This window comes from Myxine glutinosa, chromosome 1 (genome assembly GCF_964187855.1).
Source record: "Myxine glutinosa chromosome 1, kmMyxGlut1.1, whole genome shotgun sequence".
NCBI classification, from domain to species: Eukaryota; Metazoa; Chordata; class Myxini; order Myxiniformes; family Myxinidae; genus Myxine; species Myxine glutinosa.
In genome coordinates, this window is record NC_136261.1 from 437,720,250 (window position 1) to 437,864,428 (window position 144,179).

The window sequence follows — 144,179 nt, forward strand, 5'->3', positions numbered from 1 at the left end:
ACATGTATCAACGTGAAAAAACATCTTCAAAGATTCAAACGGTCGGGTGCTTTTCTCTCGAGCATTGAGCAGACCAGTGGATACAGACTCCGAGGTGATTCCTTTGGGTCACGGTGGACCAGTGGATACAGAGTCTGAGGTGATTCCTTTGGGTCGTGGTGGACCAGTGGATACAGAGTCCAAGGTGATTCCTTTGGTCTCCATGAAGGGTGGAGCGTTTGCAGAGGTTTTCGGGGCATCCGATCCGGCTGGAGGGGCCACCACGATCTGCGGCAGTGGCGGGTCGAACTGTTGTTCTGACTAATGATGCTGCAGGCTCTATCCACTCACAGTGACGGTAGGTTATGTGGTCCTGATGTCGACGAATTTCACGGCCGTCCTGCAGGCGAATCACGCAGGACAGTGGACCTGGCTTCTCGATGATGTCCCCCGGTAGCCACGTCGCACCTGCACCAAAATTTCGGGCAAACACTGGATCTCTGATGTTGATACAGCGAATGTTGGATTACTTATCGTGCACCAACTTTTGATTAAGCTGGCTCTGATAGACATTTGATATTTGATGATATGTTCGGTTTCAGATTGTCAAGTGTCGATCTCAGGTGTCGTTTCATCAATAACTCAGATGGAGCTGCACCGGTTATTGATTGTGGCGTGATGTGGTATTTTAAAAGGAGACGTGACAGCTTTGTTTCCAGGTTTCCCTTCTGAAGTTTCTGCAATACGGATTTGATGATTCCCACAGATCGTTTGGCCAAGCCATTTGAAGCCTGGTGATGTGGGCTGACAAACGTATGTTTACTGCCGTTTCGACGTGTGAACTCGTCAAACTCGGAACTGGAAAAACACGTACCGTTATCACTCACGATCATCCTAGGCAGACCATGAGTGGCGAAACAGCGTCTGAGCTTTTCAATGGCAATGGCCGACGTAGTACCACACGTCACATCGGCATCGATCCATTTTGTGTGCGCGTCGGTGATTATTAGAATCATGCTGCCGTTAATAGGCCCGGCATATTCGAGATGTGGGTGATGCCATGGTTCACTGGGCCATTCGCAGGAATGCAGTGGCGCTTTCTCAGGTGTGTTCCGGGTGCTCTGGCAGGGTAACAATGTCGAACATGATGTTCGATATCAGCATCAAGATTTGGCCACCACTCATAGTTTCTAGCGAGTGACTTCATCTTCACAATCCCGGGGTGACAGTCATGGATTTCATCCATGACCCTGAAACGTAGATTTTCCGGGGATCACAACACGACATCCCCAGAGTAGGCAACCATTTTCCACGCTGAGTTCGTTTTTACGTGCTTTAAAAGCTGCAAAGCTGGGTCATCCTCAGGTAGCAAATGCCATCCAAGCTGCACAGCCTGAGCAATTCTGGACAGAATGGGGTCTCGTCGAGTATGGGTGCAGATCTGGCCGGCATCGACAGCACAATCTTCCAGATGATCCATCAATGTGACAATGGATCCTGGTGTAGGCGAATCATCAACGGATTCTGGAAGGGGGTAACCGACTCATGGCATCTGCATTTGTTATAGACGAACCAGGCTTATGACAAATGGTGCAGTTAGAAGCAGTGAGAAACAAGGAGCATCGGATGATCCTGGGCGGTCGTGTGTCAGACGTCGCCTTAGTTGGACCAAACAGACTGATCAGCGGGTTGTGATCAGTGCGAATCGTGAAATGATGTCCAAAAAGGTACTGGCGAAATTTTCTGACGCCGAAAACGATTCCCAATCCTTCCTTGTCAAGTTGGGAATAGTTTTTCTCTGCCGGGTACTACATTCTGGAAGCAAATGCAACAGGTCTTTCCGTACCATCAGGCATCACGTGTGATAATACACTCACCACTCCATACCGACAGGCATCGCATGTCAACACAAGATCTTTCTCTGGATCAAAATGAACAAGAACATTGGACGATTTGAGCAGATCCTTGGAAGTCTGGAATGCTGATTGTTCAGTGGACCCCCAGCTCCAGGAGACCCCCTTTCCTCAAAAGACGACAAGGGGGGCCCAAAACGTCGGTCACATTTGAGATGTAACAACCATAGAACTGAATCAAACCGAGGTATGACTAAAGGTGGGCGCGATTCGGAAAATTTTAAGGCCGCTTACCGCTTATCCGCTCCGCCAGCCCGTGTAGTCCGATTCGCTTATCCGCTTCAGCGGCCGAAAATCTTAGTCCGCTTACCGCTTATCCGCTTATCCGCTTCGATTCGATTTTTTAAAAGCGCTTCGACGTTTTTAAAGCGATTTTTGACGTTTCTAAAGGGAATTTAATGCTTTTTAAGCCTAAATAGCCATTTCTAACGACTACAAAGACAAACAAAGCTTTTAAGATCAAAAATATACATTTTTATTTAAATAAAATTTATTCAAAATTTATTGAAATAAAGTTTTCCACTCGACTCTACTCTACTCTACAGTTAATTTAAATATAATTTTAATATATGCAAGTTACATTAAAGAAAAATCAATTTGCCCGTCCTTTCTTTGACAAGAGAGTCTACTAGTCAACAGACTAGCAGTCTGTTGACTAGTCCTCGTCTTCCTCCTCCACCTTGTGGGCCTTCTTGAGGATTTGGAGGTTGCCCTTCATGAAGACGAGGGCCTCGAAGTTCGGTGCAGCCAGGGCCGACCTCTTAGGCCTGAGGATGTCCGACCCGTAGCTGAACACGCGCTCGACCGAGGCAGAGCTCGGGAGCGGCGTGTTATGCCTGAGAAATAGAGTTACCCAAGCATCACGGAACTCGAGCGGGAAGAGATTGGGCGAGAGCCGAGTTGTTAGGGTTTCACTTATTATTCACTTAAATAAATATTCACAATTCTAGAGTAACGGCTCAGGCTAACAGCTGATTTGGCGAATCGCGATGCGCTTTAATTTTTCGGTAGTCCGCGTACGCTTATCCTCTTCGGTTTCCGGGGGTTGTTCCGATTCGCTTATCCGCTTCAAAAACGTTAGTCCGCTGCAGCGGATAAGCGGATAAGCGGACTTTCGAAGCGGACCGCCCACCTTTGGGTATGACTTCAATTCGTTTATGTCTCCTAGAGCAGGAGCATCCTTGATAGCTCGGACTTTCTCGTCTGTCGGGTGTAGACCCTCGGCATCAATCGTTTGACCCAGGTATGTGACCGATGGCACCATAAACTTGCACTTGTCTCGACGCAAACGTAGGCCGGAGTCCGAAATCTTCTTCAGAACTCTATCCAGGTTTTGTCGATGTTCAGAATCCATACGACCAGCAACCAGAATATCATCCAAGTGACAAACCACGTTGCGTCCGGTGGCAAACAAACTGTCAGGTGCAAATTTTACTCCAAAACTCAGTCGGTGGTACCTGAACAACTCACGATGCATGTTGATGGTAAGATACTGTTTCAAATTCTCATCCAAGCGGACCTGAAGATAGGTGGATTTGAGATCGAGTTTAGTAAAAGTCTTGGCCTTCAAAGCGGCCTTGAGCTCTGCATACATAAGCTCTAGGATTGTCCGAGACAGAATCAGGTTTTTAACGAGTGTGAACGTCTCTCCCCTGCGAACAGACAGGAAGACGGCCTTCACCCGGGCTTCCGCCGCGATGTCGTTCACCTCGAAGTAGAAAGACAACCGCTGGGAATACGTGTCAAAATCTCCCTCATGAGGGTTGAATTCATTGATATGGCTGAAAGAAGTCATGCTCTCGATGTTTATCCTCATTGCCATGTAAGGAGAACGTTCCAGAACTAGAACGTTGTTTGCTTCCAGAATGTTGTCAGCGGCAGAGAAGAACTATTCCCAACTTGACAAGGAAGGATTCAGAATCGTTTATGGCATCAGAAAATTTCGCCAGCACCTTCTTGGACATCATTTCACGATTCGCACTGATCACAAGCTGCTGATCAGTCTGTTTGGTCCTACTAAGTCGACGTATGACACACTACCACCCAGGATCATCCGATGGTCCCTGTTTCTCGCTGCTTATGACTACACCATGTGTTTTAAGCCTGGTTCGTCTATCACAAATGCAGATGCCATGAGTCGGTTACCCCTTCCAGAATCCGTTGACGATTCGCCTTCACCAGGATCCATTGTTGCAATGATGGATCATCGGAAGATTGTGCTGTCGACGCCGGCCAGATCCGCACCCATACTCGACGAGGCCCCTTTCTGTCCAGAACTGTCCAGGCTGTGCAGCTTGGATGGCATTTGCTACCTGAGGGTGACCCAGCTTTTGCGGCTTTTAAAGGACGTAAAAACGAACTCAGCATGAAAATTGTTGCCTACTCTGGGGATGTCGTGTCGTGATCCCGGAAAATCTGCGTTCCAGGGTCATGGATGAAATCCATGATTGTCACCCCAGGATTGTGAAGATGAAGTCACTCGCTAGAAACTATGTGTGGTGGCCAAATCTTGATGCTGATATCGAACATCATGTTCGACATTGTTACCCCTGCCAGAGCACCCGGAATAATAATAATAATAATAATAATAATAATGCATTTATTTTATATAGAGCTTTTCAGGAAGCCCAAAGACGCTTTGACAGAGTGCAAAACATAATGCATAGCAAAACAAAAACAATTGCAAAAAAAGAAGAATCAATAGGGAAATATTCAAAGCACAAAGGAGGGAGAAGGAGAGGAGATAGTCAGGGGTTAGATGCTGTGGGTTTAATGTTGAATGCAGTGTTGAACAGGTGGGTCTTTAGTGATGTTTTGAATGTGGTGAGTGAGGAGGAGTCTCTGATGGTGTGAGGTAGTGAGTTCCAGAGGGTGGGAGCAGCGATGGAGAAGGCCCTGTCCCCCCAGGATCTAAATTTGGTCCGGATGGGGGGGGGGGTCAGGAAGTTGGTACCAGCAGAGCGGAGGTTGCGGGTGGGAGTGTGTCTGGAGAGGAGGTCAGCCAGGTAGGATGGGGCCAGGTTATGGAGGGCTTTGTAGGTCAAGAGGAGGATTTTGTACTGGATTCTCTGGGAGATGGGGAGCCAGTGAAGCTTGTAAAGGACGGGGGTGATGTGGTCACGGGTCCGGGAATGGGTGAGTAGACGGGCAGCGGAGTTCTGAATGTATTGGAGTTTATTGGTGATTGTTGAGGGTGAACCATAAAGGAGGTTATTGCAGTAGTCCAGACGGGAAGTGATGAAGGCGTGGATGAGGGTTTCTGCAGCCACGGAGGAGAGGGATGGACGGAGATGGGCGATGTTTTTCAGGTGAAAGAAGGCTGTCTTTGTGATCTGTTTCGTGTATTTGTCGAAGGAGAGGGTTTGGTCAAAGATGATGCCAAGATTCCGGATGTGAGGGGAGGTGGATACTAGGATACCGTCGATGTTGAGGGCAAAGTTATGGGTGGATTTTATGAGCGTTTTTGGGCCAATGATGATTATTTCAGATTTATCACAGTTAAGTTTGAGGAAGTTGATTTGAAGCCAGGATTTTATTTCAGTGATGCAGTTTGTCAGGATAGAGTGGGTGGCGGTGGAGATGGACTTGGTGGAGATGAAAAGCTGGATGTCATCGGCGAAGCAGTGGAATTGGAGACCATGACGGCGGATTAAGTGACCGAGGGGGGAAAGGTAAAGGATGAAGAGGAGGGGGCCAAGAACTGAACCTTGGGGCACACCTTGGGGGGAGGGGAGCAGTGGGGGATTTGCAGTTATTGATGGAGATGAACTGGCGTCTGTCAGAGAGGTATGATTTAATCCAAGAGAGGGCAGTGCCGGTAATGTTAAAGGTGGTTTCAAGTCGGGTGAGGAGGATGGTGTGATTGATGGTGTCAAAGGCAGCGCTGAGGTCGAGGAGGATGAGAATGTTGAGTTTGCCAGCGTCAGAGGAGAGGAGAAGGTCATTGGTGATTTTGAGGAGAGCAGTTTCAGTACTGTGGTTGGAGCAGAATCCGGATTGGAATGTTTCATACAGGTTATTGGCAGAGAGGTGATGTTTGAGTTGAGTGGCTACAGCGCGTTCCAAAACTTTTGACAGAAAGGGTAGGTTGGAGATGGGTCTGAAGTTATTTAGGGTGTCAGGGTTTAGTCCAGGTTTTTTCAGAATGGGGGTAACACCAGCAATTTTGAGGTACAGTGGGACGATGCCTGTAGACAGGGAGGAGTTTATTGTTGCAATGATAAGTGGAGAGAGAGCAGGAAGGGAGGCCTTGACAAAGCTGGAGGGGATGGGGTCAAGAGTGCAGGTGGCAGTTTTCATTGCTTTGAAGAGTTCAGAGAGGTCAGTAGGGGAGACTGGGGAGAATTGAGACAGGGGATGGCAGGATAAGGGGGGGGGGGGGCAGGTGGTTTGAGGGGGAGCAGGTGCGGCGGTGGTCAAGCTGTTGTAGATGTTTTCAATTTTGCATTGGAAGAATGAAAGGAAGGAGATGCAGTTGTCTACTGTGAATGACTGGGTGGTGGTGTTTAGGGGGCTGAGGAGTTTGTTTATTGTAGAGAAGAGTGCTTTTGGGTTTCCGGAGCCAGAGTGGATAATTTGAGAGTAGTAGGCGGAGCGGGCGCGGGAGAGGGCATCTTTATAGTGTTGTAGGTGGTCCTTGTAGGCCTGGGAGTGAACTGTGAGACCTGTTCACCTGCGAAAGCGCCACTGCATCCCTGGAAATGGCCCAGCGAACCGTGGCATCGCCTCCATCTCGATTATGCCAGGCCGATTAACGACAGCATGATTCTAATCATCACGGACAAAATGGATCGATGCCTATGTGAAGCGTGGTACGACGTCAGCCATTGTCATCGAAAAACTCAGACGCTGTTTCGCCACTCATGTTCTGCCCAAGATGATCGTGAGTGATAATGGTTCGTGTTTTTCCAGTTCTGAGTTTGCCGAGTTCACACGTCGGAACGGCATCTAATACAAGTTTGTCAGCCCACATCATCAGGCTTCAAATGGCTCAGGCGAACGATCCGTGGGAATCATCAAATCCGGAGTGCAGAAACTTCAGGGGGGAAACCTGGAAACAAAGCTGTCTCGTCTCCTGTTCAAATACCGCATCACGCCACAATCAACAACCGGTGCAGCTCCGTCTGAGTTGTTGATGAAACGACACCTGAGATCGACACTTGACAATCTCAAACCGGACACATCATCAAATGTTTATCAGAGCCAGCTTCATTAAAAGTTGGTCCATGATAAGTCGTCCAACAGTTGCTGTATCAACATTGTAGATCCAATGTTTGAGGGAAATTTTGTTGCAGGCGCGACGTTGCTACCAGGGATGATTACAAAATATCGAGAATATTATTACAAATATCATATTTATTATATTTATCATATTTTTTTATCAAATATTATATTTGTAATAAGAATATTATGACAAAATATTACAAATATCGAGAAGCCATGTCCACTGTGCTGCGTGATTCGCCTGCAGGACTGCCGCGAAATTCGTCGACATCAGGACCACATAACCTACCGTCACTGTCAGTCGACAGAGCCTGCAGCGTCGTCACAGTCAGAACAACAGTTCGACCCGCCACTGCCGGAGATCGTCGTGGTTGCTCCAGCCGGCTCGGATGCCCCGAAAACCTCTGCGAATGCTACACCTTTCGTGGAGACCAAAGGGATCACCTCGGACTCTGTATCCACTGGTCCACCGTGACGCTCAATGTGCGAGAGAAAATAACCTGACCATTTGAATCTTTGAAGATGTATTTTCACGTTGACACATGTTCTATTTTCACGTTGACACATGCTCTATTTTCACGTTGACACATACTCTATTTTCACGTTGACACATGTTCTATTTTCACGTTGACACATGCTCTATTTTCACGTTGACACATGCTCTATTTTCACGTTGACACATGCTCTATTTTCACGTTGACACATGTTCTATTTCCACATTGACACATGTTCTATTTTCACGTTGACACATGTTCTATTTTCACGTTGACACATGTTCTATTTTCACGTTGACACATGCTATATTTTCACGTTGACACATGCTCTATTTTCACGTTGACACATGCTCTATTTTCACGTTGACACATGTTCTATTTTCACGTTGACACATGCTCTATTTTCACCTTGACACATGCTCTATTTTCACGTTGACACATGCTCTATTTTCACGTTGACACATGTTCTATTTTCACGTTGACACATGTTCTATTTTGACGTTGACACATGCTCTATTTTCACGTTGACACATGTTCTATTTTCACGTTGACACATGCTCTATTTTCACGTTGACACATGTTCTATTTTCACTTGGACACATGCTCTATTTTCACGTTGACACATGCTCTATTTTCACGTGGACACATGTTCTATTTTTACGTTGACACATGTTCTATTTTCACGTTGACACATGTTCTATTTTCACGTTGACACATGTTCTATTTTCACGTTGACACATGCTCTATTTTCATGTTGACACATGCTCTATTTTCACGTTGACACATGCTCTATTTTCACGTTGACACATGTTCTATTTTCACGTTGACACATGTTCTATTTTCACTTGGACACATGCTCTATTTTCACGTTGACACATGCTCTATTTTCACGTGGACACATGTTCTATTTTCACGTTGACACATGCTCTATTTTCACGTGGACACATGTTCTATTTTCACGTTGACACATGTTCTATTTTCACGTTGACACATGTTCTATTTTCACGTTGACACATGTTCTATTTTCACGTTGACACATGCTCTATTTTCACGTTGACACATGTTCTATTTTCACGTTGACACATGCTCTATTTTCACGTTGACACATGCTCTATTTTCACGTTGACACATGCTCCATTTTCACATTGACACATGTTCTATTTTCACGTTGACACATGTTCTATTTTCACATTGACACATGTTCTATTTTCACGTTGACACATGCTCCATTTTCACATTGACACATGTTCTATTTTCACGTTGACACATGCTCTATTTTCACGTTGACACATGCTCCATTTTCACATTGACACATGTTCTATTTTCACGTTGACACATGTTCTATTTTCACATTGACACATGTTCTATTTTCACGTTGACACATGCTCCATTTTCACATTGACACATGCTCTATTTTCACGTTGACACATGTTCTATTTTCACGTTGACACATGTTCTATTTTCACGTTGACACATGCTCCATTTTCACATTGACACATGTTCTATTTTCACGTTGACACATGCTCTATTTTCACGTTGACACATGCTCCATTTTCACATTGACACATGTTCTATTTTCATGTTGACACATGTTCTATTTTCACATTGACACATGTTCTATTTTCACGTTGACACACACAGGGGCGGAATTATCCCTGTGTCCACTTGCTTTCGTTTGCACACATTTTCACGTTTTTGGAAATGTTGCTTTTGGAATGTCAATTTTGGAAATCTAGCACGTATTGCTCTTGGTAATTTTGGACTTAAAGTGGAGGATGTCATGTATGAAAGTGCAGACATTACCCGTTTTATCCTAACACCGTGACCGCGGGTTTATTTCCGTTTCCGGAAGTTACGGGCCTACGGCCCAGCTCGGATGGCGCTGGGGTGAATCGGGCCTGTATCTGCAGAGTCAATAAATGTGCAACAATCGATCGTAGTCTGTCGAGATACTTTACACGTTCCTTACCAACGGTTTTGTTGAAGTTCTTGCTTGTGTGCTTGAACCACTTGGCGATCATTCGACAATAAACTTTTTGTTTTTCACGAGCCTCGTCTATGCAAACAAAAACAAACAAAACAAGATTGAAAGTGTAACAGCGCATATGCGGGATTGTTTGATACTTTAGTTGAAGAGGAAATGATGACCTGGGTGAAGATACCACTTCGCAAATTATTTAAGTATTCAATTTTTTTTGAAGTACTCCAAGTCTCCAAGCTGTCGGTCACCATGAAAACGAAGAGATTGCATTGAGACCCTGGTTTATTCTATATGTTGGTGAGTTAGCCAACACCATCAAAGTGACCTCAGCACCATCCCGACACACATCACTGTGTGTGTTACATAATGTGGTATTTTACAGCAGCCGGAGTACAAATCCTGCCATTAACTTCCTTGAGAGAGGACACAGTGAGTTGGTACTCATTTTGCCGACCTCGGAAGAATGACAGGTGAGTCAACCCACCTGGTGTTCATTCAACAGCTGATCGGGATTCAAACTCAGGACCCGAGGATCCCAAGATCTCCACCAAAACCGTTAAACCAACACCAGGTTTAGGGGGGAAGGAGACAGTCATAAGAAATGCTTCAATGTTTGAAGATCCCTCAATCAAAGTTTTAATGATACTGACGTGGCGCGGGCGCCTCACCACACGGGGGTTCAGAGGGATCGGTGTAAATAACATCGAATAATTATGTTTGCTGTTACTGGTTGTTAAATATAACTTCATCATGATATATTTTAATTTTATTTGCACTGCAACTGGTAATGTGAAATTTAATCAACCGGTATCTTGATTTATTTCTGACGCACATCCGGTCATACAGCACATTGTTCTTGGCGTGGACCGCATCACAACTCACAAGTTTGTGTACCTACGTAATCAGGAAATAGTGCTGTATATTACCACTGATTTGCATCGATATATTTTGTTTGAACATTCTGTTACCACAATATGTGTATGTCAAGCCCAGAGTCATGCATTGGAATACATTGTAATGTACGTGTGTGATTATTTAGAATTTTTAGACCATGTTCGAAAGTAGGTCTAACGGCTTTTATTCATTCGCCAAACGTCCTTGAACGGAAGAGAAGCCGACGAATCCAAGCAACGAAACCCGTCTTTGGAGTCCAGAATAAAGAGGTAACAAGGTATTCCTTCATGATAATTCAGTGTGTAAATATGACGGGCATCCATGGAACAAAGTTTTATTTGGTTTCAAGGGTTTTTAATATCAAGCTTTTTGATTATTTAGTTTCTGTTCTCTCCTCAACCTCATGTTTCTGGGCCAAACCACGTGGTTTTCAGTTCATGTGTCATACTCTTTGTCTCTGTCAATTGGGAAGTTGAACTGTCGAGGTGTATATCAGGTAATGTGACATTGTTCTTACTATTGTTAATTTGTTTTCACCATAATAGTTGTTCCTTATGGTGTGCGAGCGTTTTATTGTGAGTAGAATAAAGTTCAACGCAAGACACCCGTGTTGAGGTCGTTGCTCGTGATTGTGCTAAGACAGCTAGCTACAGGATCTTTGAGGGTCGATAACTCAGCTATCCGCTAAGTTTCACTTCATTTCATCAATTTCCATGGACGGATCCACACCATGGATTACCCCGCAGCTCTCCTTCATCTACCAAGGAATTTGACATGAAAACCGAGCCTCGTCAAAGTGCGGTCCTCTCAACACCTCACCCCGAGCCTTTCAACACCTCATCCCCACCCTCTCAGCACCTCGTCCCCACCCTCTCAACACTTCGTCCCCACCCTCTCAACACCTCGTCCCCACCCTCTCAACACCTCGTCCCCACCCTCTCAACACCTCGTCCCCACCCTCTCAACACCTCGTCCCCACCCTCTCAACACCTCGTCCCCACCCTCTCAACACCTCGTCCCCACCCTCTGAACACCTCGTCCCCACCCTCTCAACACCTCGGCCCCACCCTCTCAACACCTTGTCCCGACCCTCTCAACACATCGTCCCGACACTCTCAACACTTCGTCCCCACCCTCTCAACACATCGTCCCGACCCTCTCAACACTTCATCCCCACCCTCTCAACACCTCGTCCCCACCCTCTCAACACCTCGTCCCCACCCTCTCAACACCTCGGCCCCACCCTCTCAACACCTCGTCCCCACCCTCTCAACACCTCCGCTCCACCCTCTCAACACCTCGTCCCCACCCTCTCAACACGTCGCCCTCACCCTCTCAACGCGTCGCCCCCACCCTCTCAACACGTCGTCCCCACCCTCTCAACACGTCGTCCCCACCCTCTCAACACGTCGTCCCCACCCGCTCAACACGTAGTCCTCACCCTCTCAACATGTCGTCCCCACCCTCTCACCATGTCGTCCCCACCCTCTCACCACCTCGTCCCCACCCTCACCACCTCCTCCCAACCCTCACCACCTCGTCCCCACCCTCACCACCTCGTCCCTACCTTCTCAACACCTCGTCCCCACCTTCTCAACGCCTCGTCCCCACCCTCTCAACGCCTCGTCCCCACCCTCTCAATGCCTCGTCCCCACCCTCTCAACGCATCGTCCCCACCCTCTCAACGCCTCGTCCCCACCCTCTCAACGCCTCGTCCCCACCCTCTCAACGCCTCGTCCCCACCCTCTCAACGCCTCGTCCCCACCCTCTCAACGCCTCGTCCCCCACCGTCTCAACGCCTCGTCCCCACCGTCTCAACGCCTCGTCCCCACCCTCTCAACGCCTCGTCCCCACCCTATCAACACGTCGTCCCCACCCTCTCAACGCCTCGTCCCCACCCTCTCAACGCCTCGTCCCCACCCTCTCAACGCCTCGTCCCCACCCTCTCAACGCCTCATCCCCACCCTCTCAACGCCTCATCCCCACCCTTTCAACGTCTCGTCCCCACCCTCTCAACGCCTCGTCCCCACCCTCTCAACGCCTCGTCCCCATCCTCTCAACGCATCGTCCCCACCCTCTCAACGCCTCGTCTCCACCCTCTCAATGCCTCGTCCCCACCCTCTCAATGCCTCATCCCCACCCTTTCCACACCTCGTCCCCACCCTCTCGACGCCTCGTCCCTACCCTCTCAACACCTCGTCCCCCACCCTCTCAATGCCTCGTCCCCATCCTCTTAAAGCCTCGTCACCACCCTCTCAACACACCAACTGGGAGTTCAACAGAATACATCCACTGGGAGTTCAGCTGGTGCAGGTGTTCTCTCCACCGAGTGCTGTTCTCGTTGAGCAATGTTTCACTTTTCATCACCGCTCACTCGGGTCGTTTGGTTGCATCATCATCCTCGGGACAGGAGTTCTGAATTAAAAAAGCGCAAGGTTCTGCTGAATTCACAGGTTATTGCATTTACTAATGAACCTTCCTTTGTTAATGTACAATATATTATAATGTGCATTTGATAAACAATATCGATATGTATTAACAATAGCAATTATATTATTTTAATGTGATTATTGTTGCATTTGTATACATTCAATGAGTTATTCATTATTCCACTTTACCTGCTTTTTTACCAACTGGCAACAGTACCCGCCCTACTGGCGGGGCTTCAATTGGGAGGCCCAAATGAAAAGGCAAAATATCAGAAATTGAAGGCTTTTCTATTTTAAACGATTCATATAAACATTCGTTGAATCATATCACACACAAATCGTCAAAATCTAAACAGTACATAATAATAATAATAACTCATTTATTTTGTATAGCGCTTTTCATGAAGCCCAAAGGCGCTTTGACAGAGTGCAAAACATAATGCATAACAAAACATGAAAACAACAATTGCAAAAAGAGAAGAATCAATAGGGAAATATTTAAAGCAAAAGGAGGGAGAAGGAGAAGTGATAGTCAGGGGTTAAATGCTGTGGGTTGAATGTTAAATGCAGTGCTGAACAGGTGGGTCTTTTTTTTTTTTTTTTTTTTTTTTGGTATACAAGATCGAGGCTCGTGAAAGAGCAAACATTAATCACACAGAAAGACAAACAGACACACAAAACAAATAACATCGGGAGCGGTAGACAAGATGGGGAGAGAGGGGGAAGGACACAAACACAACATTTGAGAGGGGGTCTTGAGTGATGTTTTGAATGTGGTGAGTGAGGAAGAGTCTCTGATGGTGTGAGGTAGTGAGTTCCAGAGGGTGGGAGCAGCGATGGAGAAGGCCCTGTCCCCCCAAGATCTGAATTTGGTCCGGATGGGGGGGGGGGGGTCAGGAGGTTGGTACCAGCAGAGCGGAGGTTGCGGGTGGGAGTGTGTCTGGAGAGGAGGTCAGCCAGGTAGGATGGGGCCAGGTTATGGAGGGCTTTGTAGGTCAAGAGGAGGATTTTGTACTGGATTCTCTGGGAGATGGGGAGCCAGTGAAGCTTGTAAAGGACGGGGGTGATGTGGTCACGGGTCCGGGAATGGGTGAGTAGACGGGCAGCGGAGTTCTGAATGTATTGGAGTTTATTGGTGATTGTTGAGGGTGAACCATAGAGGAGGCTATTGCAGTAGTCCAGACGGGAGGTGATGAAGGCGTGGATGAGGGTTTCTGCAGCCGTGGAGGAGAGGGATGAGCGGAGACGGGCGATGTTTTTCAGGTGAAAGAAGGCTGTCTTTGTGATATGTTTAGTGTATTTGTCGAAGGAGAGGGTTTGGTCAAAGATGACGCCAGGATTCCGGATGAGAGGGGAGGTGGATACTGGGATACCGTCGATGTTGAGGGCAAAGTTATGGGTGGATTTTGTGAGCGTTTTTGGGCCAATGATGATTATTTCAGATTTATCACAGTTAAGTTTGAGGAAGTTGTTTGAAGCCAGGATGTTATTTCAGAGATGCATTTTGTCAGGATAGAGTGGGTGTCAGTGGAGATGGACTTGGTGGAGATGAAAAGCTGGATGTCATCGGCGAAGCAGTGGAATTGGAGACCATGACGGCGGATTAAGTGACCGAGGGGGGACAGGTAAAGGATGAAGAGGAGGGGGCCAAGAACTGAAACTTGGGGGACACCTTGGGGGAGGGGAGCAGTGGGGGATTTGCAGTTATTGATGGAGATGAACTGGCGTCTGTCAGAGAGGTATGATTTAATCCAAGAGAGGGCAGTGCCGGTAACGTTAAAGGTGGATTCAAGTCGGGTGAGGAGGATGGTGTGGTCGATGGTGTCAAAGGCAGTGCTGAGGTCGAGGAGGACGAGAATGTTGAGGTTGCCAGCGTCAGAGGAGAGGAGAAGGTCGTTGGTGATTTTGAGGAGAGCAGTTTCAGTACTGTGGTTGGAGCGGCATCCGGACTGGAATGTTTCATACAGGTTATTGGCAGAGAGGTGATGTTTGAGTTGAGTGGCTACAGCGCATTCCAAAGCTTTCGACAGAAAGGGTAGGTTGGAGATGGGTCTGAAGTTGTTTAGGGTGTCAGGATTTAGACCAGGTTTTTTTTAGAATTGGGGTAACAGCAGCAATTTTGAGGAATGGTGGGACGATGCCTGTAGACAGGGAGGAGTTTATTGTTGCAATGATAAGTGGAGAGAGAGCAGGGAGGGAGGCCTTGACAAAGCTGGAGGGGATGGGGTCAAGAGTGCAGGTGGCAGTTTTCATTCCTATGAGGAGTTCAGAGAGGTCAGTAGGGGAGACCGGGGAGAATTGAGACAGGGGAAGGCAGGATAAGGGGGGCAGGTGGTTGGAGGGGGAGCGGGTGCGGTGGTGGTCAAGCTGTTGTAGATGTTGTCAATTTTGCGTTGGAAGAAAGAAAGGAAGGAGATGCAGTTGTCTACTGTGAATGACTGGGTGGTGGTGTCCAGGGGGCAGAGGAGTTTGTTTATTGTCGAGAAGAGTGCTTTTGGGTTTCCGGAGCCAGAGTGGATAATTTGAGAGTAGTAGGCGGAGCGGGCGTGGGAGAGGGCATCTTTGTAGTGTAGGTGGTCCTTGTAGGCTTGGGAGTGAACTGTGAGACCTGTTTTATTGCGGAGTCTTTCAAGATGGCGAGCACGAGTTTTCATCAGTCGGAGTTCAGGGGTAAACCAGGGAGCAGAATGGGTGAAAGAAACTGTTTTGGTTTTTACAGGCGCTAGCTGTTCAAGGCAGGAGGAGAGAGTGTGGTTGTAGTAGTCAGTGAGGTCGGAAGGGGTGTGGAGGTCAATGAAGGGAGAAGTGGACATTTTTTCAGAGAGGGTGGATGAGAATGAGGTAGGTGAAAGAGCGTTTAGCTTACGGAAGTTGATAGTGCGATAATGTCTTGGTGTTGGGGTGGGGATGTTGATGGTCATAGTGATGGCTAAGTGGTCAGAGAGGGTGAGGTCGGAGCCAGAGAGATGGTGCAAAATTAATCCAGTGGAGCAGACAAGGTCCAAGATGTGACCACGGATATGCGTAGGAAAGTTGACATGTTGAGTGAGGTTAAAGCAGGTGAGTAAATCAGTGAAGTCAGTGGTTATTGTGGAGTCAGTGGAGTCCATGTGGATATTGAAATCACCAAGGAGGAGGATTGAGGGGGAGAGGGAACATAGCTGGGTCAGAAAGTAGGAGAAGTCAGACAGGAATAATGGGTGTGGTTTGGGAGGGCGCAAGACGACAGCCATGACTGACTGCGTGCGACCAGAGTTTAAAAGCCAGGTGTTCAAAGGATGAGGATGAGGCGATGGGGATGAGGCTGGTCCTGATGTCTTGACGGTGGATAACGGCGATTCCACCACCTCGGCCCTCCGAGCGTGGTTTATTGACGTAGGAATATCCATTGGGTGTGGTGAGGTTGAGCGTGTCATAGTCCTGTGGTTGTTGCCAGGTTTCGGTGAGACAGAGAAAGTCCAGTTTGTTATCCAGGATGTAGTCGTTGAGGATGAGGCATTTGTTGTTGAGGGACCGGGTGTTGAACAGGGTGAGCTTGATGTTGTTTTGAACAGCGGGGATGAATTCAGGTGATTTAGCCAGGGTTCGCAGGCAGGAGATGCGATTTTGTGTGTTGCCGTGACTAGGTGCGCTGGGACGATGAGTGGGAGTGCGCTGAGCCGACCAGAGGACGGGGATGGAGTGACCTGATTGTACATATACAAACTTACGACCGGAGCCACGGTGAATGTACCTGGGTCGTCGGAAGAGTCCATTTGATTTGATGGCAGAGATGCATGATGGGGTGGAGCGGGTATTGAGCAGAAGGAGCCTTGCGGTGGAGTACCGCAGAGCCATGCCAGTCAGGAGCGGAGAGGCGAGCAGGAGGCCAAGGTTGAGGAGGTGAAACAATGGTCCCAACACACGGGAGCAGGCCCAAGGAAACGAAGGAGATGAAGGAGCCAGGTAGGTGAAGCCAGGAGCAGAGTCGGGACCAAGCAGAGGGCAGACAGGAGCAAAGAGACGATCACGAGGCCAAGGTTGATCATGGAAAAGCGGGAAATGCAGCGGCAATCAACCGCCGCCGCTACAAATCAAGATCACGGTGGGAAAACCGCCGCCACACCGCTGCGAAGGACACAACCCATGAGAGCGTGCCTGAGGAAACAGCGAGCAGGCGAAGGAGCCTGGTAGGCGAAGCAGGGAGCAGAGCCGGGACTATGCGGAGGGCAGACTCAATGGCCAAAAAATCCGCACGACCACCAAAAAAGCAAGCCACAGACAGTGGCCCAGTCGAAGAAGCGGCGAGCATGTGATGCCTGCGTCCTCTTCAGACCAGACCGGAAGCGGGATTGATGGTGCCCATTTTACATGGCGCCCATTTTGAAAAAAGATTGAATTCTGCAAAACGGAAGCGGCCGCTACAAGTCTTTCTCAGTCGCACGTTTATTTGTGAAGAGTGCGCGCCGAATCTGTGACATGAAAGCGGCCGCTACACCTGTTTCTCAGTCGCATTGCACACGCTGCCGTGTTACTTCAGAGCCACACGTTTATTTTGGAAGAGTTCGTCAGGAGTCGATCTACTCTCTCCTGGTACGTAGAACAAACAGTATTTGTGGAATTTCAACAAAAGCCACATCACTGTTCATATCGGTAAATATTGTTATGGATACGGACTACGGCTCTCCCCCTTAGCAAGAGGTGGTTAGCCCCTTGTCTTGTTAAGCTGACCGTCTCCACACCTGGTACTTGTAACGCTCTCCCGCTGGATGGAACGGATCAGGGTTATGGGTCCAGGGTTTATCCCGAATACCTTTACCCGTCCCTCCGCGGAACAGGGAGACAAGTGTTACGTGGTCCTCCCGGTGACTACCTGGTCTCAGTGACTCCCGGACCGTGAGAGGAACTCCGCCAGAAATAACTATTATTTATGCTCTTTCGTAACGCATAAATCTGAATTCCAATCAATAAGAAACCCCACACCAAGGATCCGGAATAATCAATGATATATTCCCCGAGCAATCAACAACCATCCACAATCAGCAACCAATAGTACAAAGATGTAAACTCATCTATAATAACTCTAAAATGGCCATCTTATACATTCCTCACGTGAGCCCCACTCCCGACTCCCTCCATGGTCAATGTTTCTCAATGTCTCCGTACTCCGGTAGTTCGATCTCCGCACGTGGGCGGTTGAACGGACCCTTCCTGACGTGCTTTCACCGGGCACGTCCCGTACCGGGAACAACGGCTGCAGCGCGCACCTCCTGGCCAAGCAAAGCGGGTACAGCAAAGCAGGCAAAGCAACACGCGGCTTGCCCAGCGCGCGCGGCCCAAGGTGCGACCCGTACGCGGCCTTGTAGACAGTGAGGCGAACTGTGCCAGCTGCTTGGTTCCATGCACGAACCCCCGGCGACTTGACGTGTCAAAGGGTAGTTACACGTCCCGGTAACTCCTCTCGCCAGACGGGCTTTTAAACGCCGATTCTGTTACGTTGCTCAATCGATACCGCTCGCGTCCGAGCTCGGCGAGGAAGAAGAAGAATCGTCGCGTCTCCAGGACCTCGTGTCTTTTCTTCTTCCGTTTCCGGTATCCTTTTTCCCAGAAGGGCTCCTGGCCCTTTAATCACAACAACCTTTAATCGAGACCACATTGATAAGCAAAGACCTGAATAGTAATTCACATACATTCACATAAATATGTAACACAAGTACCGCTCAAACCCCGGTTTTAGATGTTCTCGTTGCCAAGCAGTTTTAGCAACCCGAAGTTCGAGCCATTAACGGTCACTAACCCGATCCTGAGCGTTGGCCAAATCGTGCCACAGGTACTCAATGGGGGAAATCACAAAGACGAACGGATGTGAATAAAAGAAGGCAAAGTAAGGAGGAACAGGAATTTATTACTACTATTTACAAAACCAAAGAAACCAAGGGAGAAGGAAAGATACGAAAATAATTACAGAAGAAGAGGAAGACACAGTGCAATTCTAGCTTATACAGGCTTAACTTATATCCCAGACAACATAAAGGACAGACGACAGTCAGACTTACAGGGGGATGATGACAGGAATGGCAGGAGGTTCGTTCATCTGGCGAGGTTGCGTTCTGACCCACGACTCTCTCTCTCTCTCTCTCTCTCTCTCTCTCTCTGTCGGTAACACTGGGATTCTCCTCTCCAATACCTCAAACTCAGTTCCAGCCTCAAACCCAGCTCAGCAGCATGCACCCAGCTCTTGTACCAGTTCAGCAGCACATACCAGCTTCTCGTACCAGCCCAGTAGCATGTCCTCTCCTTTGCACGATTGTCGCACGCATATTTCAAGCGGGGGCGTGACACGCCCTCGGCCGTTTGGGTACTGCCCCCCCCCCTTGCTCTGTTTTGTAGCCTTATGTGGCAATGCCATGGTCTTGTTACCTTATTTGGGTATGGAGCTGAACAGCACGCCCCCCTTGGTGAGCCACGGGCTTGTAGCCTTACTTGGGCATGGAGTTAAACAGCCCTACCCCCATGGCGAGCCACGGGCTTGTAGCCTTACTTGGGCATGGAGCTGAACAGCCCCGCCCCCGTGGCGCGCCATGGCTTGTCTCTTCTCGGCGACCCCGCCCTTCTTGTCCAAACAGAGCACGGAGCACATACAGACTTGGCATTTAATATGGAATATTTTTTTTGTAGGGGTGAACTTACTTTTCAAGATGTCTTAGAACCAAAAGTTCATTGGAATTATGTTGAAATTATTCTAGATTTTGTTAATGTGACCTTTAAAAGAAACAAAAACCACATTTGACATTTCGAAACAAATAAATTGATCCTTGAAAGTGATGCAAACTGATATCGAACTCAATTCATGGACAGTACTGTGTTAAACTTCTGTACGTTTTCCAGAAGTATCTCTTCATTTTGCACATTAGCCAAAATTTTTTTTAACAAAAACAAAAGTTAAATTACGACTGGGATTACGGACAGTAAAATTACAGTTCATTACTTCGTGTAACCCCCACGAGCATTCAGGAGAGCACGTACACGTTGAGGCATGCTGTTCACGAGATTTGCCTAGGTTTAGACAGGAATCGCTTGCCATGCAGTGACAATAGCCTGCTGCCATTCACGCACAGAGCCATCTGTGCGTCGGCTGCTGCTGGTCTAAGTCGGCTGCTGGTCCAAGTGGTTGATTTGACGCGTTAATTCTGCCCACAAGTTCTCTATCGGATTCATATCTGGGGACATGGCAGGCCACTCCATATGCTCTACACCACGGTCAGCAAGAAAGTGTTGGATCATGCGAGCAGGATGAGGCCGTGCATTGTCATCTTGGAAGACAGTTTCCTCGAAAGGCTGCACGAGCAAATGGAAGCAATGTTTCTTCCAGAATGGCCCTGTACTTGAACTGGTTCAAGTTTCCATTCAGAACAACCAGGTCAGTTTTGCCCCCTGCATGAAAAGCAGCCCAAACGGTCACCCCACCACCTCCAGCTTGGACTCTTGGCACTATACAATCTTTGTTGTAGGCTTCATGCACTTGTCTGCGCACTTGGACGAGCCATCTTGATGATAGACCAGAAATCTAGACTCGTCACTGAAGATCAAGTGATTCCAGTGTCCTGGCTGCCATTGACGGTGCTCTCTGGCCCACTGCAATCGGCGCTGGCAGTGTTGTCTGGTCAGGCATGGCTTTCTCAGGGGATGCCTGGCACAATAGCCTGCTTGAACCAGTCGTTGGTTGACTAGCCTTCTGGATACAGGCACATTTGTCAGTTGCTGCCACTCAGCCCGAAGCCGATTAACTGACTTGGTATGGCCATTGCGGACTAACCGGTGCAGCTGGCGATCATCCCTCCTTGTGGTTCTGCGGGGACGTCCTGGCCTCGGTATTGGAGTAGGGACACCCCTCTGAGCATTTCGTTTCAGGATCTTTGACACCTGACCTTGAGTGATGCCATACTGCCGAGCAATAGCACGCTGTTTCATGCCGTAATTTCGTAAAGCCACCACTCCATGACAAACAGCATTGTCGAGTTGACGGACCATCTCCAGAGGAAGCGGCAATAACTTTTGGAGATGTGCAGCAGTTGTTTCCCACTAATACAGAACACAACAACCCTTGTATACCCGACTGTGAAGCCAATCGTCAAATGCACCTGTCCGTACATTTTGCCACGCCACCTGTGATATAATCCTGTTGTTGACTTCTTGCTCTGACAGACAATCAGTGACATGGTTATTTTAACAAATAAATCACAAAAGTGTAAAAGAAACTCACCAGATTGATATACTGAGTTAAGAAAGTAAACTCAAGTCAAGAAAAAAAAAATATTCCATATTAAATGCCAAGTCTGTATTTACAATGGCAGCGAACGCCGCTTCCAAACCAGGGCCAGTTGAGAGGGCACACACCCCACGCTTGTCAAGCGGTTTTGCACAGAGAGGGAGAGTTTGGCTGGGAAATGCAATCCTTGAAGGGAGCCTGTCTTATTTGATTCGGTGCAATGGAGTGTCAACTAATGGGCAACAGAGCCTTAAACTGGAACACATAATAAGGAAATAACTATTTAGAGGTTCTAAGATTGGCTACGTGTATGCGATGGATTAACTAAGGGGACGACCTTTGACCTGTACAATTAATGGAGGTATTTACAAGAATCATTACCATTGACAGAGGGTGATATTTACAACAATGAATTACACACAGTGCACGGATTCTCAAATCCGCAACAATATTATTCCGTGTTTGGAAAAACTGGAAAATTTGAAAATTGGGAAAAAATTGGAAAAACAATATAGCTTGTTTTACTCCCAGGGGTCCTAGGATTACCCACCCAAAATATCGTTGCGATCGGTTCAGCCGTTTATGTGGTACCTTCGAACAGACACAGGCAGACGGACGGGTGGACATTTGGTGAATTATAGTAAGATGCTAACTTCACCCGTTAATTTTATAATAGTCCCGTCCAGTTAAACATCAGGGAAAAACGTTTTTTAAAATCGATTAATCACGTCACAATGCTTTCTTTCCTCGAGATGGATCATTCCCTTTACGCTGTGTTTATCACCACTCACAAGGTGATGTGTTGTGTGGGTAAAGTGAGACCCACCCTCGGCCTCATCTCGAAACATTGTGGACCACGATCGGTCTCACGTTATTTCTCATCTCTCCTGATCTCGGATTGTATCGATTGCATGACGTCATTGAATTTGGGGGCCCTGGGCACGTGACCATTATGCACGTTGGTCAATCCGCCATTGCGGACAGAGCAGCGCTCACTCGCACGTGGTTCATTCCAACCTGGAAGCAGTCCCTGCTTCTTCTTTGTCTTCACTTTTATTTTCGCACTGTAATGGCGGTATACATTTGAGGACATCACAAACAATCTTCTTACAAAGAGGAAGAAGAACGATGTGCGTAAATGTAACAATAAAGCATAACAGGAAATATACAGTAACAATGAACAACTTCCGGGTGACCTTCCTGTGAACCTCATGCTGTAACTGAGGAAGGTTCACGTGATCAGATCGAATCTCATCTGAAGAGGTTTGTTCGGAGATTCTCATTTATTATTATTAATACTGAGAAAGATGTGGAAAACGTTTATTTAAAGATAAAATAATTTTCTGTTTGTTGATTACGGGAATGAAGATAAGTTAAATGGGTTTTTATTAAAAGTATGTTGAGGTATTTGATTGTTCATTTATTGAGGTGTTTTTCACTCCTTTTGTTTATTCACTGCATTGTTTTATATGACGTCATGACTAAACTTCATTCAACGATGGTTAAACCTCATGCTTCCTTTTAACTACAAACCAGGCAGGAAGTTTTTATTATTAACTTGTATATCCAATGTGACCTCCAAATGAGGAGGTGTTATAAAGGTTGTAGATGCTGGATGGATGAGGGATCTACTTCGCGTTGGTATGGAAAAAAATGTCGGTCCCATCTGCTACATCCAAAACGAAAGTTGGACTATCTTCTCTAAAAAGTCATTTCGACCAGTGATTCTCAACCGGGGTTCGCGACCATCATTGGGCCGGAAGGTGCAACCTCGTGGTCCGCGGATATCGTACCCACCTGAGAAGGCAGGTGATTAGTTTACCTCACGAGTGTTCATAAAATTTACCTCTCGAAAAAGAAGTTATATTAATGTTATTGGATTAACTTGTGATTGGAATGATTCTGTTTAAAATGAAAATATAGAGAGATTGAGGTTAAAAGTGAATTAGGAAATGACGTGAGGGTTTCCATCTGTAACATTCGCGGATTCTGTATTTGCAGTTTCGCCATTAACCGTATTTGGTTGATTGAAGGTTTTTCCGGGATGGAGAACGTCTCGGGTATCTCGTGTTCACACGAAAAGGCAAGCTGCTGTATTTTACTTTTACTGTATTTTATTTTCACAAACATGGACCGTTAACTGAAAAAAAAAACCCCGATGATTGTGGCGAAACTTCAGGAGTTGCTAAAAGGAGGTGAAATGCATTGTCAGAAAATACGACCCTGGATATATTAAGTTTCGATTTACAGTGAAAGGGAATTCAGTCAGAGCGAGCAATCAAGTTCCTGTTACCTTTCACCACCACATACCTGTGTGAGTCAGGGTTTTCACTTGTAATTGGCACAAAATCAAAGACCAGGAATAAACTGAAAGCAACTTTGAATGGTACTCCGAGTCGGCCTCTCACCCATCCCAACCTCGGATTGAACTGATTGGTTCTCAGAAGCAAACCCAAGCTTCCCACTGACGTAACCTCTGTTTAACCCTCTGTCTTTAAGGGTTAAATGTCTTAAATAAGGAAACATATAAAGTTATTATAATTATTATAATATTTTATTTAATTCACTGCTGCAGACAGCTACATATAACTGCAAGTTTATGAGATGACAGGATTATGCGTGTTGAACCTGAAAAGTTTAACTTCTAGCAAAGTGGAGACTCCTTGGTGCATGTGTGTGAGACAACTGCAGTGAGAGGAAAATAAAAACAGGTTTTATATGTACGTGTGTGTTAAACAAGAGGATCAACTCTGACCCTGAACCCGACATGATGCTGATGCCGTATGAGACCACCTTTAGAGGCCATTTTTCCCCGCAGAGCAGGGGTTGGCCTTTTTCGGGCACCGTGGTCCCCTTTTTGAAGCAATGTTTTATGGTCGGATGCCCTTCCTGCCGCCAACCGTGTTGGTCACTTTTTGCGGCACACAGGGAATTACCAGTGAACTGGTACTCGATTTGCCAACCTCGGAAGGATGACAGGCTGAGTCAATAGACCACAATACGTCCGTATCTAACTCTCTGTTTCGTGCAACATTACTGGGGGCAACTTTATTCTTGATCATTAATTCCAAAAATATTATAAGCATTCAGAAAATGTGTCACCAATCCTCAAAATTGCTCATAAAAGCGTAAAAATCGAATAATTTCAGTAAATAATGTCACATTCAATTTTGCTGACCAGTCGATTCACGTGATGAAATAGGCCAATCAGCGTTACCGTATTTGGCGCTGAGTGAAATGGATGACATAGTTTCCCAGAATGATCCAATCACGGACGCCGTGTGCCATTGCACTGCGAAACAAAGATGGCGGCGCCCACGGAATGCAGTTCTACGGCGGATCGAACATTTTCTTCAAAATTTGCGTTATGCACGTAGATTCTACAACAAAAAGTAACTTCATCGTGTTCAATAATGAATCGTGGAAACAATTTGTCGATTTCGCTCGCAAATGGGTGAATTACGACTGCAAACAGTGTGATATAGTTACCGAGATTGCAACAAAGCTTGGTATTGATTTTCACGATTCTCCTACATGCATTGCGGCTCAGCCCTCGCCGTCGAGTAACATTGGCTACCACTACAATTGCTACAAGCGCTTCTGTGACATCAGTAAAATCAGAAGAAAAGAGACGTCATTTGCAAAGAAATCTACTTCTCAAGGACAAGGTATGTGTAAACTCATGCACCATGCATTGAGAATGACTTTAAAATGAACTTATGTAACGTTAGATTGGACATGTGAATGATGATGATGATGATGATGATGATGATGATTTGGTGGAAGACGAAGTTAGTGACTTTGTATCATGTTCAACTTGCTGTCGTAGTACAATTTTACTTGTGATTTGATTACATTACCCACGATCCATTACATCCCCACGTCGTTGCCTCAATGTCCGCCACGATAATGCTTTATGACCACCCATAGCTTCGGTTTCCAGCAGTTTGGTGATTGCACAGTACGAGAGAGATCATTCAAGCACAGAAGACGTCAAGGCCTAAACAGCACAACAGCCTTCAAGGCAATTGCAATTTATATCCTGTATGAAGTGGCTTGGCCCTTTGGCCTCCGTCTACTAGAATGTCCTTGTGCGGAGCATATGGAGCACGGTACATTATTGGAGTGCATCACTGTGAGCAAAACTAATCACAGGTAGAGCTGTTTCAACTTAATGTGTCGCCCAGCATGGGCGCAGTTAATCGCATGGCGTGCTCTCCTCAACTAGTCATGTCGAATTGTGCTGCTTTGTGTTTCACTGTCACTTTATCACTAAAATCACTTCGGGATGCTGGCAGCTTGGCCGAGTGGTGTGCCGCGTTCACCGCTAACAGGTTTAGCCTGGGTTCAAAGTCGGGCCTAAAATTATAGTATTAAATAAAAGGTATAATTTGAAGAATCGTATTAACATGAGCAATGCAAGTGACCATTGAAATTCAACTGAGTGAAAATATATAGGTAGAGTGAATTTTGATAATTTTTAACTTTTCATTTGTTAAATGTTGCTATTGCATCTGGTGTCATCATCATTTTCCAGGTATTCACTAATATTCTATTTCAATCTAATTATTGTCATTCCTCGTTAAATGAAATAATCTAAAACTCATGCAAAATAAGATCATAATATCATCTTTAATAAGAAATTGGTGAAGTCCCAGTTCATCTTGATTTGGTTGTAAAAAAAAAAAAAAAATGGTCATTTTTGTTCTTGCACTGCAGCTTTAAATTAACTAATTTTCACATCATATTAAATACATCAGTGTTCACTGTGAAGGATATGTCAACTGTACAATGATGTAATTATGATGAACAATATTGTACAGATTATAATAATTAACATGAGTACTGTGCATGTACTTAATAACTAAATAATATTAAACATAGTATTGTATGAGATATAAATAACATGAAAATTGCAAATAGCAATGTGATTCGAGAGAACTTGTCAGTGTTGATTATTTGACTCACATTTTTGTGTACACAGTGATCCTGATGTACAATACCCATAAAATAATACAAGAAAGATGATTATACAGATTTAAATACTTTGCATTATACCAACATTTTTGGTCTGTGTGAACACAACAAAATATTATGCAGTATATGTTTGTCATATTTGTGTTTACATGTACTGGAAGATCATGCTCTCACTGGGGTGTCTCATGTCCTGGGTCTTAACACGTGTGAAGTGATAATTTGAGATGGATAAAGATTAGTATGTGAAACTTACAGTTCTGCAACATTACAACAGTGTACATTTAATTTACAATTTCTTTCTTAACATCCACTCAAAGTATGTAATACTTCCCCCCCCCCCCCCCCTCTGCATTTCAATAAAAAAAATGAGGGTATAATATTGAGAGCTTGTAACTATGGTAATATTTTACCAACATAAACTTTTTCATTTGGCCAGAGAAAATTAATATCACATCATACATTTGGAGCATCATTTGTTAATGGGTTTTCATTAAATCTAAAACATCTGTTCCAGTCAGGACTTTTCCCAATTTCCCTGCCTCGTTTTCTCTCGGTGTTGGTGTTGTTCCCTGCCTCTTTGTTCCCTGCCTCTTTTTCTCTTGGTGTTGGTGTTGTGTGTGGTTTAGTTTGTGGTTTGTGTTTCAGTTTGTGTGGGTGCTTATGGCTCAAACGAGACTAAGCGCATACATGTTAATAATAATAATGATAATAATAATAACAATAATATATTCTTATCATTAATACTCTTAGTATTATTATTATTATTATTATTATTATTATTATAAATGCACGTTATTAATTGATGAAGCCCAACAGATAATAACATGTTCACTGAACAATCTAATTAAAAAGCCAGAAAGACATCATACATTTCACGTACCATTTGTTAATATGCATTTTCATCAACTGCTCGTTATAAATTTCTGAGCACCCCTTGTGCATGGCGACATGGATATTCTCAATCAGTGACGCATTTCTACAAGCCCATTAAAGTTTTAAGTTGCCCCCATCGTTGTTGCACAAAAATTTAAATTGAAGTGCATATATACTGCATGCCCCGTGGCCTACAACCCACCTAGCATTAATTCAGCAATCGAACGGGATTCAAAGCCAGGATCCGAAGATCCCAAGCCGGTACCCTAACCGCTAAGCCAACACCAGGATAGCTTCCATGTGCTACTCAGGTCTTTGAATACAGAGATTTTTGACACAAATACATGGAATTAGAGTGGCCGATGCAGCTTACACCCTTATTATGGGCTCATCAGGATAACATACTGGTGCATCATTTATTTGTGACTATGCTTCACAGCTCAAAGGTGAGTGTGGCAGTCTCTTACATATACTGTCAGTCTTCATGTAGAAATCAAGCTGGATACGTTTGCCGTTTCGCTGGATACGGATCAAATAGGATAAGATAATAACTCTCAAATTCCAAACAGAGTAAAGAAAATAACATGAATTACTTTTCTGTGATTAACATCAGCATTGTGTCCTTGGCAGGTCATCGGTGATATGGAGAGCTTCTTGGAATGGCTCAAGTCCCAAGGCCTAAGAGCAGAAACAGCCCAAGCAGTGATCGATAAGCTTGGAATTGAGGATCAGAAGGTTATTCGAGCTTGTACTGAGTCTGATGCATTGCGGACCGAGCTCCTTTCTCTCGCTAAAGAGAAATTACAATTTGCAATGTATGCTGACTTCTGTAAATTTATGAATTCATTTTCAAAGCCACAAGATGTCCAGATTGCAGGTTCTTCTCTTTTGGGAAGTATTTTCATCAACTTGGAGAATGTTATTCGGGAACTTTCCAGTTTCTGTGCAAAGATTTTCAGATCCCAAAATGTGCACCGGGACGAAGTTTCTGGTTTCTCTGGAATCGGGTTCAGTGACGTCAGCAGCCTCCGCTCACAGGATGATGGATCAAGACTCATGTCTGGTATGTGACTTTTTCATACGACATCGCATGTCAACAAATCACTTGATGTTCACCATTGTTTGTTTGTTTTTGTAATCTTTTAACTTGTATAATTTCTAAGCTTTCAAACACTTTCAACTTCTAACACTTTCAACTTCTTCTCTGAAACTGCTGATGGGATTGTGACCAAACTTGGCTAAAATTATATTTTGTGTTTTCGAACACGAGTTTGTTCACGGCATTAAAAAAAAAATCGAGGTTTCAGTGGGTAGAAATAAAATGTAATGAGAGGCACATGTTAAACATTTTTTTTATGTAACCTTGTATATGCAATCAGCATTAGGGGACGCATGAAATATGTAACCTTTTTCGTTGCCTTCTGGTTCATGCCCCAGGATGTGGCGTCACAGGTCAAAATGGAAAAGAAACCCTCAAAATTTGATATTGGTTTATTCCTGGTGAAACGTGTTGCCATCTTTCAACATTTCTTTGGGTGTGAAGTGTGGGGATTTGCAATGGCGTGCCATGCTTTGCTCTTGTGGTTTTAGTACCTCTCTTTAGCCATGGATGGGCTTAACATTGTTATTGTTGTTGTTGTGTAGCCTTGGATAGTTCTCTTGAACAGGACCGCTGCACGGAGACAGCCAATCGATCTCCCAGAAATGACCCAGGGATCCCCCACATGCAATATGATGTACCCCACCTTCTCTTATCCTTGTTTAAACAGTGAAATTCATCATATAAATCTTTATATCTTGGAAAATTTGGTTGAACAATTTGAATGTGAAAAAAAAAACTTTCGTTTGAAAACAAACTCCAACCCATTGGTCAATAAAACAAACAAAATGTGGAAATTTTGGTTGTTTTTTTACAACTTGGTCATTTTTCAAAAGAAAATAATTGTTGAATTCTGAAATGTTTATTTAAACCTAAATCAAGGTTTGAATTGTGATTAACTAATTTTCAGTAACAGCAGTTTGGACATCGACCATCTAGGTGCAGTAGAGGGTAAAAGCTCTTATCTTTCTTATCCACCATCTGTTATCTTCTCTTGTCCACCATCTGTTATATTCTCTTGTCCACCATCTGTTATATTCTCTTGTCCACCATCTCTTATCTTCTCTTATCCACCATCTCTTATCTTCTCTCATCCACCATCTTTTATCTTTTCTTATCCACCATCTTTTATCTTTTCTTATCCACCATCTGTTATCTTCTCTTATCCACCATCTATTATCTTCTCTTATCCACCATCTATATATATATAAAACACGTGTGTGTGTGTGTGTGTGTGTGTGTGTGTGTGTGTGTGTGTGTGTGTGTGTGTGTGTGTGTGTGTGTGTGTGTGTGTGTGTGTGTGTGTGTGTGTGTGTGTGTGTGTGTGTGTGATGTTACCGATAGACTCCTAAATGGAGAGGCTTACGTGCTTGATATTTGGCATAGACATGGCCATTGAGCCTGGGACGAACATGGCCGAACTCAAAATATTTGACGATCCATATTTTTTATTCATATTAACCTCAGCGCATTTCAGCACACGGAATCAACGGAATCAGACCAGGTGGGCGATGATTCGCTCAGAGCGATTACGTGATGATGCTATGAACGCCATGACCGCTATGACGCTATGAAAAAATAAATCGCTATGACGCTATGAACGATATGACGCTATGAACGCTATGACGATTTGAAAAAAAATATCGCTATTACGCTATGAGACGCGATGACGCTATGACGCTATGAAAAAAAAAATCGCTCGCTTTGCCAAGGGGCTCGCTCCCCCCCTGTTCCCCTCCCCTCCCCCGCCCAGCAATGCCGGGTACTTCTGCTAGTCACTTATATTCTCTTATCCACCATCTCTTATCTTTCTTATCCACCATCTATTATGTTCTCTTGTTCACCATCTCTTATCTTCTCTGATCCACCATCTCTTGTCTTCTCTTATCCACCATCTCTTGTCTTTGTTATCCACCATCTATTATGTTCTCTTGTTCACCATCTCTTATCTTCTCTTATCCATGGATGGGCTTAACTCTTATCTTCTCTTATCCACCATCTCTTGTCTTCTCTTATCCACCATCTCTTATCTTCTCTTATCCACCATCTCTTATCTTCTCTTATCCACCATCTATTATCTTCTCTTATCCACCATCTCTTATCTTCTCTTATCCACCATCTCTTATCTTCTCTTATCCACCATCTATTATCTTCTCTTATCCATCTTCTCTTATCCACCATCTCTTATCTTCTCTTATCCACCATCTCTTATCTTCTCTTATCCACCATCTCTTGTCTTCTCTTATCCACCATCTCTTATCTTCTCTTATCCACCATCTCTTGTCTTCTCTTATCCACCATCTCTTATCTTCTCTTATCCACCATCTCTTATCTTCTCTTATCCACCATCTCTTATCTTCTCTTATTCACCATCTCTTATCTTCTCTTACACACCATCTCTTATCTCCTCTTATCCACCATCTCTTATCTTCTCTTATCTTCTCTTATCCACCATCTCTTATCTTCTCTTATCCACCTTCTCTTATCCATCATCTATTATCTTCTCTTATCCACCTTCTCTTATCCACCATCTATTATCTTCTCTTATCCACCATCTCTTATCTTCTCTTATCCACCATCTATTATCTTCTCTTATCCACCATGTCTTATTTCCTCTTATCCACCATCTCTTATCTTCTCTTATCCACCATCTCTTATCTTCTCTTATCCACCATCTATTATCTTCTCTTATCCACCATCTCTTATCTTCTCTTATCCACCATCTATTATGTTCTCTTATCCACCATCTCATATCTTCTCTTATTCACCATCTCTTATCTTTTCTTATCCACCATCTCTTATGTTCTCTTATCCACCATCTCTTATCTTCTCTTATCCACCATCTATTATCTTCTCTTATCCACCATCTATTATCTTCTCTTATCCACCATCTCTTATCTTCTCTTATCCACAATCACTTTTCTTCTCTTATTCACCATCTCTTGTCTTCTCTCATCCACCATCTCTTATATTCTCTTGTCCATCTTCACTTATCCATCTTCTCTTATCCACCATCTATTATCTTCTCTTATCCATCTTCTCTTATCCACCATCTCTTATCTTCTCTTATCCACCATCTATTATCTTCTCTTATCCACCATCTATTATCTTCTCTCATCCACCATCTCTTATCTTCTCTTATTCACCATCTATTATCTTCTCTTATCCACCATCTCTTGTCTTCTCTTATCCACCATCTATTATCTTCTCTTATCCACCATCTCTTATCTTCTCTTATCCACCATCTATTATCGTCTCTTATCCATCTTCTCTTATCCACCATCTCTAATCTTCTCTTATCCACCATCTATTATCTTCTCTTATCCACCTTCTCTTATCTTCTCTTATCCACCATCTATTATCTTCTCTTATCCACCATCTCTTATTTCCTCTTATCCACCATCTCTTATCTTCTCTTATCCACCATCTCTTATCTTCTCTTATCCACCATCTCTTATCTTCTCTTATCCAACATCTATTATCTTCTCTTATCCACCATCTCTTATATTCTCTTATCCACCAACTCTTATGTTCTCTTATCCACCATCTCTTATCTTCTCTTATTCACCATCTCTTATATTCTCTTATCCACCATCTCTTATCTTCTCTTATCCACCATCTCTTATATTCTCTTATCCACCATCTCTTATCTTCTCTTATCCACCATCTCTTATATTCTTTTATCCACCATCTCTTATATTCTCTTATCCACCATCTCTTATCTTCTCGTATCCACCATCTCTTATCTTCTCTTATCCACCATCTCTTATCTTCTCTTATCCACCATCTCTTATCTTCTCTTATCCACCATCTCTTATCTTTTCTTATCCACCATCTCTTATCTTCTCTTATCCACCATCTCTTATCTTCTCTTATCCACCATCTATTATCTTCTCTTATCCACCATCTATTATCTTCTCTTATCCACCATCTCTTATCTTCTCTTATCCACCATCAATTATCTTCTCTTATTCACCATCTCTTGTCTTCTCTCATCCACCATCTCTTATATTCTCTTATCCATCTTCACTTATCCATCTTCTCTTATCCACCATCTATTATCTTCTCTTATCCATCTTCTCTTATCCACCATCTCTTATCTTCTCTTATCCACCATCTATTATCTTCTCTTATCCACCATCTATTATCTTCTCTCATCCACCATCTCTTATCTTCTCTTATCCACCATCTATTATCTTCTCTTATCCACCATCTCTTGTCTTCTCTTATCCACCATCTATTATCTTCTATTATCCACCATCTCTTATCTTCTCTTATCCACCATCTATTATCTTCTCTTATCCATCTTCTCTTATCCACCATCTCTAATCTTCTCTTATCCACCATCTATTATCTTCTCTTATCCACCATCTCTTATTTCCTCTTATCCACCATCTCTTATCTTCTCTTATCCACCATCTATTATCTTCTCTTATCCACCATCTCTTATCTTCTCTTATCCACCATCTCTTATCTTCTCTTATCCACCATCTCTTATCTTTTCTTATCCACCATCTCTTATCTTCTCTTATCCACCATCTCTTATCTTCTCTTATCCACCATCTCTTATCTTCTCTTATCCACCATCTATTATCTTCTCTTATCCACCATCTCTTATTTTCTCTTATCCACCAACTCTTGTCTTCTCTTATCCACCATCTCTTGTCTTCTCTTATCCACCATCTCTTGTCTTCTCTTATCCACCATCTCTTGTCTTCTCTTATCCACCATCTCTTATCTTCTCTTATCCACCATCTCTTGTCTTCTCTTTTCCACCATCTCTTGTCTTCTCTTATCCACCATCTCTTATCTTCTCTTATCCACCATCTCTTATCTTCTCTTATCCCCCATCTCTTATCTTCTCTTATCCACCATCTCTTATCTTCTCTTATCCACCATCTCTTATCTTCTCTTATCCACCATCTCTTATCTTTCTTATCCACCATCTCTTATCTTCTCTTATCCACCATCTATTATCTTCTCTTATCCACCATCTCTTATCTTTCTTATCCACCATCTCTTATCTTCTCTTATCCCCCATCTCTTATCTTCTCTTATCCACCATCTCTTATCTTTCTTATCCACCATCTCTTATCTTCTCTTATCCACCATCTATTATCTTCTCTTATCCACCATCTCTTGTCTTCTCTTATCCACCATTTGTTATCTTCTCCTATCCACCATCTCTTATATTCTCTTATCCACCATCTATTATCTTCTCTTATCCACCATCTCTTCTCTTCTCTTATCCACCATCTCTTATCTTCTCTTATCCACCATCTCTTGTATTCTCTTATCCACCATCTCTTGTATTCTCTTATCCACCATCTCTTATATTCTCTTATCCACCACCTCTTATGTTCTCTTATCCACCATCTCTTATATTCTCTTATCCACCATCTCTTATCTTCTCTTATCCACCATCTCTTATATTCTTTTATCCATCATCTCTTATATTATCTTATCCACCATCTCTTATCTTCTCTTATCCACCATCTCTTATCTTCTCTTATCCACCATCTCTTATCTTCTCTTATCCACCATCTCTTATCTTCTCTTATCCACAATCTCTTATCTTCTCTTATCCACCATCTCTTATCTTCTCTTATCCACCATCTCTTGTCTTCTCTTATCCACCATCTCTTATATTCTCTTATCCACCATCTCTTATCTTCTCTTCTCCACCATCTCTTATCTTCTCTTATCCACCATCTCTTATCTTCTCTTATCCACCATCTCTTATCTTCTCTTATCCACCATCTCTTATCTTCTCTTATCCACCATCTCTTGTCTTCCCTTATCCACCATCTCTTATCTTCTCTTATCCACCATCTCTTGTCTTCTCTTATCCACCATCTCTTATCTTCTCTTATCCACCATCTCTTATCTTCTCTTATCCACCATCTCTTATCTTCTCTTATCCACCATCTCTTATCTCCTCTTATCCACCATCTCTTATCTTCTCTTATCTTCTCTTATCCACCATCTCTTATCTTCTCTTATCCACCTTCTCTTATCCATCATCTATTATCTTCTCTTATCCACCTTCTCTTATCCACCATCTATTATCTTCTCTTATCCACCATCTCTTATCTTCTCTTATCCACCATCTATTATCTTCTCTTATCCACCATCTCTTATTTCCTCTTATCCACCATCTCTTATCTTCTCTTATCCACCATCTATTATCTTCTCTTATCCACCGTCTCTTATCTTCTCTTATCCACCATCTATTATCTTCTCTTATCCACCATCTCATATCTTCTCTTATCCACCATCTCTTTTCTTTTCTTATCCACCATCTCTTATTTCCTCTTATCCACCATCTATTATCTTCTCTTATCCACCATCTCTTATATTCTCTTATCCACCAACTCTTATGTTCTCTTATCCACCATCTCTTATCTTCTCTTATTCACCATCTCTTATATTCTCTTATCCACCATCTCTTATCTTCTCTTATCCACCATCTCTTATATTCTTTTATCCACCATCTCTTATATTCTCTTATCCACCATCTCTTATCTTCTCTTATCCACCATCTCTTATCTTCTCTTATCCACCATCTCTTATCTTCTCTTATCCACCATCTCTTATCTTCTCTTATCCACCATCTCTTATCTTTTCTTATCCACCATCTCTTATCTTCTCTTATCCACCATCTCTTATCTTCTCTTATCCACCATCTATTATCTTCTCTTATCCACCATCTATTATCTTCTCTTATCCACCATCTATTATCTTCTCTTATCCACCATCTCTTATCTTCTCTTATTCACCATCTCTTGTCTTCTCTCATCCACCATCTCTTATATTCTCTTATCCATCTTCACTTATCCATCTTCTCTTATCCACCATCTATTATCTTCTCTTATCCATCTTCTCTTATCCACCATCTCTTATCTTCTCTTATCCACCATCTATTATCTTCTCTTATCCACCATCTCTTATCTTCTCTTATCCACCATCTATTATCTTCTCTTATCCACCATCTCTTGTCTTCTCTTATCCACCATCTATTATCTTCTATTATCCACCATCTCTTATCTTCTCTTATCCACCATCTATTATCTTCTCTTATCCATCTTCTCTTATCCACCATCTCTTATCTTCTCTTATCCACCATCTCTTATCTTCTCTTATCCACCATCTCTTATCTCCTCTTATCCACCATCTCTTATCTTCTCTTATCTTCTCTTATCCACCATCTCTTATCTTCTCTTATCCACCTTCTCTTATCCATCATCTATTATCTTCTCTTATCCACCTTCTCTTATCCACCATCTATTATCTTCTCTTATCCACCATCTCTTATTTCCTCTTATCCACCATCTCTTATCTTCTCTTATCCACCATCTATTATCTTCTCTTATCCACCATCTCTTATCTTCTCTTATCCACCATCTCTTATCTTCTCTTATCCACCATCTATTATCTTCTCTTATCCATCTTCTCTTATCCACCATCTATTATCTTCTCTTATCCACCATCTCTTATCTTCTCTTATCCACCATCTATTATCTTCTCTTATCCACCTTCTCTTATCCACCATCTATTATCTTCTCTTATCCACCATCTCTTATCTTCTCTTATCCACCATCTCTTATTTCCTCTTATCCACCATCTCTTATCTTCTCTTATCCACCATCTATTATCTTCTCTTATCCACCATCTCTTATCTTCTCTTATCCACCATCTCTTATCTTCTCTTATCCACCATCTATTATCTACTCTTATCCACCATCTCTTGTCTTCTCTTATCCACCATCTTTTATCTTCTCTTATCCACCATCTCTTATCTTCTCTTATCCACCATCTATTATCTTCTCTTATCCATCTTCTCTTATCCACCATCTCTAATCTTCTCTTATCTACCATCTATTATCTTCTCTTATCCACCTTCTCTTATCTTCTCTTATCCACCATCTATTATCTTCTCTTATCCACCATCTCTTATTTCCTCTTATCCACCATCTCTTATCTTCTCTTATCCACCATCTCTTATCTTCTCTTATCCACCATCTCTTATCTTCTCTTATCCACCATCTCTTATCTTCTCTTATCCACCATCTATTATCTTCTCTTATCCACCATCTCTTATCTTTTCTTATCCACCATCTCTTATCTTCTCTTATCCACCATCTCTTATCTTCTCTTATCCACCATATATTATCTTCTCTTATCCACCATCTCATATCTTCTCTTATCCACCATCTCTTATCTTTTCTTATCCACCATCTCTTATTTCCTCTTATCCACCATCTATTATCTTCTCTTATCCACCATCTCTTATATTCTCTTATCCACCAACTCTTATGTTCTCTTATCCACCATCTCTTATCTTCTCTTATCCACCATCTCTTATATTCTTTTATCCACCATCTCTTATATTCTCTTATCCACCATCTCTTATCTTCTCTTATCCACCATCTCTTATCCTCTCTTATCCACCATCTCTTATCTTCTCTTATCCACCATCTCTTATCTTCTCTTATCCACCATCTCTTATCTTTTCTTATCCACCATCTCTTATCTTCTCTTATCCACCATCTCTTATCTTCTCTTATCCACCATCTATTATCTTCTCTTATCCACCATCTATTATCTTCTCTTATCCACCATCTATTATCTTCTCTTATCCACCATCTCTTATCTTCTCTTATTCACCATCTCTTGTCTTCTCTCATCCACCATCTCTTATATTCTCTTATCCATCTTCACTTATCCATCTTCTCTTATCCACCATCTATTATCTTCTCTTATCCATCTTCTCTTATCCACCATCTCTTATCTTCTCTTATCCACCATCTCTTATCTTCTCTTATCCACCTTCTCTTATCCATCATCTATTATCTTCTCTTATCCACCTTCTCTTATCCACCATCTATTATCTTCTCTTATCCACCATCTCTTATCTTCTCTTATCCACCATCTATTATCTTCTCTTATCCACCATGTCTTATTTCCTCTTATCCACCATCTCTTATCTTCTCTTATCCACCATCTCTTATCTTCTCTTATCCACCATCTATTATCTTCTCTTATCCACCATCTCTTATCTTCTCTTATCCACCATCTATTATGTTCTCTTATCCACCATCTCATATCTTCTCTTATTCACCATCTCTTATCTTTTCTTATCCACCATCTCTTATGTTCTCTTATCCACCATCTCTTATCTTCTCTTATCCACCATCTATTATCTTCTCTTATCCACCATCTATTATCTTCTCTTATCCACCATCTCTTATCTTCTCTTATCCACAATCACTTTTCTTCTCTTATTCACCATCTCTTGTCTTCTCTCATCCACCATCTCTTATATTCTCTTGTCCATCTTCACTTATCCATCTTCTCTTATCCACCATCTATTATCTTCTCTTATCCATCTTCTCTTATCCACCATCTCTTATCTTCTCTTATCCACCATCTATTATCTTCTCTTATCCACCATCTATTATCTTCTCTCATCCACCATCTCTTATCTTCTCTTATTCACCATCTATTATCTTCTCTTATCCACCATCTCTTGTCTTCTCTTATCCACCATCTATTATCTTCTCTTATCCACCATCTCTTATCTTCTCTTATCCACCATCTATTATCGTCTCTTATCCATCTTCTCTTATCCACCATCTCTAATCTTCTCTTATCCACCATCTATTATCTTCTCTTATCCACCTTCTCTTATCTTCTCTTATCCACCATCTATTATCTTCTCTTATCCACCATCTCTTATTTCCTCTTATCCACCATCTCTTATCTTCTCTTATCCACCATCTCTTATCTTCTCTTATCCACCATCTCTTATCTTCTCTTATCCAACATCTATTATCTTCTCTTATCCACCATCTCTTATATTCTCTTATCCACCAACTCTTATGTTCTCTTATCCACCATCTCTTATCTTCTCTTATTCACCATCTCTTATATTCTCTTATCCACCATCTCTTATCTTCTCTTATCCACCATCTCTTATATTCTCTTATCCACCATCTCTTATCTTCTCTTATCCACCATCTCTTATATTCTTTTATCCACCATCTCTTATATTCTCTTATCCACCATCTCTTATCTTCTCGTATCCACCATCTCTTATCTTCTCTTATCCACCATCTCTTATCTTCTCTTATCCACCATCTCTTATCTTCTCTTATCCACCATCTCTTATCTTTTCTTATCCACCATCTCTTATCTTCTCTTATCCACCATCTCTTATCTTCTCTTATCCACCATCTATTATCTTCTCTTATCCACCATCTATTATCTTCTCTTATCCACCATCTCTTATCTTCTCTTATCCACCATCAATTATCTTCTCTTATTCACCATCTCTTGTCTTCTCTCATCCACCATCTCTTATATTCTCTTATCCATCTTCACTTATCCATCTTCTCTTATCCACCATCTATTATCTTCTCTTATCCATCTTCTCTTATCCACCATCTCTTATCTTCTCTTATCCACCATCTATTATCTTCTCTTATCCACCATCTATTATCTTCTCTCATCCACCATCTCTTATCTTCTCTTATCCACCATCTATTATCTTCTCTTATCCACCATCTCTTGTCTTCTCTTATCCACCATCTATTATCTTCTATTATCCACCATCTCTTATCTTCTCTTATCCACCATCTATTATCTTCTCTTATCCATCTTCTCTTATCCACCATCTCTAATCTTCTCTTATCCACCATCTATTATCTTCTCTTATCCACCATCTCTTATTTCCTCTTATCCACCATCTCTTATCTTCTCTTATCCACCATCTATTATCTTCTCTTATCCACCATCTCTTATCTTCTCTTATCCACCATCTCTTATCTTCTCTTATCCACCATCTCTTATCTTTTCTTATCCACCATCTCTTATCTTCTCTTATCCACCATCTCTTATCTTCTCTTATCCACCATCTCTTATCTTCTCTTATCCACCATCTATTATCTTCTCTTATCCACCATCTCTTATTTTCTCTTATCCACCAACTCTTGTCTTCTCTTATCCACCATCTCTTGTCTTCTCTTATCCACCATCTCTTGTCTTCTCTTATCCACCATCTCTTGTCTTCTCTTATCCACCATCTCTTATCTTCTCTTATCCACCATCTCTTGTCTTCTCTTTTCCACCATCTCTTGTCTTCTCTTATCCACCATCTCTTATCTTCTCTTATCCACCATCTCTTATCTTCTCTTATCCCCCATCTCTTATCTTCTCTTATCCACCATCTCTTATCTTCTCTTATCCACCATCTCTTATCTTCTCTTATCCACCATCTCTTATCTTTCTTATCCACCATCTCTTATCTTCTCTTATCCACCATCTATTATCTTCTCTTATCCACCATCTCTTATCTTTCTTATCCACCATCTCTTATCTTCTCTTATCCCCCATCTCTTATCTTCTCTTATCCACCATCTCTTATCTTTCTTATCCACCATCTCTTATCTTCTCTTATCCACCATCTATTATCTTCTCTTATCCACCATCTCTTGTCTTCTCTTATCCACCATTTGTTATCTTCTCCTATCCACCATCTCTTATATTCTCTTATCCACCATCTATTATCTTCTCTTATCCACCATCTCTTATCTTCTCTTATCCACCATCTCTTATCTTCTCTTATCCACCATCTCTTGTATTCTCTTATCCACCATCTCTTGTATTCTCTTATCCACCATCTCTTATATTCTCTTATCCACCACCTCTTATGTTCTCTTATCCACCATCTCTTATATTCTCTTATCCACCATCTCTTATCTTCTCTTATCCACCATCTCTTATATTCTTTTATCCATCATCTCTTATATTATCTTATCCACCATCTCTTATCTTCTCTTATCCACCATCTCTTATCTTCTCTTATCCACCATCTCTTATCTTCTCTTATCCACCATCTCTTATCTTCTCTTATCCACAATCTCTTATCTTCTCTTATCCACCATCTCTTATCTTCTCTTATCCACCATCTCTTGTCTTCTCTTATCCACCATCTCTTATATTCTCTTATCCACCATCTCTTATCTTCTCTTCTCCACCATCTCTTATCTTCTCTTATCCACCATCTCTTATCTTCTCTTATCCACCATCTCTTATCTTCTCTTATCCACCATCTCTTATCTTCTCTTATCCACCATCTCTTGTCTTCCCTTATCCACCATCTCTTATCTTCTCTTATCCACCATCTCTTGTCTTCTCTTATCCACCATCTCTTATCTTCTCTTATCCACCATCTCTTATCTTCTCTTATCCACCATCTCTTATCTTCTCTTATCCACCATCTCTTATCTCCTCTTATCCACCATCTCTTATCTTCTCTTATCTTCTCTTATCCACCATCTCTTATCTTCTCTTATCCACCTTCTCTTATCCATCATCTATTATCTTCTCTTATCCACCTTCTCTTATCCACCATCTATTATCTTCTCTTATCCACCATCTCTTATCTTCTCTTATCCACCATCTATTATCTTCTCTTATCCACCATCTCTTATTTCCTCTTATCCACCATCTCTTATCTTCTCTTATCCACCATCTATTATCTTCTCTTATCCACCGTCTCTTATCTTCTCTTATCCACCATCTATTATCTTCTCTTATCCACCATCTCATATCTTCTCTTATCCACCATCTCTTTTCTTTTCTTATCCACCATCTCTTATTTCCTCTTATCCACCATCTATTATCTTCTCTTATCCACCATCTCTTATATTCTCTTATCCACCAACTCTTATGTTCTCTTATCCACCATCTCTTATCTTCTCTTATTCACCATCTCTTATATTCTCTTATCCACCATCTCTTATCTTCTCTTATCCACCATCTCTTATATTCTTTTATCCACCATCTCTTATATTCTCTTATCCACCATCTCTTATCTTCTCTTATCCACCATCTCTTATCTTCTCTTATCCACCATCTCTTATCTTCTCTTATCCACCATCTCTTATCTTCTCTTATCCACCATCTCTTATCTTTTCTTATCCACCATCTCTTATCTTCTCTTATCCACCATCTCTTATCTTCTCTTATCCACCATCTATTATCTTCTCTTATCCACCATCTATTATCTTCTCTTATCCACCATCTATTATCTTCTCTTATCCACCATCTCTTATCTTCTCTTATTCACCATCTCTTGTCTTCTCTCATCCACCATCTCTTATATTCTCTTATCCATCTTCACTTATCCATCTTCTCTTATCCACCATCTATTATCTTCTCTTATCCATCTTCTCTTATCCACCATCTCTTATCTTCTCTTATCCACCATCTATTATCTTCTCTTATCCACCATCTCTTATCTTCTCTTATCCACCATCTATTATCTTCTCTTATCCACCATCTCTTGTCTTCTCTTATCCACCATCTATTATCTTCTATTATCCACCATCTCTTATCTTCTCTTATCCACCATCTATTATCTTCTCTTATCCATCTTCTCTTATCCACCATCTCTTATCTTCTCTTATCCACCATCTCTTATCTTCTCTTATCCACCATCTCTTATCTCCTCTTATCCACCATCTCTTATCTTCTCTTATCTTCTCTTATCCACCATCTCTTATCTTCTCTTATCCACCGTCTCTTATCCATCATCTATTATCTTCTCTTATCCACCTTCTCTTATCCACCATCTATTATCTTCTCTTATCCACCATCTCTTATCTTCTCTTATCCACCATCTCTTATTTCCTCTTATCCACCATCTCTTATCTTCTCTTATCCACCATCTATTATCTTCTCTTATCCACCATCTCTTATCTTCTCTTATCCACCATCTCTTATCTTCTCTTATCCACCATCTATTATCTTCTCTTATCCATCTTCTCTTATCCACCATCTATTATCTTCTCTTATCCACCATCTCTTATCTTCTCTTATCCACCATCTATTATCTTCTCTTATCCACCTTCTCTTATCCACCATCTATTATCTTCTCTTATCCACCATCTCTTATCTTCTCTTATCCACCATCTCTTATTTCCTCTTATCCACCATCTCTTATCTTCTCTTATCCACCATCTATTATCTTCTCTTATCCACCATCTCTTATCTTCTCTTATCCACCATCTCTTATCTTCTCTTATCCACCATCTATTATCTACTCTTATCCACCATCTCTTGTCTTCTCTTATCCACCATCTTTTATCTTCTCTTATCCACCATCTCTTATCTTCTCTTATCCACCATCTATTATCTTCTCTTATCCATCTTCTCTTATCCACCATCTCTAATCTTCTCTTATCTACCATCTATTATCTTCTCTTATCCACCTTCTCTTATCTTCTCTTATCCACCATCTATTATCTTCTCTTATCCACCATCTCTTATTTCCTCTTATCCACCATCTCTTATCTTCTCTTATCCACCATCTCTTATCTTCTCTTATCCACCATCTCTTATCTTCTCTTATCCACCATCTCTTATCTTCTCTTATCCACCATCTATTATCTTCTCTTATCCACCATCTCTTATCTTTTCTTATCCACCATCTCTTATCTTCTCTTATCCACCATCTCTTATCTTCTCTTATCCACCATATATTATCTTCTCTTATCCACCATCTCATATCTTCTCTTATCCACCATCTCTTATCTTTTCTTATCCACCATCTCTTATTTCCTCTTATCCACCATCTATTATCTTCTCTTATCCACCATCTCTTATATTCTCTTATCCACCAACTCTTATGTTCTCTTATCCACCATCTCTTATCTTCTCTTATTCACCATCTCTTATATTCTCTTATCCACCATCTCTTATCTTCTCTTATCCACCATCTCTTATATTCTTTTATCCACCATCTCTTATATTCTCTTATCCACCATCTCTTATCTTCTCTTATCCACCATCTCTTATCTTCTCTTATCCACCATCTCTTATCTTCTCTTATCCACCATCTCTTATCTTCTCTTATCCACCATCTCTTATCTTTTCTTATCCACCATCTCTTATCTTCTCTTATCCACCATCTCTTATCTTCTCTTATCCACCATCTATTATCTTCTCTTATCCACCATCTATTATCTTCTCTTATCCACCATCTATTATCTTCTCTTATCCACCATCTCTTATCTTCTCTTATTCACCATCTCTTGTCTTCTCTCATCCACCATCTCTTATATTCTCTTATCCATCTTCACTTATCCATCTTCTCTTATCCACCATCTATTATCTTCTCTTATCCATCTTCTCTTATCCACCATCTCTTATCTTCTCTTATCCACCATCTATTATCTTCTCTTATCCACCATCTATTATCTTCTCTCATCCACCATCTCTTATCTTCTCTTATCCACCATCTATTATCTTCTCTTATCCACCATCTCTTGTCTTCTCTTATCCACCATCTATTATCTTCTATTATCCACCATCTCTTATCTTCTCTTATCCACCATCTATTATCTTCTCTTATCCATCTTCTCTTATCCACCATCTCTTATCTTCTCTTATCCACCATCTCTTATCTTCTCTTATCCACCATCTCTTATCTCCTCTTATCCACCATCTCTTATCTTCTCTTATCTTCTCTTATCCACCATCTCTTATCTTCTCTTATCCACCTTCTCTTATCCATCATCTATTATCTTCTCTTATCCACCTTCTCTTATCCACCATCTATTATCTTCTCTTATCCACCATCTCTTATCTTCTCTTATCCACCATCTATTATCTTCTCTTATCCACCATCTCTTATTTCCTCTTATCCACCATCTCTTATCTTCTCTTATCCACCATCTATTATCTTCTCTTATCCACCATCACTTATCTTCTCTTATCCACCATCTATTATCTTCTCTTATCCACCATCTCATATCTTCTCTTATCCACCATCTCTTATCTTTTCTTATCCACCATCTCTTATCTTCTCTTATCCACCATCTCTTATCTTCTCTTATCCACCATCTATTATCTTCTCTTATCCACCATCTATTATCTTCTCTTATACACCATCTATTATCTTCTCTTATCCACCATCTCTTATCTTCTCTTATCCACCATCTATTATCTTCTCTTATCCACCATCTCTTATCTTCTCTTATCCACCATCTATTATCTTCTCTTATCCACCATCTCATATCTTCTCTTATCCACCATCTATTATCTTCTCTTATCCACCATCTCTTATCTTCTCTTTTCCACCATCACTTATCTTCTCTTATTCACCATGTCTTGTCTTCTCTCATCCACCATCTCTTATATTCTCTTATCCATCTTCACATATCCATCTTCTCTTATCCACCATCTATTATCTTCTCTTATCCATCTTCTCTTATCCACCATCTCTTATCTTCTCTTATCCACCATCTCTTATCTTCTCTTATCCACCATCTCTTATCTTCTCTTATCCACCATCTATTATCTTCTCTTATCCACCATCTATTATCTTCTCTCATCCACCATCTCTTATCTTCTCTTATCCACCATCTATTATCTACTCTTATCCACCATCTCTTGTCTTCTCTTATCCACCATCTTTTATCTTCTCTTATCCACCATCTCTTATCTTCTCTTATCCACCATCTATTATCTTCTCTTATCCATCTTCTCTTATCCACCATCTCTAATCTTCTCTTATCCACCATCTATTATCTTCTCTTATCCACCTTCTCTTATCTTCTCTTATCCACCATCTATTATCTTCTCTTATCCACCATCTCTTATTTCCTCTTATCCACCATCTCTTATCTTCTCTTATCCACCATCTCTTATCTTCTCTTATCCACCATCTCTTATCTTCTCTTATCCACCATCTCTTATCTTCTCTTATCCACCATCTATTATCTTCTCTTATCCACCATCTCTTATCTTTTCTTATCCACCATCTCTTATCTTCTCTTATCCACCATCTCTTATCTTCTCTTATCCACCATCTCTTATCTTCTCTTATCCACCATATATTATCTTCTCTTATCCACCATCTCTTATATTCTCTTATCCACCATCTCTTATCTTCTCTTATCCACCATCTATTATCTTCTCTTATCCATCTTCTCTTATCCACCAACTCTTGTCTTCTCTTATCCACCATCTCTTGTCTTCTCTTATCCACCATCTCTTGTCTTCTCTTATCCACCTTCTCTTATCTTCTCTTATCCACCATCTATTATCTTCTCTTATCCACCATCTCTTATTTCCTCTTATCCACCATCTCTTATCTTCTCTTATCCACCATCTCTTATCTTCTCTTATCCACCATCTCTTATCTTCTCTTATCCAACATCTATTATCTTCTCTTATCCACCATCTCTTATATTCTCTTATCCACCAACTCTTATGTTCTCTTATCCACCATCTCTTATCTTCTCTTATTCACCATCTCTTATATTCTCTTATCCACCATCTCTTATCTTCTCTTATCCAACATCTATTATCTTCTCTTATCCACCATCTCTTATATTCTCTTATCCACCAACTCTTATGTTCTCTTATCCACCATCTCTTGTCTTCTCTCATCCACCATCTCTTATATTCTCTTATCCATCTTCACTTATCCATCTTCTCTTATCCACCATCTATTATCTTCTCTTATCCATCTTCTCTTATCCACCATCTCTTATCTTCTCTTATCCACCATCTATTATCTTCTCTTATCCACCATCTATTATCTTCTCTCATCCACCATCTCTTATCTTCTCTTATCCACCATCTATTATCTTCTCTTATCCACCATCTCTTGTCTTCTCTTATCCACCATCTATTATCTTCTATTATCCACCATCTCTTATCTTCTCTTATCCACCATCTATTATCTTCTCTTATCCATCTTCTCTTATCCACCATCTCTAATCTTCTCTTATCCACCATCTATTATCTTCTCTTATCCACCTTCTCTTATCTTCTCTTATCCACCATCTATTATCTTCTCTTATCCACCATCTCTTATTTCCTCTTATCCACCATCTCTTATCTTCTCTTATCCACCATCTCTTATCTTCTCTTATCCACCATCTATTATCTTCTCTTATCCACCATCTATTATCTTCTCTTATCCACCATCTCTTATCTTCTCTTATCCACCATCTCTTATCTTCTCTTATCCACCATCTATTATCTTCTCTTATCCACCATCTATTATCTTCTCTCATCCACCAACTCTTATGTTCTCTTATCCACCATCTCTTATCTTCTCTTATTCACCATCTCTTATATTCTCTTATCCACCATCTCTTATCTTCTCTTATCCACCATCTCTTATCTTCTCTTATCCACCATCTCTTATCTTCTCTTATTCACCATCTCTTATATTCTTTTATCCACCATCTCTTATATTCTCTTATCCACCATCTCTTATCTTCTCTTATCCACCATCTCTTATCTTCTCTTATCCACCATCTCTTATATTCTTTTATCCACCATCTCTTATCTTCTCTTATCCACCATCTCTTTTCTTCTCTTATTCACCATCTCTTATATTCTCTTATTCACCAACTCTTATGTTCTCTTATCCACCATCTCTTATCTTCTCTTATTCACCATCTCTTATATTCTCTTATCCACCATCTCTTATCTTCTCTTATCCACCATCTCTTATATTCTTTTATCCACCATCTCTTATCTTCTCTTATCCACCATCTCTTATCTTCTCTTATCCACCATCTCTTATCTTCTCTTATTCACCATCTCTTATATTCTCTTATCCACCATCTCTTATCTTCTCTTATCCACCATCTCTTATCTTCTCTTATCCACCATCTCTTATCTTCTCTTATCCACCATCTCTTATCTTCTCTTATCCACCATCTATTATCTTCTCTTATCCACCATCTCTTATCTTTTCTTATCCACCATCTCTTATCTTCTCTTATCCACCATCTCTTATCTTCTCTTATCCACCATCTCTTATCTTCTCTTATCCACCATATATTATCTTCTCTTATCCACCATCTCTTATTTTCTCTTATCCACCAACTCTTGTCTTCTCTTATCCACCATCTCTTGTCTTCTCTTATCCACCATCTCTTGTCTTCTCTTATCCACCTTCTCTTATCTTCTCTTATCCACCATCTATTATCTTCTCTTATCCACCATCTCTTATTTCCTCTTATCCACCATCTCCTATCTTCTCTTATCCACCATCTCTTATCTTCTCTTATCCACCATCTCTTGTCTTCTCTTATCCAACATCTATTATCTTCTCTTATCCACCATCTCTTATATTCTCTTATCCACCAACTCTTATGTTCTCTTATCCACCAACTCTTATGTTCTCTTATCCACCATCTCTTATCTTCTCTTATTCACCATCTCTTATATTCTCTTATCCACCATCTCTTATCTTCTCTTATCCACCATCTCTTATATTCTTTTATCCACCATCTCTTATCTTCTCTTATCCACCATCTCTTATCTTCTCTTATCCACCATCTCTTATCTTCTCTTATCCACCATCTCTTATCTTTTCTTATCCACCATCTCTTATCTTCTCTTATCCACCATCTCTTATCTTCTCTTATCCACCATCTATTATCTTCTCTTATCCACCATCTATTATCTTCTCTTATCCACCATCTCTTATCTTCTCTTATCCACCATCAATTATCTTCTCTTATTCACCATCTCTTGTCTTCTCTCATCCACCATCTCTTATATTCTCTTATCCATCTTCACTTATCCATCTTCTCTTATCCACCATCTATTATCTTCTCTTATCCATCTTCTCTTATCCACCATCTCTTATCTTCTCTTATCCACCATCTATTATCTTCTCTTATCCACCATCTATTATCTTCTCTCATCCACCATCTCTTATCTTCTCTTATCCACCATCTATTATCTTCTCTTATCCACCATCTCTTGTCTTCTCTTATCCACCATCTATTATCTTCTATTATCCACCATCTCTTATCTTCTCTTATCCACCATCTATTATCTTCTCTTATCCATCTACTCTTATCCACCATCTCTAATCTTCTCTTATCCACCATCTATTTATCTTCTCTTATCCACCTTCTCTTATCTTCTCTTATCCACCATCTATTATCTTCTCTTATCCACCATCTCTTATTTCCTCTTATCCACCATCTCTTATCTTCTCTTATCCACCATCTCTTATCTTCTCTTATCCACCATCTATTATCTTCTCTTATCCACCATCTCTTATCTTCTCTTATCCACCATCTCTTATCTTCTCTTATCCACCATCTCTTATCTTCTCTTATCCACCATCTATTATCTTCTCTTATCCACCATCTATTATCTTCTCTTATCCACCATCTATTATCTTCTCTCATCCACCATCTCTTATCTTCTCTTATCCACCATCTATTATCTTCTCTTATCCACCATCTCTTGTCTTCTCTTATCCACCATCTATTATCTTCTATTATCCACCATCTCTTATCTTCTCTTATCCACCATCTATTATCTTCTCTTATCCATCTTCTCTTATCCACCATCTCTAATCTTCTCTTATCCACCATCTATTATCTTCTCTTATCCACCTTCTCTTATCTTCTCTTATCCACCATCTATTATCTTCTCTTATCCACCATCTCTTATTTCCTCTTATCCACCATCTCTTATCTTCTCTTATCCACCATCTCTTATCTTCTCTTATCCACCATCTATTATCTTCTCTTATCCACCATCTCTTATCTTCTCTTATCCACCATCTCTTATCTTCTCTTATCCACCATCTCTTATCTTCTCTTATCCACCATCTATTATCTTCTCTTATCCACCATCTATTTATCTTCTCTTATCCACCATCTCTTATCTTCGCTTATCCACCATCACTTATCTACTCTTATTCACCATCTCTTGTCTTCTCTCATCCACCATCTCTTATATTCTCTTATCCATCTTCACTTATCCATCTTCTCTTATCCACCATCTATTATCTTCTCTTATCCATCTTCTCTTATCCACCATCTCTTATCTTCTCTTATCCACCATCTCTTATCTTCTCTTATCCACCATCTATTATCTTCTCTTATCCACCATCTATTATCTTCTCTCATCCACCATCTCTTATCTTCTCTTATCCACCATCTATTATCTACTCTTATCCACCATCTCTTGTCTTCTCTTATCCACCATCTTTTATCTTCTCTTATCCACCATCTCTTATCTTCTCTTATCCACCATCTATTATCTTCCCTTATCCATCTTCTCTTATCCACCATCTCTAATCTTCTCTTATCCACCATCTATTATCTTCTCTTATCCACCTTCTCTTATCTTCTCTTATCCACCATCTATTTATCTTCTCTTATCCACCATCTCTTATTTCCTCTTATCCACCATCTCTTATCTTCTCTTATCCACCATCTCTTATCTTCTCTTATCCACCATCTCTTATCTTCTCTTATCCACCATCTCTTATCTTCTCTTATCCACCATCTATTATCTTCTCTTATCCACCATCTCTTATCTTTTCTTATCCACCATCTCTTATCTTCTCTTATCCACCATCTCTTATCTTCTCTTATCCACCATCTCTTATCTTCTCTTATCCACCATATATTATCTTCTCTTATCCACCATCTCTTATTTTCTCTTATCCACCATCTCTTATTTCTCTTATCCACCATCTCTTATCTTCTCTTATCCACCATATATTATCTTCTCTTATACACCATATATTATCTTCTCTTATCCACCATCTCTTATTTTCTCTTATCCACCAACTCTTGTCTTCTCTTATCCACCATCTCTTGTCTTCTCTTATCCACCATCTCTTGTCTTCTCTTATCCACCATCTCTTGTCTTCTCTTATCCACCATCTCTTGTCTTCTCTTATCCACCTTCTCTTATCTTCTCTTATCCACCATCTATTATCTTCTCTTATCCACCATCTCTTATTTCCTCTTATCCACCATCTCTTATCTTCTCTTATCCACCATCTCTTATCTTCTCTTATCCACCATCTCTTATCTTCTCTTATCCAACATCTATTATCTTCTCTTATCCACCATCTCTTATATTCTCTTATCCACCAACTCTTATGTTCTCTTATCCACCAACTCTTATGTTCTCTTATCCACCATCTCTTATCTTCTCTTATTCACCATCTCTTATATTCTCTTATCCACCATCTCTTATCTTCTCTTATCCACCATCTCTTATATTCTTTTATCCACCATCTCTTATATTCTCTTATCCACCATCTCTTATCTTCTCTTATCCACCATCTATTATCTTCTCTCATCCACCATCTCTTATCTTCTCTTATCCACCATCTATTATCTTCTCTTATCCACCATCTCTTGTCTTCTCTTATCCACCATCTATTATCTTCTATTATCCACCATCTCTTATCTTCTCTTATCCACCATCTATTATCTTCTCTTATCCATCTACTCTTATCCACCATCTCTAATCTTCTCTTATCCACCATCTATTTATCTTCTCTTATCCACCTTCTCTTATCTTCTCTTATCCACCATCTATTATCTTCTCTTATCCACCATCTCTTATTTCCTCTTATCCACCATCTCTTATCTTCTCTTATCCACCATCTCTTATCTTCTCTTATCCACCATCTATTATCTTCTCTTATCCACCATCTCTTATCTTCTCTTATCCACCATCTCTTATCTTCTCTTATCCACCATCTCTTATCTTCTCTTATCCACCATCTATTATCTTCTCTTATCCACCATCTATTATCTTCTCTCATCCACCATCTCTTATCTTCTCTTATCCACCATCTATTATCTTCTCTTATCCACCATCTCTTGTCTTCTCTTATCCACCATCTATTATCTTCTATTATCCACCATCTCTTATCTTCTCTTATCCACCATCTATTATCTTCTCTTATCCATCTTCTCTTATCCACCATCTCTAATCTTCTCTTATCCACCATCTATTATCTTCTCTTATCCACCTTCTCTTATCTTCTCTTTTCCACCATCTATTATCTTCTCTTATCCACCATCTCTTATTTCCTCTTATCCACCATCTCTTATCTTCTCTTATCCACCATCTCTTATCTTCTCTTATCCACCATCTATTATCTTCTCTTATCCACCATCTCTTATCTTCTCTTATCCACCATCTCTTATCTTCTCTTATCCACCATCTCTTATCTTCTCTTATCCACCATCTATTATCTTCTCTTATCCACCATCTATTTATCTTCTCTTATCCACCATCTCTTATCTTCGCTTATCCACCATCACTTATCTACTCTTATTCACCATCTCTTGTCTTCTCTCATCCACCATCTCTTATATTCTCTTATCCATCTTCACTTATCCATCTTCTCTTATCCACCATCTATTATCTTCTCTTATCCATCTTCTCTTATCCACCATCTCTTATCTTCTCTTATCCACCATCTCTTATCTTCTCTTATCCACCATCTCTAATCTTCTCTTATCCACCATCTATTATCTTCTCTTATCCACCATCTATTATCTTCTCTCATCCACCATCTCTTATCTTCTCTTATCCACCATCTATTATCTACTCTTATCCACCATCTCTTGTCTTCTCTTATCCACCATCTTTTATCTTCTCTTATCCACCATCTCTTATCTTCTCTTATCCACCATCTATTATCTTCCCTTATCCATCTTCTCTTATCCACCATCTCTAATCTTCTCTTATCCACCATCTATTATCTTCTCTTATCCACCTTCTCTTATCTTCTCTTATCCACCATCTATTATCTTCTCTTATCCACCATCTCTTATTTCCTCTTATCCACCATCTCTTATCTTCTCTTATCCACCATCTCTTATCTTCTCTTATCCACCATCTCTTATCTTCTCTTATCCACCATCTCTTATCTTCTCTTATCCACCATCTATTATCTTCTCTTATCCACCATCTCTTATCTTTTCTTATCCACCATCTCTTATCTTCTCTTATCCACCATCTCTTATCTTCTCTTATCCACCATCTCTTATCTTCTCTTATCCACCATATATTATCTTCTCTTATCCACCATCTCTTATTTTCTCTTATCCACCATCTCTTATCTTCTCTTATCCACCATCTCTTATCTTCTCTTATCCACCATATATTATCTTCTCTTATACACCATATATTATCTTCTCTTATCCACCATCTCTTATTTTCTCTTATCCACCAACTCTTGTCTTCTCTTATCCACCATCTCTTGTCTTCTCTTATCCACCATCTCTTGTCTTCTCTTATCCACCATCTCTTGTCTTCTCTTATCCACCATCTCTTGTCTTCTCTTATCCACCTTCTCTTATCTTCTCTTATCCACCATCTATTATCTTCTCTTATCCACCATCTCTTATTTCCTCTTATCCACCATCTCTTATCTTCTCTTATCCACCATCTCTTATCTTCTCTTATCCACCATCTCTTATCTTCTCTTATCCAACATCTATTATCTTCTCTTATCCACCATCTCTTATATTCTCTTATCCACCAACTCTTATGTTCTCTTATCCACCATCTCTTATCTTCTCTTATTCACCATCTCTTATATTCTCTTATCCACCATCTCTTATCTTCTCTTATCCACCATCTCTTATATTCTTTTATCCACCATCTCTTATATTCTCTTATCCACCATCTCTTATCTTCTCGTATCCACCATCTCTTATCTTCTCTTATCCACCATCTCTTATCTTCTCTTATCCACCATCTCTTATCTTCTCTTATCCACCATCTCTTATCTTTTCTTATCCACCATCTCTTATCTTCTCTTATCCACCATCTCTTATCTTCTCTTATCCACCATCTATTATCTTCTCTTATCCACCATCTCTTATCTTCTCGTATCCACCATCTCTTATCTTCTCTTATCCACCATCTCTTATCTTCTCTTATCCACCATCTCTTATCTTCTCTTATCCACCATCTCTTATCTTTTCTTATCCACCATCTCTTATCTTCTCTTATCCACCATCTCTTATCTTCTCTTATCCACCATCTATTATCTTCTCTTATCCACCATCTATTATCTTCTCTTATCCACCATCTCTTATCTTCTCTTATCCACCATCAATTATCTTCTCTCATCCACCATCTCTTATATTCTCTTATCCATCTTCACTTATCCATCTTCTCTTATCCACCATCTATTATCTTCTCTTATCCATCTTCTCTTATCCACCATCTCTTATCTTCTCTTATCCACCATCTATTATCTTCTCTTATCCACCATCTATTATCTTCTCTCATCCACCATCTCTTATCTTCTCTTATCCACCATCTATTATCTTCTCTTATCCACCATCTCTTGTCTTCTCTTATCCACCATCTATTATCTTCTATTATCCACCATCTCTTATCTTCTCTTATCCACCATCTATTATCTTCTCTTATCCATCTTCTCTTATCCACCATCTCTAATCTTCTCTTATCCACCATCTATTATCTTCTCTTATCCACCTTCTCTTATCTTCTCTTATCCACCATCTATTATCTTCTCTTATCCACCATCTCTTATTTCCTCTTATCCACCATCTCTTATCTTCTCTTATCTTCTCTTATCCACCATCTATTATCTTCTCTTATCCACCATCTCTTATCTTCTCTTATCCACCATCTCTTATCTTCTCTTATCCACCATCTCTTATCTTTTCTTATCCACCATCTCTTATCTTCTCTTATCCACCATCTCTTATCTTCTCTTATCCACCATCTCTTATCTTCTCTTATCCACCATCTATTATCTTCTCTTATCCACCATCTCTTATTTTCTCTTATCCACCAACTCTTGTCTTCCCTTATCCACCATCTCTTGTCTTCTCTTATCCACCATCTCTTGTCTTCTCTTATCCACCATCTCTTGTCTTCTCTTATCCACCATCTCTTATCTTCTCTTATCCACCATCTCTTGTCTTCTCTTTTCCACCATCTCTTGTCTTCTCTTATCCACCATCTCTTATCTTCTCTTATCCACCATCTCTTATCTTCTCTTATCCACCATCTCTTATCTTCTCTTATCCACCATCTCTTATCTTTCTTATCCACCATCTCTTATCTTCTCTTATCCACCATCTATTATCTTCTCTTATCCACCATCTCTTGTATTCTGTTATTCACCATCTCTTGTCTTCTCTTATCCACCATCTCTGATCTTCTCTTATCCATCATCTCTTATCTTCTCTTATCCACCATCTATTATCTTCTCTTATCCACCATCTCTTATATTCTCTTATTCACCATATCTTATCTTCTCTTATCCACCATTTGTTATCTTCTCCTATCCACCATCTCTTATATTCTCTTATCCACCATCTATTATCTTCTCTTATCCACCATCTCTTATCTTCTCTTATCCACCATCTCCTATCTTCTGTTATCCACCATCTCTTGTATTCTCTTATCCACCATCTCTTGTATTCTCTTATCCACCATCTCTTATATTCTCTTATCCACCACCTCTTATGTTCTCTTATCCACCATCTCTTATATTCTCTTATCCACCATCTCTTATCTTCTCTTATCCACCATCTCTTATATTCTTTTATCCATCATCTCTTATATTCTCTTATCCACCATCTCTTATCTTCTCTTATCCACCATCTCTTATCTTCTCTTATCCACCATCTCTTATCTTCTCTTATCCACCATCTCTTATCTTCTCTTATCCACCATCTCTTATCTTCTCTTATCCACAATCTCTTATCTTCTCTTATCCACCATCTCTTATCTTCTCTTATCCACCATCTCTTGTCTTCTCTTATCCACCATCTCTTATATTCTCTTATCCACCATCTCTTATCTTCTCTTCTCCACCATCTCTTATCTTCTCTTATCCACCATCTCTTATCTTCTCTTATCCACCATCTCTTATCTTCTCTTATCCACCATCTCTTATCTTCTCTTATCCACCATCTCTTGTCTTCCCTTATCCACCATCTCTTATCTTCTCTTATCCACCATCTCTTGTCTTCTCTTATCCACCATCTCTTATCTTCTCTTATCCACCATCTCTTATCTTCTCTTATCCACCATCTCTTATCTTCTCTTATCCACCATCTCTTATCTTCTCTTATCCACCATCTCTTATCTCCTCTTATCCACCATCTCTTATCTTCTCTTATCTTCTCTTATCCACCATCTCTTATCTTCTCTTATCCACCTTCTCTTATCCATCATCTATTATCTTCTCTTATCCACCTTCTCTTATCCACCATCTATTATCTTCTCTTATCCACCATCTCTTATCTTCTCTTATCCACCATCTATTAACTTCTCTTATCCACCATCTCTTATTTCTTCTTAACCACCATCTCTTATCTTCTCTTATCCACCATCTATTATCTTCTCTTATCCACCGTCTCTTATCTTCTCTTATCCACCATCTATTATCTTCTCTTATCCACCATCTCATATCTTCTCTTATCCACCATCTCTTATCTTTTCTTATCCACCATCTCTTATCTTCTCTTATCCACCATCTATTATCTTCCCTTATCCACCATCTCTTATTTCCTCTTATCCACCATCTATTATCTTCTCTTATCCACCATCTCTTATATTCTCTTATCCACCAACTCTTATGTTCTCTTATCCACCATCTCTTATCTTCTCTTATTCACCATCTCTTATATTCTCTTATCCACCATCTCTTATCTTCTCTTATCCACCATCTCTTATATTCTTTTATCCACCATCTCTTATATTCTCTTATCCACCATCTCTTATCTTCTCTTATCCACCATCTCTTATCTTCTCTTATCCACCATCTCTTATCTTCTCTTATCCACCATCTCTTATCTTCTCTTATCCACCATCTCTTATCTTCTCTTATCCACAATCTCTTATCTTCTCTTATCCACCATCTCTTATCTTCTCTTGTCCACCATCTCTTATATTCTCTTATCCACCATCTCTTATCTTCTCTTCTCCACCATCTCTTATCTTCTCTTATCCACCATCTCTTATCTTCTCTTATCCACCATCTCTTATCTTCTCTTATCCACCATCTCTTATCTTCTCTTATCCACCATCTCTTGTCTTCCCTTATCCACCATCTCTTATCTTCTCTTATCCACCATCTCTTGTCTTCTCTTATCCACCATCTCTTATCTTCTCTTATCCACCATCTCTTATCTTCTCTTATCCACCATCTCTTATCTTCTCTTATCCACCATCTCTTATCTTCTCTTATCCACCATCTCTTATCTCCTCTTATCCACCATCTCTTATCTTCTCTTATCTTCTCTTATCCACCATCTCTTATCTTCTCTTATCCACCTTCTCTTATCCATCATCTATTATCTTCTCTTATCCACCTTCTCTTATCCACCATCTATTATCTTCTCTTATCCACCATCTCTTATCTTCTCTTATCCACCATCTATTAACTTCTCTTATCCACCATCTCTTATTTCTTCTTATCCACCATCTCTTATCTTCTCTTATCCACCATCTATTATCTTCTCTTATCCACCGTCTCTTATCTTCTCTTATCCACCATCTATTATCTTCTCTTATCCACCATCTCATATCTTCTCTTATCCACCATCTCTTATCTTTTCTTATCCACCATCTCTTATCTTCTCTTATCCACCATCTATTATCTTCCCTTATCCACCATCTCTTATTTCCTCTTATCCACCATCTATTATCTTCTCTTATCCACCATCTCTTATATTCTCTTATCCACCAACTCTTATGTTCTCTTATCCACCATCTCTTATCTTCTCTTATTCACCATCTCTTATATTCTCTTATCCACCATCTCTTATCTTCTCTTATCCACCATCTCTTATATTCTTTTATCCACCATCTCTTATATTCTCTTATCCACCATCTCTTATCTTCTCTTATCCACCATCTCTTATCTTCTCTTATCCACCATCTCTTATCTTCTCTTATCCACCATCTCTTATCTTCTCTTATCCACCATCTCTTATCTTCTCTTATCCACAATCTCTTATCTTCTCTTATCCACCATCTCTTATCTTGTCTTATCCACCATCTCTTATATTCTCTTATCCACCATCTCTTATCTTCTCTTCTCCACCATCTCTTATCTTCTCTTATCCACCATCTCTTATCTTCTCTTATCCACCATCTCTTATCTTCTCTTATCCACCATCTCTTATCTTCTCTTATCCACCATCTCTTGTCTTCCCTTATCCACCATCTCTTATCTTCTCTTATCCACCATCTCTTGTCTTCTCTTATCCACCATCTCTTATCTTCTCTTATCCACCATCTCTTATCTTCTCTTATCCACCATCTCTTATCTTCTCTTATCCACCATCTCTTATCTTCTCTTATCCACCATCTCTTATCTCCTCTTATCCACCATCTCTTATCTTCTCTTATCTTCTCTTATCCACCATCTCTTATCTTCTCTTATCCACCTTCTCTTATCCATCATCTATTATCTTCTCTTATCCACCTTCTCTTATCCACCATCTATTATCTTCTCTTATCCACCATCTCTTATCTTCTCTTATCCACCATCTATTAACTTCTCTTATCCACCATCTCTTATTTCTTCTTATCCACCATCTCTTATCTTCTCTTATCCACCATCTATTATCTTCTCTTTATCCACCGTCTCTTATCTTCTCTTATCCACCATCTATTACCTTCTCTTATCCACCATCTCATATCTTCTCTTATCCACCATCTCTTATCTTTTCTTATACACCATCTCTTATCTTCTCTTATCCACCATCTATTATCTTCTCTTATCCACCATCTCTTATTTCCTCTTATCCACCATCTATTATCTTCTCTTATCCACCATCTCTTATATTCTCTTATCCACCAACTCTTATGTTCTCTTATCCACCATCTCTTATCTTCTCTTATTCACCATCTCTTATATTCTCTTATCCACCATCTCTTATCTTCTCTTATCCACCATCTCTTATATTCTTTTATCCACCATCTCTTATATTCTCTTATCCACCATCTCTTATCTTCTCTTATCCACCATCTCTTATCTTCTCTTATCCACCATCTCTTATCTTCTCTTATCCACCATCTCTTATCTTTTCTTATCCACCATCTCTTATCTTCTCTTATCCACCATCTCTTATCTTCTCTTATCCACCATCTATTATCTTCTCTTATCCACCATCTATTATCTTCTCTTATCCACCATCTCTTATCTTCTCTTATCCACCATCACTTATCTTCTCTTATTCACCATCTCTTGTCTTCTCTCATCCACCATCTCTTATATTCTCTTATCCATCTTCACTTATCCATCTTCTCTTATCCACCATCTATTATCTTCTCTTATCCATCTTCTCTTATCCACCATCTCTTATCTTCTCTTATCCACCATCTATTATCTTCTCTTATCCACCATCTATTATCTTCTCTCATCCACCATCTCTTATTTTCTCTTATCCACCATCTATTATCTTCTCTTATCCACCATCTCTTGTCTTCTCTTATCCACCATCTATTATCTTCTATTATCCACCATCTCTTATCTTCTCTTATCCACCATCTATTATCTTCTCTTATCCAACTTCTCTTATCCACCATCTCTTATCTTCTCTTATCCACCATCTCTTATCTTCTCTTATCCACCATCTCTTATCTCCTCTTATCCACCATCTCTTATCTTATCTTATCTTCTCTTATCCACCATCTCTTATCTTCTCTTATCCACCTTCTCTTATCCATCATCTATTATCTTCTCTTATCCACCTTCTCTTATCCACCATCTATTATCTTCTCTTATCCACCATCTCTTATCTTCTCTTATCCACCATCTATTATCTTCTCTTATCCACCATCTCTTATTTCCTCTTATCCACCATCTCTTATCTTCTCTTATCCACCATCTATTATCTTCTCTTATCCACCATCTCTTATCTTCTCTTATCCACCATCTATTATCTTCTCCTATCCACCATCTCATATCTTCTCTTATCCACCATCTCTTATCTTTTCTTATCCACCATCTCTTATCTTCTCTTATCCACCATCTCTTATCTTCTCTTATCCACCATCTATTATCTTCTCTTATCCACCATCTATTATCTTCTCTTATCCACCATCTCTTATCTTCTCTTATCCACCATCACTTATCTTCTCTTATTCACCATCTCTTGTCTTCTCTCATCCACCATCTCTTATATTCTCTTATCCATCTTCACTTATCCATCTTCTCTTATCCACCATCTATTATCTTCTCTTATCCATCTTCTCTTATCCACCATCTCTTATCTTCTCTTATCCACCATCTCTTATCTTCTCTTATCCACCATCTATTATCTTCTCTTATCCACCATCTATTATCTTCTCTCATCCACCATCTCTTATCTTCTCTTATCCACCATCTATTATCTACTCTTATCCACCATCTCTTGTCTTCTCTTATCCACCATCTATTATCTTCTCTTATCCACCATCTCTTATCTCCTCTTATCCACCATCTATTATCTTCTCTTATCCATCTTCTCTTATCCACCATCTCTAATCTTCTCTTATCCACCATCTATTATCTTCTCTTATCCACCTTCTCTTATCTTCTCTTATCCACCATCTATTATCTTCTCTTATCCACCATCTCTTATTTCCTCTTATCCACCATCTCTTATCTTCTCTTATCCACCATCTCTTATCTTCTCTTATCCACCATCTCTTATCTTCTCTTATCCACCATCTCTTATCTTCTCTTATCCACCATCTCTTATCTTCTCTTATCCACCATCTATTATCTTCTCTTATCCACCATCTCTTATCTTCTCTTATCCACCATCTCTTATCTTCTCTTATCCACCATCTCTTATCTTCTCTTATCCACCATCTCTTATCTTCTCTTATCCACCATCTCTTATCTTCTCTTATACACCATATATTATCTTCTCTTATCCACCATCTCTTATTTTCTCTTATCCACCAACTCTTGTCTTCTCTTATCCACCATCTCTTGTCTTCTCTTATCCACCATCTCTTGTCTTCTCTTATCCACCATCTCTTGTCTTCTCTTATCCACCATCTCTTATCTTCTCTTATCCACCATCTCTTGTCTTCTCTTTTCCACCATCTCTTGTCTTCTCTTATCCACCATCTCTTATCTTCTCTTATCCACCATCTCTTATCTTCTCTTATCCCCCATCTCTTATCTTCTCTTATCCACCATCTCTTATCTTCTCTTATCCACCATCTCTTATCTTCTCTTATCCACCATCTCTTATCTTTCTTATCCACCATCTCTTATCTTCTCTTATCCACCATCTATTATCTTCTCTTATCCACCATCTCTTATATTCTGTTATTCACCATCTCTTGTCTTCTCTTATCCACCATCTCTGATCTTCTCTTATCCATCATCTCTTATCTTCTCTTATCCACCATCTATTATCTTCTCTTATCCACCATCTCTTATATTCTCTTATTCACCATCTCTTGTCTTCTCTTATCCACCATCTCTTATAATCTCTTATTCACCATCTCTTGTCTTCTCTTATCCACCATCTGTTATCTTCTCCTATCCACCATCTCTTATAATCTCTTATTCACCATCTCTTGTCTTCTCTTATCCACCATCTGTTATCTTCTCCTATCCACCATCTCTTATCTTCTCTTATCCACCATCTCTTATCTTCTCTTATCCACCATCTCTTATGTTCTCTTATCCACCATCTCCTATCTTCTCTTATCCACCATCTCTTATTTTCTCTTATCCACCATCTCTTGTCTTCTCTTATCCACCATCTATTATCTTTCTCTTATCCACCATCTCTTATCTTCTCTTATCCACCATCTTTTATATTCTCTTATCCACCATCTCTTATATTCTCTTACCCACCGTCTCTTATCTGCTCTTATCCACCATCTCTTGTCTTCTCTGATCCACCATCTCTTGCCTTCTCTTATCCACCATCTCTTGTCTTCTCTTATCCACCATGTTGGATAAGCTTCTTGGATAAGCATCTTGGATATCCACCATCTCATGCTCCCCCTCTTTCTTCATTAACGTTATGGACCTCAAACATCCGGGGCCTTCGCTCAAACGTGACTGATCTCTCCATGCAGGTTGCTTCTGACAATCCAGACATGATCTGCTTAACAGAAGCTTTTCTCCTTCAAGATGTCTCTGATTCCTTAATATCTCTTCCTGGTTACTCCCTCCTCCGGTATTATAGACTTGAGCCTCGTCCTGGTGGTGGGGTTGCTATCTTTATCAAAAACTCTCTTCCTCACTCTCCTTGCACAGCCCTCTCTCCACCTCACCCCCTGGAGTACCTCTGGCTATGGCTTCCTCTCCGCTCCCACCTTTTGTTCATATGTGTTCTGTACTGTCCTCCAAACAGTGATGACTCCATTTACATTTCACTGTCTGACAACATGGACCAACTTCTATCCACTCATCCCAACTCTCTCTTCCTCAGATGTGGTGACTTCAACTGTCATCATGCCAGCTGGCTGGGTGTGGGTTCATTTTTCACCAGCCATGGCACCTCAGCAAAGGACTTCGGCGACTCACTGGGATTGACACAATCTGTCAATTTCCCGACCCGGATCTCAGCCAACGGTGTATCTTCTCTTCTAGACTTGGCTATGGCAAACTTCCCTGCCAATGTCTGCTGCTCTTCTTCTGCCCCAATCGGTTCTTCTGATCATGTGCTTGTAAAAGTGGACATCTTTCTGGCCATTCTCAGAGAGCCTCCTCAGCCTCGCCGAGTCTGGCATTTCACTCAGGCCGACTGGCACGGTCTTCAAGCAGCCATCCATCATCTGGACTGGTCTCCCATCTCCACTGCCTCTGACATCAATTCTTCCTGGGAATTCTTTCAAAGCAAACTGCTCTCTCTCTCATGCACAGATTTATCCCATCTCGTCTTCAGTTGGCTTACCCTTCCTCCCGTCCATGGTACACTGAATCTTGTGCTGAGGCAGTTGCCCTGAAACAACTTGCCTTTGCCTCTTGGAAGGCTAGTCCAACTGAAGGCAATCTCAGTTCCTTCCACCAAGCTCGGAACAAGTGTGTGTCTACCCTCAGGAGTGCCAGGAAGCACTATCTCTCCACACTCAAGAATGAACTCTCAAACCTGTCTCCTTCCTCCAAATCCTCATGGCATCTGGTCAAATCCGTTTCTGGTGTTTGTTCCCCCTCCATCCCCTCCCTTACCTCAAATGGCTACACAGTTGACACCGCACGTGACAAAGCCGAATGCCTCAACTCTGTGTTTGCCTCAAAATCTTGTGTCCCAAACCCATCTCTCTCTGTTCCCACCTAACACAGTCGAACCCAACTGCTCTTGGACTCTGTGTCCTTCTCTCCTGACAAGGTCGAGGAGTTTTTGTCAAACATCGACTCTGATTCTGCAACTGGACCAGACGGCATCAGTCCACGGGTCCTAAAAGCCTGCTCTGCCACTCTATCTCAGCCTCTCTCTGTTCCTTTCACCCTCTCTTTTGCTCAAGGTCATCTGCCAGCATCCGGGAAATCAGCAAACATTACCGCTTTACACAAAAAGGTGCAAAAACAGATCCTTGCAACAACAGACCAATCAGCCTGCTCCCAATTATCAGCAAAGTCATGGAATCCATCATTGATTCGGATATCAAATCCTTCCTCTTCTCCAATGGCTTGATCTCCAATCATCAATTTGGTTTCAGACCAGGTCATTCTACTCTGGACATGCTGCTTCTGCTGTCTCAACAATGGATGGAGGTCCTCAATGCCAAACAGGAAATCAGAGCCGTCTCCCTTGACATATCACGTGCCTTCGATACGGTCTGGCACCCAGCTCTGCTCACCAAACTCTCCTCCTATGGTATCCATGGAAATCTCCATGCATGGCTTGCGGACTTCCTCTCTGGTCTTGGACAACGTGTGGCCCTGAATGGATTTCTCTCATCTCCCCTTCCTGTTCAGGCTGGAGGTTCCCCAAGGCACTGCCTTGGCAAGGCAGGATTCTGGGCCCTGTGCTTTTTCTGGTCTTTATCAATGATCTCTCCGACTCTCTGGAAAATCCTCTCTATCTCTTTGCTGATGACTCCACTCTCTGCCGCTCCATTCCTCTTCCCTCAGATCGGCAGTCTGCAGCCTTCTCACTCTCTGAAGACCTGGACAAAATCACAAACTGGTCAAACAAGTGGAACATGTCTTTCAATCCTGACAAATCTCACACTCTTACTATGTCTCTCCGAAAAGTCGACTGGACAACCCTCCCATCTACTTTCTCAACAATCTTCTCCAATAAGTTCTGTCGCTCAAGCTTTTGGGTCTCACTATCTGCCATGATCTTTCTTGGGAAAAACACATTTCCAAGCTTCCGTCCAAAGCCAGTCGCCGACTGGGCATCCTCCGTCATGCGAAGTCCTTCCTCGGCACACCTGAGCTCCTGACCACATGCAAGGCTTTCATCCGCAGCTCAATGGAATACTGTTCTCCCCTATGGGCCGGTGCTCCTGCCTCGCACCTAGCTCGGCTTCACGCTGTTGAAACCAAAGCTTTTTTTTTTTTTTCTTTTTTTTGTATACAAGATCGAGGCTCGTGAAAGAGCTAACATTAATCACATAAAAAGTCAAACCGACACACAAAACACAAAAAATAAGGGGAGTGGCAGACAAGATGGGGAGAGAGGGGGAAGGACACAAACACAACATTTGAGAGCAGGGACATCGGGAGGACTTGTATAACAACATATGAACATATGTTCATATGTTCATATAAAACATATGGAGGTATAAAACATATGAACACTGCAAGGACTCTGGCGTGAATTACCGGGGGTAGAAAAGATCAAGGTTTTGGATGGGGGAAGATAAGAGATGGTGGTGAACAGCTGTTTTAAAGATCTGGAGGGAGGAGTGGGATTGAAGAGAGTGGGGGAGTTTGTTCCAGAGGTGGGAGAAAAGGGGAATGAAAGAGTGAAGGTGAGCAGGGAGCCTAGATTTTGGCAGTTTAACCATAAGAGGGTTGCAGGCAGATCTTGTGCGACCTGTAGGAATATTTGCGGGACAGAGCCCAGAGAGTGCTGGGGGGGCAAGGCTGGAGAGGAGTCGGTAGAAGACAGAAAGACCACCAACCTGCCTGCGGTGAGTGAGTGAAAGGCCCTCGGAGTTGACTTCATCGCAGGAGATTCCAATGATTCTGAAAGCTTTGCCCTAAACAGCGTGAAGCCGAGCTAGGTGTGAGGCAGGAGCACCAGCCCAGAGGGGGGAACAGTATTCCATTGAGCTGCGGATGAAAGCCTTGTACGTGGTGAGGAGCTCAGGTGTGCCAAGGAAGGACTTCGCACAACGGAGGATGCCCAGTCGGCGACTGGCTTTGGAGGCCAGCTTGGAAATGTGGTTTTCCCAAGAAAGATCATGGCAGATAGTGAGACCCAAAAGCTTGAGTGACAGAACTTCTTGGAGAGAATTGTTGAGAAAGTAGATGGGAGGGGTTTCCAGTCGGTCCTTTCGGAGAGACATTGTAAGAGTGTGAGATTTGTCATGATTGAAAGACATGTTCCACTTGTTTGACCAGTCTGTGATTTTGTCCAGGTCTGCAGAGAGTGAGGAGGCTGCAGACTGCTGATCTGAGGGATGAGGAATGGAGCGGCAGATAGTGGAGTCATCAGCAAAGAGATAGAGAGGATTTTCCAGAGAGTTGGAGAGATCATTGATGAAGACCATAAATAGCACAGGGCCCAGAACACTACCTTGGAGAACTCCAGCCATAACAGGAAGGGGAGATGAGAGAAATCCATTCAGGGCCACACGTTGCCTACGACCAGAGAGGAAGTCCGCAAGCCATGAGTGGAGATTTCCATGAATACCATAGGAGGAGATTTTGGTGAGCAGAGCTGGGTGGCAGACCGTATCAAAGGCACGTGATTTGTCAAGGGAGACGGCTCTGATTTCCTGTTTGGCATTGAGGACCTCCATCCATTGTTGAGACAGCAGAAGCAACATGTCCAGAGTAGAATGACCTGGTCTGAATCCAAATTGATGATCAGAGATGAAGCCATTGGAGAAGAGGAAGGATTTTATATCCGAAGCAATGATGGATTCCATGACTTTGCTGATAATTGGGTGCAGGCTGATTGGTCTGTAGTTGCAAGGATCTGTTTTGCACCTTTTGTGTAAAGCTGTAATGTTTGCTGATTTCCAAGATGCTGGCAGATGATCTTGAGCAAAAGAGAGGGTGAAAATAACTGAGAGAGGGTAAGATAGAGTGGCAGAGCAGGATTTTAGGACCTGTGGGCTGATGCCATCTGGTCCAGTTGCAGAATCAGAGTCGAGGTTTGATAAAAACTTCTCCACCTTGTCAGGAGAGAAGGACACAGAGTCCAGGAGCAGTTGGGTTCGACTGGGAAAGGTGGGAACAGAGAGAGATGGGTTTGGGACACAAGATTTTGAGGCAAACACAGAGTTGAGGCATTCGGCTTTGTCACATGCGGTGTCAACTGTGTAGCGATTTGAGATAAGGGAGGGGATGGAGGGGGAACAAACACCAGAAATTGATTTGACCAGACGCCACCAGGATTTGGAGGAAGGAGACAGTTTTGAGAGTTCAGTCTTGAGAGTGGAGAGATAGTGCTTCCTGGCACTCCTGAGGGCAGACACACACTTGTTTCGAGCTTGGTGGAAGGAACTGAGATTGCCTTCAGTTGGATTTGCCTTCCAAGAGGCAAAGGCAAGTTGTTTCAGGGCAACTGCTTTCAGAATCATTGGAATCTCCCGTGATAAAGCCATCTCCTCGGGCCTTTCACTCACTCACCGCAGACAGGTAGGTGGTCTTTCTGTCTTCTATCGACTCCTCTCTGGCCTTGCTCCCCCAGCTCTCTCTGTGCTTTGTCCCCCAAATATTCCTGCAGGTCGCACAATATCTGCCAGCAACCCTCTAATGGTTAAACTGCCGAAATCTCGGCTCTCTGCTCACCTTCACTCTTTCATTCCTCTTTTCTCCCGCCTCTGGAACAAACTCCCACACTCCCTTCAATCCCACTCCTCCCTCCAGGTCTTTAAAACAGCTGTTCACCACCATCTCTTATCTTTCCCCATCCAAAACCTTGATCTTTTCTACCCCCACTAATTCACCCCAGATCCACCTTGTTTGAAATTCCAACATCTTTCCTGGAAGTCCCGGCAGTGTCCATATGTTTTATACCTCTCCCAACCCCCTCCCCACCCCCCTCACATGCCTCCCCACCCCCAAAGCCCTCTCCCTCCCACAGATCTCTCGATGTCTCTGCTCTCAGATGTTGTGTTTGCGTTCCTCACCCTCTCGCCCCATCTTGTCGACCGCTCCCCATGTTATTTGTTTCATGTGTCGGTTTGTCTTTCTGTGTGATTAATGTTCGCTCTTTCACGAGCCTCGATCTTGTATACAAAAAAAATAAAAAATAAAAAAATAAAATCTACCATCTCTTATCTTCTTGTTGACCATCTCTTATTTTCTTGTTGACCATCTCTTGTCTTGACCCATCCAAAACCATGGCCTTTTCTATCTGTTAAGCAACCCAAATCCACCTTTTTCAAATTCTGTTTTTCTTCCCTGAAAGTCCAAAATAGTGTCCTTTTGTTTTATACCGTTTGCCACCCCCCTCTCCCTTCCAAAGATCTCCTGATGTCCCTGCTCTTCTGTTGTTGTGCTTCTCTCTCTCTCTCTCTCGCCCTCTTGTCTCCCGCTCCCTCTGTTGTATGTTTTATGTTTTTGTGTCTTTTGTGTTAGCTCTCACACGAGCCTCAACTTTGTATTCAAAAAAATAATATAAAATATTGTCCACCCTCTTGGATATTCTGATCATGTTGCCATCGAAGTTGAGGTTTCTTATTCTTCACCTTCAACTGTTGTTCATCGTGTCCATTGAACTGTCTTCCAATATAGCAAGGCTGACTGGGATGACTTGCGTTCTTTTCTTGCCGATGTTCACCTGAACTCAATCCTTTGTCACAACCAATCTGAAGCTGCCAAGGAAGTTACTGAGTGTATCCCTGTTGGTATGGACCTCTTTCTCCCTTCTCGGACCGCCCAAGTGAAACAATCCTCACAGCCATGGTTCACTCCAGCTTGTTCTCATGCTATTGCCCATCGCAATCACTTTTTCAAACAGTATCACTGTGTTGGCTCGACTGAGGCACATCGTTTGTTTCGCCTTGTGAACAACCACTGTCGACGAATGTTGAAGAATGCTAATCAATGATATGCAGAATCTGTTTGTAATTATATCTCAAATAAACAGCTCGGTTCTCAAGATTATTGGAGAATTGCTAAAGCGTTCTCAACCGTAATCGATCATCGATTCCTGTCGTCTTCAATTGCCCTGAAATGCTTATTTATATTGATAAAGTCAACCTCTATGTTGAGCTTTTTGCTGAAAACTCCACACTTGAAGTGTGTTCAAGTGTGTCTTCTACACACTTGAATTATCACTTGAAGACCACGGACAAACATTGCCTGTTTGTCCTTCCCGTATTGACACCAGGCTTTCCACTATAATCAGCACACACAGAAAGGTTGCTGAGATTATTCAAAGGCCTGATATTTCAAAATCTACTGCACCAGATAGAATCCGCACAATTGCTTTGAAGATGTGTCACTTGAACTGTTTTTCTGTTCTCTCAAATCTGTGCTGCTTGTGCATGTCAAAGTCTGTGTTTCCACTTAGTTGGAAGCAGGCTTCTGTAGTCCCTGTCTTTAAAGGCTCTGGTGAGTTATCAGATTTTTCTAACTATCGGCCTGTTAGCCTTCTACCCATATTATCAGCAAAGTGTTTGAATTCTTGATAGAACAACTCATGACTCATCTGGAAACCCACAACCTCCAAACTGATGTTTTTAGTATGGCTTTGGACAGTCAAGGTCGACTGGTGATTAGTAAGGGCATTTTATGAGATATTTCACAAATCTGTTAACTAAATTGTTACCAAAAAATTTCTTCACCAATATGTTTGTAAAGGTGTGTAATAACATGTGTTAAAATGTTGAAGTTCAACTGCCGTGGGAAACCCAGAAAAAAAGCTGTTGAATTCGGGTACCGAAAAATTATTTTCGAGAATTTTTTTTTTTTAAATCGGCCCTTAAGTAACTTATGAGGGGTCAAATAAGGGTTTTTCATGATTCTGAGTTGATTGTTAACATTTATATTTTCACTTTTACATTTATACACAAAGTAGCTTTTATTTCACATACATATATAATACTCAAGAGTTATTTCTCATTCACAATGTCAGAAGTTTCAACAGTCATTGTCTATGTCTTCTTCAGACTCAACAACATCATGACTGCAGTTTCTGCATGTAATGCCATTACAGACTCCACAGGCCGAGATGCACGTGACCCAATCTTCTTGCAGCTGCATCGCCGGTTGCTGCAATCTCCATGACAATTACAGCTCGTGAACTGCAATAGCTCCTCAGGAGCCGTGGGGTCCAGTGTTGGAACTGGATCATACCCATGCACACCTATTGTCCATCCATAGTCACTGGGGTTCAGAGACATGCTCTGTAGAAGGATCCAGTCCCGGGTCTGCAGGTAGGCACGGAGTGAATGTTGTGCAGCTGCACCCTCTGTTGGAGGTAGAGTCTCTGGTTTGATCACTCCTGCCGCTGCCTTCCTTGAGAACATGTTGTACCGAATTTCAGAGTGTTGAAGTGGTGAAGTGGTGGTGTTGAGGTCATTAGGGTCTCCTTCAATAACTGGGAGGAACTCGATCTGTGTGCTCTGCTTTGCATCATTAGCATGGATTCTCTTCATCCAGCCATTCCAGTTGGAGTGTGGGAACTCAGGATCGTTGGCTTTGATCACCCACCCCGCTGCCCAGAGTGTGTCACCTGGAGTGAGGAGTGGCTGATCATGAGCCAGGGAGGAGGAAAGCTCAGCGAGGGGGAGAAACATGATCGCGTTCGTTCCTATCTGTTTCCTGTTCGTAAATGGAATAATCTTTACTTCAGTTCCTCTCAGGATCTTAACTTTGTCGAGTGCCTTCAACTTCACCCGGGGGAAAGCTGCTGTTGTCTGTGGATCTGGCAAAGGTGGTGCCGGAGAGGGGACTTCGATCCAACCCATTGAGTGAAAGGGAGTGTTTCCGTGAATAGAGACAATGTTTAAATCTATATTGTCTCCAACAAACTGAGTGACTGCATTGTTTGTTTCCCCAACCTCCATAAAGACCACCTGATCATTACTTGACAATTCACTTTCACTGGCTGGCACTTTGGCTGTCATCACTGGTTGATCCTCAAGCGCAGCATCAACCGCAACCTCATCATTGATCTGTTCATCGGTTTCCTCCACAATGGTGTCAAGAGTGCCAGAAGTATCTGGAACATCATCTCAGCTCCTACTATTAAGGAAGCAGTATTTGTAGTTTTGTGTCTCCGTGTAAGACTCAGTGTATCCCAGCCGGTGGAACTTGTTGAGCATCCATTTTGACCCAAATCTATGATCAAGTTGTATGGCGAGCCCCATTTGGTGTGGCAATACTCCAGACCGAGGTCGACAGGCCTGAATAAAATTCTGCCCCCAAACGGAAACTCTTTCGTCTGTCTTGACAATCGGTCTCAAGAACATCTGAAGGCTTGCAGGAACAAGTGTCAGCTGACTATCGATGTCAGTCATACTGTGTGTGGTGGGGTATGACTTTGGACCTAAATCAATCAAGGCAATATCATTGGATATGAACTTGAGTGCCGTCTTTATGATCTGAGTCTTCTCATCTCCATGGTCAAGATTAGCATGATGCACTCGCAGAATATTGTCGGTGCCATCTTTGAGACAGAGTACATCTGCCCTTCTTTCCTGTGTTGTGAAATACAAGGTGTCTTCGTATTTCTCTAGAAGTTTTATCTTTAGCCAATGCTTTGAATAAGAAAGGCTCTTCTCTGGTGACTGATCAAACTCCTGCAGCTTTTCATGGACTTGGTCCATGTTCATTACCCCATGCTCTAATTCTGAGTCTAACCATTCGCAGAATTCAATAAAAACTGCGTCTCGCTCCTCATCAATACTCCTCTGTCCTCTCTTCCTTTTTCCTTCCTCATCAGTCTTGGACAAACTGTCACCTCTCGCAAACATAAGTTTGCATCGCAAATGGTACAGTGTTTCTTCTGCTACCAAGTCGTTGATCCCTTCCAGGCGTCCAGTGACTTCAGTGCCCCAGTCATCCCCGCGACTCCGTGCTGTCTTCAGCAAGCTTGCCTTCAGTGTATCTGCAGTCAAATTATCTGGCACTCTGTATTTCTTTCTAGCTTGTGCTGGATTATTTTTGTAGAGCTGGGCTGGTTGGTTGCAAAGAATGCATACATCCTTATACAGGAGGTGAACTGACTGTGATCTTCTAGAACTGCAGCCAGTTGATGAACTGAACTCACAAGTAGTGCGTCATCTCTTCAACTTTGATGACTCTTTCTCTGCCTTTGATGCTTGAGCTGACTTCTTGGTGGTTGCAACAAAGTTGTTGTACAGATCATTTTTACACTCTGGTGGTACCTCAGTTTTCCTTCCTTTTGAGCCTCCTTCATACGTTCCACAACAGTAACATTTTCGACAGTTTCTGCTTGTTTCAATAAAGTTGAGTATCCCTTTGGAGTTGCCTGTATGAGCCTTTCAGCTGGTGTATCCGAGCGTGCACAGATGAAGCAATTGAGCACAGGTGGAGTAACGTCTTCATCCATATTGCTAGACTCCATGTCCTGCAAAGTAGAAAATGAGATATATTTAGAAATTATTTTTCCACAAAGGAGTGTCTGTGGTGAAATATAAATGTTAACAATCAACTCAGAATCATGAAAAACCCTTATTTGACCCCTCATAAGTTACTTAAGGGCCGATTTAAAAAAAAAAAATTCTCGAAAATAATTTTTCGGTACCCGAATTCAACAGCTTTTTTTCTGGGTTTCCCACGGGAGTTGACCTTCAACATTTTAACACATGTTATTACACACCTTTACAAACATATTGGTGAAGAAATTTTTTGGTAACAATTTAGTTAACAGATTTTCATATGTTTCCCTTACTAGATCTGCTCTATCCCGTATCACTGAACATGTGAATGGGGCTTAAGATCATTATGGAGAAGCCAGGGTTGTTGCTCTCGACATCTCCAAGGCTAAAAATCACACGGCATTTCTGGAAAATTGCTTGATACAATCTCTGACTTCCTTGCAAATTGTCAAATCTCTGTGGTACATGAGGGACAGTAATCCCCTTTCAGTAATACGAATGTGAGTCCTCAGGTGTGTGTTTGTGTTGGGTCCAATATTGTTCATGTTATATATCAATGATCTGCCTAATTGTATTCTTTCTCAATTAAGCATTTACGCAGATGACTCAACACTGTACACTACCTACTCAGGAACCTTGTCTCCTCCTACCCGTGGCCAGTGGCATGGAGAGCCAGCACGGGCCCCGAGGCAAATAAACTCGGGGCTCCCACCCCCACCTCCACGCTTTCTTTCTTTTATAACTTTTTAAGGAACTTTCTTTCATGAAAGACAAAAAAACTTTTTTGAAACAAATGTCACTTTTATTTGGCCGTTTGATCGAAAATATAGGAGATAGTGAGACGTTTGGACCGATTGAATCAATTTGCACCCTCGACTGGTGAACACTATTTCTCCCAAAGATTGGCCAAAAATACTTGAGAAGATGGTCAATAATTTTTGGACAAAGAGGATACAAATGCATTTCTTTGTGACGCACATTTCTGGTTAATAACCATTTTCTGTAAGGTTTGAAACTGTACCAGTAACAGCGGCAAATGTTTTGTTTCCGGCAAGAAAAAGCAAAATCACCTTCTGGGTTTAAATGTAACAATGAGGAAATGAGGATGAGCCGATGAGGGGTTTTAAAGTACTGTTTTTTTTTTAAATTACAGGTGAAGCTTTGTCCACGAGGCAGTGACCTCCCTTGCGCCCCCCCCCCCCCCCTGAATCTCCCCTCTTGACGCCCCTACCTGTGACCATGCGAGTACCACTCTCAATCAGGACTTGGAGAGTGTGATGAAATGGGGAAAAGACTGGCTTGTTAGTCTTAAATAGAAATGACCCACTTGTTATCTGTTTCTAGTTCAAGATCACCTTGTTTTCCTTTCCGACACTGCCTATGGATTCTTCACTTTTGCGGGAACTCCCTGTTATCTGTCTGCTTGGATTGGATATCAGCTCAAACCTCAGCTGGGAAATGTACATCTCTGGTAGAACTAAAAACACCTCACACAGCACCTTGGCAGCATATTTAGTGCTCGGCGATACCTTTCTCAAGCTGCTCTGCTCCATCTATACAAGGCCACTGTACGTACTGTCATGGAGTGTCACTGCCATATTTGGGCTGGTGCTCCGGCCTGTCGCCTTTCTCCTCTCGACAGAATCCAGCAGCGTGCTGCCATTCTGGTGGGACAGGAGTTTGCATCATCCATGGAACCTCTCTGTCTGCTGTTCTGTTGCTTCCTTTCGCCTGTTCTGCAGACATTTCCACGGAATGTGCTCTGAGGGTGGATCAGGTCGTTCCACCTGAGCATTCTTTCAGTCGCTCAACACATCTGGTAGTTTCTTCCCATCCAAACACTATATCTGTCCCGCGGGTTAAGACTATAATGTATTCTTCTGTTTATTTTTCCGCACAAGACATTACTCTGGAACAGCTTACCTGCATCCTGCTTTCCCCTCTATCTCAACCTACCTCGATTCAAGAGGAATGTCAATAGACTCCTCCTTTCTGTCTCATGTCGAATATCGATACTTGCCTTTGTGTAGGCCCCACCTCAAGTGGCCTTAAAGGCTTTGTCACAGGCAATATCTCAAAGAAATAAATATGGATGTGCATTGAGAGTACGTACCCAAATTGGCACCACCAAACCGTTTTGGCATCAAAAGGAAACTCGTTTTAAAAGAGTGAGAACCCTGCGTCCGGAACAATTCACGTCAGGAGTGAGAATCGAATCTGGGGCGATATCAGTGGCACCCCAAAAATTGTATGTCGTGTAGGGTGAAATTGTACTTAAAAGAATTATGTAGCAATGTAAAGCCAAGGTGAGCAGGATCTGGTGGGATAAATTTGCAAGGTTATGGAGGACATAATGGCCCAGGAAGCTCTATATGAATATAACATTGTGGGTGAAGGACCAGGAGGGGCAGCAGTTGATGTGCCGATGGCGACCAAGGACCCACCTCCCTCCTCACCCCCTTCCCCCTCTAACCTCCCACCCTCCCATCCTGGAAAAGGCAGCACTGATGGCACGGAATCATGGGTCACCGTTGCCATCTCTGTCTGGCAGTGACCAGGTGATGATGTTGGTTTGGTCAACTAATGGCACAGATGACTATGACGATGGAAATGGAGGAGGGACAAGGTGGCTGTCATAAGGCATGACATGCATGTGGGGCAGGCAGAGGTAAAGGCTGATGTGAACGAAACGCTCAATGCTGTATCGGGAGAGGAGAGTGAGCATGCAGATGGTGTCCGGAATTAGATGGGGGCAGGTGAGGCTAGAATGATGGAGATAAATGGGATAAAAGAAGAGCGGGTAACCGTTACATTGACTGAGGGTAGGGCTGAGCCTCGCGAGCGGGAAATATTTTAAATGCTAGTATGTTCTGTTACTATGCGCGTGAGATTAAAAAGAACAGCTTTGTAATCCGTACAGGTCCAAGGGAGGTCACATTTCACAGCACTTCATTTCACTGTGTGTTACCGGTCCATGTCGGGCAAAACGCCTGTATGCAGATTCTTGAAAACTAATTTTCCAAGGTGTGGTGTGTGGGTGAGTATGCAGATGTATACGCCCTTATGCAGATGATTGAAAAATAATTTTCCAAGGAATGGTGTGCGGGTTAGTGTGGGGAGCACAAATGGCAAATTCAGCTGCGGGATCTCTGCGGAAAGGCTAAAATGTGAAGTAGTGTGTAAACTATCATGGAGCGAGATTGACTGTGGAGAGTGATCATGTGAATAAATGGTGTGTGAGAGATCGTGAGATGGCCGGTGTGTGTAAGTTGTGTGCACTGGTCTGGGTGGCGATTTGGGGATGTACCAGATGTACGGCACCTTGAGTGGATGTTGTGAAGGCTTTGGGGCGGTGCGTATGTGTGTAACATCTGCGGGGGGTTCCGCAGCATGAGCAGGGGATGTGGAGAACACGTTGTTGTTCCCCATAGAAAATCCGCCGAATATCAGTGCGAACATTTAAATGAAATGGCAGGTCACGGATGTGCTGCCAAACTTTCCTACAGAGGAGGAATTACATAGGATATAATATTGTTATGTCTGGCGGGGTAGTGATATGTCGAGCAGATAGAGCTGAGTAGGTAACATGCTTCGAGGTGTCGCGGTAAGGAATCTGACCCTGTAATAAGTTCTTCATGTGTAGGCGTTTTGTCGGGTAAGGAGTATACTTGTGAATCTACCAGGAGGTTTGTGTGTTAAGTAGTTAGGGATTAAAGAGTAGCGCCCCTGTGTGTCTTCATCTGGTTAGCCAAACCTTTGTCCCTTTTGGCACTGCACACCACATAGACATTCCAACAAGTCCTTAGTGCAACACTAAAAATGCCCTCCCCCTGACATGACTTAGGAAGGAAACCAGGCCAGGACACCGCCGCATGGCCGCCACCATTTACACCTCCGACAGGCCTATCCACCTTGAGTACCATGCGCTATGACCAAGGAACAAAGAACGAGTGTTGGGGTGGTGTGGTAGGAAGGGGTCTGAGTGAGCCAATGAGTCAGTGGAGGCCATTGATTGGGTGGCGTGCCAAGGCTAAAGTCACCGCCGCGGAATGATACGAGGCGCGGCGGGACTTTCGTGAGTGAGTTGGCCAAGTGAGATCAGCGAGCGCTGAATGCGATTGTTAAGTCAGTGGAGTGAGTTGGTTGAGAGCAGTGGCACAGAGTTGGTTCGAGGGAGAGAGATGGAGAGTTAGACGAGAGCTCTCTTTTTGCCCTTCCTTCGTACTTGGATGTCATTCGTTTTTCTTCCTGCTTGACTCTTGGAGATTGGAGTCAGAGAGAGATTCCCAGCCCTGGCAGTTCACAGTTGACCAGTTCGGTTCACAGTTCACGGCTTGAGTTGGCAGTCCCGGTGCGACCCCGAGTTTGGAGAGTTGCAGCTCAAACAGCTTTAGTCCTGGCCGGCAGCCCGAGTGGAGTTCGCTTGCTTCGTGCAGCCCTGCGTTGGACCTTTGGAGCGAGGGACCTCGGGTGTGCCGTTGAACCGACGAGGCTTGGTGGTGCTCGAAGGCGGATGGAGAGGGCTGCGGGGCCGTGTTACACTGAAGACGACAAGAGCCAGATAAGCCCGAGCTCCGCGATTACATTTTACATGACGAGACAATTATTTTCCTTTAATCAATCCCCCCCCCCCCCCCCCCATCTGTATTTGTTGAGTCTGGTAAGCGGGATCCCGAATATAGGATTTAGTTTATTTGATTGCTGTCGCGTTTCATTGTTATCGTGTCCATGAATAAATCTTTATTTTTGTACATTTTAATTCGGTGTCGCGTGCATTAATTTCCATTTCCCTGCAGCTGCCATCGTTTCACCAAGGTAAGCTTTTGCCGCAGCCTCCATTTTCCTTCTTCCTCCCGCGTGACATATAGCTGAATCCGTGTTTGGTAGTTGCCTCCGAATAAGACAGTTTAGGCCATCCGCGACTCTGGTGTTAACCGGGAGTCCCACGAAAACTGGTAGTCAGTAGTGGGATTTGAACCCCGTAGTGAAAAAAAAAGAAATGGTATCAGAGGGTGGAGAATTTGGGAGGAAAATTTTTGTAGTCGGAGGCAAAAAATTGTATAGTCGATTGGGCTATGAGACGCTGTCTGCATGGCATTAAATTTAATTTTATTCAGGTTGGAAAAGCCACGCGGGAAAGCGACCTCCTTTACGGAGGAGGAGGTGAGCGGTATGGAAGGAGGGATGGAAGATGTGGGAATCATAGGGAGTGGGTCAGATGGAGATGGGGGAATTCAGGGTAGTGATGGAGTTTCCTCCGCTACGATCAAGACGGCCCCGATTGATTTACAGGCCTTAATGAAGTTTATACAGGGAATGAAGGATGGGTTGGAAAATCAAATTGGGGGATTTTTTTTGTTTTTTTTGTTGTATACTGAATCGAGGCTCGAGAAAGAGCTGACATTTACTTCACAAACAAATCAACCAGACAAACAAAATATATAAAAAGAGGGAGCGGAAGACAAGAGAATGGGAAGCACACAAACACTTGAGAGCACACAACATTTAAGAGCAGGGAGATGTGTGGGAGGGAGAGGGCTTGGGGGGAGGAGGCACGGGAAAGGGGGGGGGGGAGGGGGTGGTAGAAGTATAAAACACAAGGACACCAAGGACTTCCAGGACAGAAGTTGGTATTTCAAAAAGTGGAATTGGGGTGAAATTATCGGGGATAGAAAAGATCAAGGTTTTGGATGGGGGAAGATAAGAGATGGTGGTGAACAGCTGTTTTAAAGACCTGGAGGGTGGAGTGGGATTGAAGAAAGTGAGGGAGTTTGTTCCAGAGGCGGGAGAAAAGAGGAATGAAGGAGTGAAGGTGAGCAGAGAGTCTTGATTTTGGCAGTTTAACCATAAGAGGGTTGCAGGCAGATCTTGTGCGACCTGTAGGAGTATTTGCGGGACAGAGCCCAGAGAGAGCTGGGGGGGCAATGCCAGAGAGGAGTCGGTAGAAGACGGAAAGGCCACCAACCTGCCTGCGGTGAGTGAGTGAGGGGCCCTTGGAGTTAGCTTCATCGCGGGAGATTCCAATGATTCTGAATGCTTTGCTTTCAACAGCGTGAAGACGAGCTAGGTGTGAGGCAGGAGCACCAGCCCAGAGGGGAGAGCATTACTCCATTGAGCTGCAGATGAAAGCCTTGTACGTGGTGCGGAGCTCAGGTGTGCCAAGGAAGGACTTCGCACGACGGGGGATGCCCAGTCGGTGACTGGCTTTGGAGGCCAGATTTGAAATGTGGCTTTCCCAGGAAAGATCATGGCAGATAGTGAGACCCAAAAGCTTGAGTGACAGAACTTCTTGGAGAGGATTATTCAGAAAGTAGATGGGAGGGTTGTCCAGTCGGTCTTTTTGGAGAGACATCGTAGGAGTGTGAGATTTGTCAGGATTGAAAGACATGTTCCACTTGTTTGCCCAGTCTGTGATTTTGTCCAGGTCTGCATGTCCAGATTGGAAAATAACATGAAAGAAATGAAAAGTGAAATGAAAAACAAAATGGAGTCCCAGGGGAATGAATGTAGGGAAGGAATGAATGGAATGAGTGATCGATTGGAGGGGCAAATTAAAGGAAAAATTGAGGGACTGATTAACAAAATGGATGCCTGTTCGAGTATATTGAAGGAAGGATGAACGAATGGTGCCGTTGTGGCACAGGAGAAGCCAAAGGTGGCAGAAATTCATTCGGAATGGGGGGCGGGGGGCGGAAGGCAAATTTGGAATTGCACCGGGAATGGCAATTGAAATAAATGGGGAAGTGGAGGGTAAAGATGGAACCTTCCCTGTCTCGGAGCGATCGAGCCAGAAGACATGTCCTATGTCTTTCCAGGCCATGTTGAAATTAATAAGGGGAATGAGTGAAATTATGAGGGGAATGAGTAAAGAAATCGATGAAATGAAAGAGGAAAGTGATGCTGGTAGTGAAAGATTGGATGCACGGATTAAAGAAACAAAAACCCTATGTGGAATGAACGAACGAATGAGTGAACAGGGAAATGAAATGAGGGAAGTGAATGAACATTTGGAGGTAAATGGGACATGTTTGATACCTGGTGGCCTGGAGGTTTATCGGGACTGGGTGGATGCCCCCACACCTCAACCGGGGGATGAATTTGGAATGGTGCAGCACCAGGGCAGTGGTGCAGAGCGAGAGGGGGTAACATTAATGGGAGTCTGTGTAATGGAGCCGGACCGGGTTTTTATTGAGGATATTGGGGAAGACCTGTCGGAGCCAGAATTGATGGGGGATGATGATGAGGATGATTTGATCCAGCGGCTGGAGACCTGGGACAGTCCCATGGATGACAAGGTTGACCGGGCCCAAAGGAGCCTGGTGATGAGGTGAGTTGGTCCGAGGAGGTGGTTGAGGTGACCAAGGGGACCCTCACCATGCAGTACGATTTGGTAACTGAGGCTCCGAAATTGAATGACCAGTTGGGGGGAGTGTGTTGGCTCCGGGCTGGATTTGGATCTTGGAGGATCGGGAGATCGAGCCTCAGGAGATTTGGTCCCCGTAGGGAATTTGGACCAGCTGCAAGGAGGGGCAGAACAACCTGAAGAAGTTGTTACCTGCAGCTGCGGTTTGGGATGGCAAATCAAATTTTTTAAAAGGAAATTTAAAATAAAATAAAAATGGGAGGTTGATGTGGAGCAGCCTTGGTTGGAGTTGGTCCCCGGGCTGCAGGATTTGGACATGGGGAGGTCAATGGTGATGGCCTTGGGCAAAAGTTGCCCCTTTCGAAATTTGGTGATGCCAGCTAGCTGGGGGGGGGGGGGGGGGGCTGTGCTGGCGAGATTTGGACGTGGGGTCCAGCCATGGGTGGCATGGTTCAACCTGGGCCCCACGGGGGGTCTGGTGGTGTCCCTTGTCCGTCGGGGTGCTGTCCAAGCTGGTGGCTCGGGCCGGCAGGGTCACCGGACCCATGTGGGGGTTAAGACCTCAAAGGGGGTCCGAGGTGGTTTCTCAAGCCTGGCATGGCATTTATATTGAGGACCACTAGGGGGAGGTGTTGTGGGTCGCGCTTTGGTGGTGGCACTGCGGATGGCAAACTTGGGCCTGATGTGGTGACCACCCGGGCATGCGGCCTGACACCCTCTCCCTGAGACTTTGGGACAGCCAGCATGTGGAGACCTGACATGCTGTGTTGGTCTATGGACGCGGGTCAAACCGAATGGACAGGGATGGAGATAGCCCACCGGACAACCATTGGGGCATCTGGAACGTGATGGTGTGAGAGTGACCTTCCACAGATGTTCCGTCATGATTTATGGACTCTCGGGTTGGGAAGAGAGCCATGGGGTTTATGGATCGGGAACGTGTAACGAACCGAGCATATGGGCCATGCTCGGCTGGCATGTGTATGGCAAAGCATGTTTCTTTGGTGAGTTAGTGAATGTGAAAAATGTTTGGCATGGGTAATCTGTAGGTTAAATGTAAAATTAAGGGTGAATTTTGTGAAGAGAAATGGTGGACACTGTACAGTGACGTCATTATTGATCCAGGTGTGTTAGACCAAAGTGTTGGAGGCTGTGATAAAATTAATAGGGTAGCAGGACACAGCCTTCAACTGGTTGCGGGGCGACTGTGCCAATATTGGGGACGCGGGATCATGGGGATGTTGTTGTGTAGCCTGAGGGTCAATGTGGTGCTGTGCGTGTCCTAGGTGTGTGGACCATGTCTTCTGGGTGGGTCTCCTGGTGGAGGATTCCTGTCGACTGGACCTTGGTGTGGGTGAGCACTGAGGGCTGCGGTTCTGTGGAATGGGGGATGAGAGGGCGGCATAGGTGACGTGAGGGGAATGCCACACACTGCGACCGTCTCCCCCAGGGCCGAGGTTGTGTGTGCGGTAGTGTGTGTTGTGGCAGCAGGTGCTCACCACATTGGCCAGCTGGGGCTGGTGCAGCCATGTTCCACGCAGGGGGGCTGAAGGATGGATGGTGGGTCGCACCCTTATGGACACATGGGCCATGTTGGCGTTTTGACTGCTCACCTTGACCTGATGACCCTTGCACGGTGGAGGTGCAGAGCTGTCGTGGTCACAGGTAGTTCTGTAGTGATGATCACCGTTGGATGCGGATCCACATACCTGCCAGTGTAGTGGGGACAAAAGAGAAATTTGGAGAAATTTGATTGGCCCACTGATAAATTTTGGGATTTTGTGGGTGGATTGCACTTTGGACCTGACCAACCGGAAATTGCCTGCACTTGAAGTGAGTGTTTGGATGCGTACTGTCCCAGGCTTCAGGACTTGCCATGGAAATTGGGGACATGTAGTTTGGAGTTGGGAGGCGGGTGAGAGTGATGACATGGCCGGTGCGGGGATGGAATGGGGGCCACACAGTGTCGTGTGGGTGGCGTATGTTTTTGTGTTGTGGTTATGTATTTGTATGTGGTATGTGTTTGTGAGGTTGGAAGAAATGAATGAGTGGTTATTGGAGACAATGAGTGGTGATTATGGTGCTTTTGGAAATGTGTATTGGTTAAATGTGAACTGGGGGATTTCACATGCGGCAGGCCATGGCAACTTTTTGTAACATCTTTTACACCATATTTGGAATTGTGCTGATAGGCCAAGAGTAATAGTGTATATCGGCCCAAACCTGGAAAAAATTTATAACAAGCTGAAAATTTCAGAAAAGATGCCTGTGGGTATGATAAATAACATATAAAAAGTCCCCGAAAATCCTCCTTGTGGTTTTCAAAATGGCCGCCATTTTGTTTTTTATCATATCTTAACAAGTAGACATGGTATAAATGCAAACAAAGTGTCGAAACATAGGTTTTCAAATACAAGCAAGCCGATAAAATCATTAATTACATGATTAAAACACTCAAAATATCCAAAACCAAGATTGCGGCCAGTATGACCCCAAATATGGCCACCGTTCTCTATTTTATCATATCTTAGCAACCAGATATGGTAGAAATGCAAAGAAAGTGTCTAAATATAGGTTTTCAAACACAGGCAATCCATTTAAATCATTAAGTATATGACTAAAACATTAAAAATATCCAAAACCAAGATGGCGGCCAATATGGCAGTAAATATGGCCGCTGTTCTCAATTTCATATCTTAGCAACCACTTGTGATAGAAATGCATCTCGGTTTGAAGACCCAAGCAATCTCATGAAATTATTAATTATATGTTTTAAAAACCCCAAATCCCCCCAACCAAGGTTTCTACTTTTATTTGTCATTTCAGATAATGGATGTGCCTTGTATAATATGCAAAGAGAAGCTGGGTTTGACTGACGTTGCAGCAGTTGGCGACAAGGGCCGCAAAACACTTGTTTTGGCAAGCTTCAAGCGAGAAGATGGGCTTAATGAAGTACTGAAGAAAACATCACCACTGAGACTTCATGTTGCATGCCGCAAGAACTATACCCGTCAAAGCAAAATAACTGCTGAAAAGAGGAAATCACCTGCTACTCTGATACAAGACGAAGAAACACCACAACTGCGATCAGGTGTTTCTACATTTGACATCAAACGTGACTGTATGTTCTGTTCAGAAGTTATAGCTGTTGACTATAAAATAGTGACCAAACGCAGGAAAGTTGTTAGCAACGTTGAAACCCTACAATTCCAGGAAACTGTCTTGAATCATGCCACAAATAGACAAGATGATTGGGGTAATGTGGTTGCAGATCGCATACGACACGCCTTTGATCTAGTGGCAGCTGAGGCAAAATATCACCGTAATTGTGCCTCAGCATTCCTCGGAGATAAACATGAAAAATCCGTTGGCAGGCCAAATGATAAAGTAAAGGATGAAGCTTTCAAGCAGCTTTGTGAATTTCTCGATGAGAATGACGAATGTCAGTATTCTGTCGCAGAGCTTTTAGAATACATGGACCCTTTCTTATATGGTCAAGAAGGATATTCAATGAAGCATCTCAAGATAAAGCTGCAGGAACATTATGGTGATGATATCACAATAACAAGCATCTCTGGGAAATCAAGCATCGTTAGTTTTCGTGACTCCACACACAAGATTCTCCGTGAAAAGTGGATTACTGATAAGGTAATTGATGCGGCCACTAAATCCGAACGGATCATTGAGATGGCTGCCTCAATCATACTTAACGATATCCGTTTGAGAGTATATGACTGTGATGAATACTGTACCATGGAGGGAACTGATAATGGAGCTACCTTGATACCAAATTCTCTCAAGCGATTCATGCACAATTTGGTGGAACGGAAGGGTAAAAGTCCCATGGTTACCAATAGAAGATGTACTGTCATAGCACAATTCCATAATTTCAGCATGCAGCTTTGCCACCAACAGCCTTTGCCAATACTTTGCCACCAACAGATTGGGGATGGAGGTCACAGGATAATACCCTCGCACCAGTGGAAACTGACCTCCCTGTTGCCCCTGACACTTTGCTCAACATGGTTTCATGCGGGTGCAAAGTTAATGGATGTGGTGGTATGTCATGTGGATGCAAGAAACAGGGATTGTTTTGCACTTCAATGTGCAGCAAATTTACCGGCCAATCATACAAGAATACTACACCTACATTGTTGGATATGGATGATGAAGATACAGCACCAATACCATTGGAGGACGAGACTGAAGATGACAATGAGGATCATCCATGAAGCAACACGGTAATAAATGACTTTATGCTCAATTCATAAACTATGAAAAGAACTTAAGCTTAGAGAGGAGTATTGAGGCTTCCCTAATTTCCTTTTATATTATACATAATTTATATGTGCCTACTCATAAAAGTAAGGTTTGATTTGGCTTGGATTTGTCAGCCACACTGACGTTCATACTGGCCGTCATCTTGATTTTTACATTTTGGGCTTTTAAATTATGTGATTAATGATTTCATTGGATTGCTTGTGTCTTCAAACCTATATTTAGACACTTTGTTTGCATTTCTATCATATGTGGTTGCTAAGATATGATAAAATAGAGAACGGTGGCCATATTTGGCACCATACTGGCCGCCATCTTGGTTTTGGATATTTTGAATGTTTTAGTCATGTAATTAATGATTTTATAGGATTACTTGTGTTTGAAAACCTACGTTTCGACACTTTGCATTTCTACCATGTCTACTTGTTAAGGTATGATAAAAAGCAAAATGGCGGCTATTTTGGTGGCCATCTTGAAAAGCACAAGGAGGATTTTCGGGGACTTTTGGTATGTTTTTAAACTCATTTTTCTGGACCTTTCCTGAAATTTTCAGCTTGTTAATAAATTTTTTCCAGGTTTAACTTATAATTCTTGGCCTATGAGTTGTGTGAGACTTGAATGGCAGCGGGGGAGGAAGTGTGTTTTGGGGTCTTGTGGGTGGGGAAGGTGTGTGTGTCCGCAGGTATGGATCAAGCTCTGAGGAGCGATGCCTGCGGCCCCCTCTGTGGCAATTACCCCTGGCAGCAAGTGGTATCTGGAAATTGGAGCTCGTCGGTGGAGGGTCTGGTTGGGCGCCATGGGGTGAGGGAGTCCCCCGGTGACCTGTGTAGCTGCGTGGAAGCAGGACGCCACCGAGGAACCTGGTGTGTGTGGAGACCCTCACCGGCGAGGTAACAGCAGAAAGGGGCTGTTGGGCTGTCATGGGGCCAAGAGGTAAGGGGGGGGGCAATGAACTTGAGTCGGTTGACTTGTTTTTGGGACTGCGGGCACCATGACCTGAAGCGCTCCCACCATATTTTTGTGTGGTACCTCCCCGCTGCCAAGTTGAGGAATGCAGACATGTATATGACATCAATGCCATAATCCTGCAGGGGGGGTGTAGTGAAGCAAGTGCTTTGTTGATTTTTGAAGTGCAGTAATGAGTGGTGGAATGAGAATGCGTGGTTAAGGGGTTTGTGTTGCATGAATGTGAGCGAAATCCACCGAGCCATGTCACTCACCTGTAACATCTGGGCAGGGCCCGCGGAAATTTAGGGGCACATTGGGATGGCACCGCAGGTAAGGTTGCGTCTTGTGGCATCCACCGGGGGATGTGGTCTGTAGACTGTGGTTGTACAAATGTTATCGAGTTTTGAGAGTTTTGAATTTCTGGTTAAGGTTAAGGTTCGTGGCTAAGGTAGCATTGTTGCATGTTGTTTGTTTCCTCCCTCCGCTGGAACAAAGAAGACAAGCGTTATGCCTAGGTCCCCCGTCGGGGAAGTGATGTGAGTTGACAAAGTGGAAGACGCAGAAAACATGCTATGATATGATATTTCGCTCACAAGGTTCAGACATACATGGAGGCGGCCATCTTGGATTTTGACGTGGCGACCCAATTTTAAACAGCGTTCTTCCTTTTGCCTAGATACACCGACACACCAAATTAGAAGTTGGTACTTCGCTTATTTTTCGGGATATTTCGCTCACAAGGTTCAGACATATGTTACGTGGTCCCCTCGGTGACTACCTGGTCTCGGTGACCCCCGGACCGTGAGAGGACCTTCGCCAGCAAGTATTACTATATATATATGTGCTTTCGCAACGCAATCAATATGAATTCCGGTCAAGAAGAAACCCCACACCAAGGATCCGGAATAATCAATAATATATTCCCCGAGCAATCAACAATCATCAACAATGCACAATCAATATTACGAAGATGTAAACTCATCTACACTAACTCTAAGATGGCCATCTTATACATTCCTCACGTGAGCCCCACTCCTGACTCCCTCCGTGGTCAATGTCTCTCACAATGTCTCCCTTCTCCGCACACGGGCGGTTGAACGAACCCCGGGCGGACGTGCTCCAAACGTGCCGTCTCGTACCGGGGACAGCTGCTGCAGCGCACACCTCCTTGCCAAGCAACGGGGCAAAAACCCGGCGCGGCTTCCAACGTGCGCGAGGCCCCAAGTGCGACCCGTACGCGTCCTTGTAGACGGGGCAAAACCAAGCGCGGTTTGCAACGCGCGCGAGGCCCCACGTGCGACCCGTACGCGTCCTTGTAGATGGGGCAAAACCGAGCGCGGTTTGCAACGCGCGCGAGGCCCAACGTGCGACCCGTACGCGTCCTTGTAGACGGGGCAAACTGTGCCGGACGCTTGGTTCCGTGCACGAACTCACGGTGACTTGACGGGTCAAAAGATAGTTACACGTCCAGGTCACTCCTCTCGCCAGACGGGTTTTGAAACGCCGCTTTGTCCACGCAGCGCAAGGTCGATTCCTCTTCTGTCGGAGCGGGGCGAGGAAGACGAAACCTCCTTCTTTTACCTCGTGTCTTTTTCTCTTCCGTTTCCGGCCACTTCCGTTTCCGGCCACTGGTTCAGAAGGGCTCCTGACCCTTCAATCACAACAACCCTTAATATACTACACACGGATAAGCAACCTGAATGGTAATCCACATACCTTCACATAAATATGTAACACATATATATGGTGGTGGCCATCTTGGATTTTGACGTGGCGACCCAATTTTCAATAGCCTTCTTCTTTATGCCTAAATACACCCACACACCAAATTAGAAGTTGGTACTTCGCTTATTTTTCAAGATATTCATCTCAAAACGTTCAGACATACATTGCGGTGGCCATCTTGGATTTTGACGTGGCGACCCAATTTTAAACAGCGTTCTTCCGTGTGCCTAGAAACATCCACACACCAGATTAGAAGTTGGTACTTCGCTTATTTTCGAGATATTTCGCTCACAAGGTTCAGATATATATATGGTGGTGGCCATCTTGGATTTTGACGCGGCGACCCAATTTTCAAGACCATTCTTCCTTTTGCCGAGATACACCCACACACGAGATTAGAAGTTGGTACTTCACTTATTTTTCAAGATATTCATCTCACAAGTTTCAGACATACATGGCGGCGGCCATCTTGGATTTTGACGTGGCGACCCAATTTTAAACAGCGTTCTTCCTTGTGCCGAGATACACCCACACACCAGATTAGAAGTTGGTACTTCACTTATTTTTCAAGGTATTCAGCTCACAAGGTTCAGACATACATGGCATCAGACATACATGGTGGTGGCCATCTTGGATTTTGACGTGGGTTGCACCCACACACCAAATTTGAATGCGGTCCTTCGCGCACACACACACGCCCACACGGACGGATGGACGGGCACACGGACGGAGGGGAAAACCATAGTCCCCCTTTCGCTCCGCTGTGCGATGGGGGACAAAAATGTATATACTTGCTTGCATGGCTGTTAAGGGGTTTAGAATGTTAAGGAAGTGCAGGTAAGTAGTCCGACTCACTTCCCACAGCCCTCCTGATTTATTTCATAGGTTAATTAAGTGTGAGACAGTAATTGTTAAGACTCGAATGGTAGCGCCTGCAGTGAACCTTGCAGGAGCTACGATTCCAGGGGGGGGGGGGGGGCTGTGTTATGTCTGGCGGGGTAGTGATATGTCGAGCAGATAGAGCTGAGTAGGTAACATGCTTCGAGGTGTCGCGGTAAGGAATCTGACCCTGTAATAAGTTCTTCATGTGTAGGCGTTTTGTCGGGTAAGGAGTATACTTGTGAATCTACCAGGAGATCCATGTGTTAAGTAGAGTTAGGGATTAAAGAGTAGCGCCCCTGTGTTTCCTCACCTGGTTAGCCAAACCTTTGTCCCTTTTGGCACTGCACGCCACATAGACATTCCAACAAGTCATCAGTGCAACTCTAAATAATGCTCTCCCCCTGACATGACTTAGGAAGGAAACCAGGCCAGGACACCGCCGCATGGCCGCCACCATTTACACTTCCGACAGGCCTATCCACCTTGAGTACCACGCGCTATGACCAAGGAACAGAGAACAAGTGTTTGGGGTGGCAAGGTGGGAAGGGGCCTGAGCGAGCCAATGAGTCGGTGGAGGCCACTGATTGGGTGGCGCGCCAAGGCTGACGTCACCGCCCCGGAGTGATACGAGGCGCGGTGGGACTTTCGTGAGTGAGTTGGCCAAGTGAGATCAGCGAGCGCCGAACGCGATTGTTATGTCAGTGGAGTGAGTGAGTTGGTTGAGAGCAGTGGCGCAGAGTTGGTTCGAGGGAGAGAGAGAGAGAGAGAGGGAGAGTTAGAAGAGAGCTCTCTTTTTGCCCTTCCTTCGTGCTTGGACGTCATTCGTTTTTCTTCATGCTTGACTCTTGGAGATTGGAGTCAGAGAGAGATTCCCAGCCCTGGCAGTTCGCATTTGACCAGTTTGGTTCGCAGTTCACGGATTGAGTTGGCAGTCCCGGTGCGACCACGAGTTTGGAGAGTTGCAGCTTGCACAGCTTTAGTCCCGGCCGGCAGCCCGAGTGGAGCTCGCTTGCTTCGTGCAGCCCTGCGTTGGACCTTTGGAGCGAGGGACCTCGTGGTGTGCCGTTGAACCGACGAGGCCTGGTGGTGCTCGAAGGCGGACGGAGAGGGCCGCGGGGCCGTGTTACACTGAAGACGACAAGAGCCAGATAAGCCCGAGCTCCGCGATTACATTTTACACGACGAGACAATTATTTTCCTTTAATCCATCCCCCCGTCCTCTCTGGTCGTAGTCAACGTGTGGCCCTGAATGGGTTTCTCTCATCTCCTCTTCCTGTTCAGGCTGGAGTTCCCCAAGGTAGTGTTCTGGGCCCTGTGCTTTTTCTGGCCTTCATCAATGATCTCTCTGACTCTCTTGAAAATCCTCTCTATCTCTTTGCTGACGACTCTACTCTCTGTCGCTCCATTCCTCATCCCTCAGATCGGCAGTCTGCAGCCTCCTCACTCTCTGCAGACCTGGACAAAATCACAGACTGGGCAAACAAATGGAACATGTCTTTCAATCCTGATAAATCTCACACTCTTACGATGTCTCTCCGAAAAGACCGACTGGAAAACCCTCCCATCCATTTTCTGAATAATCCTCTCCAATAAGTTCTGTCACTCAAGCTTTTGGGTCTCACTATTTGCCATGATCTTTCCTGGGAAAACCACATTTCAAATCTGGCCTCCAAAGCCAGTCGCTGACTGGGCATCCTTCGTCGTGCGAAGTCCTTCCTTGGCACACCTGAGCTCCTCACCACATACAAGGCTTTCATCCGCAGCTCTATGGAATACTGCTCTCCCCTCTGGTCTGGTGCTCCTGCCTCACACCTAGCCCGTCTTCACGCTGTTGAAACCAAAGCATTCAGAATCATTGGAATCTCCCGTGATGAAGCTAACTCCAAGGGCGTTTCACTCACTCACCACAGGCAGGTTGGTGGTCTTTCCGTCTTCTACCGTCTCCTCTCTGGCCATGCCCCCCCAGCCCTCTCTGGGCTCTGTCCCCCAAATATTCCTACAGGTCGCACAAGATCTGCCTGCAACCCTCTTATGGTTAAACTGCCAAAATCAAGACTTTCTGCTCACCTTCACTCCTTCATTCCTCTTTTCTCCCGCCTCTGGAACAAACTCCCTCACTCTCTTCAATCCCACTCCACCCTCTAGGTCTTTAAAACAGCTGTTCACCACCATCTCTTATCCTCCCCATCCAAAAGCTTGATCTTTTCTACCCCCGCTAATTTCGGTCCCCTTGTGTTTTATACTTCTCCCCCCCCACACCCCCCCCCCACGCCTCCTGCCCCCAAGCCCTCTCCCTCCCACACTTCTCCCTGCTCTCAAATGTTGTGGTTGTGTGCTTCCCCGTCTCTCCCCATCTTGTCCTCCGCTCCCTCTTTTTGTATATTTTGTTTGTCTGGTTTGTTTTGTTTGTTTGTTTGTGAAATAAATGTTAGCTCTTTCATGAGCCTCGACTCAGTATACAAAAAAAAAAAAAGGCTGTATTTGTAGAGTCTGGTGTGCGGGATCCCGAATATAGGATTTAGTTTATTTGATTGCCATCGCGTTTCATTGTTATCGGGTCCGTCAATAAATCTTTATTTTTGTACATTTTAATTTGGTGTCGCGTGCATTAATTTCCCTGCAGCTGCCGTCGTTTCACCAAGGTAAGCTTTTGCCGCAGCCTCCATTTTCCTTCTTCCTCCCGCGTGACATATAGCCGAATCCGTGTTTGGTAGTTGCCTCCGAATTAGATCGTTTAGGCCATCCACGACTCTGGTGTTAACCGGAGTTGCACGACAATATATAGAGCGGAAGCATTTTAAAAGCTGGAACACCAGACCAATTGCTGCTGTTTGAATGATCTGGGTACCTGAGGAGAAGCTGCCTACCTGTTTATGCCGTGGAAGGATCACCTGCCGAGATCAATTGTGTTACCAGGTTTGGCGGTCTCAATCGGTGTCAGTAGTTGCTTAACATCCCGCCGGGCCAGGAACCTATCCACGGTGCAGCGACCTGCGTGTTCAGAGGTTGGGGAGGGTCATAGAAGACCCACTCGTGATGCACCCCAAACCCAAAACCCCAAAACACGCATCTGCAACAATATTTTCACTCTATCTGCTGCTTGGGAGTCAAACAAAACGGAAAATCATTCCAAACAGGAGAATTACTGTTTGCAATGACATCATAAAGGACACAAACAACAGGCACAAATAACTAATCAAACGCTTTCGATAGAGTGATGTAATAGGCACTGTGCAACGTCAGTAAATTGCAGAAATTGTTTAAAAATGAATTTTACAATCTTTATTTTATGTAAATTGATTTAAATACTTAAACACTGTTGAACACAAATCGCCTTCTTGTTACCTCCACTAACCTCCAGTTTAGCAGCACTTGGACATGTAAAATAGGGTGGTGCATAAGGGTGATGTAGAAGACTGCTTCAATAGCACTTGACATCCAGAATTTTTCTTTTTAACAATCTTTAACTTCATTATTGGTTCACCTGGAAAGAAGTTCCGGGGAGCTTATGCGGTGGCGCGTCATCAGTCCGTCCATCCATCGTAAACACCTCTCCGCAACCGCGGGATTGTGACGAAACTTGGCATAAATTATATCTGTTGTGTTGTGACTTAGGTTTGTTCACGGCATGAAAATAAGTCGGTGGCTGAGGGGTCTATCGGGATTCAAAGTGTGTCCAGGTTTTTTTTTTGGTTTTTTTTTGTATACAAGATCGAGGTTCGTGAAAGAAGGGGGAAGGACATAAACGTAACATTTTGAGAGCAGGGACATCAAGAGAACTGTGGGAGGGAGAGGGCTTGGGGGGGAGGTGGGAGAGGTATAAAACATATGGACACTGCAAGCACTTCCAGGAAAAGAGTTGGAATATCATAAAAGTGTATCTGGGGTGAATTATCGGGGGTAGAAAAGATCAAGGTTTTGGATGGGGGAAGATAAGAGATGGTGGTGAACATCTGCTTCAAAGACATTGAGTGAGGAGTGGGATTGAAGGGAGTGGGGGAGTTTGTTCCAGAGGCGGCAGAAAAGGGGAATGAAAGGGTGAAGGTGAGCAGAGAGCCGAGATTTTGGCAGTTTAACCATGAGAGGGTTGCTGGCAGATCTTGTACGACCTGTGGGAATATTTGGGGGACAGAGCACAGAGATAGCTGGGGGGGGCAAGGCCGGAGAGGAGTTGTTAGAAGACAGAAAGACCACCAACCTGCCTGCGGTGAGTGAGTGAAAGGCCCTCGGAGTTAGCTTCATCGCAGGAGATTCCAATGATTCTGAAAGCTTTGGATTCAACAGCGTGAAGCCGAGATAGGGTGTGAGGCAGGAGCACCGGCCCAGAAGGGAGAACAGTATTCCATTCAGCTGTAGATGAAAGCCTTGTATGTGTGGAGGAGCTCAGGTGTGCCAAGGAAGGACTTCGCACGATGGAGGATGCCCAGTCGGCGAATGGCTTTGGCCGCCAGCTTGGAAATGTGGTTTTCCCAAGAAAAATCATGGCAGAAAGTGAGACCCAAAAGCTTGAGCGACAGAACTTCTTGGAGAGGATTGTTGAGAAATTGGATGGGAGGGTTTTCCAGTCAGTCTTTTCGGAGAGACATAGTAGGAGTGTGAGATTTGTCAGGATTGAAAGACATGTTCCACTTGTTTGACCAGTCTGATTTTGTCCAGGTCTGCAGAGAGTGAGGAGGCTGCAGACTGCCGATCTGATGGATGAGGAATGGAGCGGCAGAGAGTGGAGTCATCAGCAAAGAGATAGGGAGGATTTTCCAGAGAGTCGGAGAGATCACTGATGAAGACCAGAAATAGCACAGGGCCAATAACACTACTTTGGGGAAAACCAGCCAGAACAGGAGGGGGGATGAGAGAAATCCATTCAGGGCCACACGTTGACTTCGACCAGAGAGGAAGTCCGCAAGCCATGCGTGGAGATTTCCATGGATACCATAGGAGTCGAGTTTGGTGAGCAGAGCTGGGTGCCAGACCGTATCGAAGGCTCGTGATATGTCAAGGGACACAGCTCTGATTTCCTGTTTGGCATTGAGGACCTTCATCCATTGTTGAAACGGCAGAAGCAACATGTCCAGGGTAGAATGACCTGGTCTGAATCCATATTGATGATCGGAGATCAAGCCATTGGAGAAGAGGAAGGATTTGATATCCGAAGCAATGATGGATTCCATGACTTTGCTGATAATTGGGAGCAGGCTGATGGGTCTGTTTTTGCACCTTTTTGTGTTCAGAGGTAATGTTTGCTGATTTCCAGGATGCTGGCAGATGACCTTGAGCAAGAGAGAGGGTGAGATAGAGCAGCAGAGCAGGATTTTAGGACCCGTGGGCTGATGCCGTCTGGTCCAGTTGCAGAATCAGAGTCGAGGTTTGACAAAAACTTCTCACCTTGTCAGGAGAGAAGGACACAGAGTCCAGGAGCAGTTGGGTTCAACTGGGAAAGGTGGGAACAGAGAGAGATGGGTTTGGGACACAAGATTTTGAGGCAAACACAGAGTTGAGGCATTCGGCTTTGTCATGTGCGGTGTCAACTGTGTAGCCATTTGAGGTAAGGGAGGGGATCGAGGGGGAACAAACACCAGAAACTGATTTGACCAGATGCCACCAGTATTTGGAGGAAGGAGACATGTTTGAGAGTTCATTCTTGAGTGTGTAGAAATAGTGCTTCCTGGCACTCCTGAGTGTAGACACACACTTGTTCCGAGCTTGGTGGAAGAACTGAGATTGCTTTCAGTTTGATTTGCCTTCCAAGAGGCAAAGGCAATAGTCAGGTCAAAATACATTTTAACCCCCAAAAAATTGCTACAAAAGGTTTCTCAACTGATTCTGGTAGGGTTTAGCGTACGTTATAACATACTAAAAGTTTACCAAAGTAGGACCCCCGGAAAAGTGTTTTTTTCAAGATGGCGTCCAAGATGGCCACCGAAACCTCTTAATGATCATAACTATGTAACTATCAACTCAAATGTGATGATCTTGATGTCTATCCCAAGGTTTTTGGGGGCAAGGAACACATTAAGACAACTTTGGATATTACTGAGCTGTTGAATCATTATGAAATTGAACTCATGACCTTCAGCTGTCACCTAATGCACAAACACCTTTGTCCATCGAATAAGTTTCAGAGCGTTCAGTTTTGAGTGTCATCCTCCTCCTCAGTATCGATCTCTTGAGTGTTGTTTGGATTGTCACAGTTTTCAGTTTGGCAAGGGCCACATGCAGCAGTGCAGCGGAGTCCACAGCGTCTGCAGCTGCATCGAGAGGATTTGCATCCCCCCAAACAGTTGCAATGGATAATTTTCAAGAGTTCGTCAGGCGCAGCATTGTTTTGGGTCATAATTGGAATTAACTGATCATTTTCCTGTTTCCATCCCCATTCAGTTGGGTTCATTTCATTTGCCATCCCCATCCATACCATAATTTGAAAGTACACACGTTGGCTATAGAATATTGTTGCAGGTGATGTTGGGGGGAGCCGTTCAGAAGTGACAAATGCTTGAGCAGTTGCCACTTTTTTGGTGAAAATGATATGGCGCAGTGATGATAGCGTATCATTAGACTTGCCACCAAAGAGATCAACCATCAGGTCTTTGCCAAGATCTGATATGTCCTCTTGAGATTTGTTTTGAAGGATGAATGCACTAGCACAGGACTTCATGACAGGATCAGATTTCACTAATTTCCGGAAGGCTGACTTTTTTCCGATGCCGAAAATCCTTGAAGTAGAATCACATCCTGAGTAGGCATGTACAAAGAGCAACTCATTGCACACATCGTCTCCTAAAGTTTCTTTCAACAGGGTAATGTTATACACTCTGTGTTCTTTTGACTGCTTGTTTGCATCAGAACGGAAGTAGATGATCTCATTGTCTTTTCTGGAGTAATGAAGGAGCAAGATCAGCAAATCTGTATCCTCACCGACCAACGTTGTGGTGCAATGACGGGATCGTTCAACAGTTGCCTTAACGATATCAACGTCTGCATCCCCTGGTGACTGAATGACATGGCATCCCCTTTAGTTAGTGCTGTGCCTATGAGAGCAATCATGTCTGCCTTGTTTTTGTCACGAGACAAAAAGTCGTCCTTTTTGCCTGCAAACTCTGTTTCTGCAGTGAAACTAACAATAGGGTGCAGGTTTTTTCCTCGTCTCTGATGTGTGTTGTCTTTTATGGAGGGACCTTCACCATAGCCATCGAACACCACTGTCGCTTGTCCGTAATGTCTTACAGTGAAGTCTGCATAAGACTCAGCTATTGCATTATATGAGTCGCCTTGGTTCCACGGTAAACGATGGAGCAAAGAGCCACCATCAAGCACGTAACAATCTGTTTTGGGAATAGAGTTCATCACAGCCTCACTTGATAAGTCCGCAGCATGGTCTCGAATTGCCTGAGCAAGCTGAGGTTTGTCTGCTGTTCGAAGAATGTTCCTGGTCTCAAAGAGGGTTGGAGGGTAGGGGCTTAGTTCATACGTCAAAACCTCTTCAAGGGAAAGATCTCCTGACCTTGACACCAGAAGGAAACGCTGGAACAGAAGGGCAGGATCAATGGTACGATCAGGAGCAATCTTCACAGCAGAGATATTCCCAAGAGTTTTGGCTCTGTCTTTCCGCTTGAATTTGTAAGTAAATGCCGACTTTCCGATTATATATTCAATGATCTTGTTTCCAACCGATTCAAAGTCATGTACATTCACATCTGGCCCAGCCACTATCCCGTTGACAATGTTTCTCAGAGTAGGATCAGATGTGAAGGGTGAGCAGGCTGCAAGCTTTATCCGAATTTTCTCGAGATCAGATGCATCTCTTTTGATGCGCGCCTCAGTTGAGTCTTTGTGTTGCGGACTTGTAGTATAGGTTAGGTTTGTGAAATCCTGCATCGCAATGTTGTACTCGGATGTTACAGGTGCAGATAAGGTCCAAAGGTTTCGCATGTCCTCGGTCATCCCACTGCCGCGAGTTAGACCACCAGTGCTCTTCAGAGACCTCATCAACGTTTGTTCGATGACAAGATCACTACTATGACAGCTCTTGGGCAATGACAGCTCGTGGGCGAACTGCCTGAATTATGGCATGACCAACTGCCGCAACCTTGCGTCTTGTGTCTTTCCCAACGAACAATGTTTCCAGTGCTGTCCGCAGACTAGTCGGAATGAACGATAGGGCTGAATCAAGTTTTAAATCATCACTACTTGGATACTGATTCGTCACGGTAGAAACCTGAGATTTTATATCACTTCTGATTAACCTAGCAGCAGTTTCAATAATAGCGCGTTTTTGGGACTCTTCATCGCCTTCCTGACACGTTTGCTTGTAGTATGATCTCAGAATCTGCGACGTTTGTTCTCTCATCGTAACAATATCGTCCAAGCCTTCTCTTTCACCAAACAAAATTGAGTCCTTAAAGCGTTCTTTAAGACGCTTTTTCAAACTGTAATTGTCATACGGTTCCGAATCAGGATTACAAAGATACCCTTTCATTATGAGGCTCAAAGATGTAACAGTTAGTTGTTCCTCACTGTTCAGTTCTAGGTAAGCACACATTTTCTGAAATGCTTCATACTTATCTTCATCTTTAGGACGACCACACTTTCTGCGCTTGGCTTTGAGGGCTTTCTGGAACTCTAAAGGCACAGACTTGAAGGACCGGAAATTTCCACTACACGAATGATGATAAAGTCCGTCTGCTGCATGTAAATCTCGTAAATAGTATTCAATCCGACCCTTTACAGTATGTCCCCAATCATCTGAACGGGATTCACAGACCTCCACAATTGTCTCCACAAATTTGTCAGTCCGTACCCAGCGAAAGTGTCCCTTGTCCAAATCAATTGTACATCCACAGAATACGCAATCCTTTTCACTGTCAAAACCTCCACTTGATTGTCTTGTGGTTCTCTTTGGCGGCACAGAACCACTACTTTTCTTTGCAACATGGCTTTTAATGTTTTTATCATTTATGTACTGTTGACGACAGCTTTTATGCACTTTAGTACTGGCTTCAACTACAAGATCGTCCTTCCGCTTTACACTGGCTTCATTTATTCCCTTCGCCCCCTTCCACTGAATTGCAACCCAGTTATCACTGGAATCCTCGATCTCCTCCTTGCAGATTGGACAAAAAGCTTGACTGGCTGTGCTTGCACTCATTGTTGAATCATGTCTGAAAAAGAGAAAGATGAGAATTAGTTATTCAGTTAGATCCAATTCGACACATTCTTCAGGTCAATATATGGAAAATGCCCCCTCAACCTGTTAGATAATGGCCCACTTTCATTTTTAATGGTCTTAATGTGTTCCTTGCCCCCAAAAACCTAGGGATAGACACCAAGATCATCAAATTTGAGTTGATAGTTACATAGTTATGATCATTAAGAGGTTTCGGCGGCCATCTTGGACGCCATCTTGAAAAAACACTTTTCCGGGGGTCCTACGTTGGTAAACTTTTAGTATGTTATAAAGTACACTAAACCCTACCAGAATCAGTTGAGAAACCTTTTGTAGCAATTTTTTGGGGGTTGAGGGGGTATTTTCCATATATCGACCTTACTACAAGTTGTTTCAGGGCAACTGCCTCACCACAAGATTCAGTGTACCATGGACGGGAGGAAGGGTACGACAACTGAAGACGAGATGGGATAGATCTGTGCATGAGAAAGAGCAGTTTGCTTTGGAAGAATTCCCAGGAAGAATTGATGTCAGAGGCAGTAGAGATGGGAGACCAGTCTCGATGATTGATGGCTGCTTGCAGACCATGCCAGTCAGCCTGAGTGAAATGCCAGACTCATCGGCACTGAGTTTGACTCCCAAAATAGGAATTAGCTTTTTCCTCTGAATCTACACGCACTATTTCGATGAAACTTCACCACAACCTTCATCACCTATGATGTACCAATGTTTGTTCATGGCACTAAGAAAATGGACGTCTCAGGGGCTCAACAAGGGGGGGTGGTCATGTGGTTCATGCAACGGGGCATGTGAGTCCTGGTTTGACTCCCCCAAAATAGATATATGCTTTCTTCTCTGAAACTACACACACGCTTTTGATGAAACTTGACCACAGTCTTTTCACCATCCATGCTGTACCAAAGATTGTTCACAGCATTAAAAAAAAAAACTGCCCCTTTGGGGTTGCCTGGAGAGGGGTGGGGGCAGGGGCAGCCCTCCAAAATAGGTATTTGCTTTCTTCTCAAAAACTACACATACTATTCCAATTAAACCTGACCACAACATTTCGTTCATGACCCATGAGGTACCGACGTTTGTTCACGGCATTTGAAAGACTGGGGTCTAAGGTAATCAATGGGGGTGGGGGTGGGGTGGCAAGGGGGGATAGGTTGCCCCCCAAAATAGTTTTTTTTGTTTCTTTGTTTAAAGTCTTATGATTATGTTAGTATTATTGTACATGCTGTCCTGTCTTCTAGCATCCATTGAAATTGGTTAAAAATGCCAAGATACAGTTTGAAATACTGTTGTGGTTATGCAATAAAGGCAAACCCCCTATAGTTAATTGCACGACAACATGTAGCCTGCAGTAGTTATTTATGTCATATTGAATGTGAAGATTAGCCCTTTCCCATTGTGTAGTTAATCAAGACCAATATGCGTTGAAATTAGAGCAGGATGTCAAACCTTCGTGTGACTGGGAGAAGCCATTACTAATGTGCAGGAAGGCGTGGCCAGAAAGCCAGGCCCACGTGACTAATGGGCTGTGAAACCAAACCCTGAATGAAAGAGGGAAGAAGGAATGAAACCTTCCGAGGAGGAAGGATTGAAGGCCAGCACGTGACCAATTTGAGCCGAATTTGGCTCAAATCTGATTCATAAGTCATGTAAGGTAATGCCGCTTCGCACACCATGCAAATCCGGTCGGCACCCATGAGGTGTGTGAAAGTGAGGTCTCGACCGCCGTCTTCGGTCAGGTGTCCAACGTGACGTGTGCACCTTGAAGGTATTCGTGATTTACCGGTATTAACCGAGGGAATCGCGCAACAAAATTGTTGCGATGGAGTGGCATAATTAAGATAATATATTTGATAATTTGAACAACAATACCTTTAGTCAGTGCAGTATACTGCTTCATTCTACCAGGTGAGCGCCCAGGGGTATTGCGGCAATGTTTATATTTAAATTGAAGAATACATTCCATAGCAACATGTTCTATGAACTCTCAAGATGGGTCTCAATCCCATTTCCCTGCAAACGACTGATGCTGATTTGTACACAGGTGATGTCCATGCTGTACATGTGGAAGGCAGACAACACAACAATGATTCATCTCTCACAGAAGATTCAAAATGTGATTCTGCAAAGGAAGGTTCAGATGATATTACCATGACAAACGGAAGTGCTTCTTGTTTTTCAACTGGTGAGTGGAAATGTAAAAAAATAACATACGTACGATCTTTTGTGTTGAGAAAATATATAATTTTCGGAAAAGTGTGAAATATTTTGCATTTTGATTTTGCAAAAAAAATTAGAAAATGTGTTTTTTTGTTTCTGCAGAACAAGCTAGAAGAAAGATGGGAAAAATAAGATCCAGTCGCAGCTTGACAGTGGAGAAGAAGCCTTTTTTGAAGAAAGAATCACAACTTCAAGACTCACTTCCTATAAAATACAAGTGCATGTCTGGGCCTCGCAACACCAAGATTAATATTAAATTAAACAAACACAAAAAGGTTGAAGAAAGGGGAATACGTTATAAGTGTAATGTGTGCAGAATGGATTTTTCTTCAATGAGTGAAATCAAAATACACATGAGGATCCACACTGGAAAACGTCCCCACAAGTGCTCTGTCTGTGATAAAGGCTTCTCTCGTAACAGCAATTTGAAAAGACATATGAAGATCCATACAGGAGAGCGACCTCACAAATGTTCGATATGTGATAAAGGTGTCTCTCGAAAAGGCCATTTGAAATTGCATATGAGGATCCATACAGGGGAGCGACCCCACAAATGCTCGATATGTCATAAAGGTTTCTCTCAAAAAGACCATTTGAAATCACACATGATGATCCATACAGGAGAGCGACCTCACAAATGTTCGATATGTGATAAAGGTGTCTCTCAAAAAGGCCATTTGAAATCACATATGAGGATCCATACAGGAGAGCGACCCCACAAATGCTCGATATGTGAAAAAGGTTTCTCTCAAAAAGGCCATTTGAAATCACACATGACGATCCATACAGGAGAGCGACATCACAAATGCTTGATATGTGATAAAGGTGTCTCTCAAAAAGGCAGTTTGAAATTACATATGAGGATCCATACAGGAGAGCGACATCACAAATGCTCGATATGTGATAAAGCTTTCTCTCAAAAAGGCCATTTGAAATCGCATATGAGGATCCATACAGGAGAGCAACCTTACAAATGCTCGATATGTGATAAATTTTTCTCTCATAGCAACAGTTTGAAATTACATCTGAGGATCCATACAGGAGAGCAACCTTACAAATGCTCGATATGTGATAAAGGGTTTTCTCAAAAAGGCAGTTTGAAAATGCATATGAAGATCCATGCAGGAGAACTGAATCTGAAATACCAAACAAATATTGTGGGAAAGGTTTTTCTGAAAAAGGTTTGTTAAATTCACATAGCATTACCCACACTGGGTTGTACGTGCCCCCCTTGTAAGCGATCCTCAGCAGTCGCAAAGGTATTCATTTAACCAGTATAGAGAAAGCTATCGTGAAAGCGTACATTCCTTTGAGCATATACCTTGTGAACACCTTCTCAGAGTACCATCTGTTACCCCTGATAACCATCCACCACCCTGAATCCCTTGATGAAAGCAATGCGACTGGTTGTCACAAGAATGTCCACAACAATGTTTGCAAAGTGGTGTCAGAAGATAACAAGAATCTCAAAATTCTAACCCCATCTGAGTTCTCAAATGAAGATTAAAGAAAATAAAAAATAATGTAAAATTTATTAATTTGGTTCTCCATATCCTTATAATGAATGGAGCATTGTTGAAAAATTGAAACCAAAAACTCAAATCGTAACAGAACTTAATCTCTCAATCTGATCTTGCATCTCATTGTGCTTCTTTCAGCGTCTTCCTGAGGTTGCCAGTTTGTAATTATTGTTTCTGTCCTCACCATGTATCCAGTCAAGTTGCATTTCAGTTTTTTGATTGTGACCAGTGTTTAGGAATTTTGTTTTCTTTCTGACTTTGTTGTTTTTCTTGTCCCTTTCTGGTTATGCTCAGATGGAATCTTTCAAGGGCAGTTTGAACATAAATTTTTACTCAATATTTGCTGTAGTCCATGTTTCATTGCCATGTGTGATTTGGGGAGAACACCCTTGCTGTAAAATTGTTTATCAGAAGAAGACTCCTGCCTATGTTTTTGATGAAACTTGGATTTGTGAAGGGTTTTACAATAAAGAAAGGTCCTCAAAGCACAAATGCAGTGTCTGTGTTATTGTGAATATGTAATGGCACATTTTATGATCAACTAGCAACGGTACCCGCCCTAAGGGAGGGGCTTCAAGTGGGAGGGCCAAATGAAAAGGCTAAATATCAGAAATTGAAGGCTTTTTTTCTTTTAAACGATTTATATAAACATCCATTAAATCTCGATTGGTGCAGCCGTTTGTGCGGCACCCGGGAAAATAACGTCATGCGGGAGCAAGTATCAGCAGGATGTGGCAGTGTGGGAGTCCACATTTCTGATCCTCCTTCTGCCGAGGTAGCCCACCACTTCTCCAAACATTCTGCTCTTCAGATCCGCCATGACAGATTTAAGCTTGATACTGAAGACGCGTGCAGTTAATACTCTCGATGTTGTATGTACTCCCATGTCCTCAAACAACCCGTGTCCTTATAAAAGGTCTTTGTCTGAGGTCACCAAGTACGATCCGTGCAGATGTGCAGCGATCGTTGCAGCCATTTGTGCGGCACCCGGGAAAACAACATCGTCACAATGAGAACAATGAACGTTATGTGAACGCGAATGTTATGTGGGAGTCCAAAGCTGAGAATGCTGGAGACTAAAGCTGAAATTGGGAAAACTAAATAGCCTATTTTACTTCTGGAGATCCCAGGATTATCCACCCAAAATATTGTTATGGTTTTTAGAACCGGCACTTGTAAATAATAATCCATTGTAAATAATTCCCTGTAAATATTCCCATTTTCTAAAGGTTAAAGGTCGCACCCTAATTCGTCCATATACAACACGTAGGGCACCATAGGAACTTTAGTTATTTCATTAGTATGTGTTTTAGGTAAGGCTCTGTTTCAAATAGTTTGAATCTGCATTGCATTAATTAAATAAGTTAGGCCCCAAAGTTCTCTAAAAAGCTTCAGCGGAGAGTTTTCCCTTTTTATCAGGACGCCATTGAACACGCAGTCAAGTTGGAGAAGAAGGGCAGAGCGATGCGAGGAGGCACGGCCCCTGTGAACTCATCACCAAAGGTGGAGCCAGTGAGGCCTCGCCAACCAATCAGGGCTGAGGTTAGCTCGCTGGTGGGCGTAGCCCTATGAAGCGTGGCTTAATCTGCGAGCGTGAGATATAAGCGCCACGACAGACTACTTCCAGAGGGGGAGAACTGCGTGCACGGACTGCTTCTTGCTACGGACTTCTTGCTGGAGCTTCGCATAAAACTTCCCCGGGGACTTCTGTTGAACATCGGCACGTCAGGAACGTTGAGAGAGAAAGGGAGAGTAAGCCAAATACCCTCCCGATATATGAACCCTGATAAACAAGGTCCGCTCGCGTTCCAACTATATACGAGCAGCGCTGCCTGCTGGGTTTCGCCACTGAACCGGTGCGTGGATTGGAACCGGAACGTGGACCGGGGTGGAGCGTGGATCGGACCCGAAGCCCACGCTGTCCATCCGCTTGGACCGTCCTCCCCTGCCATCATTACCCCTTACGTGTAAGTATGTTTTTGTCATCCTGGGGCATGTTAATTAAGACTGTTTAAGCTGCTCTGTGTCTGCTTCTGCTTCTTCTTTGATTGTTGTAATAAATCCTGTGTTCTTCCTTACCTTTTGGTTTCCTCCCTTATCTGATCGCTTTTCATCATTTCTATCCATTGAATACCGGTGGCACGATTAAAACCGCTCAGGATCGGGTTAGCCTTTGTTAATGGCCCAGGTCGCGGTATGCTTCACTCGGCGTATCCATTAATGCCGCGGCTTGGGCGGGAGTTATTTCCCTGCTTTGCGGTCGGATTGGCACTCAGGTATTTGGGAACTCTGTTGACCAATCACCCTGGCCAATCTCGACCGCAGAGGAGCATTATAATTTCCAGGATCGGGGGACGGTCAGCTTAAAAGACGAGGATTAACCCCCTCTTGGTAATGGGAGTGCCGACCTCCGGATCCGCAACAATTGGTTTCTGGGAGTGGGATTGGACCCGAACCAAATTTTATATATCTGAAAAAATATATATTTGGTCAAAATTTCGAGCGGCCAAAATTTAGTATTAAAAACCAAATTAAAATCGTGCCATGGATAATCAAGGCGATCGGATGCCGGTGGGGGTAGAGGAGGAGTTGGAGGCAACCCAGGACACCAGGGAAGAAGTAGGAGAGATGTAGGAGGAGGTTGAAGAATGTGCAGTAGAGGGGGTTGCAGGCGCACAAAATGGTGGCGCCTCACACGTGGCGGCGGCAGCCAAGCCCGCTGCACAAGCCGGGTTTTACATTGGGATGTCCTCGCCTGAATGGAAAGTATACTTTGAGGGGGAAATGGAAAAATTGAGGTGTGGAAACGTGACGGAGGAATCCAGAAGGGCAATAAACTTATGGGCCAAATCTCCAATGGGAAAGAAAGTACAAAAGATGAGGGAGGAATCCAGAGGTGATATGAAAAAACTGAGGGAGGACATTGATCACATGTTGAGTGGGGAAGGCACATCGGTATGCAACGGGTAGTGTGGCTTGAGAAGCGCGGGGAAAGCAAGGTGGAGCAAAGCACAGCCGGGTGGACCGGGATAGAAATCGCGACAAGGGGTGTGAAAAACCCAACGGCCACTGAATTGGACAGGGCAAATTCATATGTGCCGGTGATCGTTGAGGACAAAGAGAATGTAATGATGATAGTGGAAATTGGGGTTGGAGAGATGGCAGGTATGGAGGATATATCGGAGATTGAGATGGAATGCGTGCAAAGTCTGTGCTCGCATCATGATGCTGTACTTGCTAATCCTTATAAAGATTTGCAGGTGTGTGTGGAGTGAAGAAGAGGAAGTGCCAAGGTGAGACGAAGTGTATATCACCGGAGTGTATATGGTGCAAAAATATTTTTGGCGCGCTTGGGGTTTAGACTGAACCCGGGCGCTTGTGGAAGGTCCGTGGTGTGCTGTGTGAGAGCGAATGGCGGGCGTGGAAGAAAAAAGTGTGCACCGAAGCGCGGGTGTGTAACCACAGAGTGTGAAAGTGAGGGTGAGTGTGACACAGAGGGTGAGATGGATGGAGAGAGTGTGCGAGAGAGCACACCGGAGTGCGTTTTTGGGTGTGCAACAGATTGCACACCCCTGTGTCGGTGTGCGCTGAGTGGGTATGTGCAAGAGTGCACACCCATGAGTGTTATGGAGAAGTGTGTGATGATGGAGTGTGGGCATGGTATGAGAGCGAGAGTGTGCGCAGAGGTGTGCGGTTGGTGTATGGGTGTGCAGAAGAGTCCACACCCATGATTGTTACAAGGGAGGTAACAGGGAAGTATGCACAAGAGTGTGTGGAGGAAAAGTGCATACAGGAGTGTGTACCAGAGTGGGTGAGCATTATGAGTGCACCTGAGTGTGTGAGAGGAGAGAATGAGCACGGCACAAGTGGATTAACAGTGCATGGGATGTATGAGAAGCACTGGAGTGCATCGATGTGCAAGTGAAGAGTGGGTAACGGGTTGCAAGAAGGCAGCCCAAGCATCAACGCGGACCGGGTTAGCGTCTAGCCCGACGTATAGCTGACACGAGCTCTCGGTCTGTGCCGGGCTTTTTTTGCTGCGGGGACCAGCGGCAGTTTGGGAAAAGCCGCCGCACATGATCCGCGCCGTCCTCCGCCCTGTATGGTCGATTCCGCGCTTTGCCGGGCAAGGCGACCGGCACGGTTTGAGGGGAGGGATGAGGGTTCGGGGCCGTGCACCCTTGCGGTCATGGTGCTCTGACCAGGCAAGGCCGGGCCATCACTCATGGGGGTGCAAGGTGTTGCGCCGGGATGGTGCCTGGAGCCTTGGCCCGAGTATGCCTCCTCTCCTGAATCGAATGCCGGATGGACTCAACCTACAGTAGACCAAACCACCCGAATGCATTGCTCGGCTTTACGAAGCCGAGTTTTAAAAATGTAATGCAATGACGCACCGAGAGGCTCTTAGTGAAGTGGATTGTGTAATGGTAGTGATAATTGGAAATGATGCCCGGTGTAGGTGATTGGTATCCCTACCATCCCTCACACCGGGGGCAAAGGAGCAATAGTTTTATGGGGATTGGCAGTACCAAACTAGCCCGGGAGGGTTAGGTTATTGTTAGGGATCTAGAATGACCATAGGTGACCAAGATTTAAGTAGTGACATTGTACAAGTAGTGGGGACGTAGAGTAGGGTAGATGGAATGATAATGACGAGGGATGTGCATAGTTTAAAGGGATGACTGGGAAGCACTAATTTAGAAGGGCAATAGCTAGCTAGATGATGCAGTATGAATGAGTGTCTTTGTGGTGAGCGTGTTTAAATGAGGAATTGCGCGTGGGAAAATCTTGCGCAAATCAGGAATTGAATGGGAATTGTTGTATGTGTGAGAATCTTATTCTTGAGGAAATTAGGCAATGCTTGGAGATGGTGTATTGTGGGTGAATGTAATGGTTTTGAGTGAATGTGCTTGCATGTGTGCAAGCAGAGATATGGTGAGTGGTAATAAATGGTGTTGAATGCTGAGTAGTGTGGAATGAGTAGTGTGGAGTGCATGGTGTGAAGGGGTGGATGGAGGAAGGATGGGCCCCTTTCACGAGTACCCGGGGAGGGCAGTTTAAAAGTAGGTAGAGGGAGTAGGTAAATTGTGGTTGGATATTGGCACCTGTGGTGCGGGAAGTAGCAGAGTACTGCTGGATTGGGTGCATGCGTAAAGTGGAATGGCTGGTTGTGTGGCCTGTTAGTGTGTGTGATTGGTTGGGCACTCCGCCACTGTTAGTCTGTCGGCCAGGTGAGGCTGCAGTTAGGCTCTGGGAGCCAGTTAGAGTCCAATGGGGCCCGAGGATCCTATGGAGAGGACCCGGGTAGCCCGATGCCAGAGTGGGCATTAGTGGGGTAAGGGAGCCAGAGGGCCTTCCCCAGATAGGTTAGGGTGAGGAGCTAGGTAAGCTCGGGTGGCAACTGCAGTGGTGGAGGTGTGCAGGTGAGCGGACCTGCTGGTGAGCCACACGACCCAGCCCTGAAATTGTGCGAGGGCACAGGGAGAAGAATCGGGGGAGTGAGACCCCAAATTGGTGAGCACCGCAGTACGGTCAATGGGAATTGGTTTTTGGAACCACATAGAGTAAAGATGGCCAATGGTTTGGCAGGGAAAGACCCCGGGTAGTGTAAAGTGTGGTAATGTCATTTAGGAGATAGTTAGGAGAAAATCTCCGCACCATCCGCATCCACTCACCAAGGTGATAAGACTCCACACCATGGTTTGTGAACATTTGGAATGAAAGACGCATCGTGACGTGGGTGAGACGTGGTTAATTGCATCTCTTCCTCCTTAAGAGGGATTGATGACCAATTTGGATGAGGGGGAGATATGGGAGATAGGACGTTAGAGATGAATTTGTAAATGTGTAGATTGTGTAAATATGGGGAGGGGCAAGGGTAGTGTAGGTAACATGGGGGGTGACGAACGTGTAGGGACGAGCTTCCTCGGCTTGCTCTCCCACGCCGCTCATCGTGCATTGCCGTGTGTTGGTGTGTACCCTTGCGTCCTTGCACCCCGCTAACCCTGCTTTGTCGTCCTTCCCCACTCATGGACCGTGGTCTTTGTGTGCTGAGGGGAAAGTGTGCAGGTGTCGCAGTTGTGCACCCGCACCCTCGCTGTTTGCCTGCCTGGACCGGTACACCACCTATGGACCACGTTCTGTGGCCTCGCACCACCTATGGACCACGTTCTGTGGCCTAGCACCACATATGGAAGACACGTCTGTGGCCTGGCATTCTGCTGGGACAGACCTTTGCTGCCAGCATGCTGGCTTGTGGACCACGGTTTCAAGTGGCACCGATGCCATGCAGGTGGACCACCTCAGTTGGCCCTGCTGGCCCGAATTTTAAAAAACAGATGTGGTGTGTGCCCTTTTTATTTACTAAATAGGCAGCAAGAAAGAACAACAAGACGCCAAGAAACATCGGTCCAGCAGCCATCGGCCCAGCGGAGAAGACGCCAGTTTATTTTTCAAAAATGTATGACTGTGCATTTGTGGTGCTTTTCGTGCATTTTGGTGCACTTGATTATCGATTGTGCATTTCTGTGCATGTGGGTATGGTGTATCGGTACAGTGTAGTGCATGACCTTTCGTCTTTTCAAAAGCGCTGCTTTTGTCTTCCCAAAAGACAGGTCCTGGTTTCTAGTTGAAAAAACCAAATAGTAGTAGTGTTCTAGTAAATAATGGCCACCGGTTAAATGTGTAGTTTCAAAATAAATCCGCATTCGGTTAGTCTGTGGGCGTGAGTCTGCCAGGTAGAATGCAATGCAGCAGGCGTTAAAAATGTGTTTAAAATTTTGCACTCAGGGTGAGGTTAAAAATAGAGGGTAACCACACCTGAGTGTCACACATAATTGTAAAAGATATCCCTTGTGAATCGGCCCAGGATGGACCTGGAGAAAGGGAGAGTGCAGTGTTACGGGTTTTAGAACCGGCACTTGTAAATAATAATCCATTGTAAATAATTCCCTGTAAATATTCCCATTTTCTAAAGGTTAAAGGTCGCACCCTAATTAGTCCATATGCAACACGTAGGGCACCATAGGAACTCTAGTTATTTCATTAGTATGTGTTTTAAGTAAGGCTCTGTTTCCAATATTTTGAATCTGCGTTGCATTAATTAAATAAGTTAGGCCCCAATGTTCTCTCAAAAGCTTCAGTGGAGAGTTTTCCCTTTTTATCAGGACGCCATTGAACATGCGGTCAAGCTGGAGAAGAAGGGCAGAGCGTCGGGAGGAGGCATCGCCCCTGTGAACTCGTCACCAAAGGTGGAGCCAGTGAGCTCTCGCCAACTAATCAGGGCTGAGGTTAGCTCGCTGGTGGGCGTAGCCCTATGAAGCGTGGCTTAATCTGCGAGCGCGAGATATAAGTGCCGCGATGGACTACTTCGAGAGGGGGAGAACTGCATGCACGGACTGCCTCTTGCTGGAGCTGCGCGTAAAACTTCCCCGCAGACTTCTGTTGAACATCGGCACGTCAGGAACGTTGAGAGAGAAAGGGAGAGAAAGCCAAATAACCTCCCCGATATATGAACCCCAATAAATAAGGTCTGCTCGCGTTCCAACGATATATGAGCAGCGCTGCCTGTTGGGTTTCGCCGTGAAACCGGAGGGTGGATCGGGACCAGAACGTGGACCGTGGTGGAGCGTGGATCGGAGCCGAAGCCCACGCTGTCCATCTGCTTGGACCTTCCTCCCCTGCCATCATTACCCCTTACATGTAAGTCTATTTGTGTCGTCCTGGGGCATGTTAATTAAGACTGTTTAAGCTGCTCTGTGTCTGCTTCTGCTTCTTCTTTGATTGTTGTAATAAATCCTGTGTTCTTCCTTACCTTTTGGTTTCCTCCCTTATCTGATCGCTTTTCGTCATTTCTATCCATTGAATACCGGTGGCACGATTAAAACCGCTCAGGATCGGGTTAGCCTTTGTTAACGGCCCAGGTCACGGTATGCTTCACTCGGCGTATCCATTAACGCCGCGGCTCGGGCGGGAGTTATTTCCCTGCTTTGCGGTCGGATTGGCACTCAGGTATTTGGGAACTCCATTGACCAATCACCCTGGCCAATCTCGACCACAGAGGAGCATTATAATTTCCAGGATCGGGGGACGGCCAGCTTAAAAGACAAGAGGATTAACCCCCTCTTGGTAACGGAGTGCCGACCTCCGGATCCGCAACAATATATTTGCGATCGGTTCAGCAGTTTTTAAGGTACCTTCGAACAGACAGACAGACGGATGGACGGACATTTGGTGAATTATCGTAAGATTATCTGTCTTTGGGGATTTGGAGCTGTCCATGTCCCTATAAGTAATCCTGATCAAACCGAGAGTTATTCACCAAACCAGTTGAAATCCTTGCATAGCATTTACCATCATGGCATGACTGCAGTGCATGCCAACACTGATTGCTTCCAAGCAGCTCAGTTGCACAGGTCCCAACGTGGAAGGCCACACAGCTGGTTGCTACTGCATTTTTCTCAACATCAATGACAATGCATTGTTAATGGAAGGAATACATTTGAACACAGAGGGGAACTCACCCCCTCCACTCCTCTCATCTCTCTCACCTCTCTCATAAATTCTCTCATCTCCTCTTCCTGACCAGGCTAGAGTTCCTCAAGGCAGTGTACTGGGACCTGTGCTTTTTCTGATCTTCATCAGTGATCTTTCTGACTCTCTGGAAAATCTTTATCTTTTTGCTGATGACTCCACCCTCTGCTGGTCCAGCTTTGATCCCTCAGGTCGACAGTTCTGGGCAAAAAGCAGCCTCTTAACTCTCTGCAGACTTGGATAAAATTACAAGCTGGTCAAAAATGGAACATGTCTTTCAATCCTGATAAATCACACACTCTGACCTTGTCTCTCTGAAAAGACCATCTGGAAGACACTCACATCCAGTTTCTCAACAATCCTCTTTGAAGAAGTTCGGTCACTGAGGCTTTTTGGTTTCACTATCTGCCGTGATCTTCCTGGGAAAGCCACATGTCTAAGCTGAACTCCAAAGCCAGTCGCCAACTGGGCATCCTCCATTCTACAAAATCCTACCTTGGCACTGCTGAGCTGCTCACCCCTGCAAAGCTTTCATCTGCAGTTTGAGGAAGTACTGCTTTCCCCTCTGGGATGATGCTCCTGCCTCATTACCATTGCGGATTCATGCTGTAGAAACCAAATATTTTATGATTTATTGGTACCTCCCATGATGAATCTGATTATAAGGGCCTTTCACTCTCTCACAACAGGCAGGTTGGTGGTCGTTCTATCTTCTATCGACTCCTCTTCGGCTTTGCACCCCCTGCTCCAGAGGGGGGAGAAAAGAGGTATGAAAGAGTGAAGGTGAGCAGAGAGGCTTTATTTTGGCAGTTTCACCAGAAGAGGATTGCTGGAAGATCCTGTGTGTCCTGCAGGAATATTTGGGGGACAGAGCACAGACAGAGCAGGGGGTGCAAGGATGGAGAGGAGTCGATAGAAGACAGAACGACCGCCACCCTGCCTGTTGTGAGAGAGTGAAAGGCCCTCATAATCGGATTCATCATGGGAGGTATGAACAATCCTAAAAGCCTTGGTTTCTACGGCGTCAAGCCGCACTAGTTATGACACAGGAACACCAGCCCAAAGACGAGAGCAATACTCAAATCAAAGTGCAGATGAAAGCTTTGTCGGTGGTGATGAGCAGCTCAGCAGTGCTAAGGAAGGACTTTGCACAATGGAGGATGCCGAGATGGCAACTGGCTTTGGAGGCCAGCTTGGACATTTGGCTTTCCCAGGAAAGACCACGGCAGATAATGAGATTTTAAAAAAGCTTGAGTGACATAACTTCTTCAAAGAGGATTGTTGAGAAACGAGATGTGAAGATTTTCCAGACGATCTTTTTGGAGAAACAAGGTGAGAGTGTGAGATTTAACAGGATTGAAAGACATGTTCCATGTGTTTGACCAGCTTGTAATTTTAATCCAAGTCTGCAGAGTTAAGAGGCTGCTTTTTGCCCAGTACTGTCGACCTGAGGGATCAAAGCTGGACCAGCAGAGGGTGGAGTCGTCAGCAAAAAAAATAAGATTTTCGATGGAGTCAGAAAGATCATTGATGAAGATTAGAAAAAGTACAGGGCCCAGAACACTGCATTGAGGAACTCCTCAAGGGTGGTCTTTCTGTCTTCTGCCGACTCCTCTCCGGCCCTGCACCCCCTGCTCTTTCTGTGTTCTGTCTCCCAAATATTCCCGCAGGGTGCACAAGGTCTACCTGTCGTAAGCCTCTTCTGGTGAAACTACCACAATCAAGACTCCCTGCTCACCTTCACTCTTTCATTCCTTTTTTTCCGCCTGTGGAACAAACTTCCACACTCCACACTCTCTTCAATCCCAGTCCTCCCTCCAGGTCTTTAAAACAGGTGTTCAGCACCATCTTATATCTTTCTCCATCCAAAAACCTTGATTTTTTTTCTTCCCCCGTTAATCTATCTTAAATCTACCTCCTCCGAATTCCACTTTCTTTCCTGAAAAAAACGTCCCTGTCATGTCCATTTTGTTTACCCCGCAAAGCACATCCAGCCTTCTCTCTTCCACAGATCTCCCAATGTCCCTGTTCCTTGCTGTTGTACTTCCCTTGCTCTCCTCCTGTTATCTCCCCCTCCCCTTATTATATGTTCCATGTGTTCGCTCTCATCGGGGCCGAGACTAAATATACAAAAACGGTTTCACTGGCTCCCCTTCTGACCAGCACTGTTCTTGGTCAGTTTCTCACAGTGTGGGTGTTTTCACATGCAAGTGGATGAGACTTGGCCTTGTTCTGAACCATGAACTCTGAAATTACGTTGAAGCCAATTATTGGGTCCGTTTTTAAACCGTTTTTCAACTGAAACTCTGCTTCAAACCATCCTTCAAATGAATGGGGCTTCAATCTGCAGCCTTCAATCACAATCCATCCTGTCGGATTTCTTCCACTGGTGTTAAAACGGTGTCTGGCAAGTTATCTTGTGGCCAGTCTCTGCTTGCTTTGCTTACCTGGGAACCAGTATCCCAAAGGACATGAACCTCAATGCCATTCGGTTTACAATGTGGTATGAGTTAACCGTAGTCGTACACTGACGAACATCGACATTATTTAATCCAAACAATGGACGAGTTGGTTAAATCATGTATCAGTTCAAAATTAAAGTGAATAATCATGGAAATAAAAACGGTAGTGTGGGTCCTGAAGCTTCCTGGATCAGGAGCAACCTCCCCTTGGTTTGGTTTTGTGCTGGGGAAAACCTCCCCCCCCCCCCCCCCCCCAATATGCGTCCCCAATGAACGCAGATTTTGATGTTGATAATCAATCTACCTTTAGTAGGTATCAGGTATGCAGCTTGTGGTCAGGTTGGTCAAAATCGTGTGCTTGGTTCAAGTAATAATGACTGAAGTGCTTGTGGACTCACTCACTCACTCACTGAGTCAACTCACTCACTCAACCCACTCACTGACTCAACTCACTCACTCAACTCACTCACTGACTCAACTCACTCACTCACTGACTCAACTCACTCACTCACTCACTCACTCACTGACTCAACTGACACTGACAACTCACTCACGAACTGACAACTCACTCACTCACTCATTGACTCAACTCACTCACTCACTGACTCAACTCACTCACTCATTCACTGACTCAACTCACTCAACTCACTCACACTCACTCACTGACTCAACTCACTCACTCACTCACTGACTCAACTCACTCACTCACTCACTCACTGACAACTCACTCAACTCACTCACTCACTGACTCAACTCACTCACTCACTCACTCACTGACTCAACTCACTCACTCACTGACTCAAATCACTCACTCACAAACTCAACTCACTCACCCACTGATTGACTGACTGACTGACTGACTCACTCCCTCACTTACCTACAGACACTGCTCTATCGATAAGTTTAGCAGACGAAAGCTCAGGTGAGCTACAAACTAGTTTGTTACCTGTTAAAAAGTCAGAAAAGTTTGAGGAATTCTTTTTAACATAACACGAATGTAAGTACACGTGGTCATCATGGGGAGTGACACGTTTATTTTATATCAATAAATTATAAATAAAAAAAACGGGGAATATCAATTAATTATTTTAATGAAAAAGGGGGAAATATCAGTAAATTATCTCATAATTTCTACCTCAAATTGAGTTCGACGTCATATAATGTCGGATATGATGTTACATTGATCATTTCACAGGGAATCACAGGATTATTGGATTCGATTAAACCTGTTATAATGCAAATATACAATGTATTCTACAAATGTACAATGCAAGAATACCTGATGCATGTATTCACGTCACGGGATGTTGTTACAGGTGTGAACTCGTTGCATAAAACATACACCGCCTAGTGGGTGATTATGGCCTGCATGGTAATACGGTGTGGATGCACTTCTGGGGTTACTTCCGGGCTGCACGTGGAACATGACTTGCTTGAACTGACATCAGCTCCGTGTGTTTATAAAAGCGGCTGAAGCAGGTGGCGCCTCGTCAATCCCGGATCAATTTTTTTTCAATGTCCTCGAGAAGCCATTTTGCAATAAATGATTCCGCAACTTTTGCGAAGTAGCTCGTCGGTGCCACTGATCTCTACAACCACTGGATAGCGCATCGCCCACTGAACGTAACACACACAACTGACGCTGCCGCACACACAGGGCGGCCATCTTAACCACTCGCATCGTATGCGGACGCGTCAGGAATCAGGGAGTGAACAACACGTAATTTGTATGCAATTCCCAACTAAGCTCGCTACTTTCCTTCAGATCTGGACTTTATATCAAATCCCTTATACTATAGTTTCAAATTGTATTCTCGTAATAGAGGCCTGTGGCGGACACGAAAGCCCACTGACGTGGTGACATCATTCCGCGCACCAAGTGGGCGGGGCCTGAGGATACACACGGGGCGCGCAGCCCGGAGCGCTTGAGTGTTACAGTGAGCTCCTGAAATAAAGACGCTTATAAGTTACCGCTTGTCCGCTTCCTCTTTGCTCGCAAGCAGAGCGCGTAACGCCGCGCTTTACTGGTGACCTCGACGTTGGATCTGCCGGAGCGATCCTTCCACACACGACGCCTTTGCCATGGCCAACGACGCAATGTCGATTAAGCTTCCCGAATTTTGGGAGGCCCAGGCCGAAGTCTGGTTTGTCCAAGCCGAAGCCCAATTTCAGCTTCGGCGCCTCACCGGCGACGACACGCGCCATTGCCACGTCGTCGCCTCCCTCTGGCCCGGCACGGCCACTCGAGTTGTGTCCGTCCTTCGCCACCCTCCGGACGGCCACAAGTACGAGGCACTCAAGCGGCTACTCCTAGCCACGTTCGGCCTCACGGACGACGCACGGGCCGACCGCCTCCTGGATCTCCCCGAGCTCGGTGACACGCGCCCGTCGGTCCGAATGGACCATATGCTGTCACTGTTGGGCGACGAAGCCCCCGGTTCTCTATTCCGGGCACTTTTCCGTCGCCAACGTCCAGCGCAGGTTCGCCTCGCGTTGGCCGGGACTGTGCTAACAGAACCCTGAGCATTGGCAGCTGAGGCGGACAGGTACTTCGCGGCTTTGGACATGCGGGCGAGTGTCGGTGCAGCCGTCACGGACTACGAGGCTGATGCTGCTGATGATGCTGATCCACAGCATCAGCTTACACAGCATATGCAGCATGCTGATACGCACCTCGTGACCGCCTCCACGCCCCGCCCACCGCCGCGGCGAAAACCGCCACCGCAGGGAAACCCGCTGACTCCACCGGCCTGGCAGAGCCAGCCGCAGTCCTCCAGCTCCACCACCTGGTGCTGGTTCCACGCCAAGTTCGGCCACGAGGCTCGGCAGTGTCATCCGCCATGCTCCTTCAACAAGTCGGGAAACGCCCGGGCCGGCGCTCAATAGTGGCGATGAGCGCCGACCGTTCGAGCAGCCTGCTGTTCATAACGGACACCTTATCCGGGCGCCGTTACCTGTGTGACACGGGAGCGCAGGTGAGTGTCGTTCCCGCCGGTACGTCAGACAAGCACGCCGCGGGCGGGGGCCCCGTGCTACTTGCCGTGAACGGAATGCCTATCCGTACGTACGGAAAACGCTGCCTCTCTCTGCGGTTCGGGGGGCAGGTTTTCCGATGGACGTTCGTCACCGCCGACGTGCCCATGGCACTGCTTGGCACGGACTTCCTGTGCGCTAATGGGCTCCTGGTCGACGTAAAGCGCAGACGTCTTGTCGAGGCCGAGACGTTCAGCTCGCTCGCTTGTGCGCTGCCCAGCTCGTCGAGCACCTCAACGAGCGGCTAGCCGAGCGGCTTGCCAAGCGGCTTGCCGAACGGTTCGGTTCCGGCCACGTTGGTCTGTACGCTTCCGGCAGCGGACGAATTCACCTGCCTCCTCGCCGGCTTCCCGGCCCTCACGCGGCCCACCTTCTCGGCGGGGGCCGTCAAGCACGGGGTGGCCCATCACATCCCCACCGTCAGGCCACCGGTATACGCCCGGGCACGCCGCCTCGAGCCGACGAAGCTGGCGGTGGCAAAAGCGGGGTTCGCTACCCTGGAGCGACTCGGCATCGTTCGGCGCTCGGAGAGTGCTTGGGCATCGCCGCTGCACATCGTGCCGAAGCCCGGCAGGGGATGGCGACCGTGCGGGGACTATCGCCGTCTCAATGACGTCACCACTCCCGACCGCTACCCCCGTCCCCCACATTCAGGACTTTTCCGCCCATTTGGCGGGCATGTCCTTCTTCTCGAAGGTGGACCTCATAAGCGGCTACCATCAGGTCCCCGTCAGGTTGGAGGACATCCCGAAGACGGCGGTCATCACGCCATTCGGACTCTTCGAGTTCCTGCGGATGCCCTTCGGTCTGAAGAATGCGGCTCAGGCGTTCCAGCGACTGATGGACAGCGTCCTGCGCAACTTGGATTTTGTCTACGTCTACCTGGACAATATCTTCGTCGCCAGCGCATCCCACGAAGAGCACCTACGCCACCTCCGCACGCTCTTTGAACGCCTGGGCCAGTATGGCCTGATTGTGAACCCCGCAAAGTGCTGGTTCGGCGTCGCCGTAATCGATTTTCTGGGGCACCGTGTCACCAGGTATGGAGCCGTCCCCCTGCCGGCCAAGGTGGAGGTGGTGAAGGGGTTTCCGTGCTCCTGCATGATCAGAGGGCTGCAGGAGTTCCTAGGCATGGTGAACGTTTACCATCGGTTCCTGCCCCGTATCGCCCAGCTCCTGTGCCCCCTGCACGAAGCTCTCCGAGGTAAGCCGGCAAAGGCAACGTTACCTGGACCGAGCAGATGGACACGGCATTCACGGGCGCGAAGCTCGCCTTGGCTAACGCCACATGCTCGCGCACCCAGCGCCCGATGCACTGATCGCCCTCACCACCGACGCCTCGGAGTACGCGGTGGGCGCGTTGCACGAGCAATGGGTGCGTGGAGCTTGGCAACCGCTGGCGTTCTTTAGCCGGCAGCTTCGCCCGCCCGAACGCCGTTACAGTACCTTCGACCGCGAGTTGCTCGGGCTTCACTTGGCAGTCAGGCACTTCCGCCATCTGCTCGAGGGCCGTGCATTCACGGCCTTCGTCGACCACAAGCCGCTGATCTTCGCGATGGGCAAGGTCACCGAGCCGTGGTCGGCCCGGCAGCAGCGTCACCTCTCGGCCGTGTCCGAGTACATGACGGTCAACCGGCACATCGCAGCGAAGGACAACCCAGTGGCGGATTGCCTTTCCCGGGCCGTCGCCCATGCAGTCCACCTCGGCATCGACTATGCCCGGATGGCAGCGGACCAGGCCGCTGACCCCGACGCCCAGGCCTTGCGGACCGCCATCATGGGCCTCCGCGTCACCGAGGTGCCGTTCGACAGTGCAGGCACGGCCCTCTTGTGCGACGTCTCCCTCGGGCGGCCTCGCCCCATCGTGCCCACGGGCTGGCAGCGCCAGGTGTTTGATGCCATCCACGGCCTGTCCCACCCGGGCGTGAGGGCCTCCCAAAGGTTGATCGCCGACAAGTTCGTCTGGCATGGCTCCGGAAGGCCGTCCGCGGCTGGCCAGGACGTGCCTCGCGTGCCAGCGCGCAAGGTGCACCGGCACACCCAGGCCCCGTTGGCACCGTTCACGGTGCCGGAACGCCGGTTTGACCACGTCCACATGGACCTGGTGGGACCTCTGCCCCCCTTGCGGGGTTTCACCCACGTCCTCACCATGGTGGACCACACCACCCGGTGGCCGGAGGCCGTGCCCTTGGCGTCGACGATGGCGGCGGGACATCGCGCAGGCTTTCATCGCCACCTGGGTCGCCGGTTCGGTGCCCCCTCAGACATCTCATCCGACCGTGGCCCCCAGTTCACCTCGGAGCTCTGGGGGGCGGTCGCACAGGGGCTCGGGGTCTGGCTGCACCGAACCACGGCCTACCACCCCAGGCTAATGGCCTGTGTGAGCGATTTCACTGCTCATTGAAGGCCGCGCTCCGGGCCACCCTCTGCGACGTCGGCTGGGTCGACAGGCTCCCCTGGGTCCTGCTGGGCCTCCGGACGGTGCCCAAGGAGGACCTTCGCGCATCCGTGGCGGAGTTGGTCTTCGGGCAACCGCTGCGCTCCGCTCTGCAAGAGACCGCCCAGAGGTTCGCCCCAGTGCCAACGGCATGCCACGGGCACCCAGCGACGCGCGTCGCCCCGGAGCTTCGACAGCCACGGTGCCCACCGGACACCACTGCGGCCCCCCGTAAGACGGGCCTTTCCGCGTGCTGGAGACCGGGGTGAAGCACTTCACCCTGGACATCGGCGGTACTCCTGACCGCGTTTCTGTAGACCGCCTCAAGCCGGCCCACCTCGACGTGGACCATCCACCGCCAGTGGCCCGACCCCCGCGTCGGGGCCGCCCCCCTGTGGGCGGACCCCCGGCACCGCCCAGCCCCGCCGCCCCCCTGTCCTGCACCCATCCCAGGGGCAGCCAGCGGCATCCCACCTGGCATCCCTGCACCCCGGACGCTGCCGATCGCCAGGGGGCGCTTCGGCCGGGTCATCCATTTGCCCCGCAAACTGGCCCTCCAGGTGCGCGGGAATTCTGGGGGGGGGGGGGGGGCGTGTGGTGGACACGAAAGCCCACTGGCGTGGTGACATCATTCCGCGCACCAAGTGAGCGGGGCCTGAGGATATACACGGGGCGCGCAGCCCGGAGCGCGTGAGTGTTACAGTGAGCTCCTGAAATAAAGACGCTTATAAGTTACCGCTTGTCCGCTTCCTCTTTGCTCGCAAGCAGCGCGCGTAACGCCGCGCTTTAGGCCTGTTACGTAATAGCGGTACAATGAGCTATCAACTGAGGCTATTGACGTGCCGTGGTGAGGGGTAGCGAGTGCCAGCAGTCGTGAGGGGTAGCGAGTGCCAGCAGTCGTGAAGGGTAGCGAGTGCCAGCAGTGGTGAGTGGGTAGCAAGTGCATGCAGTGGTGAGAAGGTAGCGCGTGCATGCCGTGGTGAGGGGTAGCGAGCTCATGCCGTGGTGAGGGGTAGCGAGCACGTGCCGTGGTGAGGGGTAGCGAGCACGTGCCGTGGTGAGTGGGTAGCGAGCACATGCCGTGGTGAGGGGTAGCGAGCTCATGCCGTGGTGAGGGGTAGCGAGCACGTGCCGTGGTGAGGGGTAGCGAGCACGTGCCGTCGTGAGGGGTAGCGAGCACATGCCGTGGTGAGGGGTAGTGAGCACGTGCCGTGGTGAGGGGTAGCGAGCTCGTGCTATGGTGAGGGGTAGCGAGCACGTGCCGTGGTGAGGGGTAGCGAGCACGTGCCGTGGTGAGGAGTAGCGAGCACGTGCCTTGGTGAGGGGTAGCGAGCACGTGCCGTGGTGAGGGGTAGCGAGCACGTGCCGTGGTGAGCTGTAGCGAGCACGTGCCGTGGTGAGGGGTAGTGAGCACGTGCCGTGGTGAGGGGTAGCGAGCACGTGCCGTGGTGAGCTGTAGCGAGCACGTGCCGTGGTGAGGGGTGACGATCACGTGCCGTGGTGAGGGGTAGTGAGCACATGCCGTGGTGAGGGGTAGCGAGCACATGCCATGGTGAGGGGTAGCGAGCACGTGCCGTGGTGAGGGGTGGCGAGCACGTGCCGTGGTGAGGGGTGGCGAGCACGTGCCGTGGTGAGGAGTGGTAGTGAGCACGTGCCGTGGTGAGGGGGTAGCGAGCACATGCCGTGGTGAGGGGTAGTGAGCACGTGCCGTGGTGAGGGGTAGCGAGCACGTGCCGTGGTGAGGGGTAGCGAGCACGTGCCGTGGTGAGGGGTAGCGAGCACGTGCCGTGGTGAGGAGTAGCGAGCACGTGCCTTGGTGAGGGGTAGCGAGCACGTGCCGTGGTGAGGGGTAGCGAGCACGTGCCGTGGTGAGCTGTAGCGAGCACGTGCCGTGGTGAGGGGTAGCGAGCACGTGCCGTGGTGTGGGGTAGCGAGCACGTGCCGTGGTGAGGAGTAGCGAGCACGTGCCTTGGTGAGGGGTAGCGAGCACGTGCCGTGGTGAGGGGTAGCGAGCACGTGCCGTGGTGAGCTGTAGCGAGCACGTGCCGTGGTGAGGGGTAGTGAGCACGTGCCGTGGTGAGGGGTAGCGAGCACGTGCCGTGGTGAGCTGTAGCGAGCACGTGCCGTGGTGAGGGGTGACGATCACGTGCCGTGGTGAGGGGTAGTGAGCACATGCCGTGGTGAGGGGTAGCGAGCACATGCCATGGTGAGGGGTAGCGAGCACGTGCCGTGGTGAGGGGTGGCGAGCACGTGCCGTGGTGAGGAGTGGCGAGCACGTGCCGTGGTGAGGGGTAGTGAGCACGTGCCGTGGTGAGGGGTAGTGAGCACGTGCCGTGGTGAGGAGTAGCGCGTGCCAGCCGTGGTGAGGGTTTGCGAATGCATGCAGTGGTGAGGGGTAGCGAGTGCCAACAGTGGTGAGGGGTAGTGAGCACATGCCGTGGTGAGGGGTAGCGAGCACGTGCCGTGGTGAGGGGTGGCGAGCACGTGCCGTGGTGAGGGGTAGCGAGCACGTGCCGTGGTGAGGGATGGTGAGCACGTGCCGTGGTGAGGAGTAGCGAGCACATGCCGTGGTGAGGAGTAGCGAGCACGTGCCGTAATGAGGGGTGGCGAGCACGTGCCGTGATGAGGGGTAGCGAGCACGTGCCTTGGTGAGGGGTAGTGAGCACATGCCGTGGTGAGGGGTAGCGAGCGCATGCCGTGGTGAGTGGTGGCGAGCACGTGCCGTGGTGAGGGGTGGCGAGCACTTGCCGTGGTGAGGGGTATAGAGTGCAAGCAGTGGTGAGGAGTAGCGCGTGCCAGCCGTGGTGAGGGTTAGCGAATGCATGCAGTGGTGAGGGGTAGCGAGTGCCAGCAGTGCTGAGGGGTAGCGAGTGCCAGCAGTGGTGAGCACATGCATGTTTACCATCCATATCTGCAGAACAGATCGACGACTCCAAGGGAATCTATATGACAAAACAAAGTGTAACATAAAAATAATTTCTATGTATTATACCGACTTATTCCAGCAAATATGGCCACAAATGATCAGGCTTCTTTACCACATCCATATGCATATGAATGTTACTGGTTCTACAATGTATGTACATATCTGTTATACAGCTGTCAACAAACAATTGATACGCAATTTTATTTAGTAAATTTATTTATTCTCTATCTATGTATTCCTTTCAGAAATTATAAATCACTAGGGCATGCCCGTACGTGGGTGCAATGCCCGTACGTGGGTACGTGGGTACGTGGGTGCGAGTACGGTGACAATCCCCCCCCCCTCTATTTACATGAAATGGTTTGGTCCATGAAATGGTTTGGTCCATTCGCAAAGCCAAAGCGAACGGCTTGCGAGTACGGTGACAATCCCCCCCCCCCCCCCCTCTATTTACATGAAATGGTTTGGTCCAAAGCGAACGGCTTGCGGAGTTTGGTAAAGAAATCGCCATATCGTGCACAAACGCGCAGGAAAGCGAAAGAATCGCAAATTAGTTTTAATTAGTTTTAAAACATAGTTTAACGCCCGAGCGAGTTTAACGCAATCGCAAATCGCATCGCAAAGCGAAAGAATCGCAAATTAGTTTTAATTAGTTTTAAAACATAGTTTAACGCCAACATAGCGCCAACATAGTTTGCCGACGGGAAATAAATGAATACGCTCTCAAATGTGCCGTCCGAGGCAGAGTCTGTTCGCCACGTTCGGCACACGTGATAGCTCGCTGCTCTCTGATTGGTTGAATCGTTTTTTGGACATAGCTCGGTAACTACTTCTGCGATTAATTTAAAACCTTGAAAAGGCACATCCTCGGGTCCCCAGCAATATACCTGGCAAGTTTCAATTATATCGGACCCGTGGTTGTCGAGAAACAGCGGTCACAGACAAACATACAAACATACATACATACATACATACATACATACATACATACATACACACAGAGATTACTGGAATTATAGATAGATAACAAGGGAACTGCCTTCGCCCTTTAGCCTTTATAGTCCGGCAGATATGTGAAGAATTGTGGTAGAATTGTGCCTTTGATGATACAAGCATGAAACTTGGCACACAGTTAGGGCATACCCTTACAGTGAAATTTGGATGTAGGGGCATTCCAGATTTCTCCTTGGCCCAAAATGGCGGCCATTTTACAAAATGGCGGCTAAGAAGGACATATTTACCTATTATTTCAGACTTGTCATTTGTGCTGCTATTGAAACACAATGTAATGAGCATATTATAAATTGTCATGTACATGCTATGCAATACCTTCATACTGGGTTCAAAATTGGAATCTACGGTGGCCTATAAGGGGCAGAACAAATGGTTTACCATTGCAATAGACAGGACTGGTCTAGCGGTTTAATTATTTAACTTTGCATGACTATCTGATTTCTCCTGGGTGTAATTTTGGTTCAATACCTTTATATGAACAACTTTGATGTAGCTTTATGAACTTTCCTATCATAGACTAGGTGACTATAAGGAACAATGCAAGGCTAGTGAAAAGTTACGAAAGCGAATTACTATATTTATGATAATAATGTATGTATTTCTTTTTCAGATGATAACTCGACTGCACTGCACCTTCGCTCATTGACTGTAGTAGCTACCTAGATTTGGTTCCCAATTTGTATATTGATTGGATGGTGGTGGTGGATAATGCTTAATTGACAATGGCCAACAAAAATTTCAAGCTATTAGACCCCCAAAGCCCTAGTACATCTGGAACAAACATGCCTTATCTGACAGATTGGGAGAAGTGTGTGTTATGTCAGGAGGTCACCGATGAGGCCCTTGCCTGTCCAGCTGATTCCAAGTGAACCACAGGGTCCGGATACCAAACTCTTGCAGATTATCTCCTCACCTTCAGCCAGATGGGCTGCCTGCCAAAATCTCTAGAACTGTCCCGCCTGGACGATGGTGAAGGTATCCAGTCAACCTTCCAGAGCCACAAGGCTAAGTGGCATGATTCATGCAGACTGAAATACAACAAAACTGAACTGCATCGGGCACAAAAAAGAGAAACGTCTAGTGAAGAAACCGCAAGTGTCTCAAGAAAGTACACCCGTCACAGAGTACATGTAGACCACACACAGCCACAGCCTGAAAAGTGTTTCTTTTGTGACAAACCAGCGGGTACTAATTCTCTGCGAAAAGCTTCCACCTTCGACCTCGGTAAACATGTCAGGACAGCTGCCCTGAAACTAGGAGATCAGGCACTTCTTGCTAAACTGAGTGCAGGTGACCTTATAGCACAAGATGCACAGTACCACGTGAAGTGTCTGGTGTCACTTTATAACAAAGCAAGGGCCACAAGCACAACACTGAATGAACAAGATGATATCAATCACGGTATAGCACTTGGAGAGCTAGTGTCCTACATCGATGATGCCCGCACAGATGCTCTTGTGACACCAGTGTTCAAGCTGGTAGACCTAGCAAGACTATACACCACCAGGCTGGAACAGCTTGGAACAGTCTTGACCAGGCGTGTCCACTCCACCAAACTCAAAGATTGAATCATGACATATTTTCCAGACCTAGAGGAGCACATGTCCGGTCGAGATATTCTGCTTGCTTTCAACCAGGATGTTGGCTCAGCCCTTCAGAAGGCATGTGATCACGACACTGACAGTGATGGAGTTTGTCTTGCTAGAGCCGCAAATATAGTTCGTAGAGACATGTTGAAAATGAACTCAACATTTAGTGGTTCATTTGAAGCCCACTGCCAAGAACATTCGGTACCTAATTCGCTTGTATCACTAGTTTCTATGATCTTGAATGGTCCTAACATCCAAGAGCAGTCAAGCCACTCGTCGGTATCAACACCTACTCTCACAATCTCACAACTCCTTATGTTCAACAGTTACTCACGCCGCAGAGAGAGTAGCAGTACTACCACGTCCACGAGGCACAGTCACAATCGGGAGACTCCCCTGCCTGTGTACCTGGGCACCCTTATCCACACAAAGACTCGAAAAAGAGACCTGGTTGATACTATGTTCAACCTGGGTCTCTCGATCTCCTATGACAGGGTGCTTAGCATCTCCACGGACTTGGGGAACAGAATCTGCCGTTTCTTCCAAAATGAGGGTACAGTTTGCCCCCTGAGCTAAAAAGTGACCTCTTCACAACTGGGGCAGTGGATAACATTGATCATAACCCCAGTTCAACAAGTGCCCACGACTCCTTCCATGGCACTGGCATTTCACTTTTCCAGCACCCAAATAGCGATAGCCGTGGAGTTCAACGGGTAAACCCAGATGACACATCAACAACAGATGCACACCTGCCACAGTCATACACCATCGTACCTCCTGTTGTTCTGGGTAAATGTGACCCACCTGTACCCAAGCTAGCGGGTCCCAACAAAAGCAACTGCCAACTCATCCCTGAAGCAATGCAGATTGAGTACAGGTAACTGATTATTGTGTTTGAACTGTGGACAGTTACGTATATGTGTACCTAAATAACCAAGACTTGTTAACTTGTGTGGACTTGTTTGTTCTTAATTGTGTTCATTATCTTGCATTTTGACAGGTGGCTGGAGCAGATGGAGAAGACAGTGCTATCTGACACACCACGTAAGGGAGACGAGACAGTATCATGGGCTGGATACCATGCCAGCAAGCAGTCTATTCCAGAAGAACCAGAGTGTAGTGTGGCCTTAACTTCATTGCTGCCTCTCTTCTATGACCAGGCAAAATCTGTGGCAATGATTCGTCACTCCATGGATGTCATCAAGAAAGCAATCGATATTCTGAATCCAGGTCAGATCCCTGTAATCACACTTGATCAGCCACTGTACACACTTGCCAAACAGATCCAATGGAGATGGCCAGAAACACACGGAGAAGATCACTTCGTCATGGTCTTTGGTGGACTCCATATTGAGATGGCAGCATGGAAAACCCTCGGTGACCTTCTGGATAGCAGTGGGTGGACAGGCGTTCTGATGCTTGCAGGGGTTGCTACAAGTGGTACTGCTGATTCCTTTCTGAAAGTGACCCATGTGACACGCACACGACGAGCACACCAAGTCACAGCCAGTACTCTCTATCTTCTCCTGAAGGAAGCCTACAGCCAGTACACCAGTGGACTAGATGAGGGACAGGATACGATACCACTAGATGACTGGTGCGGTGAACAAGCCATAGCAAGTCCACAGTTTCAGTTCTGGTTCCTAATTATGCAGCTAGAACTGGCAGTCCTGATCTATGTGAGATCCGTCCGTGAAGGAAACTTCCAACTGTACACTGATGCTCTGACCAAGCTTGTACCATGGTTCTTCGCCTTGGGACATACAAACTATGCCAGGTGGATCCCAGTTCACTTGCGCGACATGGTGACACTTGCAACAAAGCATCCAACTGTATACGCACAGTTTCTGGCAGGAAACTTCACCATGAAGAAGACTACACGTGCATTCTCTGCCATAGCCTTAGACCAGGCACACGAGCAAAATAATGCATTGGTGAAAGGTGATGGAGGGGCTGTAGGTCTTACGGAGAATGCTGCAGCTTTGCGCCGATGGATGGTGTCTGGTCCAGAGATGGCCAACTGATCTATAAGTTCGAGGCCACAACAGAAAAAAGAATTAGGAAAACTGAACTAAAACACCATGAACAGACAAAGCACACGCAGGTAGCCTTTGCTCGAGATGTGAGAGCACTCACCCGTGTCATAGGAGAGATGGGGAACCCATTCTGTGACGACAGCAAAGATCTCTTGGTGCTAGACAGCAGAGACCTGGCAGAACCAGCAGTCATCAACACCCTTTACCAGATCGAGAAGCTGGGAAAAGAACAGTATGACACATATGTGAACGAGAGGCTTGTACATCAGACAAAGCCTATCACTGACCCAATAAAAAGAAACAATCTCCCTCTCTTCAGCCGACCCCCAGTCAGAGAGAAGTCAAGAACAGAGTTGAAGGTGGTATCTCTGAAGAATGACTGCGTTCTGTTCTCCAGGCTGTTTATTGCATCCCAGACACGGAATGGAGATCTTGATGAATTCTTTGCACATGAAAACCAAGCTTGTCCCCCTGCATTGTCACAAATGGGCAAAATCCGGCTTGGAACCAAGTCTGATCTGGTTGGGTGCTTAGAAGATCTGATCACCTCACGGGAAAATGATGATGTAAGCCCCCCTGTTGAAGTCATGATCCTGGATGGAGCAGCCATCGTGAACATGCTGGCACCTCGTAATGCGAAGACCTTCTCTGAGTATGCATCACTAGTATTCTTGCCATACATCACATCTCAGATACAAAATAAGAGCAGGGTTGATATTATCTGGGATGAATATTTCCCAGACAGTTTGAAAGCCGACACCAGGAAGACGAGGGGTAAAGGCACCAGGAGACGAGTTGAGCCATCTAGTTCCATCCCTCGAAACTGGCAGGCCTTCCTTCGCATAGACGAGAACAAGGTGGAGTTGTTTGACTTTCTAGCAACGAGGATAGCAAACATTGAGACTGACAAGCAAATCGTCACCACAAACCACAAAGAAGTTTTTTGTACACAGCCACGAGATGTTACTGGTCTTTCCCCGTGTAGTCACGAGGAGGCAGATACAAGGATACTACTCCATGTCCAAGATGCAGTCAGACAGGGCTATACCAAGGTGTCAATCCGCACAGTGGACACAGATGTTTTGATCCTTGCAGTGGCAGCAACTGGATATCTTGACATCGATGAACTCTGGGTTGCTTTTGGCACAGGGAAGAATTTCAGGCACTTGGCAGCTCACGAGATGGCTGTGGCACTGGGACCAAACAAGTGCCGAGGGTTGCCATTCTTCCACGCCTTCACTGGGTGTGACACCGTGTCCTGCTTCGGTGGAAGGGGGAAGAAAACAGCATGGGAAACATGGAAAGCCTATGATGAGGTCACCTCAGCTTTCTGCGCACTGGCTGCCACACCAACCATTTCAACTGCAAATGACAACATGGATCCACTGGAGCGTTTTGTTGTTCTGCTCTACGATCGAACAAGCAGCCAGGAACATGTTAACGATGCCCGCAAGCATCTCTTCACCCAGACTGGTAGATCAATAGAGGCTATCCCACCAACGCAAGAAGCCCTCAGACAACACATCAAGAGAGCTGCCTACCAAGCCGGCTTTTGTTGGGGCCAGATGATGATTTGCGCACCTGAGCTCCCATCGCCAAGTGAATGGGGTTGGAAACAGAGTAATAACGGCTGGGGGATATATTGGACAACCCTCACAGAGGCAACTGAGGCATGCCGACAATTGATTAGATATGGATGCAAGAAGGGTTGCAGGAAACAGTGCAAGTGTGTTAAGGCCGCACTCCAGTGCTCAGCTCTGTGTCACTGTGCAGGGGAGTGCACACGATAGTATACAGGAGGAATAACACACCTGTTACATATACACAAACATGTGGAAGACTGTTTTGTAGACTGTTTTATAGTGAAAGTCACTTCCACAGCGTTAATGTGGCATTTTCACTTCATTTCCATTGTGTTTCTGGAGTTTGCTCAAAATAGCTCAAAAAGTAATTATTTTTGTAAAGAATAAGGACCAAATAAATGTTATGTGAGTTTGTTGACATTTAATTATGATCTTACAACCTGTTTACGTGAAAAAAACATCATAGGTGTGCTTGAGCAATAAGTAAATCTAGTTTTATAGACATCGGTACTGTGTATCTTATTATCCGTAAACGGCCATTTTTAAAATGGCCGCCATTTTGTCCCTAGGAAAAGATTTGAATACCCCTATATCCAAAAATCTTCCTAGTAGTATGCTCTATCAGTGTTCAAAATTTCATGCTTGTATCACCAAAAGCACAATTTTTTCACATATCTGCTGGGCTATTAAGGAATAAACTACATGCATGTACATACAACATACTTTACAGTCATGTAGTGGCAGTGTTGCTTGAGCTCCGAGTCCAGACTCTTCAATGACAATGTGACTAGATCTAGAGTCTAGACTCTAGATCTAGTCACATTGTCATTTGTGTAAAACTGTAATCAGATCGAGATCTGATTACACTTTTACACCGTAATTTTGTGCATTTTTTTTTTACAGATTTTTATTCTTCACTTACAATTAAGTTGTGGCGGACACGATGGCTCGCTGGCACAGAGACATAATTCCGCGCAACAGCGGGTGGCGGCCATGCCCCAGATAGGGCGTGGCCTGGAGATATATGCGGGCTCGCTGCCGCGCACAGTAGTGCGGATGAGTGAGCAAGCAATAAAGAGCTCGATAATAACCAAAGCGTTGTGGCCTACCTTTGTTCAACGTGTGTGCTCCCGCACCACACTGGTGACCTCCGATTGGTTCAACCGTAGCTGAACCCCCGAACGCGCAATGGCCATCAACGCGGTCGCGATCAAGCTACCGGAGTTCTGGGAACCGCAGGCGGACACCTGGTTTCTTCAGGCCGAGGCCCAATTCCAGCTCCGGAGCATCACGGCGGACGACATGAGGTACTTCTATGAGGTCGCTGCCCTTGGCTCCGGCACGACCGCGTGCGTCGTGTCCTTCCTCCGGCACCCACCGGACGAGGGCAAGTACGCGGCGCTCAAGCAGCTGCACCTCGATACGTTTGGCCTCCCAGAGGCCGACCGCGCTGACCGTCTTTTGGACCTTCCCACCCTCGGCGACACACGCCCGTCTGCCCGCATGGATTACATGATATCCCTGCTCGGCGACGGCCGCGCGGATTTCCTGTTCCGTGCTCTCTTCCTCCGCGCGCTGCCTGTACAGGTACGGCTCGCATTGGCCGGGTCGACCATCACGGAACCGTGGGCCCTGGCCAGGGAGGCAGACAAGTACTTTGCAGCCCACGACGCGCGGCCGGCATATAGCACGGCCGTCGTGGGTCCCGGCACCGCGCGCGGCACATGTGGTTCGGATCATACGGAGCACAGCGTAGGTTTGGCGGATCGCCACGTGGCATGGCATTCCATTCCTTCTGAGCGCGGCGTAGGTTTGGCGGATCCGTGCGTGGCCGCCGCCATGACCCGCCCACCACCATCATCGCAACCAGCACGGCAACCACCAACGAGCCAGACCTGGTGCCGTTTCCATGCCAGGTTCGGCCACAAAGCCAGGTCCTGTCGCCCGCCTTGTACTTTTGGCAGGTCGGGAAACGACCAGGCCGGCGCTCGCGTCCTGCCATGAGCGTCAGCCATACTGGCAGCCTGTTGTTCATAACGGACACCTCCTCAAGTCGTCGCTTCCTGTGCGACACGGGAGCGCAGGTGAGCGCCCTCCCTGCTTCCGCATCCGACCGGCATGCTGTGGGCCGGGGCCCCGCTTTGCTTGCCGCCAACGGCATGCCCATCCGCACGTTCGGGAAGCGTTGCCTCTCGCTGCGGTTTGGGGGGCAACGCTTTCAGTGGTCGTTCGTTACCGCTAGTGTCCCCATTTGCCTACTCGGAGCGGACTTCCTCTGTGCGCATGGGCTGCTGGTGGACGTGAGGCACAGACGCCTTGTCCAGGCCGAAACCTTCAGCTCGCTCGCTTGCGCGCTGAGCAGTTTGTTGAGCTGCTCCCTGGGCGGCTCACCGAGATGCTCGCCAAGCGGCTTGCTGAGCGGTTCGGTTCCGCCAAGGTTGGTCTGCACGCTTCCGGCAGCGGACGAGTTCACCCGCCTCCTCCCCAGTTTCCCGGCCCTCATGCAGCCCACTTTCTCGGCAGTGGCCATCAAGCACGGGGTGGAGCATCACATCCCCACCGTCGGGCCACCGGTCTACGCCTAGGCGCACCGCCTCGACCCGGCGAAGCTCGGCGTGGCGCAGGGGGAGTTTGCCATGCTGGAGCGACTGGGCATCGTCCGGCGCTCCAACAGCGCGTGGGCATCGCCGCTGCACATCGTGCCCAAGCCCGGCGGCGGGTGGCGGCCGTGCGGCGACTACCGCCGCCTCAATGATGCTACCACCCCCGACCGCTACCCGGTCCCTCACATCCAAGACTTTTCCGCCCGGTTGGCGAACAAGTCCCTCTTCTCCAAGGTGGACTTCATCCACGGATACCACCAGGTCTCCGTCAGGCCGGAGAACATACCAAAGACGGCCGTCATTACACCATTCGGCCTCTTCGAGTTTCTGCGGATGCCCTTCGGGTTGAAGAATGTGGCCCAGGCATTCCAGCGGCTGATGGACAGCATCTTGCGTGACTTGGGTTTCGTTTACGTCTACCTGGACGATATCCTCGTCGCAAGTGCGTCCCGTGAGGAGCACCTCCGCCATTTCCGCACACTCTTCGAATGCCTGGACCGGCATGGCCTGATCGTCAACCCCGCCAAGTACCGGTTCGGCATCACCGAGATCGACTTTTTGGGGCACCGCATCACCAGGCACGGCGCCATCCCCTTGACGGCCAAGGTGGAGGTGGTCAGGGGTTTTCTGCGCCTCCTGCACGAGGCCCTCCGGGGGAACACGGGCAAAGGCGACATTGCCTGGACCGATCCGATGGACGCGGCATTCGCAGGAGCGAAGCTCACCTTGGCTAACGCCACCATGCTCATGCACCCGGCGCCCGATGCATCGATCACCCTCACCACCAATGCGTCAGACTACGCGGTGGGCGCGGTGCACGAGCAATGGGTGAAGGGGGCTTGGCAACCGCTGGCGTTCTTTAGCCGGCAGCTCCGCCCGCACGAACGGCGGTACAGTACCTTCGACCGGGAGCTGCTTGGGCTCCACCTGGCGGTCCGGCACTTCCGCCATCTGCTTGAGGGCCGCCCGTTTGCGGCCTTCGTCGACCATAAGCTCCTGGTTTTCACGATGGCCAACGTCGCCGAGCCGTGGTCGGCCCGGCAGCAGCGTCACCTCTCGGCCGTGTCCGAGTACACGACGGACATCTGGCACGTCGCGGGGAAGGACAACCCAGTGGCGGATTGCCTTTCCCGGGCCCTCGCCCACGCGGTCCACCTCGGGATCGACTATGCCCGAATGGCGGCGGACCAGTCCGCCGACCCCAACTTCCAGGCTTTTCAGACCGCCGTCATGGGCCTCCACGTCGCCAAGGTACCATTCGATGGTGCGTGCACGGCCCTCTTGTGCGACGTCTCCCTCAGCCGGCCTCGCCCCATCGTGCCCGCTGGCTGGCAGCGCCGGGTTTTTGACGCCATCCACAGCCTGTCCCACCCAGGCACGAAGGCCTCCCAAAAGATGGTCGCCGACAAGTTCGTCTGGCATGGCCTCCGGAAGGCCGTCCGCGATTGGGCCAGGACGTGCCTCACGTGCCAGCGCGCGAAGGTTCACTGCCATAACCGGGCCCCGCTGTACGGTGCCCGAACGTCGGTTCGACCACGTTCACGTGGACTTGGTGGGACCTCTGCCCCCTTGCGGGGTTTCACCCACGTCCTCACCATGGTGGACCGCACCACCCCGTGGCCGGAGGCCGTGCCTTTGGCAGCAATGACGACGGTGGACATCGCGCAGGCGTTCATCGCCACTTGGGTTGCCCGTTTCGGCGCCCCCTCGGACATCTCATCTGACCGCGGCCCCCAGTTCACTTCGGAGCTCTGGGGGGTGGTGGCGCGGGGGCTCAGCGTCCAGCTGCATCGCACCACGGCCTACCACCCACAGGCCAACGGCCTGTGCGAGCATTTCCATCACGCCATGAAGGCCATGCTCTGGGCCAGCCTCTGTGATGGCGGCTGGGTCGACAGGCTCCCTGGGTCCTGCTTGGCCACAGGACGGCACCCAAGGACGACCTGCGTGCATCCGCGGCAGAGCTGGTCTTCGGACAACCGCTGCGGGTGCCGGGCGAGTTCCTCCCCGACTCCACAGCACCATGGTCCACGGCGCAGCAGCGCTCCGCCCTGCAGGAGACCACCTGGAGGTTCGCCCCGGTGCCGACGGCGCACCACGGTTGCCCGCCAACGCACGTCGCCCTGGAGCTTCACACGGTGGAGTACGTTTTCGTCCGCCACGACGCCCACCGGACACCGCTGCGGCCCCTGTACGACGGGCCCTTCCGTGTGCTGGAGACCGGGGTGAAGCATTTCACCCTGTACATCGGCGGGGCTCCGGACCGCGTCTCCGTGGACCGCCTCAAGCCGGCCCACCTCGACTTGGACCACCCCCCGCCAGCGGCTCTGCCCCCATGTCGGGGCCACCCCCCGGCGGGCGGACCCCCGGCTCCGCCCAACCCCGCCGTCATGCCACCCCCCTGTCCTGCACCCATCCCAGATGCCGCCGGAGGCATCCCCGATGGCATCCCGGCATCCCAGACACCGCCGACCGCTCGTGGGCGCTTCGGCCGGGTCATCCGGTTGCCCCGCAAGCTGACCCTTCAGGTGCGCGGAATTCTGGGGGGGGGGGGGCGTGTGGCGGACATGATGGCTCGATGGCACAGAGACATAATTCCGCGCACCGTGGCCTGGAGATATACGCGGGCTCGCTGCCGCACGCACAGTAGTGCGGATGAGTGAGCAAGCAATAAAGAGCCCGATAATAACCAAAGCGATGTGGCCTACCTTTGTTCAACGTGTGTGCTCCGCACCACAAATTAATAATTCATACTTAGCTCCGCACAAATCTGTGGTTTTGCAAGCTATTTGTTTGAAAGTAGCCTAACTAAAAGTTAGATTGTAATGAAGGAGTCCGGGCTCCAGCATGATACGGACAAAAGGATGGCAAGGCACAAACTCGTCCGAGAAGATGTTTATTCGTAAAACCAACTCGGGAACACCGAAAAGCCCGTTTATCGGGCTGCCTTATAAAGCAAAACCAAAAACCGAACCCGAAACTGAAAGCCACGCCTCTCAAGCGAGGTGTGCTTCGGTGGTCACGTGATCCACAGGTGTAGCTCATTATACCCGCACGCGCCGGCACGCTTTGGCGGTCACGTGACCAGCCACTCTGGCGCTGGGGATCTCCGCCGGTGTCGTCACTGGCTGGAGCAAGGAGATTCTGATGCCGGTCTTGCTTGGGGGACCCATGGCCCATGGGTCGCTACACACGCCCCCCCAGAATGGACTTGGTCCAGGGAGGTCAACCTGAGGCGGGTCCGGATGACCCGACCAAAATGACCCCTGGCCAGTCGCGGGGGGGGGGGGGGTGTGGTGGTGGGTGGTTGGATGGGGGGGGTGCAAGCAGGGGGGGTCCGGTGTGGTGGCGGGTGGTTGGACAGGGGGTGCAGGATGGGGGGCAGCCGAGGGGCCGGGCAAGTCCTCGGGGGAGGCTGCCGAGGTTCCTCGCGGGCCTCCCGAGGTTGCAGTTCGAGGGTGCAGTACCGAGAAGGCTCGAGCGGTACACGCGAAAAGCGGGTGAGCCAACCGAGGGGCTGATCAAGGCCTTGGGGGAGGCTGCCGAGGTCCCTCGTGGGCCTCCCGAGGATGCGGGGCTGGTCAAGGCCTCGGGGGATGCAGTGGACGGGGGGCGGCCGAGGGCCGGGCAAGTCCCTGGGGGAGGCTGCCGAGGTTCCCCGCGGGCCTCCCGAGGTTGCAGTTCGCGGGTGCAGTGCCGAGAAGGCTCGAGCGGTGCACGCGAAAAGCGGGTGAGCCAACCGAGGGGCTGGTCAAGGCCTCGGGGGAGGCTGCCGAGGTTCCTCGCGGGCCTCCCGAGGATGCAGGGTCGGAGAAGTAGTTGCGGTTGTAGTTGTAGTAGTTGCGCGAGGGTGACGAAGCGGCCGTGCCTTCGGAGGGTCTTGGAGTAGGCTCGCCCCTCTGGTCGTAGAGGAGGAGCCGAGCGCGGTGCGCGAACCTCATAGTCATGGCCGTCGTCGTTTCCGATACTCCGGCATTTCGAAACCGCGTTCGAAACTGCGCCCGAAGCCGTGCGGGAGAAGCCGGCGTCACCAGCCTAGGTGGCTTCCCTGGATAGGGCATGCTCGCCATGTCCGTTCGCAGCCCCGGCATCCGTGCGGGGGCAGTCGGGGTTGCGTGTTCAAATTCGGGGTCACCAGTGAAGGAGTCCGGGCTCCAGCATGATACGGACAAAAGGATGGCAAGGCACAAACTCGTCCGAGAAGATGTTTATTCGTAAAACCAACTCGGGAACACTAAAAAGCCCGTTTATCGGGCTGCCTTATAAAGAAAAAATGAAACCGAAAGCCACGCCTCTCACGCGAGGCGTGCTTCAGTGGTCACGTGATCCACAGGTGTAGCTCATTATACCCGCACGCGCGGCACGCTTTGGCGGTCACGTGACCAGCCACTCTGGCGCCGGGGATTCATGCCGGTGACGTCACCGGCGGGAGAAAGGAAATTCTGATGCCGGTCTTGCTTGGGGGACCCATGGGTCGCTACAACATGTTGTTTTTCCGATGAGGATATTTAAATCTGACCCAATCATGAACCTGTATCGCACGTAGCCTTGATCTGTGCACTCTGTCAAAGTGTTGCTTCATGTGCTGCTGGCTCGGCTGTATGGCAACGCTGGCAGTAGGTGAGGGGAAGCAAGACCCCGTGGGTCGAAGCCTGTGCATCGGCAGCAAAAGCTCACATTATGTCATTAACATTGCTGGTGAGGCACCTGTGGTGGTGTGCTTAAGTGCCCTGTAGTGCATGAGGGTCTTTCGTAGGGCTGTTTTAAACGCACAACCTTGAGCTAGGTGTGCTCGAATTCCATTCTTGAGGGATTGGTTAAACCTTTCCACCCCTCCATTGGCCTGTGGGTGGTACACGGCCATGCGGATATGTTTAATTCCATTGACGCTAAGATACGTGTTGAACTCAGCTGAAATGAACCGTGGGCCATTATCTGTGGTAATGACTTGTGGCACCCCACAACGAGCTATCAGTGTGTCCCGGATGTGGCTAATGTTCTGGGAGGTAACTGTTCCCACAGGAACAACCTCAAGCCACTTCAAATGTAAATTGTATGCGACCATCAGATAGCATTGATGGTGAGGGACACCACAAATTTCTCCACAAATGTCTAGTTGTCGGCGTTTCCTGGGGTTAGACTGCGAGGGAACTGGCTGCAATGGAGGCGATATGGGCTGCCAGCTTTGCCACTGATGAAACAAGCCGTACCATCCTTTACCAATGTTTCAATGTCATGGTCGATGCTGGGCCACAACACCAGGTCACGGCAACGTTGCTTTACCTTAACCACGCCGAAGTGACCCTCCTGAGCCACACTCAAAAATTGTGCTCGCAGCATACTTGGCACCACTGTGCGGCGTTCTCGCGCCACACAAAAATCGTTCCAACCTGGATAGCTCGTCTTTCACCGCAGAAAACGGTATCAGTTTGTCTGCTCCTCTGCCCAACCATCCCTCTGTAATATAGGAATGCAGCTTACCGAGAAGAGAGTCCTCCTTAGATGCCCGATCGAGCTCCGGAAGGGATACCACATCATGTCGGGGTCCATGCAACAGTTGTATTAGATCCTGCTCGGTGTCTTCTGGTTCAGAACAAGTGTGAGCATCCATAACTGATCTGGATAAGTGGTCCGCCACGGTATTGTGACGTCCAGGTGTGGACTGAAGCTGTAAATATTGTACTGCTGGAATCGGTCCGACCACCAGTACAATCAGAGTGGCTTGCGTCCTGTGCCTGAGGTGGACATCAAAGCCGTGAGTGCCTGGTAATCTGTTCAGAGTGTAAAGGGCTGACCAGACAGGTACAGATGCCAGCGTTTGCATGCCAATATGCAGGCCAATGCCTTTCTCTCTCTCCCATGGAAGATTTTTGCTCCAAGGGACTCGAGGCACGGGATGCAAAAGCGATGGGTTTCTCCACGCCAACCTGCACCTGGGACAAAATAGCCCCCAACGCCGTGGCCGAAGCATCACAGGTGACCAATGTGGCACTGTTGATGTCAAAATGAGCAAGAAGAGGGGCTGCCGTGAGCTGAGCTTTCAACCTGCATATGGCTCTCCACGGATTTCTCCGATCGATGTTCGAGTTCAAAAAGTTCAATTGGAGCCTGAACTGAACTCATTCGGGAGAACGATCTTCAAAATGTGTTCCAGGTTCAACCCAGGACGGCTGGGTTCGAATCCCGACCCAGGTATAAACTGCCGTCCAGGTGTTTTGCAGGCAGGTGATTCATCAATGTGTTCATCTTCGTCCCTTGAATGGACGTAAAGCCTGTCGCCCTGTGTGCTAGCATGAGTTGGTGAACGTCAAAGATCCCACGGTGTCCTTCGCGAAGAGAAGGCAAGCTATCGCCGGCATCCTGAATAAATTACACATTCCGACTGAAACCCACGAGGCACTCCTGAAAATAAGGTAAAGGTACGACGAGCATTTGTTATATTATCGGGAACACGTGACACCAGAATAGTTCCACCGACCTAATACGTCATAGTACACAAACCAACGTGATAGAACGTCATCACGACATGGAGTATTAAGGTGTGATTGATAACCCGATTGACAACCAGGTAACGCAGTTTATAACGCTTGTCCCATCATTTCTGAGTCGATTCCTCGAGCGAAGTGAATCACGTTGAAAGACCATTGTTAGATACCTGGTTTAAACGTGTACACTGGACAATGGCTGAAATGTACCGTGGAGCCCCGATTCCCTGTCCTTGTACAACTCCATGTTCGATCGAACGAACTCGATAACAATCAGTAAACGTGATCTTGGCTCCCATGAGGAATGTCTTGTGGGTTGTCGGTGGATTGTGTCGTCATAATGCGCTGTGACGTCACAGACGTGTGTTTCAGCAGTTCGTTTCACAACTCGATAACAATCGGTACACGTGATCTTGTATCCCAGGAGGAATGTCTTGGGGGTTGTCAGTGAAATCTTTAGCTCATTACAATTTGCCTGGAATTTGATTCAGTATTCGCTCCTTTATGAACATCAACCATTCGATTTGAACACCTGGAAGCATCTCTCTCTGTCTCTCTGTCTCTCTGTCTCTCTGTCTCTCTGTCTCTTTGTCTCTCTGTCTCTCTGTCTCTCTGTCTCTTCCAGAGTAATAAATTTTCCTTTGTTGTGAAACTTTGTTTTTTTCCCCAAATGTTGCTCGAGAATTCTCACCTTTGTGTAATTCCCAGCAATCTGATCGGGAGTCGAACAGAACTTCACACCTTTTACACATCAATGTTCCAACCTTCTTCAAAATTAGAATATCTTGCGAGGGATTCGGGGGTCGAGCACAAGGGTCTTCATGTAACTTGTCGTGATGAACTTCTTTGTGCAGGTAAAAAAATTCTCTGATGTTTCAACTCTGCAGTGAATCAATTTTACTCTGAACCTGATTGAATGTTCTTCCACAACAGGTAGGGTGACTCATCAATGTGTGTACCGCCCCTCGGATGCACGTTAAATGGGAATCCCGTCTGCCGACATGAGTTGGTGGACGTTAAAGATCCCACGGTTTCCTTCGTAAAGAGTCGACGAGCGATCGCCGACATCCTGACAACAACAACAACATGCATTTTAAGGCCATTTTCCCTGCAAGAGCGGGGGTTAGCCTTGCGGTCCCCATGCCAATCTTCTCCATTTTGCCCTATTTTCTGCATCTCCCCTTGTTAACCCCGTTGCTCGCATTTCTTCTTCCACCATCTTCAGGCAAGTCTTTGTCGGTCTTCCCCGTCCTCTACTTCTTTCTACATTCATTTCCATAACTCTTCTCAACCAGTCACTTTCATCCTTCCTCAACACATGACCAAACCATCTCAACCTGTTCCTCTTCACAGCATCAATCACAGGCTCTATTCCCATCATCTTTCGCAATTCATCATTTGTCTTCCTCTCTCTCAACGATACTCCGCACATCCACCGAACCATTCGCATTTCCACCCTTTCCAGCCTTCGTTGCTGCTCTACGTTCATTACTCATCCATGAACATCCTGAACAAATTACAAATTCCTGACTTAACTTGCAGGAGTGCAAGGGATGCCCAGCAAAGCCTCCGTTAGGCGCCCGCGGAGCCAGCAGCCTTAGGGGCCATCCACAAAGAGAAGCCACCCACAAAAAGGGGCCATCCACAAAGAGCACCTCCCACAAAGAGGGGCCACCCACAAAGAGAAGCCATCCACAAAGCGGGGCCACCCACAAAGAGGGGCGACCCATAAAGAGGGGCCACATACAAAGGGGAGTCTCCCACAAAGAGAGACTTGTCGTCCTGTCGCATGACCCAGAAGGGCCCGTCGTACGGCGGCCGGAGTGGCTCCCGATGTGCATCATGATGCACAAAAACGTACTCCGCTGTGCGAAGCGCTGGGGGGATGTAGGACTGGGGGTCACCGTGGTGGGACGTTGGCACGGGGGCAAACCGTCGGGCGGTCTCCTGGAGGTCCGAGCGCTGGTGAGCTGCGGACCAGGGACTGGTAGCGCCGGGCACGAATTTGCCCGGGACGCGTAGCGCCTGGCCGTAGACAAGCTCGGTGGTGGACGCCCGGAGGTCCTCCATGGGGGCCGTGCAGAGGCCCAAAAGGACCCACGGCAGCCGGTCGGCCCAACCGCGGTCCTGAAGGCCGGCCATGAGCGCGGCCTTCATGGAGCGGTGGATTCGCACGCACAACCCGTTGGCTTGGGGGTGGTAGGCTGTAGTATGGTGGAGCTTGACCCCCAGGTTGCGGGCGACCGCGCCCCACAGCTCAGAGGTGAACTGCGGTCCGCGGTCCGATGAGATGTCCGCCGGTGCGCCGAAGCGGGTGACCCAGGTGGCGATGAAAGCCTGCGCCACGTCGGCGGTGGTGGTGGAGACGAGGGGAACGGCCTCTGGCCATCTGGTGGTCCTGTCCACCATGGTGAGCAGGTGTGTGAAACCCTGTGATGGGGGGAGGGGGCCCACCAGGTCCACGTTGACGTGGTCGAAACGTCGTTCGGGCACGGTGAAAGGTGCCAGCGGGGCCTGGGTGTGTCGGTGGACCTTGGCCTGTTGGCAGGCTGTGCAGGTGCTGATCCAATCGCGGACGTCCCGTCGAAGGCCGTGCCACACGATTCGCGCCGACACCAGCTTCTGGGAAGCTTTCTGGCCCGGGTGGGAAAGGCCGTGGAGGGAGGCGAAGATGCGGCGTTGCCAGGTAATGGGCACGATGGGGCGAAGCTGCCCTTGGGAGACGTCGCAGAGCAGGACAGTGTCCGTGAAGGGGATGTCGGCCAGGCGGAGGACCGTGTCCGCCGCCCGGACGGCTTGCACCGTGGTGTCGGTGGTTTGGTCCGCCGCCACAAGTGCGAAGTCCATGCCGAGGTGGACCGCATTCGCGCAGGCCCGAGAAAGACAGTCGGCCACGGCGTTGTCTTTGCCGGCGACGTGCCGGATGTCCGTGGTAAACTCCGACACAGCGGTGAGGTGGCGCTGTTGGCGGGCCGACCATGGCTCCGTGACCTTGGCCATTGCGTAAACCAATGGCTTGTGGTCGACGAACGCCGTGAAGGGTCGGCCCTCCAGAAGGTGGCGGAAATGGCGAACGGCCAGGTGTACACCGAGGAGCTCATGGTCAAACGTGCTATATTTGAGCTCGTTCGGCCGGAGTTGCCGGCTGAAAAAAGCGAGTGGCTGCCAAACCCCATTCGCCCATTGCTCATGTACAGCGCCCACCGTGTATTTGGAGGCATCTGTGGTGAGGGCGATGGGAGCACTGAGCACCGGGTGAGCGAGTAGTGTTGCGTCGGCGAGGGCCCGCTTTGAGCTTTTAAAGGCCGCGTCCATTGCTGTGGACCAGACGACGTCGTGCTTGGCCGGCTTGCCCTGGAGGGCTTCGTAGAGGGGCCGCATGAGTTGAGCAGCGCGGGGCACGAAGCGGTGATAGAAATTCACCATTCCCAGGAATTTCTGCAGGGCCTTTATGGAGCGGGGATGCGGAAACGTGGTGGTGGCCTCGACCTTGGTTGGCAGCGGCACGGCCCCATTGTTGGTGATGTGGTGGCCCAAAAAATCAACGGCCGTCGTGCCGAAGTGGCATTTGGCCGGGTTGACGATGAGGCCGTGCTCGCTGAGGCGCCCAAACAGTGTTCGGAGGTGGAGGAGGTGCTCGGCCCGGGACGTGCTGGCAACGAGGATGTCGTCCAGGTAAACGAAGAGGAACGGCAGGTCGTGCAGCATGCCGTCCATCAAGCACTGGAACACCTGAGCCGCGTTCTTGAGGCCAAACGGCATTCATAGAAATTCGAATAAGCCGAACGGCGTGATGACGGCCGTTTTTGGGATGTCGGCCGCCCTGACTGGTACCTGGTGATATCCCCGTATTAAATCGATTTTTGAAAAAATGACCCGTCCTGCCAAACGGGCGGAGAAGTCTTGGATGTGCGGGATCGGATACCTGTCGGGGGTGGTAGCATCGTTAAGGTGGCGGTAGTCACCACATGGGCGCCAGCCGCCCCCTGGTTTTGGGACGATGTGTAGTGGCGAAGCCCACGCGCTATCGGAGCGCCGCACGATGCCTTTGGCCACAGCGAGCTTGGCTGGGTCGAGGCGGCGGGCTCTGGCATAGACCAGTGGGCCCGTAGTTGGTATGTGGTGCTCGATCCCATGTCGTACTGCGACGGCCGAAAACGTCGGCCGCGTGAGGGCCGGGAACTCCGTGAGCAGGCGAGCAAACTCGTTCGCCACCGGGAGGGCACATGCCAGCTCGGTCGGAGCGGAGCTGCTCAATGTGCATACCAGGGAGCTGAAGGTCTCGGCGTTGATGAGGCGACGCCGTTGGACGTCCACCAGCAGTCCGTGTGCGCAGAGGAAGTCGGCGCCTAGCAGAGCCATTGGCACGCTTGCGGTTACAAAAGTCCAATTAAAGCGTTGACCACCGAAGCAGAGGGTGACGTTGCGCGGGCTGAAGGTGCGGATGGCCGATCCGTTGGCCGCAACAAAGGAGGGGCCACAAACCGCGGACTGCCTGTCCTGATCGGAGGCGGGTGTGACGCTTAGTTGGGCGCCGGTGTCGCACAGGAAGCGCCGTCCGGACGCTTTGTCCATGATGAAAAGTAAGTTGCCCGTGTGGCCGGCGCTCATGGCTGGTAATGAATGCCAGCCCGGCCGTTTCCCGGCTTGCCGAATGTGCACGGGGGTCGGCATGTCCGGGCCTTCTGTCCTAACCTGGCATGATAATAACACCACGACTGGTCAGGTGGAGGCTCCGGTCGTCGTGCTGGAGGTGGTCGGCACGGCGTAGCAGCCGCCAATTGCGTTGGCAGTTCGGTCGTCAACCGTGCCGGGTGCTCGGGCGCCATGGGCGTTGCTTCGGACGGCGGTGGGCCCCAGGTCGCTGCTCCAATGCGTTGGCCTGCCGCGGAGATCTTGTTGGGTTCCCTGGCGAGGGCACGGGGATCCGTGATCGTCGTGCTTGCCAGGGCGAGGTGTACCGGGCTAGGCAGCTGACGGAGGAACAGCTCCCAGAACAGGAATGCCGGAGAGTGCTCGCCGAGCAGCGAAAGCATGTAGTCCATGCGCTCGGACGGCCGCATGTTGCCGAGCTTGGGCAGGTCGAGCAGGCGCCATGCGCGTTCCGCTGAAGAGGGGGCGAAAGCATCGAGGAGGAGCTTTTTAATCACGTCGTATTTGTCAGTGGCTGGCGGGCGCTGGAGGAGGCTGAGGGCGCGGGCCGCGGTGGCTGATCCGAGCGCTGCTACCACATGGTGGAAGCGGGTGTCGTCCGCCGTGATGCCTCGCAGGGCGAACAGGGAGTCCGCCTGGGCGAACCAAACCGCCGCGTGAGCCTCCCAGAAGGTAGGCAGTTTGAGGGCAACTGCCGTGTCCATGTCGGTAGGTCAACAATGAAGGAGCAGTGCTCCCACGTCGATCGGAAGAATGGACGCGACAAAAAGCTGGAATTGGTCCGAGTTCCTTTATTAAAACAAAAGCACTCGGGTACTCTGAAAAGCCCGTTTATCGGGCAGCAATATATATGCACATTATCCCGGAGCGTTTGCCCGGGAAAGGCGAGAGGGGGCGTGCCCAGTCGTCCTGGATGCGGCCTGGCAAGTCGAGGGCGGGCATGCCCGGGCATGCACGGGCGTCCCGGACGAGGCCTGGCAAGTCGAGAGCGGGCATGCCCGGGCGTCCTGGACGAGCCCGGCATGGTGGTCGCTCCGCGTCCTCGGTAGGTGCAAGGCGATTGTGTATACCCAGCGGTAGCCGCTACACTATGAACGATATGACGCTATGAACGCTATGACGCTATGAAAAAAAAATTGCAATGACGCTATGAAACGCTATGACGCTATGAACGATATGACGCTATTATGCTATGACGCTATGAAAAAAAAAATCGCTCGCTTTGCCAAGGGGCTCGCTCCCCCCCCCCCCCCCCCCCGTTCCCTTCCCTGCCCCCTCCCCTCCCCCGCCCGGCAATGCCGGGTACTTCTGCTAGTTATCTATAAGATAATTTTTTGTGATCGGTCACATGGCCTGGCAATGAAAAGAAAGCAAAATTGATGATGTCATCGGTCACGTGACAAGGCCGTGATATTGGATTTCACGAAAACCTTTAAAATGCATCTCACCCTCATTTATCGATCGATTGAGTTGAAATTTGGACTACTTATAGTATGCCACTTGACTTGATGTGTATCCTCTAGATGACATCATATGTCACGTGACCTCGCGGCCATATTGGATTTAATGAAAACCTCTAAAATGCACCTCCTCCTTCATTTTTCGGATCGATTCAGTTCAACCTTTGCGTAATTGGGTCCGGGCTGCCCTTGTCAAGGACGCTGTAGCACACTTGTCCAATCAGATTGGGGCATCCTGGTCCCCGGGGCATCACTGCTCACAGTTTTAATTTCTTCTTGTTTCTGTAGCGGTTACCGGACACAATTCTCTTGTACCGGCCGGTGACGTAATCAGCGGGCGGTCAGTCGGATTGCATACCATGCCCCGTTGAGAGGCGTGGCTTACTGTTTGAATTTGAAATATATATTGCCGCTCGGGGTAGCCATTTTCAGTGCATTCGTGCCGAGCTCAGAATAAACATCTCTGTGAAACTCAGCTCGTTGTCGCATCCATATTGGTGGAGTTCGACGTGGGAGCACAGCTCCAATTGGTGACCTCTTTTACGAACACGGCAATGGAGTCGACCGTTGCTTTGAAACTCCCTGGCTTCTGGGAATGGCACGCGGCTGTCTGGTTTGCCCAAGCGGAGTCCCAGTTCGCTCTGCGGCACATCACGGTGGACGAGACTCGCTTCCACCATATGGTCTCCACGCTAAATGCCGCCACTGCCTCCTGGGTCTTGAGCCTTCTACGGAGCCCGCCGACCACCATCAAGTACGGTGCACTCAAACGACTACTCCACGGTACGTTTGACCTCACTGAGGCCGAACGCACGTGACAGCTGCTCGATCTGCCTGAGCTCGTATCGGGGAGGCTCGACCATCCGAGTGCATGGACCACATGCTCTCCCTGCTCAGTGAACACCGCCCAGATTTCCTCTTTTGTGAGCTGTTTCTCCGACAGTTACCCGGGCAGGTACACTTAGATTTGGCTAACTCGACAATAAAGGACCCTTGCGCCCTGGCTAAGGAAGCCGATAAATTTTTCTCAGCCGGGCGGCACTTCGGAGAAGCCGGCTGGAACCCTGGTCCGGCCAAGGCAACGCCCTCGCCACGACCGGTGCTGCCACCGGCCGATTCAGCGCCCCGTCGGCCGCACACGCCACGACCGGCGCCTCGGCCACCACCGGGGCAGACCATGTGCTACTACCATGCCAGACTCGGGCAGAAGGCCAGAACGTGTCGTCCACCATGCACTTTTGGCGGGTCGGGAAATGACCAGGCCGGCGCTCGCTTGCTGCCATGAGCGTCGGCCATTCCGGCAGCCTTTTGTTTATTATGGACACCGCATCGAGGCGACGTTTCCTGTGTGATATGGGAGCTCAGGTGAGGGTTACACTCGCCTCGGTGCAGGGCAAGCAGGCCGCGCTTTGCGGCCCCGCCTTGGTCACCGCAAACGGCTCCTCTATCCGCACCTTCGGTTCACGCAGCGTCGCACTCTGCTTCGGGGGCCAGCATTTCGAGTGGGATTTCGTCACGGTGAACGTGCCCATGGCTTTGTTGGGTGCGGATTTTCTTTGCGCCCATGGACATTTGGTTGACGTAAAACGTCGTCGGCTCGTCAACGCAGAGACCATCAGCTCTCTTGCTTGTTCGTTGAGCGGCTCCACACCAACCAAGCTAGCCTGCGCGCTCCCAGCCGCAGACGACTTCGCCCGCCTCCTTGCTGAGTTCCCCGCCCTCACGCGGCCGACATTTTCGGCCGTCGCCGTCAAACACGGCGTCGAACACCACATCCCAACCACTGGTCCACTGGTCTACGCCAGGGCTCGTCACCTCGACCCTGCCAAAGTCGCCGTGGCAAAGGCGGATTTCGACGCACTGGAGCGGTTGGGCATTGTGCGGCGCTCGAACAGCACGTGGGCCTCACCCCTGAACATCGTACCCAAACCGGGTGGCGGATGGCGACCGTGCCGCGATTATCGCCGCCTCAACGATGCCACCACCCCCGACCGGTACCCGATACCACATATCCAGGACTTTTCCGCCCGTTTGGCAGGGCGGGTGATCTTCTCCAAGGTCGACCTTATTCGGGGCTACCACCAGGTACCTGTGCGGCCGGCCGACATTCCGAAGACGGCTGTAATTACACCCTTTGGCCTCATCGAGTTCCTCCGAATGCCGTTCGGCCTTAAGAACGTGGCCCAGGCCTTCCAGCCGCTGATGGACAGTGTGCTGCGCAATCTCACCTTTCTGTTCGTCGACCTGGATGACATTCTCATCGCCAGCACTTCCCGGGCGGGGCACCTCCTTCACCTGCGCACGCTTTTTGAGCGCCTCAGCCAGCACAGCCTCATCATCAACCCAGCGAAATGCCAGCTTGGCGTGGCTGCCGTCGACTTCCTGGGACACCGCATCATGAAGCGTGGGGCCGTTCCGCTGCTGACCAAGGTGGAGGCCGTCAAACGTTTCCCGCGCCCCCGCTCCTTCAAGGCCCTGCAGGAGTTTTTGGGTATGGTGAACTTCTACCACTGGTTCGTGCCTCGCGCCGCCCAACTCATGCGCCCCCTGTACGAGGCCCTCAGGGGTAAGCCGGCCAAGCACGACATCGCCTGGACTGAGGAGATGGACGAGGCATTCACCGGCACTAAGCTGGCCCTTGCCATCGCAACCATGCTGGCGCACCCGACGCTCGATGCACCCATCGCCCTTACCACAGACGCTTCCGACTACACGGTGGGTGCCGTGCACGAGCAGTGGGTTAACGGGGCTTGGCAACCGCTGGCCTTCTTCAGCCGGCAGCTCCGCTCTAACGAGCGCAAATACAGCACGTTCGACCACGAGTTCCTCGGCCTTTACCTGGCGGTTCGCCATTTCCGCCACCTTTATAGGGCCGCCCATTCATGGCGTTTGTGGACCACAAACCCCTGTTCTTCGCCATGGCCAAGGTCTCAGAGCCGTGGTCGGCTCGACAGCAGCGCCACCTCTCCACCATGTCCGAATTCACGACGGACATCCGACACGTCGCAGGCAAGGACAATGCTGTGGCCGATTGCCTCTCCCGGTCCGTCGCAGGTGCCGTCCACCTCGGCGTGGACTACGCCCGCATGGCGGCCGACCAGATTTCCGACCCTGTGGTGCAAGCCCTCCGGACAGCGGACACGGGCCTGCGGGTGTCCGATGTCCGCTTCGAGGAAACAGGCACGGTTCTCCTGTGCGACGTTTCCCTGGGCCAACCTCGCCCCCATCGTGCCCACCGGATGGCAGCGGCACATTTTTGACGCCCTCCATGGCCTTTCCCACCCGGGCCGGAAAGCATCGCAGAAGCTCGTGGCAGCGAAATTCGTCTGGCACGGGCTCCGGAAGGACGTCCGCGACTGGGCCAATGCCTGTGTCGCCTGCCAGCGTGCGAAGGTCCACCGGCACACCCAGGCTCCGTTGGCACCATTCGACGTGCCCGCACGACGTTTCAACCACGTCAATGTGGACCTGGTGGGACCCCTTCCCCCCTCGCGGGGCTTCACCCATCTCCTCACGATGGTGGGCAGGACCACCAGGTGGCCGGAGGCCGTCCCGCTGACGTCAACGACATCCGCCGACGTGGCGCAGGCCTTCATCGGCACCTGGTTCACCCGTTTCGGCGCCCCCTCGGACATCTCCTTTGACAGAGGCCCACAGTTCACCTCTGAGCTTTGGGGCATGGTCACTCAGGCCTTGGGGGTCAAACTTCACCGCACCACGGCCTACCACCCCCAGGCCAATGGCTTGTGCGAGAGGTTCCACCGCTCAATGAAGGCCGCTCTCAGGGCCAGCATCCACGACGACAGTTGGGCTGACAGGCACCCGTCAGTGCTATTGGGCCTCCGGACGGCCCCTAAAGAAGACCTCCAGGCTTCTACCGCCGAGCTGGTCTACGGCCAACCACTGCGCGTGCCAGGGGAGTTCATCCGCGCCGCCACCGGCCCCTGGTCCCTGGCTCGCCAACGCTCAGTCCTCCAGGAGGCCTCCAGGAGATTTGCCCCGGTGCCCACGTCTCAACATGGCTGTCCTCAACCCCATGTCCCCCCAGCGCTTCTCACAGCAGAGTACGTTTTTGTGCACAACGACGCGCACCGGGGACCGGCGTACCGTCTCGTACCGTCTCGAAATTATGGTAAAGCAGCTCTGGCTGCCATATGATGGGCCTTTTCGGGTCTTGAGGAGGGGCGACATGTCGTTCGTCTTCGACATTGGCGGCAAACCGGACCATATCTCCGTGGACCGCCTCAAGCCGGCCCATTTTGACCTCGACCAACCTGCACAGTTGGCTCTTCCTCCACGGCGGGGCTGTCCCCCATCGACCAAGCCCCCCGACTGACCATCCACCACCAAGCCGCCTCCCACCCCCACACGAATCGCCAGGGGTCGTTTCGGCCGTGCCATTAAGGCCCCCTACAAACTGACTCTCCCTGTACAAGTGAATTCTGGGGGGGCGCATGTAGCGGTTACCGGACACAATTCTCTTGTACCGGCTGGTGACGTAATCAGCGGGCGGTCACTCGGATTGCATACCATGCCCCGTTGAGAGGCGTGGCTTACTGTTTGAATTTGAAATATATATTGCCGTTCCGGGTAGCCATTTTCAGTGCATTC

General features: G+C 46.6%; 1 protein-coding gene across 1 annotated transcript; it reads left to right on the forward strand.

The window, feature by feature from the left end:
• Positions 1–27,607: 27,607 nt before the first annotated feature.
• Positions 27,608–99,247, forward strand: LOC137417450 (uncharacterized). Its single transcript, XM_078771076.1, has 3 exons — positions 27,608–28,074; positions 97,060–97,200; positions 97,338–99,247. The coding sequence occupies exons 1-3, from the start codon at positions 27,654–27,656 to the stop codon at positions 98,423–98,425; spliced, it is 1,650 nt and encodes a 549-aa protein (XP_078627202.1). The 5' UTR covers positions 27,608–27,653; the 3' UTR covers positions 98,426–99,247.
• Positions 99,248–144,179: the final 44,932 nt, after the last annotated feature.

What these genes read in the sequence shown, in the direction of transcription:
- LOC137417450 (XM_078771076.1), top strand. Translation starts at nt 27,654, where the DNA reads ATGGAGAGCTTCTTGGAATGGCTCAAGTCCCAAGGCCTAAGAGCAGAA. An exon ending in TGGATCAAGACTCATGTCTG is followed by an intron (nt 28,075 to 97,059) that starts GTATGTGACTTT and finishes ATTTGTACACAG; the next exon opens with GTGATGTCCATGCTGTACAT. An exon ending in TGCTTCTTGTTTTTCAACTG is followed by an intron (nt 97,201 to 97,337) that starts GTGAGTGGAAAT and finishes TTGTTTCTGCAG; the next exon opens with AACAAGCTAGAAGAAAGATG.